Source organism: Mesoplodon mirus, assembly GCF_964341445.2.
Source record: "Mesoplodon mirus genome assembly, chromosome: 3".
NCBI lineage: Eukaryota > Metazoa > Chordata > Mammalia > Artiodactyla > Ziphiidae > Mesoplodon > Mesoplodon mirus.
The window spans coordinates 82638340-82777369 of NC_138978.1; the positions used below are offsets into that span (position 1 = coordinate 82638340).

The 139030-nt window shown below is 36.9% G+C and overlaps 2 pseudogenes across 2 annotated transcripts; one reads left to right on the forward strand and one right to left on the reverse strand.

Moving 5' to 3' along the window:
* The first annotated feature begins 11259 nt into the window (after positions 1–11259).
* Positions 11260–96016, forward strand: LOC309799166 (calcium-activated chloride channel regulator 4-like; annotated as a pseudogene). The gene is made up of 12 exons: positions 11260–11269; positions 11850–11958; positions 13466–13643; positions 13999–14217; positions 14946–15173; positions 18576–18753; positions 26746–27013; positions 28885–29055; positions 55209–55442; positions 55787–56184; positions 57878–57932; positions 95682–96016. The product of its transcript is annotated as a calcium-activated chloride channel regulator 4-like (transcript).
* LOC309801375 (HIG1 domain family member 1A, mitochondrial-like) lies at positions 68923–69215 on the reverse strand (annotated as a pseudogene). Its single transcript has one exon. The product of its transcript is annotated as an HIG1 domain family member 1A, mitochondrial-like (transcript).
* Positions 96017–139030: the final 43014 nt, after the last annotated feature.

Consider the following 139030-nt stretch of genomic DNA (forward strand, 5'->3'; position numbering starts at 1 on the left):
GGGGAATATGAAAGAGAGTCACGTGGAAATGAGGTCCCCCGAGATATGGAAGTGTTCCAGAACCGTCGTTGCATGGTAGTTGATCTGGAGCCAAGCTCACTGTGGTGTGTGTGGCTCTGAGCATTAAGGCAACGCTGGAGGGTAACCCTGACCAGCAGAGCTTGGAGTGCTGCTTGTCTCTTCCTGTTCTACCTCATTTTTTTATCCCTTCCAGGGAGAAGAAAGGATCCTCGGGAGAGTAGCAGACAGAATGCCGTGGTCTGAAGGAGGATGAAGGGACCGGCACTCAGTCTAACATCATATGACAATAGGAACGTCCTATGCAATAAAGGGCATTTTCCAAACCTTTCCTGGATGTTTTAGTTAATTACATTTTTCTATCTATGCTTCTATCTATCTGTCATCTACATCTGTATCTTTCAAGGTTTGTGAACAAGCTTTCACATAAGCACTAGAGACGTCCGCCAGCATTTTCCAGATGGAGGCCTGGAAATTGCTGGGGACTTCCCACAAATAGGGAATGGCCACAACCCCTGCCACACAGACTATGCGCGTGGCCCTCCTGACTTACTCCCACTCTCTCTCTGAATTTCCCAAGGTCTGAGATGAGGGTGCTGGCTGGAGGCAATGATTGCGTGCAGGCTGAATCTTCTCCAGATTCTGATTCTCTTCCTGGGCCTAACGTCCTCAAGCACAGTCTCCATGTCCCTGGTCACACTGATCTCTCTCCTTCAGTCCTTCCCTCCCTCCCTCTCCTGCCTCCCAGTGCCAAGAATACGTTTTTACATTTGAGACGAGATTTATTTTTTGTGCACAGAATTCTCACCTGTTCTACTGTGGCCTCTGTTTTGAACATTCCAAAGCTGAGAATTTTCTTTTTTTCTCCCTCATTCCTGCTGAGTCTTTACCTTCCTAATGCAGTGAACTCAGAGTGCCTAGCTGACTGGAGGGGGAAAAAAATCCAGGCAGCAAAGAGAAATAATAAAAAAAGTATCAGTTAATTTTTCATAGTGTTATCCAACTATATATTTTTAAAATTTTGGAATAATATTAGGAATATTCTCTTTATAAAAAACTGAATTATTGGGCTTCCCTGGTGGAGCAGTCGTTAAGAATATGCCTGCGAATGCAGGGGACATGGGTTCGAGCCCTGTTCTGGGAAGATCCCACGTGCCACGGAGTAACTAAGCCCGTGCGCCACAACTACTGAGCCTGCGCTCTAGAGCCCGTGTGTCACAACTACTGAGCCCACGTGCCACAACTACGGAAGCCTGCGTGCCTAGAGCCCGTGCTCTGCAACAAGAGAAGCCACTGCAATGAGAAGCCCGTGCACCACAGCCAAGAGTAGCCCCCGCTCACTGCAACTAGAGAACGCCCGCTAGCAGCAACAAAGACCCAATGCAGCCCCAAATAAATTAATTAATTTTTAAAAATTGAATTAATTTCAAGGGGACAATGTTTAAAAGTACAATAAAAGCCCCCCTTCATAACCCCCCAACCCCACTCTCAAGATGGAATAGATATGCTGTGATACAATTTATAGTCGTAGTACTACTACTCCTCCCACCGCAGCCAAAATCCTCTGAGCCCGGTGCAGCAGCTTCCTTTCACAATGCTAGGACTGGCCACAAAACAGATGATAATCCCTTTGGACATTTCAAGGAGCAGCACGAAGGGAACAGTACCTGGGAAATGCCACTGACAGCTCAGAATATCCATGGCATTTCTAGGGCCTCGGCACTGCTCTTGCTCTGGGAATGAAGGTCCAAAAAGCACGTCAGAGAATGTTCGTTAATTTTGGTTAAACAAATATTTTGCCATGATTCCAACATGCAGCTTTATATCCATGTTCAGTGCACAAGCCTTGGAGCCAGAGTCCCTGGGGTCAAATCCTGACTCCCCTACAGCTATGGGTGACCTCGGACAAGCGACCCAGCCTCTCTGTGCTTATTTCCTAAAAAATGGTGAATAGAGGAGCTCCTACCTTATAGAAATGTTGGGAATATTAAACTAGATCATCCTTGTCATTGTACTCAGTATGGTCTCTACAGAAATTTGAATATGGGATGGCCATAGTAAATGTTTTGCTTTAGGAACACTTTTTGGATTTTAATTTTTCAGTTCTCCACCGCTGAATATTAATCAATCACCTGCCACCTCCATGGAAGGCAGATGTGTAGCACGGTGAAAATGGCCAAGATGACAGTTCCTGGCCAAGAGAAAACGCTCTTAGGCTGTTAGTTGCTGATACTATTATTCAATCCATTCTTTGAACCAGATGAACTTGTCTATAAATGATCATTTTTACCTATAGAAATGGCAATTTCATCTAGTTCAATCTAAGAAGTTAAGATCATTGTTTCAAATGAATTAAAGCACATTATTTTTCAGGTAAAAATGAAAATCACTGTTAAAGGGGGCCCAACCCACATGTCAATACTCAATGAAAGCCCTCCTGAATCCATATAGCCCAGAACCACTTCTTCCTCTTCCACTGCCCCTTCAGCGAACATTCATTCTCTTATCTCTGTCAAACAATCAGCTAGTCATGGTCCTCAACATTGCCTGGACCCAATCTTGAAAGCTCCATCATCCTATCCCATCCCAATCTTATCTCTCCCCCATACTTTGGTTTGACCATGTGTGTTGTACTTGGCACCTCTAATCCTTTGTGCCCTTCTAGATATACTTTCTTTTCTACCTGGCATGTCCAATGAAGTCAGTCATGTCAGCTACAAGTATAAATAGCTCAACTCCCTTAGCACTCTTATCCTTATGTTTTACTCAACTTGCCAGTTGAACTGAATTTCTAGCCAGTTTCTTTGGCTCCTATTAATATATTTCCAAGATTATGAAACAAAATTATAAAACTAATGGTATCTTTAAAAAAATATGCTTTCAAAGCTCATTGAAGCCCTCAAAGCTACTCAGTAATGTTTGAACTTACCTCTCTCAGCTCCCTTCTTATTCTGCATAGAAGCTGTTCTAAAGCTTCTACCATTTTTCTCAAGTTCTCTAGCTACTCTTTTCTATCCCAACAAACAACAGAGGGACCTTTATTGGGAAAACAGAGCCCCTACTTCCTCTCTGCTTCCAAACTCATGTCTACCTTCATTACCCCCATCTCCACTTGTTAGAAGATATTATTTTCTCCAATCCTTAAAGCCAATTATTCTCTAGTCATTAAAGGCAATGTCCCCATTGAGGACTGAGCTCTCGTTCTTTTCTCAGTCCCCCCACTTCAGCTGTTTCCCATTTTTGTTTCCTCTCTTCCTCCCAGTCAGGTATTTTTCCCATAATGAGATATGTGTTCATAAGAAAAAAATCTCACATTCTGCAAAACTATACCCTAAAACAACAGGTTTCTGGAAAGATAAGATTAGAAAAAGATTCCTCAAAACCTATTCAATTTATAATAATACCAATTACAACAATAACAATAGTACCTAGAGAGATGATTTGGGCCACGCAGGCAACCTCTAAGTTTTGCTGCCACAACAGATATCAACATACACTCATATAAAGTTGAAATGCTTTTTAAAAAGTGAAAATGGCTGGTGGGAACTTAGAAAATGTAGATGGGAGTGGAAAGAATTCTAAGCCAAAGGCACTGCTTTTAAGACGGGCATGGGAAGTAGGGCAACCTATTATCAGCTGAGAATGAAACAAGTCTGAGAGTAGAACTCTATGAGAAGAGAGCTGCAAGTGCAGGCAGCTTTACATTTTTTTATAATCCATTAAATTCCTATTACAGTAGTTGATATGAGGATTTTTTTCTTCCATACCAAAGGTTATAATTCTACTCCCAATATTCTGGTAACCTTTGCCTAGGGAACTTAAACCAGAATCTCTAAAATTGAATGTGTATAAGAACTATGGAGGGATCTTGTTAATATACAGATTTTGATTCTCTAGGTCTGGAGTGAGCCTGAGATAATTCACATCTAACAAGCTTCCAGGGGATCTTGATGTGGTCCACAGGGACTACATTTTGAGTAACAAAGACTAAAAGACAAAACATAAAATCTGCATAATACTTATATTTTCCTCCTATTTTCAGATCTCACATGAGCTAATCTGTTTTACATAAACATATCTTGTAACAGAACAGAAGCTATTTCCTATCTCTCTGCATCTTCATTTCCTCAAAAATTTTTACTCATTATTGCTAAAGCAAAAATTCCCCCTTATATTTCCCCTTATTGCTTCTTCCTGCAACTCAATCTGTTGATTTATCTATATCCTTCCATTCACCTTGAATTCTTTGGAAAAAAAGTTTTAATTATATCCCTTTGTCTCTAAGCAGCTCCAACTCAAGGACAATATATTACTCATCTTTATATTTTCAGGTACATAGTACAGTGCTAAATATATGTAATTAATAATAGAAATAATTGTTATATAATGAATGCTACCTATATGCTAAGCACTTTAAATGAGGCAATTCATTTCAACATCACCTCAATTTTTTATGTTTTATAGCAGTGTTTTTCAATCTTTTTTTCATTATTGCCCACTGGAGGAGCCTTTTTAGACTTCTTTTTCTTTTTCTTTTTTTTTTTTTTTCATTTCAAGTGACTTTATTTTTTTTATATTTTTATTTTTTGCTTTATAACAAATTTAATCAGTTATACATATACATATGTTCCCATATCCCCTCCTTTTGCGTCTCCCTCCCACCCTCCCTACCCCACCCCTCCAGGCGGTCACAAAGCACCGAGCTGATCTCCCTGTGCTATGCGGCTGCTTCCCACTAGCTATCTACCTTACGTTTGGTAGTGTATATATGTCCATGCCGCTCTTTCAATTTGTCACAGCTTACTCTTCCCCCTCCCCATATCCTCAAGTCCATTCTCTAATAGGTCTGTGTCTTTATTCCTGTTTTACCCCTATGTTCTTCATGACATTTTTTTTCCTTAAATTCCATATATATGTGTCAGCATACAGTATTTGTCTTTCTCTTTCTGACTTACTTCACTCTGTATGACAGACTCTAGGTCCATCCACCTCATTACAAATAGCTCAATTTCATTTCTTTTTATGACTTAGTAATATTCCATTGTATATATGTGCCACATCTTCTTTACCCATTCATCTGATGTTGGACACTTAGGTTGTTTCCATCTCCGGGCTATTGTAAATAGGGCTGCTATGAACATTTTGGTACATGTCTCTTTTTGAATTATGGTTTTCTCAGGGTATATGCCCAGTAGTGGGATTGCTGGGTCATATGGTAGTTCTATTTGTAGTTTTTAAGGAACCTCCATACCGTTCTCCATAGTGGCTGTACCAATTCACATTCCCACCAGCAGTGCAAGAGTGTTCCCTTTTTTCCACACCCTCTCCAGCATTTATTGTTTCTAGATTTTTTGATGATGGCCATTCTGACTGGTGTGAGATGATATCTCATTGTAGTTTTGATTTGCATTTCTCTAATGAGTAAAGATGTTGAGCATCCTTTCACGTGTTTGTTGGCAGTCTGTATATCTTCTGTGGAGAAATGTCTATTTAGGTCTTCTGCCCATTTTTGGATTGGGTTGTTTGTTTTTTTGATATTGAGCTGCATGAGCTGCTTATAAATTTTGGAGATTAATCCTTTGTCAGTTGCTTCATTTGCAAATATTTTCTCCCATTCTGAGGGTTGTCTTTTGGTCTTGTTTATGGTTTCCTTTGCTGTGCAAAAGCTTTGAACTTTCATTAGGTCCCATGTGTTTATTTTTGTCTTTATTTCCATTTCTCTTGGAGGTGGGTCAAAAAGGATCTTGCTGTGATTTATATCATAGAGTGTTCTGCCTATGTGTTCCTCTAAGAGTTTGATAGTGTCTGGCCTTACGTTTAGGTCTTTAATCCATTTTGAGCTTATTTTTGTGTATGGTGTTAGGGAGTGATCTAATCTCATACTTTTACATGTCCCTATCCAGTTTTCCCAGCACCACTTATTGAAGAGACTGTCCTTTCTCCACTGTACATTCCTGCCTCCTTTATCAAAGATAAGGTGACCATATGTCCGTGGGTTTAACTCTGGGCTTTCTATCCTGTTCCATTGATCTATCTTTCTGTTTTTGTGCCAGTACCATACTGTCTTGATTACTGTAGCTTTGTAGTATAGTCTGAAGTCAGGGAGCCTGATTCCTCCAGCTCCATTTTTCGTTCTCAAGATTGCTTTGGCTATTCGGGGTCTTTTGTGTTTCCATACAAATTGTGAAATTTTTTGCTCTAGTTCTGAGGAAAATGCCAGTGGTAGTTTGATAGGGATTGCATTGAATCTGTAGATTGCTTTGGGTAGTAGAGTCATTTTCACAATGTTGATTCTTCCAATCCAAGAACATGGTACATCTCTCCATCTATTTGTATCATCTTTAATTTCTTTCATCAGTGTCTTATAATTTTCTACATACAGGTCTTTTGTGTCCTTAGGTAGGTTTATTCCTAGATATTTTATTCTTTTTGTTGCCATGGTAAATGGGAGTGTTTCCTTGATTTCACTTTCAGATTTTTCATCATTAGTATATAGAAATGCCAGAGATTTCTGTGCATTAATTTTGTATCCTGCAACTTTACCAAATTCATTGATTAGCTCTAGTAGTTTTCTGGTAGCATTTTTAGGATTCTCTATGTATAGTATCATGTCATCTGCAAACAGTGACAGCTTTACTTCTTCTTTTCCGATTTGGATTCCTTTTATTTCCTTTTCTTCTCTGATTGCTGTGGCTAAAACTTCCAAAACTATGTTGAATAAGAGTGGTGAGAGTGGGCAACCTTGTTTTGTTCCTGATCTTAGTGGAAATGGTTTCAGTTTTTCACCATTGAGGACGATGCTGGCTGTGGGTTTGTCATATATGGCCTTTATTGTGTTGAGGAAAGTTCCCTCTATGCCTACTTTCTGCAGGGTTTTTATCATAAATCGGTGTTGAATTTTGTCGAAAGCTTTCTCTGCATCTATTGAGATGATCATATGGTTTTTCTCCTTCAATTTGTTAATATGGTGTATCACGTTGATTGATTTGCATATATTGAAGAACCCTTGCATTCCTGGAATAAACCCCACTTGATCATGGTGTATGATCCTTTTAATGTGCTGTTGGATTCTGTTTGCTAGTATTTTATTGAGGATTTTTGCATCTATGTTCATCAGTGATATTGGCCTGTAGTTTTCTTTCTTTGTGACATCCTTGTCTGGTTTTGGTATCAAGGTGATGGTGGCCTCGTAGAATGAGTTTGGGAGTGTTCCTCCCTCTGCTATATTTTGGAAGAGTTTGAGAAGGATAGGTGTTAGCTCTTCTCTAAATGCTTGATAGAATTCACCTGTGAAGCCATCTGGTCCTGGGCTTTTGTTTGTGGGAAGATTTTTTATCACAGTTTCAATTTCAGTGCTTGTGATTGGTCTGTTTATATTTTCTATTTCTTCCTGATTCAGTCTTGGCAGGTTGTGCATTTCTAAGAATTTGTCCATTTCTTCCAGGTTGTCCATTTTATTGGCATAGAGTTGCTTGTAGTAATCTCTCATGATCTTTTGTATTTCTGCAGTGTCAGTTGTTATTTCTCCTTTTTCATTTCTAATTCTATTGATTTGAGTCTTCTCCCTTCTTTTCTTGATGAGTCTGGCTAATGGTTTACCAATTTTGTTTATCTTCTCAAAGAACCAGCTTTTAGTTTGGTTGATCTTTGCTATCGTTTCCTTCTTTTCTTTTTCATTTATTTCTGATCTGATTTTTATGATTTCTTTCCTTCTGCTAACTTTGGGATGTTTTTGTTCTTCTTTCTCTAATTGCTTTAGGTGCAAGGTTAGGTTGTTTATTCGAGATGTTTCCTGTTTCTTAAGGTGGGATTGTATTGCTATAAATTTCCCTCTTAGAACTGCTTTTGCTGCATCCCATAGGTTTTGGGTTGTCTTGTCTCCATTGTCATTTGTTTCTAGGTATTTTTTAATTTCCTCTTTGATTTCTTCAGTGCTCACTTCATTATTAAGTAGTGTATTGTTTAGCCTCCATGTGTTTGTATTTTTTACAGCTCTTTTCCTGTAATTGATATCTAGTCTCATAGCATTGTGGTCGGAAAAGATACTTGATACAATTTCAATTTTCCTAAATTTACCAAGGCTTGATTTGTGGCCCAAGATATGATCTATCCTGGAGAATGTTCCATGAGCACTTGAGAAAAATGTGTATTCTGTTGTTTTTGGATGGAATGTCCTATAAATATCAATTAAGTCCATCTTGTTTAATGTATCATTTAAAGCTTGTGTTTCCTTATTTATTTTCATTTTGGATGATCTGTCCATTGGTGCAAGTGGGGTGTTAAAGTCCCCTACTATGATTGTGTTACTGTCCATTTCTCCTTTTATGGCTGTTAGTATTTGCCTTATGTATTGAGGTGCTCCTATGTTGGGTGCATAAATATTTACAATTGTTATATCTTCTTCTTGGATTGATCCCTTGATCATTATGTAGTGTCCTTCTTTGTCTCTTCTAGTAGTCTTTATTTTAAAGTCTATTTTGTCTGATATGAGAATTGCTACTCCAGCTTTCTTTTGGTTTCCATTTGCATGGAATATCTTTTTCGATCCCCTTACTTTCAGTCTGTATGTGTCTCTAGGTTTGAAGTGGGTCTCTTGTAGACAGCATATATATGGGTCTTGTTTTTGTATCCATTCAGCCACTCTGTGTCTTTTGGTGGGAGCATTTAGTCCATTTACATTTAAGATAATTATCGATATGTATGTTCCTATTCCCATTTTCTTAATTGTTTTGGGTTTGTTATTGTACGTCTTTTCCTTCTGTTGTGTGTCTTGCCTAGAGAAGTTCCTTCAGCATTTGTTGTAAAGCTGGTTTGGTGGTGCTGAACTCTCTCAGCTTTTGCTTGTCTGTAAACGTTTTAATTTCTCCATCAAATCTGAATGAGATCCTTGCTGGGTAGAGTAATCTTGGTTGCAGGTTTTTCTCCTTCATCACTTTAATTATGTCCTGCCACTCCCTTCTGGCTTGTAGAGTTTCTGCTGAGACATCAGCTGTTATCCTGATGGGGATTCCCTTGTGTGTTATTTGTTGTTTTTGCCTTGCTGCTTTTAATATGATTTCTTTGTGTTTAATTTTTGACAGTTTGATTAATATGTGTCTTGGCGTATTTCTCCTTGGATTTATTCTGTATGGGACTCTCTGTGCCTCTTGGACTTGATTAACTATTTCCTTTCCCATATTTGGGAAGTTTTCAACTATAATCTCTTCAAATATTTTCTCAGTCCCTTTCTTTTTCTCTTCTTCTTCTGGAACCCCTATAATTCGAATGTTGGTGCGTTCAATGTTGTCCCAGAGGTCTCTGAGAATGTCCTCTGTTCTTTTCATTCTTTTTTCTTTATTTTGCTCTGCAGCAGTTTTTTCCACTATTTTATCTTCCACCTCACTTATCCGTTCTTCTGCCTCAGTTATTCTGCTATTGATCCCATCTAGAGTATTTTTTATTTCATTTATTGTGTTTTTAATCAATGCTTGATTCATCTTTAGTTCTTCTAGGTCCTTGTTAACTGTTTCTTGCATTTTGTCTATTCTATTTCCAAGATTTTGGATCTGGGAAATAGAATCTTGGATCATCTTTACCATCATTATTCTGAATTCTTTTTCAGGTAGAGTGCCTATTACCTCTTCATTTGTTAGGTCTGGTGGGTTTTTATCTTGCTCCTTCTCCTGCTGTGTGTTTTTTTGTCTTCTCATTTTGCTTATGTTACTGTGTTTGGGGTCTCCTTTTTGCAGGCTGCAGGTTCGTAGTTCCCGTTGTTTTTGGTGTCTGTCCCCAGTGGCTAAGGTTGGTTTAGTGGGTTGTGTAGGCTTCCTGGTGGAGGGGACTAGTGCCTGTGTTCTGGTGGATGAAGCTGGATCTTGTTTTTCTGGTGGGCAGGTCCACGTCTGGTGGTGTGTTTTGGGGTGTCTGTGGACTTTTTATGATTTTAGGCCACCTCTCTGCTAATGGGTGGCATTGTGTTCCTGTCTTGCTAGTTGTTTGGCATAGGGTGTCTAGCACTGTAGCTTGCTGGTCGTTGACTGAAGCTGGGTGCTGGTGTTGAGATGGAGATCTCTGGAAGATTTTCGCCGTTTGATATTATGTGGAGCTGGGAGGTCTCTTGTGGACCAGTGTCCTGAAGTTGGCTCTCCCACCTCAGAGGCCCAGCACTGACTCCTGGCTCCTCAATTTGGGATGATTTGTTGTCTATTCATGTATTCCACAGATGCAGGGTACATCAAGTTGATTGTGGAGCTTTAATCCGCTGCTTCTGAGGCTGCTGGGAGAGGTTTCCCTTTCTCTTCTTTGTTCTCACAGCTCCTGGGTCTCAGCTTTGGATTTGGCCCCACCTCTGCGTGTAGGTCGCCGGAGGGCATCTGTTCTTCGCTCAGACAGGACAGGGTTAAAGGAGCAGCCTCTTCGGGGACTCTGGCTCACTCAGGCCGGGCAGGAGGGAGGGGCACGGAGTGCGGGGTGAGCCTGCAGCGGCAGAGGTCGGCGTGACGTTGCACCAGCCCGAGGCGTGCCGTGCGTTCTCCCAGGGAAGCCGCCCCTGGATCCCGGGACCCCGGCAGTGGCGGGCTGCACAGGCTCCCGGAAGGGCGGTGTGGACAGTGACCTGTGCTCACACACAGGCTTCTTGGCGGCGGCAGCAGCAGCCCCAGCGTCCCATGCCCGTCACTGGGCTCCACGCTTTCAGTCGTGACTCGCGCCCGTCTGTGGAGCCCCTTTAAGCAGCACTCTTAATCCCCTCTCCTCGCGCACCAGGAAACCAAGAGGGAAGAAAAAGTCTCTTGCCTCTTCGGCAGCTCCAGAGTTTTCCCGGACTCCCTGCCGGCTAGCTGTGGCACATTAGCCCCCTTCAGGCTGAGTTCTCGCCGCCAGCCCCAGTCCTCTCCCTGCGCTCTGACCGAAGCCCGAGCCTCAGCTTCCAGCGCCGCCCGCCCCGGCGGGCGAGCAGACAAGCCTCTCGGGCTGGTGAGTGCCGCTCGGCACCGATCCTCTGTGCGGGAATCTCTCCGCTTTGCCCTACCCAGGTATGTGGGGAGTTTCTTGCCTTTTGGGAGGTCTGGGGTCTTCTGCCAGCGTTCAGTAGGTGTTCTGTAGGAGTTGTTCCACGTGTAGCTGTATTTCGGGTGTATCCGTGGGGAGGAAGGTGATCTCTGCATCTTACTCTTCTGCCATCTTACCCGGAAGTCCTTAGACTTCTTTTTCTGAATGCCTCCCGTGACATTTTAATACCTCGCATGTACTATATATCTACTTATGTTGCCAGGTATTGAGTTTAAGAGATACACACACCATTGTAATTCCTAAGATTTATTAACCCCAGGTACCAATTTTTGCCACTTTGGAGACAATTTCGTCTTCAATGAGAATGCATTTTACAGATATGAAATTGAGGCATAGAGAGGTTAAGAAACTTGTCCAAGGATACACAGCTAAGAAGAGGCAATAAATGTTGAATGAATAAGATAATAATTGAAAAATTGGGTGGATGTATGGAAGGATGAATGATACAAAGAAAAATATTACATTTCCTGAACTGAAGGAGGTTCGCAGTCTAATTATGTTGTTTATGTCAGTCTCCCCTACTATACAGCTACAGGTACCCAAAGCCCAGTGTATTTAGGCCATAGAAAATACTCTAGAAATGTTTTGTTGATTTAACATGCTGTGGACTAAAAAATACACTTTATAGTATACTGTAATGTCATGTAATATAAAGAAATTATAAACAATGGCAGTCATTTAAAATCCAAATAATTGTAATAGGAAAAAAAGGCCTTTAAAAATATTTGAGATAAATTTGGTCACTTGAATTATGATAATGTAGTTGAAATATTTTCCTACAGGAAGAGTGTTTGTCCATGGGTGGGCCCATCTCTTCTGGGGAGTGTTTGATGAGTACAATGATGATGAGCCTTTCTACAGCGTTAAGTCAAAGAAAATTGAAGCAACAAGGCACGACTATTTAAATTGTCTTAAATTATTTCAGGCTGTAACTTCTTGTTTTCCTATGTTGATTTCTTTCGAAAACCATTTATTCACTTTTGTGCCAATGCAGGTAACAGATGCTATATCACAAAACAGTGCTTTTCTGTTTTGTTAGAAAAACGTATCTTAAAGTAGCTGGTTGTCCATGTAAAATATACATAACATCAAGAACATTTGGTAGCCAAATTGACATATTTTTCACCTCTCTACCACAGCTGCCAGAATTCATTTGCACTGAAGTTTGTGCTCTGTGTAAAGGTTTGTGTTACATGCTAGGAGATCAAAATTACTTACATTACAAAAAGATGGGAGAAAATGGGTAAGAAGAAGTGGCAAATGCTGGCTGAGAAGGAAATCAACCAGTTTCAAAGAACCAAACAGGAATTTCTTGGGATTTAAGGTTCACTTTGAAATACCAATCTAACATCACAGTTAATAGACAATCCTCTGGGTTCTGAGATGAAGATAGCAGAATAGTTTGAGGATTGGTTTAAAATTAGGTGCCATCAATGTTAGAAGCCCTGCTGGGGCTGAGGACTAGTCACAAATGTACAAGCTGAAAGATACATGATTTCAAGGAAGGCCCCCATCGCATCAGTTTCAGGACACGTATTTGAAAGAATATTACATTGATTACCTTTGTTTACATCATTTTCCCCCTAAATGCCTAGTCTCTGCTACAGAATATTCATCATGGTTCTTAATATAGATAGCACCATATGTTCCCTGAGCCTGGGGGCAAGAGAAACATAGACATGTTTAGGAAACTCCCTAAATGATTGAATGAAATCTAGTTATCACTTCCTGAATTTGAACTGGAAACATATTTTAAAAATTGGATATATTTGCATCCCAGCATATGTATTGTAATCACTGCCACCTGTGGCCAATTTCATACAATAAAGCATATGTCTACAATGCTCCCACCATTTTTTACTCTACGATCTGCTGACCTTGGCAACACCTCACTCTTTGTTCCCAGCCACAAATTCTTTTGAATAGCAATATTCTTCAATAATCACAACACTTGTGGTTGTGACACACCCATTCTCTAGAGGGGTAACCTCTCTAAGGACAAATCTATCTTTAAGCTAAGGTGATATTGAGAGTAAATGGGTTTACAAGTTCTCTCCTCCAGATGACTACAGTCCATTTACTGTCTCAAAGCCACCAGGAGAAATGTTTGAAAAAGGACTACCTCCAGCCATTTGAGTTTACGCAAGACAGCAGCAGCTTTAATATAAGCAGAAAACTCAGTCATTGTACATATATGCAGGTCCCATTTAAAATTTCTTGAAAAATAGATAACTGCTCTGGTAGAAACCCCTGAATTTTGCTGTCAGAATATTATGTGTATAGTATACAAATCAGAATAAAAACCTTTATATAAGGATCATTGTGGATAGAAACACTTAAGATTTTCAAAAACTGTTAATGGCTAGGTTGCTTCAAAGACTAACTGTCATATTTTCAGGTGTTCTACAGATATTACTGGTATAAATAGAGTTTATAAGTGTAAAGAAAATAGCTGTGTAACTAATAGATGCAAAATTGATTCTAAGACAAAACTGTATGAAAAAGATTGTCAGTTCTTCCTTGATAAATATCAAACTGAAAAGACATCCATAATGTTTATGCAAGGTATTGATTCTATAAGTATACCAATCATTACTTTAGATTGTATATTTACAATCAAAGGACCTGTCATCATGTTTATAAAATATCTGTGCAAGTGACCTGAGGGACTAGATGTATTAGTATAGAGTTCTTTGAACATTGGCTGCTACATAGTAAAGCACTTAACTAGTGTTATTTATTATTACTACTATTATTATTACTATCATTGTTATTGAAAATCTACATTGCTATGATATTGACTCCTCATTGAATCATATTTCATTCAACAAACAAAAAATTTGCAGAACAGATCTTAACTTTTGTCAGCTATGTACTTATATCTTTAAAGGCATTGTATATAAAACATTTTTCATCATATTAAACTTTTAGATCATTGAATTCTGTAATGAAAAAAAACATAACTGAGAAGCTCCAAGCCTACAAAATAAAATGTGCAATTTCAGAAGCACTTGGGAGGTGATCAGCAATTCTGAGGATTTTAAAGACACTGTGCCTATGGTGGCACCACCCCCTTAGCCCGTCTTCTCATTGCTGAGGATCAGTGAAAGAATTGTGTGCTTAGTTCTTGATAAGTCTGAAAACATGAAGGTAAGCTTCATGGGGAAATTTGGGCAAGTGTTGGGAGGAGATACCACAGATCAGAGCGGTGATGAGGCTAGAAGAAAAGTGTGTAAAGGGGATTGGCTTCAGTGGCCTAGGAAGAGAGATGAGAGCCCTGAGGGGTTACCAAAGAGCCAATTCCAACCAATCCATTGGTGGAAAAGTGGTGGGGAGAGGTAAAGAGGAATGGGCAGAAGCAGGGATTTGACCCCTCGGGATTCAGCTGCACGTCTGGTAAGTTTCACCCTTTGGGAAGTCTAGTCCCCAGTGGATGGGGAGATTTCACTCACTAATCAGAGTCCATCCATTACAGTCTGGATTGATTCTGCCAGCTCTGGGGAGTGGTTTCATTTTGAGACAACTGGTACAGAGGCCTTAAAGAATAATTACAGTCAGAGGCCTTAAAGAATAATTACAGTCTCTAAGTTTTGATTTCAACCCAAACCCCACCTTACCCTTCAGCTCTTATTTGTGCAGTTTATAGCCCAAAATCAGCTCTAGTTAAAAGTGTGTGCTCTTTTCCATACTATCATATGTCTCATAATACATATAACTATATTTTTCAGTTTTAATGACTCAACAAATTTATAATTGCTTTATTTAATAACACTAATTACTGTTCATCGAAAGTTCTTACGAACACGCATTGTATGTTATCTGTTATCATTTGCCAGTCAAAAACCACTTGGTTGTTTTTCTTATCCTTTTTTATTCAGGGTTCTAATTGCCTAAATCGAATGAATCAAGCAGCCAAACATTGCCTGCCGCAGACCATTGAAAATGGATCCTGGGTGGGGATAGTTGACTTTGATAGTACTTCCCACATCAAAAGTAACCTAATCCAAATAATAAGCAACAATGAAAGAAGAAAGCTCTTGGAGAGCTCACCTACAGAAGCTTCAGGAAGAACATCCATCTGCTCTGGAATTGAATCTGCATTTCAGGTGAAAATTGTTCAGCAAAAACAACTGTTCAGCAAAAAAAAAAGTTTGGCTTTCTTAATTTTTAAGGATATTTCTATGTTAATTTCTACTGTACATATTACTGCCTAATTATAACATAATTAATTCTAAGAAGCACAGTCTTAAGCATATAGAAAGAAGCTCAATTAATTTTTTAATGAATCAGTTAATATGAATAAATTGATGGATGAATAAGTGTCTATAAAGTCCCACTTTTGCAATTTTGTCTTGTTATCATGCAAAATTCGGTGCTCAATAAATGTTTCTTAAATAAATGAATATGCTAATGCAGCAACAGTCACCAATTTTTAGAGCAATAAACAAGTTTATGGTATGATTCCATTTTGGGCCAATCCTCATTTTAGTTTCTGTGACATTCTGTTAGGGCAATCTGATGTTAATCTGTTAAAGCAGATGTAGCAGGCACTATTACTTACATTTAGGGTAAAGAATACTGGTCAGAACATGAGTTTTGAGATCACAGTACTGGATCTATTACTTATTAGTCATGTGATCTAGGCAAAATTTTCAGTCTCTTTGAACTCTCAATGCCTTATCTATAAAATATAGGAAAAGAAGAATGCCTATCTCATAGGGTTATTGTAAGACAAGTGAAATGATACATGTTCATACTTAGAACAATATTATATTACATAGCAAATATATAATTCATAATAACTATCATTATGCATCTTATTTTTATCCCAATGGTCATCTTGAGCTCACGATTAATATCAATTGTGTCATTTTCCTGCTTAGAAATCCTGTTCCCTTACAGCCTGTAAAATTAAGTCTGAATCCCTCAGTCTGACGTTATTTAAAAGCTTCTCATCCTCCGATAAATTTGCCCTCACCTCTCTTGCCAGCCTTTTTTTCTCAGTTCTCCCTTCCCAATGCTCTATGCTCCAACCAATTTACTGCACACATTGTTCTCCAAGCCTCCGTACCTTTGCCCATGTAATTCCTCTGCCTAAAGTGCTTCCTTCTTTCTATCTTTTCATGTTAAAATTCTACCAATTCTTCAAAATCCTTGCTCCTTAATGTAACTTTTCCTGCTACTCCCAACTCTATTTGATCTCCCTCTTTTATGAATTGTGTGGCATTTTAGTGTAGATTTCTAACATGAAGTCCTGGGTTCAAACCCCAATTGTCACTTACTGGTTTTGCAATCTTAAGCACAATTCCTTACCTTCCTAGTCCTCAATTACTTCATCAGTAAAGGGGATAATGAAAGTTAGCACATAGACTGTTCATGTTTTTATTTATTCAGCATATGTTTTTGTCTGCCTGTTATGTGTCAGGCCAAGTGTACAAGACACTGGGATATAATAAATTCTCTGTTCTGGTGGACCATGATATTTCAGTGGGGAATGGATAATGAATAAATAAGAAAAATTTTTAAAGAAATGCAATTACAGTTTGTGGAGAAAGTGTTGTGAAGGAACCAAACAAGATAATGTGATAAAGAGGTACTGGGAAAAAGAGTGGAACTACCTACTTTAGGTAGAGAAGCCTCTCTGATGGTCATATTTGAGCTAAGATTAGAAGGATGAGAAACAGCCAGTTGTCAAAGAAGAAAGGCAAGTGCAAAAGTGTCATTGGAAGGGGTAGAAAAGACGTGAATTATTCTAATAAATGAGAGAATTCAGTGATGCTGAAGTTTGGTAAATGAGGGAATATGAAATGTCATTTGCAAGCTAGACAAGGGTTACCTCTTTCAAAATTTCAAAACATATGATAGGAGTTTTGGATTTTAAGTACAACAGAAAACTATTGAAGCATCAGAGAGATGTGATCAATTTATGCTTTAGGAAGATGACTCTAGTTGCGCTCGTTTATGAAGATGATGACTCTGGAAGATTATAGGGAGCAAGAGTCATAGCAGGGAAACAGGTTGGGAGCTTGACCTTAGGTTAAATGACAATGTATAAAACATTTAATACACAGCAAAGGTACAGTAAATAGTAGTGGTGTAATAGTTTGTTATTACTCCTGAACTATAGAATATTCTGGCATATATATTAGTTGTGATTTTCTTGCTCATCTCTATACCTTGCCAGTCACTGACCCAAAACTCAATAAATATTTTTAATTGAATTCAATTCTTTCCATGAATTCAGAAACCATGTAGTTCCTGCTGAATCCCCAGCACAGCAACTGATACATTGTGAGTGCTCAGTGAATAGACTAATACAAGAAAGGGAGAGGTGAAGGAGAGAGAACCCCACCTTTAGATCTTCATTTTGCACTCAAATGTATAGGGGAAGTGTGATGAAAATGCTGTATAAATGCTGTAAATGTAGAAATAATTTCCTATATTTTGCAATATATACAAGAGGCATTCCTAGTCTCAAAATATGCAAAAAAATAACACAAACAACATAATAAAGGTGGTTACATCGTTCCCTGACACCAGGTCTATAATGAATTTCTACATTCCAAGCCCTCTTTTGCAATTTTATATATACCTCTACTCTTTCATTCTATGCCCATAAAAACCCCAGCTAATCCATCATGGCATTTTTCTTCCTCTTGGTTTGAACTTAGTTTCTCAACATAGTGTGCCAAGAAGTCACTACTAATTAAAATTATCAGAGAAGTCAAAATACAGTTGCTATATTGGGCTAAGTTCTCTATATTTTATGTGTCAGATATATGATATTAAAAAATCTGGATTTTCACACTGTTTAGTTTAGGAGTTTGATGTAAGAAAGGGGTTCAAACCACATAAAGAACTCAATAAATATAATTAGTGTAGTCTTTGACCACCGTCTATGTGCAACAACTCTGTGCTAATTACTTTGGGAGGTAAAACAAAAATTATTTAACAAATACCTAACCTCAAGATGCTTAGAAGTTTCCATATCTTTTATTTAGGAGCTACTGAGGGTTTTCTAATTTGAAATTTGTGAATTATTTACAATTTTTTTCTATAAGGTTATGCATTGACTTTTTATATTGTGGTTGATATTTAATCCTTTTAGCTATATATGCAACTGACTTTATGTACCAAAGAATTTTTCAGAGGATAGTTTAGTCAAAGAAAGCAGATAGGTATTCAATGCCACTTACCCAAATTCTATTTTTGATGTCTGGTTGATCTGAGTTCCCTAAGCTGAATTGTCATTGTCATTTAAATGGGAAGATTGTTCACAACTCTCTTGCCACATAACTACATTTGAGCAAACATTCCCTGTGGCAGGTGGACAGAAAATTATTAGTCATGTAATTCCCCAAGAGGTTGATTATAGACTCTATTATTTTGAAGCAGAGCTTTTCTCATCTATTCTGCAGTTTTTTTTATTTCCTCTAAATTTTTTTCCAGTTCCCCATGGGTTCATTTGATTTAGGGGTACCTGATAATATCCTGAATTATATTTGTAGGTAATTAGAGAAATATATCACCAAATAGATGGATCTGAAATAATACTGGTGGCTGCTGGAGAGGACAAAAATGTAAGAAATTGCACAGACAAAGTGAAACAAAGTGAGGCCATCATTCATTTTATTGCTCTGGGACCACATGCCAATCAAGCAGTCATAGAGATGAGCAATGTAACAGGTAAAATATGACACACATTCTAGTCCTTTGATAACAATGCATAAATGTAGAGGCTGACAATTTGACAACTTCTTTTAAGCTCCTACTATGCAGGTGCTGTGCTAGGAGCCTGGGACCAGAGTTAAACCAGACCTGATCTTAAGGTGCTCACAGTCCTATTGGCTGGAGAGACAAATAAAACTAGTAATCAGATAGCATAATCAGATAACATTCTTCCATAACAGGAGACATACATAGGAGTCAAGCACTATGTGAGCAGAGGGAGCCATTAATTCTCCCGGGGTTGAATAGAGTCAGGGAAAGAAGGCATGAGAGATGAGGTGACTTTTGAGCTTGGCCTTGAACAAGATGTTGGAAAGATTTTTACTGGAGGAAAAAGGGATGAAAGAAGAAGATCAATTCATGAGTAAAAAAAAATCATGCTGGGATGACAATGCAAGGCACGTTGCAAGACAGTAGGAAATCCATGAGACTGAGGTAGGAGGGGGATAGGATTAACAGAAGCTGAGGCTGTATAGATCTAAATAGAAATGAAATTTCTAGGTAAACATTTACTTTCGTAGCTGTTATCTTAGACATACAGCCATGTGATGAAAATGAACTGCATGTTTTCAATGGCTTTTTTTTTTTAATCTGGAAAAGTATTTCTTTCACCCCAATTTTTTTTAACATCTTTATTGGAGTGTAATTGCTTTACAGTGGTGTCTTAGTTTCTGCTGTATAACAAAGTGAATCAGCTATAAGTATACATATATCCCCATATTCCCTCCCTCTTGCATCTCCCTCCCACCCTCCCTATCCCACCCCTCTAGGTGGTCGCAAATCACCTAGCTGATCTCCCTGTGCTATGCAGCTCCTTCCCACTAGTTATCTATTTTACATTTGGTAGTGTGTATATGTGAATGCTACTTCTTTTTTTTTTTTTTAATTTTATGTACAAATTTTATCTCCTGGAGTCTAAATATCTTTTTTTTAAACATCTTTATTGGAGTTTAATTGTGGAAACTTTTGGCTGAAATGCATCAAATAATTATAGAATACTAGAAAGATGTTATAATTCCATGTATTAATATTCACAGACTTCCCATCTCTTGAGGGGAATTCTTTACTTTTTCAAAAGATACAGTTCTATCAATGTTGACCTCCAGATTTTCCAACCAGTGTGGGTCAGAATCCGAAAATTAGAAAGGTTAAAGAGATGCTATATTGAGATATCCTGACAATAGCTGACAATGAGGAGATGGAAAAATGGTAAGCAATGGAGACAAGACCACAAAATGACTACTTTGGGGGTTACTTGAGACAAAATAAATTACAATGGCCATAAAAGCACTTTAAAAATGATGGGAGGGCTTCCCTGGTGGCACAGTGGTTGAGAGTCCGCCTGCCGATGCAGGGGACACGGGTTCGTGCCCCGGTCCGGGAAGACCCCACATGCCACGGAGCGGCTAGGCCCATAAGCCATGGCCACTGAGCCTGCACGTCCAGAGCCTGTGCTCCACAACAGGAGAGGCCACAACAGTGAGAGGCCCGCGTACGGCCATTTAAAAAAAAAAAAATGATGGGAGTTTGTAGGACCAAGTATTTAAAGAGCAAATATATATATTTGGTAACATTAAAAGACAATTTAAAAATAAATAGCATTTTCAAATGCTACTTCTTAAACACAGTAGAGGATACATATTTTAAATTGTCAGGATGATTTAGTAAAAACATTGTGAGTATCAATTACTGTATTAAATTGGCTTTTAAAAATAGGTTTTATAACTTTTTTCTTAGATTTATCTTCTGGAATAGCTTGAATCAAGATAAAGTTTGTTTCACATATTGTTTTTGATTTTTTTAAACATTTTTATTTTATATTGGAGTAGAGTTGATTTACAATGTTGTGTCAGTTTTAGGTGTACAGCAAAATGATTCAATTATACATACATGTATAATTTTGTTTTTCAGATTCTTTTCCCATATACGTTATTACAGAATATTGAGTTTCCTGTGCTATACAGTAGGTCATTGTTGATCATCTGTTTTGTATATTGTAGTGTGTATATGTTAATCCCAACCTGCTAATTTATCCCTCCCCCACCTTTTCCCTTTGGTAACCATAAGTTTGTTTTCCAAAACTGTGTTGAATAAAAGTGGCAAGAGTGGACATCCTTGTCTTGTTTCTGATCTTAGAGGAAATGCTTTCAGTTTTTCACCATTGAGAATGATGTTTGCAGTGAGTTTGTCGTATATGGCCTTCATTATGTTGAGTTAGGTTCCCTCTGCGTCCACTTTCTGGAGAGTTTTTATCATAAATGAGTGCTGAATTTTGTCAAAACCTTTTTCTGCATCTATGGAGATGATCATATGGTTTTTATTCTTCAGTTTATTGATGTGGTGTGTCAGACTGATTGATTTGCATATATTGAAAAATCCTTGCATCCCTGGGATAAATCCCACTTGATCATGGTGTATGATCCTTTTAATGTATTGTTGGATTTGGTTCGCTAGTATTTTGTTGAAGATTTTTGTGTCTATGTTCATCAGTGATATTGGCCTGTAATTTTCTTTTTTGTGGCATCATTGTCTGGGTATGGTATCAGGGTGATGGTGGCCTCATACAATGAGTTTGGGAGTTCCTTCCTCTGAAATTTTCTGGAACAGTTTGAGAAGGATAGGAGTTAGCTCTTCTCTAAATGTTTGATAGAATTCACCTGTAAAGCCATCAGGTCCTGGACTTGTGTTTGTTGGGAGTTTTAAAATCACAGTTTCCATTTCAGTGCTTGTGATTGGTCTTTTCATATTTTCTATTTCGTCCTGGTTCAGTCTTTGGAGATTGTACCTTTCTAAGAATTTGTCCATTTCTTCCAGTTGTCCATTTTACTGGCATACAGTTGCCTGTAGTAGGCTCCTATGATCCTTTGTATTTCTGTGGTGTTGGCTGTAACTTCTCCTTTTTCATTTCTAGTTTCATTGATTTGAGTCCTCTCCCTTTTTTTCTTCATGAGTCTGGCTAAAGGTTTATCAATTTTGTTTATCTTTTCAAAGAACAAGCTTTTAGTTTCATTGATCTTTGCTATTGTTTTCTTTGTCTCTATTTCTTTTCTGATATTTATGATCTCTTTCCTTCTACTAACTTTAGGTTTTGTTTTTTCTTCTTTCTCTAGTTGCTTTAGGTGTAAGGTTAATTAAAGTTGTTTACTTGAGATTTGTCTTGTTTCCTGAGGTAAGATTGTATTGCTATAAACTTCCCTCTTAGAACTGCTTTTGCTGTATCCCATAGGTTTTGGATCATGTACTTTCATTTTCATTTGTCTCTAGGTATGTTTTGATTTCCTCTTGATTCCTTCAGTGATCCATTGGTTGTTTAGTAGCATATTGTTTACCCTCCAAATGTTTGTGTTTTTTGTTTTATTTCCTATAGTTTATTTCTAATCTCCTAGTGTTGTGGTCAGAAAAGATGCTTGATATGATTTCAATTTTCTTAAATTTACTGAGGCTTTCTTTGTGGCCCAGCATGTGGTAAATTCTGGATAATGTTCCATGTGCACTAGAGAAGAATGTGTAATCTGTCACTTTTGGATGGAATGCTCTATAAATACCAATTAAGTTCATCTGATCTAATGTGTCATTTAAGACCTGTGTTTCCTTATTGATTTTCTGTCTCAATGATCTGTCCATGGATGAAAGTGGGGTGTTAAAGTCCCCCACTATTATTGTCTTACTATTGACTTCTCCCTTTATGGCTGGCAGTATCTGCCTTATATATTGAGGTGCTCCTATGTTGGGTGCATATATATTTACAATTGTTATATCTTCTTCTTGGATTGATCCCTTGATCATTATGTAGTGTCCTTCTTTGTCTCTTATAACAGTCTTTATTTTAAAGTCTATTTTGTCTGATATGAGTATTGCTACTCCAGCTTTCTTTTTATTTCCATTTGCATGGAATACGTTCTTCCATCCCCTCTTACAGTAAATTTTTAATTAAAATCAAGACTTTAATATGAAATTATTCACCCAACTACATGATGAAATTAGAGTTTATGTGTGTGAATACAATAGTAAATGACTTAAAAGTAGAAAACAAATTATACCCAAAACAGTATGTCCAAAATTATGCTTTAATAATGTAAATAGATATTATTTACCATTTAACAAACCAATGCATAAAGTTAATCCACTACATTTTTTTCTAAATATATATTAACTTTAATTTTTATGGATGGGTAATTCAGGGATTGTCTTATGTATTTTACCATGGATGTAAACCAGATTTTCACATAATGAAAGTAGTAGTACTAAATTATAATATGAAATCAAGACCAGAACAAGACTCTTAAGTTCTTCGTGTGTCATTTCCTCATTTGGAATATGAAACCATATGATATTTCTTTTTTTTTTTTTTTGGCCGTACGCAGGCCTCTCACTGTTGTGGCCTCTCCTGTTGTGGAGCACAGGCTCCGGACGTGCAGGCTCAGCGGCCATGGCTCATGAGCCTAGCTGCTCCACGGCATGTGGGATCCTCCCGGACCGGGGCACGAACCCACGTCCCCTGCACTGGCAGGCGGACTCTCAACCACTGTGCCACCAGGGAAGCCCCATATGATATTTCTGAGCTAAAACTCCTGGGACTCATTATGAAGTTTTCAGCTTTTGAAATGATCAAAAAGACAGTAAGAAAATTGTGAATTTCTAGCCTTTCTAGTTATGTGAATAAAGTACGTAAATATAAATTGAAAGAAGGACTGTGAACAAATAGCACTGGCATATGTAACAATTGTTTCTTTTTATTTTCCCATATGGTTTAGATTAGAAATAACATCAAAACTTAGTAATGTTAAATTTCCCCTACCAAAGTTAGACTTTGTCCAATAATATAGCACCCATTATTCTAGGAATTCATTTTAAAATATCATACTTCCATGCCCCCCCTGCCCCACCACTTGACACCTGTGAAATAGATTCAAAGTTAAACAAATGTACCTCAGAACTTGGCTTGTTGGAAGAAGGAAAATATTTTGGAAAATAATTGAACAGGAGAGAGTGAACAATCATTGTGTATCTATGGGTCTAGTTCTTCTCTTGCCTCTTCAACCATTTTTTTCACTGGCTTTCTATTTTATCTACCCTTCTGAATTTAACTCCTTTTCTCAACTTCTGTGTCTCAAAAGCACTATCACTATTTAGATTCAAAAACTTTGAGAAAACTTTGTTTCTTCTCCATTCATGTTCCATTATAATGTCAATGCAGGCTGTTTCTTTCAAAATATATTTTACAAAAACCTATTTCTCTATATATTCATTCTCACTGTCTATATCATGTCACTTTATGCCAAGACTCCTATATCCCATGTGCTAGTTCATCAAATCACTGCCTATATTAAAACTTGCTAATTATCACCTAAGTAAACCTATTTTCCTCTACTCTCCAATATGAGAAGTGCAGAAGTTGTAGGATATGGGGGTAAATAATATACGCAGATTGGTCTGGAGATATGGTTTGGAGATACCCTGCAAACTGTTGTATAGATTGGTCTGAAGATCTAGTATGGCAGAAACTAGAGTAAAAACTGAAGGAGAATAGAGGTCATTTCTGAGGTTGTCAACCTGGTTGACTAAGGAATGATGATACCACAGACTGAAACTGAGAAGCAAGGAGGGAGAATTGATTTCAAACATATTATTTTGTGTTGTGTTTGAGCCTTGGTAACTTTGACTAGCTGGTGGGACATTTAAGTGGAATTCTCAAAAGGCAGTTAAAAGTGTAAGAGCAGAATAAGGGAAATCAGCCAGAAAGGAAATATTTGCATAAAGGTGATGCTCAAAGGTTTGAGCATGGAGTTCTCAAAGGGAGTGGAGGAACCAGTTGAAAATTCTGCTCCCCTCATTTGTAATAGCTGTAGTAAGTTCTTAAATAATGAAAATTTAAAATTAAATTTTTGCAAGATTAATTTAGATTCATGAATATGATGGGTAGGACTTTGTAAAATATGTTGGCCAGCTAGATGCCTGTTACAATAACCAAACATAAGTTGATGGGAACTTGGATTTGGGTGGTGGTGGCCACTGGAATACAGAGGAAAGGCTGCGTCCCACTATTTGCTCAGTATGTTCTCCTAGTACTCTTATACAGCCAAAGCTCTATTACTTTATTAGATCTTCCTGGTAGGAGTCTAAAGAAGTTATTCACATTCAGATTTAACTTGATAATAATACTTTTTCCACTCAAAGACTTTACAGAAGACTGAGATTTTTTGTCAAAACAATGATGTTTGAAGGGTAGAATTCACTCTCTTCCTTCAGAACTCAAGTGAAGGTGGGTTTAGGACTGAGTTGAGCTACAAGTGATACTTCCCATTTTTCCTGAAATGATACTTTCCCATTTTCCCAGGAGACACCTACTTGGTCACTGGGTAAAGTTGACTCTTCCTAAGAACTATCCACAAAGATTTTGAAAAACTTCTTCTTAAGAGTCCTTCTCAGAGAATGGTCCTATCTTTCATTTACTTTTTTCTCAGGACTGCAATTTACATAAAGAATAGATTGCCATTTCTGTATTCTTCTTGAATGCATTTACTCTATCATATGGGGCTATTTACTCTATCATATGTGAAAAATTACTTCAATATTTCACATTGGGGAAAGATCAGTGAAAGATTTTCTCAATTATTTGCTAGTCCTCATTTTTATCTTGAGGCCCTCCTCATTATGTCTCTACTCAAATACTCTAGGCACCAATAAGTATTTTCTTTTGAATCACCATTAAGATGAGCAAATACACTCACACAAGTGCATGCATACACACACATTCACACACACACACACATGCCCTACAGCTAATTCTTCTTTGAGGTTGTAACACCCTCTAATGCTAAAATCTGGAGTGTTTGCTAAGACAACTAAGAAAAAAATAATAAAGCCATATCTCCAATTGTGAAACCCATTCTCCTGCTCTAATGTTTTTATTATAGCCCGTCCTGTCCTTAGGCCCTATATTTCCACATTTTCTGACTGACAACTGTCACATCCCAGTCAGCTTTCAGAGAGATTACAAGACTATGGTAGTATGCCATATTTAAGCTTGTTCTCAGGCCAGAAATTAAGAGCTATGCTAAAAAAGAAAAAAGAATAAAATTACTCTCTTCCCCAGTTATTAATTTTTAAAGTATATTTAAACAGCTTGAAAGTAAGTGATTAACACTCAACAGTAATGGAGGGATGAATGGTACTGTAATAATTGATGGCACTGTGGGAAAGGACACATTCTTTCTTTTCACATGGGACAAACAGCCTCCCGTTATTTCTCTCTGGGATCCCAATGGAACATCAGTGGAAAGTTTCACAGTAGACAAGGATTCCAAAATGGCCTATTTCAGTATTCCAGGAACTGCAAGGTAAGCAATCAGCTTTTAGACTTCTTCTCTTTAAAATTTTTTCAAAAGCTTAAAATAAATTGTTTAATATCATACATATAATCTTAATTGAGTGCCAATAATTGTATCATCTTCAAAGTTATGATAAAATAGAATGTGCTTTCTACTCCTGTGTAATCCTAAGAGTTAGATGGGAGGAAAAAAGAAGAAAGAATTTATATATGAGGAGGAAGGAAAAAAAGGGTAAAGTACAGGTTGGGCAAGAAGCACTTTGAAGACTAATTGTGGGGAGTCTTTTCAACATAGTGTATTAGTCATTAGAGCCTCCTTCTTAATTAAGCCCAACCAGGATTATACAATTTGTGCACTCTGAGACCAAAGGATAAAGGCCAAAAAGAAGGGAATCTTTCAAGATTTATATTTCCCACCAGAGTACACCAGGTAGAGACATTATGCATGACATTTGGCTAGGTCCCCTGTCCGAACTGCCACAGCACTCATCTGTGGGATGTTGTACAAATTTGCATAAACCTGTTTATTCTACACTACATTTATAAAAATTATACTTTAGAAATAGATAACGAACACACAGAAAATAGCTTGGTATCTGATATTTCCATTGAATTTTTAGGTGGTGTTTGGACTTACACTCTTCAAGCAAAAGCAAACCCAGAAACATTAACTATAACAGTAAATTCTCAGGCAGCAAATTCTTCTGTGCCTCCAATCACGGTGAATGCTAAAATGAATAAAGACACAAACAGCTTCCCCAGCCCAATGACTGTTTATGCAGAAATTCTACTAGGGTATAATACCCATTCTTGGAGCCAGTGTGACTGCTTTCATTGAATCAAATAATGGGAATACAGAAGTTTTGTAACTTCTGGATAACGGTGCAGGTAATTCACAGGCTTTTATGAATAAGCCTATATTTTTATAACTCAGGGTATGTTATGGGTCCCTATGGCAGTGTGGGGCAGAGAGACAGGCACCAGAAGAATGGATGCAGATTATGGATAAACAGCAGGACAAGCAGGACATTCTATCCAGGTAAAACCTACAAAGTGATTTGCAAGTGTCTTGCACATGGTAAGCACTCCATAAAGGTTGTTATTATTGTTTGTCATCTAGACAACCAATGTCTGTCATCATATAGAAAGCCCTCATTCAAGAGATTGAGGTGGCATAAAGTACTCTAAAAAAGCGTTTCTTAGGGGCACATGATTAAGAAAACCTGGCCAGGAAGGGTGAAGCATAAGTAGTCAGATTAAGTTAAGTGGTAGAACTCAGGCTCTTATCAAAGAAGGGATGACAGGCAGGAGTAAATTCCAACTGCTGGAACAAAGTGCACATATACTTCTGGGGAACTAAGGCCCAAGAACAGGTAGTCATGCCAGAAGAGAGGAGGGATCAGCACAGGGGCATCAGATCCTTCAGATCTGTCTGACAAGAAACAAGATATAGTGTTGGCCATGCTCTGTCTCCTTGGTCTGTGTGGATGAGTGGTGCTCAAAGACGTTTTCCCAGACTGGATTATTCTGGGAGCTGAACCTTCTTTTGAGGGGTAATTGAGCAAGGAAAAACCCAACATGGTAGACAACTGTATTATCACAGATTTCTATCAGTATCTTTTGCAATGTAATTAATTCAATCATTTTGTAACACTATCCTCAATTAGAGTTGGTCCTGAGAAAAATTTAGAAGGTGAAATTGGTCTTTGGTACAGCTTCAAATTCCCTACACTCACACTTCAGTGCCTTCATCAGATATAACTGTTTTCCACAACCATCCCCTGCCTCTTCTTCCCCTTTTCCCAATCCCTTCCATGCTACATTAAAACTTACCTGCATTTTGTTATCATTGCTCAAGGTTTTAGTACTGATTACTTAGTTAATTTGTAATGCCTTCACCTAAGAAAGTAGTGGTACTAAAATGATTTAGAGAAGTGGTTCTCAAACTTTAGTATGTATAGTCATCACGTGAAGGAGTTTGTTATAACAAAAGTTGCTGGGACCCCTTCCTACTCCTAGAATGTGGCCCAGAAATGTGCATTTCTAACAAGTTCCAGAGAGATGCAGATGATGCTGGCCCAAGGACATCAGTTTAATAACATCTATCTTACAGAGTTAAAACTCCCTGAGTAATGTGTTAGAAATTTAGTGAATAACTCCAGTGCTCGTGATAACAGGTATACAGATGATACAATATTTCTGAGCTCCCCAAAATGTTTATTCTAATAGTAGATGAAGTTTCCCATTGTCAGACCAGAGTTAATGAATCAGCAGAGCAATAGCTGTAAGAATGAGTCTAGATAGGTATTTTGTAGTTGACTAGGATGAGAACTCCTAAGCAAAGACATTTTCTTTAGTGGGGCCCTTTTGATTTGAATGGAGAGATAAAAGAAAGCAATACTAAAAGTAAGTGTTTAGATAAAGTAAGCAAAAGTAGGCTGTTTGGCTGAGAAATCAATAAGAAGGGTACCAAAATAATCTGAATATAAAGTGACAAGGGCCACAAAATTGAGGTATTTATTTTACATATATATTTATCTGTGTGTGTAATATATTTTTTATAATACCTCAAAGATATCAATTCAATAAGATACTGTGTTCTGGCAGAGCATAAAGGAAATATTCTCTAAGGGGTCAGTTTGAAGATGAGAGCCCAACCTAGGGTATATGCTTATAAAGGCCATATCCTTGAGTTAGAAAATGCACGAATTTCTCTTTTTCTTTGCAATAATAACTTATTCCTTCATTTCTATAACAAGGTGCTGATTCTTTCAAGAATGATGGAGTCTACTCCAGATATTTTACAACTTATAAAGAAAATGGCAAATATAGCTTATAAGTACAGGTTCATGGACAAACAAACACTGCTATGAGAAGCTTAAGGTATCCACCAAATAGGGCCACATATATACCTGGCTGGGTAGGTGATGGTGAGTAACTCATGATATCTGAAGTCCAGTGCTGCTTGAATAATTGTCAGTTGATACAATTAAGACTTCAAACATATTATAACTCAAAATATAGATTTTCATATTTCTGAATTGAAGTTCTCAGTCACACTGAGGTTTGCCTCCAAAGTAACCTAAGCTTTAGTACAGTGTCTAGTATCTAGTAAGCATTCCATAAATGTCAGTTGTTATTTTATTAGTTTCAAACACCTTTCTTTTATTAATAACAATAAGCCTAATTTCCACTCAAGCTGAATAAAACAGGCCTTGATGTCCGAAGCCTAAATTCAAGCCAATGGTAGAATTTATCCTTCAGGTTACATATGTTGTAAAACATATGTAAACATTTATTTGGAATGTTTTTCTTAAGTCAAAAGAAGAAGAAAACGTGGATTAAGGTGATGATAAGGATTGAGAATACATTCTTGGTGGAGTGACGTCAGGGAAGATGGTAGAGTAGGAAGTGCCAGGAATCCATCTTCCTACCTAGAGAACAATTGTGCTGGCAGAATATGACTGATGTAATGTTTTTGGAGCTCTAGAGTCATATTTAAAGGCTTGCAGCTTCCAGGGGAAGGCTTAAATGAAAAATCATGGTTAATTTTGGTCAGTTTCAGCTCTTAGCCTAGTAGTGGCTATCCTGCCAAGGTTACCCATGGCAGGTAACCTTGCCCACATTCTTGGAGTGGTTTACATGTGGCTTGTGGGAACCAGAGTGGACAATAAAAATATGTCCTCCAAATATCATCAATTATACTTCTGATCATGGAGATGCAGATGCAGAAGCAGAGTGACATTGTTGCCACCCCCTCTGGTTGAAGTGACTTCCATGGGATTTAAAGAGACAGAATATTTTTTTCCTTTCATTTTTCCTTTTAACCCTTTTTGGGGACCAGCCATTTAAGAATTAGAACATTCAAGAGTAACCACATACACAGGGAATCTAGAAAGTCACCACACATGCCCAGGGAAAGATGGAGGCTCAGAAAAGACCTGAGAAGACTTAAGTTTACACCTCAGGCTGATTGCTAGCCCAGAGACACCCTACAACAATTTCTTAGAAATAAAAAACCCAGGAAAATAGGGAGAATCTGATTTCCAGAGTTACCACATTATAAAACTCAAATGTCCTGTTTTCAACATAATATTACAATGCATACAAAAAAGCAGGAAATTAAGAATCAGTCAAAGGTAAAAAATATATCAACAGGAATTGTCCCTGAGGAAGACCAGATGGCAGACTTATTAGATTAAAATTTTAAAACTACTTTTTTAAAGATGCTCAAATTGCTCAAGGGAGTCAAAGTCAAGAAAACAATGTATGAACAAAATAAAAATATCAATAAAGAGATAGAAAACATTAAAATGACCTCAAAAGAAATTCTGGAACTGAAAATTACAATAACTAAATTTGAAAATTCTCTAGAGGGATTCAAAAGTAGAAGAAAGAACAAGAGAACATGAAGATAAAATAATTAAAACTACTGTGTCTGAAGAACAGAAAAAAAGATTGAAGAAAAGTGAAAAGAGCCTAAGAGACCCGTAGGACACCAACAAGTTGATCAACATACCAACAGTGGCAGTCTCAGAAGGAAAACATATAAAGGGGCAAAGAGATTATTTGGAGATATAATGGCTAAAAAATTCCCAAACTTGATGCCAAGATATTAATCTACAAATCCAAGAAGCTAACAAACTCTAAGTAGAATAAACTGAAAAAGACACACACTGAGACACACTATAATCGAACTGTCAAAAGCTAAAGGCAAAGTAAATAGAGCAAGAGAAAACAGCAAGAGAAGCAAATCATCAAATACAAATGATCCTCAATAAGATTACCAGCAGATTTTTCATCAGAGGCCTTGGAGGACAAACAGCAGTAGGTTAATTTATTCAAAAGGCTAAAGGAGGAAAACTATCAACAAAGAAACCTTTATCCTACATAACTGTCCTTCAAAAATTAGGGAGAAATTGACTTTCTCAGATAAACAATAGCTGAGGGTGTTCATTCACTAGCCTTACCATACAAGAAATGCTACAGGGAATCCTTAGGTGGAAATGAAAGAACAATAAACAATAACTCAAAGCCATAGGAAGAAATAAAGATCTCTAGTAAAGGTAAATGCATGGGCAATTATCACATCTAGTATTATTGTAATATTGGTTTGTACTCCAATTTTCATTTACAATATGATTTAAAAGACTAATTCATAAAAGGAATTACTAGTCTATGTTTTTGAACACATAATATATAAAGATGTAATTTGTGACATTAATAACTGAAAGGGGGTGGGAATCAAGCTGTATAGGAGCAGAACTTTTGTATGCTTTTGAAGTTAAGCTGATATAATTCAAATTAGAGTGCTGTAACATTAGGATATTAAATGTAATCCCTCTGATGACCACAAAGAAGAGAGCTATAGAATATACACTAAAAGAAATGAAAAGGTAATAAATCATTTCACTACAAAAATATCAACTAAACACAATAGATTAATACATGAAAAGAGGGACAAAAATGCTATAAGACATAGAAAACAAATAACAAAATGAGAGAAGTAAGTTTCTGTTTTTTTGTGTGGTAGTGAATGACTGAGTTTAACTTGCTTTTTTTTCTTTTTTTATTAAAGTATAGTTGATTTACAATATTATATTAGTTTCAGGTGTACAACATAGTGATTCAATATTTTTATAGATTATACTCCATTAAAGTTATTGTAAAATACGGGCTGTATTTCCCTGTGTTATACAATATATCCTTGTTGTTTATCTATTTTATACTTAGTAGTTTGTATCTATTATCCTATACCTCTATTTTGCTCCTCCCTCCTTCTGTCTCCCCTTTGGTAACCACTAATTTGTTCTCTATATCTGTGAATCCATTTCTGCTTTGTTATATACATTCATTTGTTTTTTTATATTCCACATATAAGTGATAACATACATTATTTAACTTTCTCTGTCTGACTTATTCCACTAAACATAATACTCTCTAGGTTGATCCATGTTGTTGCAAATGGCAGAATTTCTAGGTTGATCCATGTTGTTGCAAATGACAGAATTTCCTTCTTTTTATGGCTGAATAATATTCCATTTTATATATCTTCTTTATCCATTCATCTGTTTATGGACACTTAGGTTCCTTCCATAACTTGGCTACTGTAAGTAATCCTGCTATGAACATTGGGGTGCATGTATCTTTTCAAATTACTGTTTTCATTTTCTTGGATATATACCCAGAGTGGAACTGCTAGATAATATGTTAGTTCTATTTTTACCTTTTTGAGGAATCTTCATACTATTTTCCATAGATGCTGCACCAACTTACAATCTCACAAACAGTGTACTAGGGTTCCCTTTTATCCACATCCTCGCCAACATTTGTTATTTGTAGACTTTTTGATGATAGCCATTTAACAGCTAATATCTCATTGTGGTTTTGATTTGCATTTCTCTGATGATGAACAATGCCGAGCATCTTTTCACGTGCCTATTGGCAATTTATATTTTTTGAAAAAATATCTATTCAGATCTTTTGTCCATTTTTAAATCAGGGTGATTACTTTTTTGATATTAGAGTTGTATAAGCTGTTATTATATTTTGGACATTAACCCTTTATCAGTAATATCATTTGCAAATATATTCTCCCATTTAGTATGTTGTCTTTCGTTTTTTTCAGTGGTTTTCTTTGCTGTGCAAAAGTTTTAAAGTTTAATTAGGTCCCATTTGTTTAGCTTTGCTTTTGTTGTTTTTGCCTTAGGAAACAGATCCAAAATCTATTGCTACAATTTATGTCAAAGAGTAATTCTGCCTATGTTTTCTTCTACGAGTTTTATAGTTTCAGGTCTCACATTTAGGTCTTTAATCCATTTTGAGTTTATTTTTGTAAATGGTATGAGGAACTTCATTTTTCTACATGTAGCTGCCCTGTTTTCTAGGCACCACTTATTGAAGAGACCGTCTTTTCTCCACTGTATATTCTTGAATTGTTTTTCACAGATTAATTGACCATATGTACATGGGTGTATTTCTAGGCTCTCTATTCTGTTCCATTGATCTATGTGTCTGTTTTTGTGCCCATACCATGCTTCTTTTTGACTACTGGAGCTTTGTGGTATAGTCTGAAGTCAGAGAGGGTGATTCCTCCAGCTTTGTTCTTTTCCTCAAGATTTCTTTGGCAATTTGGAGTGTTTTGTGATTCCATATAAATTTTAGGAATATTTTTTCTAGTTCTGTGAAAAAGTCATGGGTGTTTTGATAGAGATTGTATTAAATCTGTAGATTGCTTTGGGCAGTATGGATATTTTAACAAAATTAATTCTTCCTAACAAAGAACATGGGATATCTTTCCATTTCTTTGTATCATCTTCAATTTCCTTCATCAATATTTTATAGCTTTCAGAGTATAGATCTTTCACTTCCTTGGTTAAGTTTATATGGAAATACCTATTCCTAGGTATTTTATTCTTTTTGGTGCAATTTTTTTTAACCTCTTTATTGGAGTATAATTGTTTTACAGCGTTGTGTTAGTTTCTGCTGTATAACAAAGTGAATCAGCTATATGCATATGTATATCCCTATATCCCCTCCCTCTTGTGTTTCCCTCCCACCCTCCTTAACCCACCCCTCTAGGTGGTTGCAAAGCACTGAGCTAATCTCCCTGTGCCATTTGATGCAATTTTAAATGGGATTGTTTTCTTGCTTTCTCTTTGATAGTTCATTATTATGGTACAGAAAAACAACAAATTTCTGTTCCATTAATCTTGTATCCTGCAACGTTACCAAATTCATTAATTAGTTCCAGTAATTTCTTGGCAGACACTTTATATAGTATCTGTGGTTGTCTATATATAGTATCATGTCATCTGTAAACAGTGACACTTTAACTTCTTCCTATTCAATTTGGATGTGTTTTCTTTCTTTCTTTCTTTCTTTTTTTTTTTTTTTTGGCCTGATTGCTGTGGCTAGGACTTCCAATACTATTTTAAATATAAGTGGTGAGAGTGAGCATCCTTGTCTTGTTCCTCAGTTTACGGGAAAGGCTTCCAGCTCTTCATCATTGAGTATGGAGTTAGCTGTGGGTTAGTATCAAAAGGCTTATTTTTTGAAACATCTTTATTGGAGTATAATTGTCTTACAATGGTGTGTTAGTTTCTACTTTATAACAAAGTGAATCAACTATACATATACATAATCACCATATCTCCTCCCTCTTGCATCTCTCTCGCACCCTCCCTATCCCACCCCTCTAGGTTGTCACAAAGCACCGAGCTGATCTCCCTGTGCTATGTGGCTGCTTCCCACTAGCTATCTGTTTTACATTTGGTAGTGTATATATGTCTATGCCACACTCTCACTTGGTCCCAGCTTACCCTTCCCACTCCTCGTGTCCTCAAGTCCATTCTCTACATCTGTGTCTTTATTCCTGTGTTGTCTCTAGGTTTTTCAGAACACTTTTTTTTTAGACTGCATATATATGTGTTAGCATACAGTATTTGTTTTTCTCTTTCTGACTTAACTTCACTCTGTATGACAGACTCTAGGTCCATCCACCTCACTACAAATAACTCAATTTCGCTTCTTTTTATGGCTCAGTAATATTCCACTGCATATATGTGCCACATCTTCTTTACCATTCATCTGTTGATGGACACTTAGGTTGCTTCCATGTCCTGGCTACTGTAAACAGACCTACAGTTAACATTGTGGTACACGTCTCTTTTTGAATTATGGGTTTTTCAGGGTATATGCCCAGTAGTGGGATTGCTGGGTTGTATGGTAGTTCTATTTTTACTTTTTTAAGGAACCTCATACTGTTCTCCATAGTGGCTGTATCAATTTACGTTCCCACCAACAGTGCAAGAGGGTTCCCTTTTCTCCACACCCTCTCCAGAATTTATTGTTTGTAGATCTTTTGATGATGGCCATTCTGACTGGTGTGAGGTGATACCTCATTGTAGTTTTGATTTGCATTTCTCTAATGATTAGTGATGTTGAGCATCCTTTCATGTGTTTCTTTGCAATCTGTATATCTTCTTTGGAGAAATGTCTATTTAGGTCTTCTGCTCATTTTTGGATTGGGCTGTTTGTTTTTTAGATATTGAGCTGCATGAGCTGCTTGTAAATTTAGGAGAGTAATCCTTTGTCAGTTGCTTCATTTGCAAATATTTTCTCCCATTCTGGGGGTTGTCTTTTCATCTTGTTTATGTTTTCCTTTGCTGTGCAAAAGCTTTTAAGTTTCATTAGGTCCCATTTGTTTATTTTTGTTTTTATTTCCATTACTCTAGGAGGTGGGTCAAAAAGGATCTTGCTGTGATTTATGTCGTAGAGTGTTCTGCCTTTTTCCTCTAAAAGTTTTATAGTGTCTGGCCTTAAATTTAGGTCTTTAATCCATTTTGAGTTTTTTTGTGTGTATGGTGTTAGGAAGTGTTCTAATTTCATTCTTTTACATGTAGCTGTCCAGTTTTCCCAGCACCACTTATTGAAGAAGCTGTCTTTTCGCCATTGTATACTCTCGCCTCCTTTATCAAAAATAAGGTGATCATATGTGCATGGGTTTATCTCTGGACTTTCTATCCTGTTCCATTGATCTATATTTCTGTTTTTGTGCCAGTAAAGCTTTTATTATGTTGCGATATGTTCCCTCTATACCAACTTTGATGAGTTTTTATCATGAATGGATGTTAAATTTTGTCAAAGGGTTTTTCTTCATTGATTGATATGATCATGTAATTTTTATCCTTCCTTTTGTACAGGGTGTGTAACATTGATTGATTTCCAAATACTGACCATCCTTGTGTCACTGGAATTAACCCAACTTCATCGTGTTGTATGATCCTTGTTATATACTGTTGAATTTTGTTTGCTACATTTTACTGAGGATTTTTGCATCTATATTCATCAGAGATATTGGCCTGTAATTCTCCGTTTTTTGTAGTGGCTTTGGTTTTGGAATCAGGGTAATGGTGGCCTCATAGAATGAATTTGGGAGTGTCCCATACTCTTTAAATTTCTGGAATAGTTTCAAAAGGACAGATATTAGCTCTTCTTTATATGTTTGGTACAATTACCCTGTGAGGCCATAAAGTTCTGGACTTCCATTTGCTTTGAGGTATTTTTACTACAATTCAATTTCACTACTAGTGATCAGTCTGTTTAGATTACCTCTTCTTCCTGATTCAATCTTGAAAGGTTGTATGTTTCTATAAATTTGTCCATTTCTTCTAGGTTGTCCAATTTGTTGTCATTTAACTGTTTGTAGTACTCTCTTATGATTGTGTCTCTGTGATAGCAATTGTTATTCCTCCTCTTTCATTTCTTGTATTGTTTATTTGGGTCCTCTTTTCTTTTTGGTGAGCCTGGCTAAATGTTTATCAATTTTGGTTATCTTTTTAAAAATAATCCAGCTCTTAGTTTTGTTGACCTTTTCTTTTCTTTTTTTTTTTTTTGGTCTCTCTTTTATTTATGTCCTCTCTGATCTTTATTATTTCCTTCCTCCTCCTGATTTTGGGCTTTGTTTTTTCTTCTTTTTTTAATTCCTTTACACGGTAGGTTAGGTTGTTATTTAATATTTTTCTTGTTTCTTGAGGTAGGCCTGTATCACTATAAACATCCCTCTTAGAAATGTTTTTCTGCATCTCATAAATTTTGGAAAGTTCTGTTTCCATTTTCATTTGTCTTGATGTATTTTCTGATTTCCTCTTTGATTTCTTCATTGACTCTGGTTTTGTAGTAGCATGTTGTTTAGTCTCCACATGTTTGTGGTTTTCCCATTTTTCTTTCTGTAAATAAAATCTAGTTTCATATCATTACAGTTTGAAAAAAAATACTTGATATAATTTCTATCCTCGTAAACTGTTGAGACTTGTTTTGTGGCCTAGCATGTGATCTATCCTGGAGCATGTTCCACGAACACTTGAAAGGAATGTGTATACTGCTTGTTTTGGATGGAATGTCCTGTAGATATCTATTAAGTCCAACTCGTCTAATGTTACATTTAAGACCACTGTTTACTTATTGATTTTCTGTATGGATGATCTGTCCATTGATGTAAGTGCGGTGTTAAAGTCACCTACTATTATTTTATTATTGTCAGTTTCTCCCTTTATGCTTGGTAATATTTGCTTTATATATTTAGGTGTTCCTGTATTAGGTGCATATATGTTAATGAGTGTAATATCCTCTTCTTGTATTGATCCCTTTATCATTATATAATGTCCTTATTTGTCTTTTGTTATAGACTTTGTTTTAAAGTCTATTTTGTTTAATGTAAGTATTGCTACCCCTGCTTTCTTGTTGTTTCCTTTTGCATGAAATATCTTTTTCCATCCCCTCACTTTCAGTCCGTGTGTCTTTAGCTCTGGAGTGAGTCTCTCACAAGCAGCATATAGATGGGTCTTTTTTTACCCAATCAGCTACCCTATGTCTTTTGATAGGAGTATTTAGTCCACTGACATCTAAAGTAATTACTGAAAGATATGTACATTTTGTTACTTGTTTTCTGGTTGTTTTTGTAGTTCTTTGCTGTCTTTTTTTTTTTTTTTTTTTTAGCTACACTACATGGCCTGCAGTATCTTAGTTCCCTGACCAACGATTGAACCTGGGCCCCAGCAGTGAAAGTGCCAAGTCCTAACCACTGGACCACCGGGGAATTCTCTGCTGTCCTTTTTTTATTGAAGTTTAGTGATTTACAATATTGTGCTTGTTTCAGGTGTACAGCAAAATAATTCAGATATATATATATATATATATATATATATATATATATATATATATATATATATTCACGATACTTCCCATTATAGGTTATTATAAGATATTGAATATAATTTTCTGGGCTATAAGGTAAACCCTTGTTGCTTATCTATTTTATGTATAGTAGTTTGTATTTGTTATTCTAATACTCCTAACTTATCCCACCCCCCCACCATTTTCCCTTTGGTAAGCATAATTTTTTTTCTACACCTGTGAGTCTTTCTGTTTTGTATATAGATTCATTTGTATTATTTTTTTAGATTCTACATATAAGTGATATAATATAATATTTGTCTTTCTTTGTCTGACTGACTTCACAAAGTATAATATTCTCTAGGTCCATCCATGTTGCTGCAAATGGAAGTATTTCATTCTTTTTAATGGCTGAGTAATATTCCATTATAATATATATATATATATATACATATATATGTATGTGTGTGTGTGTGTGTGTGTGTATATATATATATATATATATGTATGTATGTATATATATGCCACATCATCTTAATCCAGTTTTCTGTTGATGGGCATTTGGGTTGCTCTCATGACTTTGCTACTGTAACTGTGCTGCTATGAACACTGTAATGCATATATCTTTTCAAATTATAGTCTGAATATATAACCAGGAGTGGAATTACTGGATTATATGGTAACTCAATATTTGGCTTTTTAAGGAAACTCCACACTGTTTTCCATAGTGACAGCACCAATTTACATTCCCACCAATAGTGTAGGAGAGTTACCTTTTCTCTACACCCTTTCCAGCATTTATTATTTGTAGACTTCTTGACAAGACACATTCTGACCAATGTGAGGTGATACCTCACTGTTGTTTTGATTTGCATTTCTCTAATAGTTAGTGATGTTGAACATCTTTTCATCTGCCTGTTGGCAATTTGTATGTCTTCTTTGAAAAAATATCTATTTAGGACTTCTGCCTATTGTTTGATTGGGTTTTTTTTTCAATATTGAGTTATATGAGCAGTTTGTATATTTTGAATATTAACCACTTGTCAGTCACATCACTTGCAAATATTTTCTCCCATTCCATAAGTTGTCTTTTTTATTTTGTTGATGACTTCCTTTGCTGTGCAAAAGTTTTTAAGTTTTATTATGTCCCATTTGTTTATTTCTGCTTTTACTTCTTTTGCCCTGAGGTACTGATCTAAGAATACATTCCTACGATTTATGTCAGAGAATATTTTCCCTACGTTCTCTTCTTGGAGTTTTATGGTGTCTTGTCTCATATTCAGATCTTCAAACAATTTTGAATTTATTTTTGTATATGGTATGAGGGAGCATTCTAACTTCACTGATTTACATGTAGCTGTCCAGCTTTCCCAACACCACTTGTTGAAGACACTGTCTTTTCTCCAATGTATATTCTTGCCTCCTTTGTTGTAGATTAATTGACCATAGGTATGTGGGTTTATTTCGAGGCTCTCTGTTCTGTTCCATTGATCTATATGTCTGTTTTTGTGCCAGCACCATACTGTTTTGATTACTGTAATTTTGTAATATAGTCTGAAGTCTGGAAGTGTTATGCTTCCAGGGTTGTTCTTTTGCCTCAGGATTGCCTTGGCATCTGGGTCTTTGATGGTTCCATATAAATTTTAGGATTATTTTTTTCATTCTCTGAGAAATGTCATGGGTATTTTGATAAGGATTGCATTAAATCTGTAGATTACTTTGGGTAGTATGGTCATTGTAACAATATCAATTCTTCCAATCCAAGAGCATGGGATATCTTTCCATTTCTTTGAGTTATCTTAAAATTTCCTTTATCAATATTTTACAGTTTTCAGAGTATCGGTCTTTCACCTCCTTTGTTAATTCCTAGGGTTTTTTTTCTAACATCTTTATTGGAGTATAATTGCTTTACAACAGTGTGTTAGTTTCTCTTTCTGATATTTCATCGGTAATGCAAAGAAATGCAACAGATTTCTCTATGTTAATCATATCCTGCTACCTTGCTTAATTCATTTATTAGTTCTAATATTTTTTGTGTGAGGAATTTAGAGTTCCCTATATAGGGTATCATGTCATCTGCACATAGTGACAGTTTTACCTCTTCACTTCCAATCTGGATATTTTTTATTTCTATTTCTTATCTCATTGCTGTGTCTAGGACTTCCAATACCATGTTAAATAGAAGTGGTGAGAGTGGGCGTCCTTGTCTTGTTCCTGAATTTAGTGGGAAGGCTTTCAGTTTTTCACCACTGAGTATTATGTTGGCTGTTGGTTTGTCGCAAATGGTTTTTATTTTGTTGAGATATGTTTCCTCTATATCCACTTTGGTGAGAGTTTTTATCATGAATGGATAAAATGGAATGTTTTCTTCTTTTAGTTTCTTCCCTTGTGGTTTGATAATTTCCTTTAGTGGTAGGCTTGTGTTCCTTTCTCTCTAGTTTTTGCATATCTATTGTATATTTTTGGTTCATGGTTAACATGGGGTTCATATATGTTGGCTTACAACTATACTTACTTGTTTTAAATAGGTAGTCCTTTAAGTTCAAACACATTCTTAAAGGTCTACATTTTCATTTCCCTGCCTCAAATTTTGGGGTTTTGATGTCATTTTACATCTTCTTGTTTATCCCTTTACTGATTATTGTAATTTTACAATTCTGAAATTTTTGTCTTTAATCTTTGTCCTAGCTTATTTAAGTAATTGATCCTCAGTCTTTAGTGTACATTTGCCTTTCCTAGTGCAATCTGTCATTTCCTATAGATTCTTACTTCTCATTATAGCCTTATCTTTTCCACTTAGAGAAGGCCCTTTAACATTTCTTTCAGGGAAGGTTTAGTCTTGATGAATTCTTATAGGTTTTGCTTGTCTGAGAACTTATCCCTTCTTCAATTCTAAATGATTATCTTGCTGGGTAGAGTGTCCTAGGGTATAAGTTTTTCCCTTTTGGTACTTTCACTATTTCATGCCACTCTCTTCTGACCTGCAAAGTTTCTACAGAGAAATCAGCTTTTAGCCCTCTCAGCCCTATCAGCCCTATATACAAGGGTGTTCCCTTGTAAATAACTCTTTTTCTCTTGCTGCCTTTAAACTTCTCTCTTTAGTTTGATTTTGCTACTTTCCTTATGATATGTCTTGGTGTGGGTCTGTGTGGGTTCATCTTGTTTGGGACCTTCTGTGCTTCCTGTATCTGGATATCTGTTTCCTTCTTCAGGTTTGGGAATTTTTCAGCCATTATTTCATCAAATATATTTTCAACCCCCTTCTTTCTCTCTTCTCCTTCAGGAACCCCTATAATGTGAATGTTGGTACACTTGATGTTGTCTCAGAGATCCCTTAAACTGTTCTCGTTTTTTTAAAATTTATTTTTCTTTTTGCTGTTCTGATTAGATGATTTCCATTAGTTTATCTTCTTGACCACTTATGCATTCTTATTTATCAGGCAGTTTCCTGCTAATTGCTCCTAGTGTGTTTTTCATTTCAGTTACTGTATTCTTCAGTTTGGACTGGTTTTTCTAAAAATATGTTCTAGTTCATTATTATGGTTCTGTGTTTATCTAGTGTTTTCCCTAATTCACTTAGCATTCTAATTAGTAATGCTTTGATTATTTATCTTGTAAGTTGTTTATTTCTGTCTTTAGTTGTTTTTTCAGGGGGTTTCGCTTGCTCTTTCAATTGAAACAAATTTCTCTATATTCTCATTTAGCTTAATTTTCTCTTTCTCTATGAAATTAGATGAAACAGTTACCTACTGTGGTCTTGAAGTGGTGTCCTTTTGTGGGAGCATCCCTATACAATCTGCATGTGGCTTTGGTGGGAGAGCTGGATCTGACAGAACACAAGTCACATCTCTCCACAGGGTGTGCTGGCAGCTCCTACCTTTGTAGGAGGTGGGGCTGGAAATTCAAGGGCTAGGGCCAGATCCAGATCTGAGCCAGGGCTTCCCTCTGCTCCGTGGCTAGCACTGCCCTGTAAGGGGCAAGGTTGGGTCCCAAGTTGCTGGAGCAGAAGCCCTCAGAATTAGATCTGAGCTGGCTCTGTTGACTTTAAGTGTTTTCCCCCTACCTGGTGCTGGAACCCTAACCCCAGAGGGGAGCTATCCCTCAGGGCAGGAGAGGCCAGTGTGGATGCTTGGTCAGGGCATTGGCTGTGGTGGTCCAGATACAGACAGAGATTAGGAATGCTTCTGATGTGCTGACTTGGTAAGCATCAGTAGTGGCTGCCCCCATCCTGCTCAGACACCACTTCAGGTCTGAGTCACCCTGTGTCTTACAGCCAAGCTCTCTCTTCAGCCTTGGCAGCCCTTGCCCCAGTGTGGAGCTGAGTCATAAAGCCAGCGAGTCCAGAGCAGCAGCTCCGCTCAGGCTGGGGCATGTGCTGGGGCAGTCATGGGAAACCAGCCAGCCAGCCATGCAGTTAACATCCACCCTCTCTGCCTTGCTTTGGAAGTAAGCAATGCTCACTACCCAATAGGCTCTCCACCCATGTAATCTCCCTTCTCTTCGGAGTCCCCTCCTAGAAGCTCAGGTTCTGGTCTGATTGCTGCTCTTCCCTTCCTACCTGATTCCATGTGGATCCTTCTTACAGCCTTAGTTGTTTAAGAATTTTTCTCCCTGCCTCCAGTTAGTTTTTAGTGAAATTGTTCCATATGTAGATGTATCTTTGATGTGTTCACGGGGGAGATGAGTTCTTCATCCTCCTACTCCACCATCTTGATCTCCTGCTCAGTAAGTCTCTCTTCATCAATAACTACTTTAAAAATAAATGGATCGAAGAGTCCAATCGAATGAAAGAGATTGACAGAATGGATGAAAACACATGATCTAACTATATGTTATCCATAAGAGACTCACTTTAGACCCAAAGATGTTATAGTAGTATCACACAAAACACACTTTAAATTTTAAAAGTTTACAAGAGGCAAAGGACATTATATATTTTTAAAAGGTTCATTCAGCAAGAATCTATAACAAATACAAACATTTACACACCTAATGACAGGCCATCAAAATATATGACACAGGGCTTCCCTGGTGGCGCAGTGGTTGAGAGTCCGCCTGCCAATGCAGGGGACGCGAGTTTGTGCCCCGGTCCAGGAAGATCCCACATACCGCGGAGCGGCTGGGCCCGTGAGCCATGGCCACTGGGCCTGCACATCCGGAGCCTGTGCTCCGCAATGGGAGAGGCCACAACAGTGAGAGGCCCGCGTACCGCAAAAAAAAAAAAAAAAAAAAAAAAAAAAAAAAAAATATATATATATATATATATATATATATATATATATATATGACACACAAACTGACAGAATTAAAGGGAGAAATAGACAGTTCTACAGTAATAGTTGGAGACTTCAATACTCCTCTACTGCTAATGGATAAAACAACTAGACAGAGGGTAAGTAAGGAAACAGAGCACTTCAACAACACAACCAACTACATCTAACAAACATATAGAGAACACCTAACCAACATGAATTCTTCTCAAATGCACATCCTTATTCTCCATGATAAATGATATGTTAAGCTATAAAATAAAACTTCAAGAGATTAATATAGATTGATATCATAAAATGTATCTTATCTGACAACAATGGGATGAAGTTAGAAAACAGTAACAGAAGGAACACTGAAAAATACACAGAATTTTGGAAATTAAACAATATACTCTTAAATAACCAATGTGTTAAAGAGGAACTCACAAGAAAAATAAGGAAATACTCAGAAAAGACTGAAAAAGAAAACGCAACATAACAAAACTCATGGGATGCCACAAATGCAGTAGTAAGAGGAAAATTTAGAGCTATAAACACTGACATTAAAAAAGAAGAAATATCAATAGCTTAATGTTACAACTTAAGAAACTAGAAAAAAAGAACAAACTAAACACAAAGCTAGCAGAAAGAAGGAAATAGTAAAGGTTAAAACAGAGACAAATGAAATAAAGACTAGAAAAATAAGGGAAAAATTAATGAATCAAATGTTGCTTCTTTGAAAAGATTAACAAAATTGACAAAACTTTAGCTAGATTAACTAATGAGTAAAGAGAGAAGACAAATTACTAAAATTAGAAATGAAAGTGAGAACATTACTACCAAATCTGAATAAATGAAAAGGATTATAGGAGAGTATTATGAATAATTGCATGCCAACAAACTGGATAACCTAGATGAAATGAACAAAGTCATAGAAAGCCCAAACTGACCAAGACTAAAGCAAAAATAAATAGAACCTATAACTATTAAGAAGACTAAATCAGTAATTAAAAACTTCTCAACAATAACAACAAAAAATCTCTAGACCTGATGGCTTCATTGGTGAATTCTACCAAACACTTAAAGAATACCTAAAATCAATGCTTCTCAAACTTTTTCGAAAAATTGAAGAGTGAAGAACACTTCCAAACTCATTCTGTGAGGCCAACATAGTACTGATATCAATGTCAGACAAAGACATTACAGGAAAAGAAAACTACAGACCAATATCCCTGAATATTGATATAAAACTCCTCAGCAAAGTACTACAAAACTGAATTCATCAGCATGTTAAAAAGGATTACACACCATGACCAAGTGGAATTAATTTTCATGATTAAAGCACTCAATGAATTAAGAATAGAGGGAAACCACCTCAACATAATACAGGCCACATATGACAAACAGACAGCTAACATCATACTCAATAGTGAAAAACTGAAAGCTTTTCCTCTAAAATCGGGAATAAGACAAGGATTGCTGATTTTGCCACTTCTGGTCAACAGAATATTGGAAGCCCTAGCAAGAGCAATTAGGCAAGAAAAGGAAACAAAGAGCATCCAGATTGGAAAGAAAGAAGTAAAACTATCTCTGTTCACAGAAGACATAATCTTATATATAGAAAATTCTAGAATACAAACACACACACACACACACACACACACACACACAAACTGTTAGAACTAATAAATTCAGCAAAGTTGAAGGATACAAAATCAACACAATCAGCTGTGTTTCTATACACTAACAATGAATAATTCAAAAAGGAACTTGAGGAAATAATTCTACTTAAAATTGCATCAAAAAGAATAAAATTCTTTGTAATTAATCTAACCATGGAGGTTAAAGACTTGTACACTAAAAACTACAAAATGTTGCTGAAAAAAATTAAAGATATATAAGGAAACACAGCCCAAGTTTGTGGACTGTAGGACTTAAAATTGTTAAATGTCAATGCTATCCAAAGTGATCTACAGATTTAATGGCAATCCATATCAAAATCCCAACGATATTTTTTGCATAAATAGAAAAATCCATTCTAAAACTTTTTTTATTTTATTCATTTTTTTTATACAGCAGGTTCTTACTAGTCATCAATTTTATACACATCAGTATATACATGTCAATCCCAATCGCTAAATTCAACACACTGCCATCCCCACCTCCCCAGGGCTTTCCCCACTTGGTGTCCAAACGTTTGTTCTCTATGTCTGTGCCTCAACTTATGCCCTGCAAACCAGTTCATCTGTACCATTTTTCTAGGTTCTACATAAATACGTTAATATACGATATTTGTTTTTCTCTTTCTGACTTACTTCACTCTGTATGACAGTCTCTAAATCCATCCACGTCTCAACGAAAGACTCAATTTCACTCCTTTATATGGCTGAGTAATATTCCATTGTATATATGTACCACATCCTCTTTATCCATTCGTCCGTCGATGGGCATTTAGGTTGCTTCCATGACCGGGTTATTGTAAATAGTGCTGCACTGAACATTGGGGTGCATGTGTCTTTTTGAATTATGGTTTTCTCTGGGTATATGCCCAGTAGTGGGATTGCAGGGTCATATGGTAATTCTATTTTTAGTTTTCTAAGGACCCCCATACTGTTCTCCATAGTGGCTGTATCAATTTACATTCCCACCAACAGTGCAAGAGGGGAGGGTTCCCTTTTCTCCACACCCTCTCCAGCATTTGTTGTTTGTACATTTCATGATGATGCCCATTCTAACTGGTGTGAGGTGATACCTCATTGTAGTTTTTTTTCTTTTCTGTATGTTTCCATTTATACGAGCTACTTAAAAGTATTCAAAATCATGGAGACAGAAAGTAGAATGGTTGTTTCCAGGGGCTGAGAGGAAGGAAGAGTGGGGTGTTCTAGTTTACAGATATACCTGTTTTTTACTTTTTTTCACATCTTTATTGCAGCACAATTGCTTTATGATGGTGTGTTAGTTACTGCTTTATAACAAAGTGAATCAGTTATACATATGCATATGTTCCCATATCTCTTCCCTCTTGCATCTCCCTCCCTCCCACTCTCCCTATTCCACCCCTCTAGGTGGTCACAAAACACGGAGCTGATCTCCCTGTGCTATGCGGCTGCTTCCCACTAGCTATCTATTTCACATTTGATAGTGTATATATGTCCATGCCACTCTCTCACTTTGTCACAGCTTACCCTTCTCCCTCCCAATATCCTCAAGTCCATTCTCTAGTAGGTCTGTGTCTTTATTCCTGTCTTGCCCCTAGGTTCTTCATTATATATATATATATATATATATATATATATATATATATATATGTATATATATTCCATATATATGTGTTAGCATATGGTATTTGTCTTTCTCTTTCTGACTTACTTCACTCTGTATGACAGACTCTAGGTCCATTCACCTCACTTCAAATAACTCAATTTCGTTTCTTTTTATGGCTGAGTAATATTCCATTGTATAAATGTGTCACATCTTTATCCATTCACCCAATGATGGACACTTAGGTTGTTTCCATCTCCTGGCTATTGTAAATAGAGCTGCAATGAACATTTTGGTACTTGACTCTTTTTAAATTATGGTTTTCTCAGGATATATGCCCAGTAGTGGGATTGCTGGGTCATATGGTAGTTCTATTTGTAGATTTTTAAGGAACCTCCATACTGTTCTCCATAGTGGCTGTACCAATTCACATTCCCACCAACAGTGCAAGAGTGTTCCCTTTTCTCCACACCCTCTCCAGCATTTATTATTTGTAGACTTTTTGATGATGGCCATTCTGACTGGTGTGAGGTGATACCTCATTGTAGTTTTGATTTGCATTTCCCTAATAATTAGTGATGTTGAGCAGCTTTTCATGTGCTTCTTGGCCATCTGTATATCTTCTTTGGAGAAATGTCTATTGAGGTCTTCTGCCCATTTTTGGATTGAGTTGTTTGTTTTTTTAATATTGAGCTGCATGTGCTGTTTATATATTTTGGAGATTAATCCTTTGCCCATTGATTTGTTTGTAAATATTTCCTCCCATTCTGAGGGTAGACTTTTTGTCTTGTTTGTAGTTTCCTTTGCTGTGCAAAAGCTTTTAAGTTTCATTAGGTCCCATTTGTTTATATTTGTTTTTATTTCCATTACTCTAGGAGGTGGATCAAAAAAGGTCATGCTGTGATTTATGTCAAAGAGTGTTCTTCCTATGTTTTCTGTTAATAGTTTTATACTGTCCGGTCTTACATTTAAGTCTCTAATCCATTTTGAGTTTATTTTGGATATGGTGTTAGGGACTGTTCTAATTTCATTCTTTTACATGTAGCTGTCCAGTTTTCCCAGCACCACTTACTGAAGAGACTGCCTTTTCTCTATTGTATATCCTTTCGTCTTTGTCATAGATTAGTTGACCATAGGTGCGTGGGTTTATCTCTGGGCTTTCTATCTTGTTCCATAGATCTATGTTTCTGTTTTTGTGCCAGTACCATATTATCTTGATTACTGTAGCTTTGTAGTATAGTCTGAAGTCAGGGAGTCTGATTCCGCCAGCTCCGTTTTTCCCCCTCAAGACTGTGTTGGCTATTCGGTGTCTTATGTGTCTCCATACAAATTTTAAGGTTATCTGTTCTAGTTCCCTAAAAAATGCCATTGGTAATTTGGTAGGGACTGCATTGAATCTGTAGATTGCTTTGGGTAGTATAGTCATTTTCACAATATTGATTCTTCCAATCCAAGAACATGGTATATCTTTCCATCTGTTGGTATCTTTAATTTCTTTCATCAGTGTCTTACAGTTTTCTGTATACAGGTCTTTTGTCTCCCTAAGTAGGTTTATTCCTAGGTATTTTATTCTTTTTGTTGCAACGGTAAATGGGACTGTTTCCTTAATTTCTCTTTCAGATTTTTCATCATTAGTGTATAGGAATGCAAGAGATTTTGGTGCATTAACTTTGTATCCTGCAACTTTACCAAATTCATTGATTAGCTGTAGTAGTTTTCTGGTGGCATTTTTAAGGATTCTCTATGTAGTATCCTGTCATCTGCAAACAGTGACAGATTTACTTCTTCTTTTCCAATTTGTATTCCTTTTATTTCTTTTTCTTCTCTGATTGCCATGGCTAGGACTTCCAAAACTATGTTGAATAATAATGGTGAGAGTGGACATCCTTGTCTTGTTCCTGATCTTAGAGGAAATGCTTTCAGTGCTTCACCATTCAGAATGCTGTTGGCTGTGTGTTTGTTGTATATGGCCTTTATTACATTGAGGTAGGTAACCTCTATGCCCACTTTCTGGAGAGTTTTTATCATAAATGGGTGTTGACTTTTGTCAAAAGCTTTTTCTGCATCTATTGAGATGATCATATGGTTTTTGTCTTCAATTTGTTAATATGGTGTATCACATTGATTGATTTGCATATGTTGAAGAAAACTTGCATCCCTGGGATAAATCCCACTTGATCACGGTGTATGATCCTTTTAATGTGTTGTTGGATTCTGTTTGCTAGTATTTTGTTGAGGATTTTTGCATCTATATTCATCAGTGATATTGGTCAGTAATTTTCTTTTTTTTGTAGTATTTTTCTCTGGTTTTGGTATCAGGGTGATGGTGGCCTCATAGAATGAGTTTGTGAGTGTTCCTTCCTCTGCATTTTTTGGGAAGAGTTTGAGAAGGATGAGTGTTAGCTCTTCTCTAAATGTTTGATAGAATTCACCTGTGAAGCCATCTGGTCCTGGACTTTTGTTTTTTGGAAGATTTTGGGTTTTTTTGTTTTTTGCAGTTCGCAGGCCTCTCACTGCTGTGGCCTCTCCCGTTGTGGAGCACAGGCTCCGGATGTGCAGGCCCAGTGGCCATGGCTCACGGGCCCACCCGCTCCACGGCATGTGGGATCTTCCTGGACCGGGGCACGAACCCGTGTCCCCTGCATCGGCAGGCGGACTCTCAACCACTGTGCCACCAGGGAAGCCCTGTTGGAAGATTTTTAATCAGAGTTTCAATTTCATTACTTCGGATTTGTCTGTTCATATATTCTGTTTCTTCCTGGTTCAGTCTTGGAAGGTTATACCTTTGTAAGGATTTGTCCATTTCTTCCAGGTTGTCCATTTTACTGGCATACAGTTGCTTTTAGTAGTCTCTTAAGATGCTTCGTATTTCTGCAGTGTCTTGTAACTTCTTCTTATTCATTTCTAATTTTATTGATTTGAGTCCTCTCCCTCTTTTTTTTTGATGAGTCTGGCTAATGGTTTATCAGCTTTGTTTGTCTTCTCAAAGAAGCAGCTTTTAGTTTTATTGATCTTTGCTACTGTTTTCTTTGTTTCTATTTCATTTATTGCTGCTCTGATTTTTATGATTTCTTTCCTTCTTCTAACTTTGGAGTTTGTTTGTTCTTCTTTCTCTAGTTCCTTTAGGTGTAAGGTTAGTTTATTTGAGATTTCTCTTGTTTCTTGAGGTAGGCTTGTATAGCTATAAACTTCCCACTTAGAACTGCTTTTGCTGCATCCCATAGGTTTTGGATCATTGTGTTTCCATTGTTATTTGTCTCAAGGTATTTTTTGATTTCCTGTTTGATTTCATCAGTGATCTCTTGGTTATTTAATAATGTATTGTTTAGCTTCCATGTATTTGTGTATTTTATGTTTTTTTTTCCCTGTAATTCATTTCTAATCTCATGGCGTTGTGGTCAGAAAAGATGCTTGATATAATTTCAATTTTCTTAAATTTACTGAGGCTTGATTTGTGACCCAGGATGTGATCTATCCTGAAGAATGTTCCATGCACACTTGAGAAGAAAGTGTAATCTTCTGTTTTTGGATGGAATGTCCTATAAATATCAATTGCATCTATCTGGTCTATTGTGTCATTTAAGGCTTCTGTTTCCTTATTTTCATTTTGGATGATCTGTCCATTGGTGTAAGTGAGGTTTACAAGTCCCCCACTCTTATTGTGTTACTGTCGATTTCCTCTTTTAGAGCTGTTAGCAGTTGCCTTATGTATTAAGGTACTCCTATGTGGGGTTTATATATATTTATAATTGTTATAACTTCTTCTTGGAATGATCCCTTGATCATTAGGTAGTGTCCTTCCTTGTCTCTTGTAACATTCTTTATTTTAAAGTCTATTTTATCTGATATGAGTATTGCTAGTCCAGCTTTCTTTTGATTTCCATTTGCATGGAATATCTTTTTCCATCCCCTCACTTTCAGTCTGTATGTGTCCCTAGGTCTGAAGTGGGTCTCTTGTAGACAGCATATATATGGGTCTTGTTTTTGTATCCATTCAGCAAGACTGTGTCTTTTGGTTGGAGCATTTAATCCATTCATGGTTAAGGTAATTATCGATATGTATGTTTCTATGAACATTTTCTTAATTGTTTTGGGTTTGGTTTTGTAGGTCCTTTTCTTCTCTTGTGTATCCCACTTAGAGAAGTTCCTTTAGCATTTGTGGTAGAGCTGGTTTGGTGGTGCTGAATTCTCTTAGCTTTTGCTTGTCTGTAAAGCTTTTGATTTCTCCAACAAATCTGAATGAGATCCTTGCCAGGTAGAGTAATCTTGGTTGTAGGTTCTTCCCTTTCATCACTTTAAGTATATCATGCCACTCCCCTCTGGCTTGTACAGTTTCTGCTGAGAAATCAGCTGTTAACCTTATGGGAGTTCCCTTGTATGTTATTTGTCATTTTTCCCTTGCTGCTTTCAATAATTTTTCTTTGTCTTTAATTTTTGCCAATTTGATTACTATGTGTCTTGGTGTGTTTCTCCTTGGGTTTATCCTGCCTGGGACTCTCTGCACTTCCTGGAGTTGGGTGGCTATTTCCTTTCCCATGTTAGGGAAGTTTTCGATTATAATCTTTTCAAATATTTTCTTGGGTCCTTTCTCTCTTTCTTCTCCTTCTGGGACTCCTATAATGCATATGTTGTTGTGTTTCATGTTGTCCCAGAGGTCTCTTAGGCTGTCTTCATTTCTTTTCATTATTTTTTCTTTATTCTGTTCTGCAGCAGTGAATTGCACCATTCTGTCTTCCAGGTCACTTATCCGTTCTTCTGCCTCAGTTATTCTGCTATTGATTCCTTCTAGTGTAGTTTTCATTTCAGTTATTGTATTGTTCATCTCCGTTTGTTTGTTCTTTAATTCTCCTAGGTCTTTATTAAACATTTTTTGCATCTTCTCGATCTTTGCCTCCATTATTTTTCCGAGGTTCTGGATCATCTTCACTATCATTATTCTGAATTCTTTTTCTGGAACGTTGCCTATCTCCACTTCATTTAGTTGTTTTTCTGGGGTTTTATCTTGTTCCTTCATCTGGTACGTAGCTCTCTGCCTTTTCATCTTGTCTATCTTTCTGTGAATGTGTTTGTTGCTCCACAGGCTGCAGAATTGTAGTTCTTTTTGCTTCTGCTGTCTGCCCTCTGGTGGATGAGGCTACCTAAGAGGCTTGTGTAAGTTTCCTGATGGGAGGGACTGGTGGTGGGTAGAGCTGACTGTTGCTCTGTTGGGCAGAGCTCAGTAAAACTTCAATCAGCTTGACTGTTGATGGGTGGGGCTGGCTTCCCTCCTTGTTGGTTGTTTGGCCTGAGGCAACCCAACACTGGAGCCCACCTAGGCTCTTTGGTTGGGTTAATGACATACTCTGGGACGGCTCATGCCAAGGAGTACTTCCCAGTACTTCTGCTACCAGTGTCCTTGTCCCCACGGTGAGCCACAGCCACCTCCGCTTCTGCAGGAAACCCTCCAGCACTAGCAGGTAGGTCTGGTTCAGTCTCCCCTAGGGTCACTGCTCCTTCCCCTGGGTCCCAATGCACACACTACTTTGTGTGGGCCCTTCTGCAGTGGGGTCTCTGTTTCCCCCAGTCCTGTCGAAGTCCTGCAATCAATTCCCACTAGGATTAAAAGTCTGATTCTCTAGGAATTCCTCCTCCCATTGCCAGACCCCCAGGTTCGGAAGCCTGACATGGGTCTCAGAACCTTCACTCCAGTGGGTGGATTTCTGTGGTATAAGTGCTCTCCAGTCTGTGAGTCACCCACCCAGCAATTATGGGATTTGATTTTACTGTGATTGCACCCCTCCTACCATCTCATTGTGGATTCTCCTTTGTCTTAGAATGTGGGGTATCTTTTTCAGTGAGTTCCAGTGTCTTCCTGTCATTGATTGTCCAGCAGCTAGTTGTGATTCTGATGTTCTCGCAAGAGGGAGTGAGAGCACGTCCTTTTACTCCGCCATCTTTGTTCCTCCCCCGACCCATTCTAAAATTTATATGGAATCTCAGGGAACCCCTGAATAGCCAAAACAATCTTGAAAAACAAAATCGCAGGGGTCATAATTCCTGATTTCTAAATTATCTACAAAGCTACACTAATCAAAACAGTGTGGTACTGGCATAAAGACATATAGACCAATGGAATACAATAGAGAACCCAGAAATAAACCCTTGTATATGTGATCAAATGATCCTTGATGAGGATGCCAATACCATTCACTTGGGAAAGAACAGTCTTTTCAACAAATGGTGTTGGGCAAATTGAATATCCACATGCAAAAAAAAAAAAAAGAAGTTGGACTGTTTCCTTATCCCATATGCAAAAATTAACTCAAAACGAATCAAAGACCTAAGTGTTAGTGCTAAAACTATAAAACTCTTAGAAGAGAACACAGGAAAAATCTTTATGTCATTAGATTTGATTTCTTGGATGACAGCAGAAACACAGGCAACAGAAGTTAAAATGATTAAATTAAAAACTGTGCATCAAAGAAGACTATTATTAATGGAATGAAAGGCAACCTATGAAATAGGAAGAAATGTTTCCATAACATATACCTAATAAGGGGTTAATATCCAGAGTATAAAGAACTCCTAAAGCTCAACAACAAAAAAACAACCTGATTCAAAAATAGGCAAAGGACTTGGATCGACATTTCTCCAAAGGATACATACAAATGGCCATAAGTACATGAAAAGATGCTCAGCATCCCTATTCATTAGAGAAATGCAAATCAAAACAACAATGAGATACCACCTCACATCCATTAGGATAACGACAGAACATAACAAGTGTTAGTGAGGTAATGGAGTAACAGCAACATTTGTGCACAGCTGGTAGGAACATAAAATGGTGCAACCGCTATGGAAAACAGTATGGTTATTCTTTTAAAAATTCAACACAGGGGCTTCCCTGGTGGCGCAGTGGTTGAGAGTCCGCCTGCCGATGCAGGGGACACGGGTTCGTGCCCCGCTCTGGGAAGATCCCACATGCTGCAGAGTGGCTGGGCCCGTGAGCCATGGCCGCTGAGCCTGCGCATCCGGAGCCTGTGCTCTGCAACGGGAGAGGCCACAACAGTGAGAGGCCCGCGTACCGCAAAAAAAAAAAAAAAAAAAAAAAAAAATTCAACACAGAATTACAATTTGATCTAGCAATTCCACTTCTGGGTACATACTCAAAAGAACTGAAAGAAGAGTCACAATGAGATATTTGTACACCTGTGTCCATAGTAGTATTATTAACAGTAGCAAAAAGGTGGAAACGATCCAAAATTCTTTGACAGATAAATGGATAAACAAAATATGGTATATACTTACAATGCAATAGTATTCAGCCTTAAAAAGGAATGAAATTCTGACATATGCTAGAACATGGATGTAACTTGAAGATATTATGCTAAGTGAAATAAGCCAGACCAAAAGGACAAACATTTTATGATTCCACTTCTATGAGGTACCTACCATAGTCAAATACATTGAGACATAACGTAGACATAAAGTTGTTACCAGGGGCTGAGAAGAGATAGGAAAGGGGAGCTATTGTTTGTCCGGTCCAGAATTTCAACATTTGGGATGCTGAAAATTCTAGAGATGGATAGTGGTGATGGTTGTACAGTGTGAATGTACTTACTTAATGCTTGCTATAGACTGAATGTTTGTGTGCCCCTAAAATTGATATGCTGATTCCTAATGCCTAAATATGATGGTATTTAGAGGTAAAGCCTCTGGGAGGTGTTTAGGCCATGAGGGTAGAGTCCTGATGAATGGGATCAGTGCTTTATAAAAGAGACCCTAGAAAACTCCCTCATCCTTCTACCATGTGAGGACACAGAGAGAAGATGGCTATCTGTGAAGCAAGAAGCGGGCTCTCACCAGACACTGAATCTACCAGTACCTTGATCATAGACTTCCCAGCCTCCAGAACTGTCAGAAATAAATGTTTTGTGTTTATAAGTCAGTTTATGGTATTTTGTTAAAGCAGTCCAATGGGCTAAGACAATGACATTGAATGGTACACTTAACAACGGTTAAAATGGTAAATTTTATATTATGTTTATTTTATGATAATAAAAAAGAATATAGAGTTGTATCTGCTTCTGTATCAACAAAGTAACTCTGAAAGAATTAGAAAAATATATATTCTTTGCTAGCTTTACTTCATCTTGTCCGTTACTTTAAGACTTCTGGGAATGTTCAGTTGGCAATTGGAATATGATCAGAGGTAGTGTTCCTTAGAACTTGCAACAGGGAGGGAGAGAACTGGTTGGAAGGGGACTGGCAGAATTTCCCCAGGTTTACTTCCAGCTTGGAAATAATTTGGGAGGTAAAGCAATTCCTTTTAAAAAGATAGTCATTGTGCATCGTTTTTTACTGTGCACCCTTAATTCCAAATCAGTTAGTTATCTGATTCTATCCTACAATATCCTGGTCAGGATGTTAGAGAAAGAATTCTCCTGCCAAAGAGTTTGAAAGCACAAAGTCAATGAATCTCATGACTCTCCAAGAACAGTGTCACCCATGCCCAGGGAGCCTCTGATTTACCAAACTACCTTTATAATTTCTGTGACATAAGAATGGTAAAAGGAGTAATAGGTAATACATAACTAGAAGAAAACCAAAGTTCTGCTCAATTAGGTCTTATATATTCAAATATATAGATCAGTAAAGGTCATCAAAAATAATACTGAGTAAATGATTTTTCATAACCTTTCAAAAATATCTCTAGGCTATATTTTTAATTTATATTTTATGCAACTATATTTTACATATATTTTTCTTTCTCTGCTTTTTTGACTTATGACTTTATAACCAAACTTGATAAAATGTGACTGAGTGTAAGAAAAAAAAGAAGACAGGTGGGATGGGGAATTCAAATGAAAATACTAATAGTATTATGCTTATTATAAACAAGGAAATTTTTAATGCAGGGAAAATTGAAGAGAATCCACCAAGACCTGAAACTGATGAGGACACTCGGACAAAATTGGAGAGTTTCACCAGAACAGCACCTGGAGGTGCATTTGTGGTTTCAAATGTTTCAAAACTTCCCTTACCTGACCTCTACCCACCAAGTCAAATCACAGACCTTGAAGCCACACCTGATGGAGATGAGATCAGAATAACATGGACAGCACCAGGAGATGATTTTGATGTTGGAAAAGGTAAGGATGAAGTTCATACAGTATTGATTAAGTGAAGGGTACTCACTGCAAAAGCAACAGTGTATGGGTGGGTAAGAGGAAAATAATTTTTAACTGATAGCTCAGAAAAGTATTAATTTTATAATCTCATGTTCTGAATAATAAATGTGACACATTTTAACATGCCGCCACTTTTCATGCAGAGAAGGTAGCATTTGGCAGAATTCAGCTTTTATGGAAAACTAAATATGGCTTTGGATATGAGTATAAGCTTGCATTCTAAATATTTTTGAGGAGAATTAATAAAAAGGAATTTTAAATGGATGCTCCAGTTCCTACATCATTTGTAACTTTTTTTTCCTTAGTTCAACAGTATATCATAAAAATATGTGGAAGCATCCTGGATCTAAGGGATAATTTTGATGATGCTCTGCAAGTAAACACTACTGATCTGTTACCAAATGAGGCCAACTCCAAGGAAACCTTTGCATTCAAACCAGGAAATATCTCAGAAGAAAATGCAACCCACATATTCATTACTATTCAAAGTGTGGATAAAAGCAATTTGACAGCAAAAGTATCCAACATTGCACAAGTAGCTTTGTTTATTCCTCAAGCAGATCCCAGTGCTGGTGAAAGTCATCCAAATTCCAGAGTTAACATTTCTACCTTGGTATTGTCAGTGGTTGGATGTGTTGCAATTGTTAGTGTTATTTTAAGTGTCACTATTTGTATTTTAAAGAAGAAAAGAAATGCAATTAGAGCAAGGACTGGATTTTAATAAAATAAACAAAATTGAAGGATACTGTGAATTTTTAAATTCTGTTGTGGATCATTAGCTCATGAAAATAATTTTAAGAAGTCTAAAACGATTAAATATAAATACCCAGAGATAATTGAAACTGTAAGTCAATATTAAAAGTACAATTTTAGGACTTCCCTGGTGGCGCAGTGGTTGAGACTCCGCCTGCCGATGCAGGGGACACGGGTTCGTGCCCCGGTCCAGGAAGATCCCACATGCCGCGGAGCAGCTAAGCCCATGAGCCATGGCCGCTGAGCCTGTGCGTCCGTGAGCCATGGCCACTGAGCCTGCGCGTCCGGAGCCTGTGTTCTGCAACGCGAGAGGCCACAACAGTGAGAGGCCCGCATACCGCAAAAAAAAAAAAAAAAAAGTATAATTTTATTTACTCATTGTTTCATTTATCATACACAGTGATAAATAAAACTTTTTTCTTCTTGCTATCTGGTTGTATGTTACTTCATACAACAGTTTTCTGGAATAATATTTCAAACTTCATCAAAATGTTAAAGTTGTCTATGTGAATAGTAAAAATACAAGTGTAAGAAAGCAAAGGAGCTCTAATTTACATTTGAAAACAGTTTTCTGGTTTCTGTGTGTGAAGGGGATCTGCAGTACATGAAAGGAAATATCATCCAGTGAGAAAGCTATAGCAGTTGTCCTGGGTCTGAAATGATTTTAGCTTAGAGGAGATGGATGGGGAGAAGTGGACACACTAAAAATAAAATTAAGTGGAATAGAGAAGATATGGTCATGGGTTGTATGAGAGAGATAAAGGGTAATGAATATGAGGATGAATCCTAAGTTTCTAACTGAAACTACGGACGAATGGAAATGCCATTTACTGAGATGGGGAAGATTCAGGAAAAGAGGATTTCAATAGAAGGAATAAAGAGCTGAGTTTGAACGTTTACATTTAGGGAGCCTGTGAATAAATGTCAACTAGCATTATGACATTGGCAATTGAATCCAAAGGCCTGGAGTCCAAAATTAGTTGTTAAATAAAGATATACATTTCATGGTTGTCAGGATATAGATGGCATTAAAGCCATAGTAATGAATTAGATTTATTAAAGAGAGAGTGTAGATTGAAAAGAGCAGATTTAAGTAGCAGGCCATGGCCATACCTACACAGGCCCTAACAGTTCCAGAAAAAAAAAAAGGGAACATAAAACTATGGCCTACTATGGTGCTGAAAGAACTTGGCTTCATGAGAGTAGGTAGAGCTTTGAGTCCAAGTTTATAGGCTTATGGTTTCTTTTTCTTCCAATTAAAGTTTGTCTCATGTTGCAAAGGGAATTTTACCACCCAAATTCAACTCCCTGAGGAACTGGAAAGACACTGAAGATGATCACCTATCATTTGCATCCTTATCTCATTCAGCTTTGGTAGGAGTTACTCACTGATTTGGAAGTAAACCAAAATGAAAGCCAAGTAAGGTGAGCCTGGGGTCATCCTTAGCAATCTTTAAACATAGATCAGACTTTGACCTGGCATAATTAATTTGGTCTGAGTGGCAGGATTGACAAGAAGGGTATTGCAGTTTAAATGAGAAGTGCAGAGAATCTAAAATCAGAGGAAAGTTGGAAGCCCTTAATCAGTAGGATGCTCTGATTTACTCTCATGGCATTCAGCGGAACATGAGCTCTGTATTTAGGCATTTGGCGACTGGGCTGCTGAGGCAGAAAATCTGTTGGCACTCTGTTCCTCAAGTGAGCTGGCACCAACTCAACCAGTGCTAATAGTTCTGGATACACAGGTAAATGTGGAGGAGGTTTGGCAGGCGGTACATGTAGGACACTTGACCTATTACAAAGAAGATGACAAAAGCCTGAAATTCTGTGTAGGCAATAGATATACTATATGAGTCAGCCTTTCTTTGTGTCCTTCCTATTTGCCCACTCCACAGCTCTGCAAGCAAGGCTTATGAGCCTGGTTACTTCCCTCCCAATGTTCCAGTGCAGTAGCTAAGCTCTAGTAGGTCCCAGTACTGGGCTATCCCTTCCTAGGACAGAGACTGATGGAGCTCTATGCCCAGGTCTGCATCAAGGAGCTAACTGTGAATTATTAATAACCATAAAAATAAAATGAATGGCTACCATTGGTGTAGTTAAGATCACCAACATATCTTGTGGGGCCCAGTGTAAAATGAGAATGAGGGGGTCCTCAGTTCAAGAAATATTGTAATTATGAATTTCAAGTTGGCAACAACAAAGCATTAAACCAAGTGCAGGGCCTTCTAAGCATGGGCCTCTGTGCAAGTACATACATAGGTCTTATGTCTACTAAACCAGCTCTGGCTATAGTCCATGATAAACTAGTAATAAAACATGTAATGTGGAATCTCTGCATGAACTTTCCATTACAGCCATACAGCAACATTCATGGTCTAATAGTTGATGCAGTTAATCACAAAAAAGTACCAGGTTTGGAAAGAGAACCTTTGGACCATTGCCTCTGGCAGGGAATCTAGCTACAGAAAATATAAGTTTTCCCAAGTAAAGGAAAAGAGGCAGCCCTATGTGGGAAAGGGCAGCCTTTGTACCAACCTCAGAGTCTCAAATGACTTCAGGGTTTCTGAATGGAAAAAAAGCAACCAACTGACTGCTGCCCCTGGAGATGGGCAAGTCAGTAGTGTCACAAAAGTGTCCTTCATCTGCCTGCAGGAGTCTGCCCAAAGCCATAATACTGAGGGGTGGTATACATTCACAATCCCTCCTGCTCAGCCAGAACTAAGGGAACTACCTTTCTGTGCTTCTACTTCATGCTATTAATGATGGCTGGTGTTGCAGGTCAGAGTGACCTAATAGAACACGCGCAGATGGTGTGACCCCAAACATAGTTGTAACAGGGAAGAGCCAAATCTGACTACATGTTGGATCTGTTTCTTTTACTTTACCCTTGCTTTCCGCTGCTTTTGTTCACTATAAGGATACTGTCTATACATAATGGCCTGCCTCTGGGAACGCTGCCCCCCTGCCTGAATGTTAAACCAAAGTGCCTTTGTTCAGGGAAACATCTGGACCCTGTCCACCTGTGGATGGCTGCAAGAAAGAAGAAATTAACACATCCCCTCCCAGAGGTTGGCCATTCCAGGTGATATTTGCAAAACTTATGGTCTTTTTACTTTACTTCCTCATTTCTTCCCCATTTCTGTGCTATAAAAAAAACTGGCATCCAAAGCCCAATAAGATGGTTATTTTGAGACTTTAGTCTGCCATCTTCTCTGTCTGCCATCTTACCAAATAAAGTTGTATTCCTTGCCTCAACACCTCGTCTCTGATTTATTGGCCTGTTGTGAGGAGAGCAGAGTGAGCTTGGACTTGGTAACGTAGTGTCTGATGAACACTCACCATGACAGCAGCCTAAAATGGGACACAGAAAAGCACATCTTGAGTTAACATTAAAGTGAGTTAGGCGTATGGCAGGCCAAACAGAAAAGTATGGTAGTTAGTCTCCAAAACTAGCTTTAGAGTTTGGAAACTTTGTGTTTTCAAAGATTCACAAGCCCTGTTATTCATGCCTTTGTGTAGTCCCTTCACAAATTCGTTTGGGCTGGACCAATGACTTGCTTTAATTAGTAGGATGTAGCAGGAATTATGAAAGCTTCCATTTTTGTGTTCTTGCGAGCCCATGTGTAAAACCCAGCTATGCTGATGAAAAGGTTCCGATTCCATATGCACAAAGAAACGAACCTAACTATCTCTGATTCCAAGTCAAGCCTCTAGGTGATTTCATTCATGGATACCAGACTTCAAGTAAGACCAGCAGAAAAGCCACCTAGCTTAGCCCAGTCAACCACAATATCATGAAAATCATAAAATGGTTGTTTCAAGCCAGTAAGTTTTGGGATAGTTTGGTACTCATTAATAGATACCTAAAACAACCAATAATGATATTAGTCAGAGTTCCATCAAGGAAACAGAACTACTATGAATATTACAGAGTAGGGAATTTATTACAAGGGTTAACTGGGGAAGTAACTGAAGAAAGAGTTGAAGAGTCAAGAAGCACTGAAGCACTGGAGTTAGTTTTTGGTGTTGAATGTTAGAAGCTAAGCAAGGCCAGGAACTAGAGTGGGACCATGAGGGCGCTGATGTAAAAGTCTGTGGTAGGGGCTTCCCTGGTGGCACAGTGGTTGAGAGTCCACCTGCCGATGCAGGGGACACGGGTTCGTGCCCCGGTCCGGGAAGATCCCACATGCCGTGGAGTGGCTAGGCCCATGAGCCATGGCCGCTGAGCCTGCACGTCTGGAGTCGGTGCTCCACAACGGGAGAGGCCACAACAGTGAGAGGCCCGCGTACCGCAAAAAAAAAAAAAAAAAGTCTGTGGTAGCCTGTGACCCCTGCACAGCTACAACCTCTGTGAGTTTGTTGCTAGATTTCTTGTGGTAAGTCTGGGATCGTGATAGGTCAGCAAAGCCAGCAGTCAGGAAAAAGTTGAACATGGAGTAGGGAAAAGTAAGGATGCCAGCCCACCTCTGCTGGTTTTATTTCTTACTGCCTCCTATCACCCCTCCCTTCAGACAGTTATGGCTGTTGGTTTACTTCTGCCTTCCAAATTTCAAACAAATATCTCTTTTGACCAACTCTAACCAAAGTCTTGTGGTTTCTGGGAAATGAACTTCAATTTTCTCCATGTTGCCTCAGCAAGGCCAATTGAAACAAGGAAGTATGCAATGGTGACAACTGTGGAATAGCAAAGAATTTCCTTATGTGGAAGAGTGTGGACCCTGCCTTAGACAAATAATAAATAAATAATAAAATAATAATTTATAAATAATAAAATAGAAATAACTATATAATAATTATAAATAACATAAATAAATTAGCTTAATTTAATTTTAAAACAAATAATTTTAAAAGAGAGAAAGCAGGAAGCTTTGAATAGAGAACGCAGACACTCAGAGGCAACCATTTAATATAACAACGTAGAGTTACAAATGACCTTAATAAGAGTAATTATGGTAAAGAAATAATGTGGTGTGAATAAATAGAGAAAGAATGTACACAAAATTCAAGAATCTTGATTATGAAATAGAGCATAGAGAAGGAATAGAAATTGGAAGAATATATGGTTAAGAAAGGTTTAATTTGTAGAACAAGGAAAGGTTAGATTTTAGTATAAATATTTTAAAATATTTTATATTTTAAGCTACATATATGTAAAAATGCTAAAAAAAATTTTTTCTAATTGTTAATTCTTTGGAGGCAGACTTTGGTGTAGAATTAAACCTTAGTTTTCTCTTCTGTAAAAATGTGATACTAATAATCACCTCCAAGTGTTGTGTGAATCCCATTAGAAAGTGGCAGGTGTGTGGGCCCACACCTGAATGTAGCATTCAATTCATAGCAGCTCTCATGCTGAGAAGCTTTGTACTATTGTACCCCAAGCTCAGGGATCTTAGCACTGAGGGCCACCTGTCAATCAGTCAGTCAGTCAGTTTATTAAGCTTCTGCTATTTGCCATCACTCTGCATTATGGTGCTGTGGAAAAGTAGTGAATTAAAAAGACATTCTTAATCCATGGAAGTTAAAGCCTAGCAAAAAGACAAATATTAAATTACAAGATATAAATAATTACAAGTTTTCAAAGTGGTCTGAAGCATCAAGTCACTGAATGAGATTCATCAACCCCATTGCAAATAAAAGCCTCACCCATCCACCCACTGACCATTCATTTATGTATAGATTCCCCAGGAGCACACTGTTTTTGCCTTGAACATGTGAATTTTGCTATTGAAACAGGATACAATTTAGTACTCACCCAGATTCCACTTTCAGCTATGATGGCACAAATCTGAGAACAAAAGGTACTATGTACCCCAGATTCCAAACTTAGAATACTGCAAGCCATATCTCTTTATAGCAAGTGAGAGGTTCTAGGTCATCCAAAGCTATAGTTCACCACCCAGCAATTCCATTACACTAACCACCCCCACTGTAAGAAGACTAGGAGAGAGAGAAAGGAGTTGTCCTTTGGGGGAAGTGCAGTGTTCAAAAAGGATACTCAAAAAAAACCAAAAACAAAAACAAAAAACAAAAAGGATACTCCTGAATAAAGTGTACATCTCAGGAAGCCACAAAGTCAGGAGCTAGTAATCCTCTCACACCAACACTGCTGAACCACTGGATGGGCAGAGTCTTGATGCTGCTGACATGGAAGAAATAGGCAGGAGAGAGGTGGGGAAGACAGATTTTCTAGTGGGACCACCATCATGCACTGAGGATTTCATGCATGTTTGATACATTAAGTGTAGAGTTTCTTACTGATTGAGTAGAATTGTGGAATGTGACTGGGCTTCATCCGCTTGGGATCTCTCACGCCAAGAGACTGTGTAAAGAGAAGAGCTTTACAGAACCCATCTAAGAACTTGCTAGGGAACAACTTTTGGGCACCTACCACCAAGTGACATCTGAAACTACACAACAGGCTTATGAGGAGACATTAGCCTCTCCTATTTCTCCTCCCCAAGACCCAAGCAGAAAAACCCTAAGAAAAGGGAGAAGCAGTCAATTGAAACAGAGGCTGTATACTCCTTTCTCCCCTATTTCAAGTCAGAGACATAAGTCTGGCCTGAGTTAGAGGAAGGGAAAGAGGAAATCTGAAGACACATGTCTTAAACGACACATGTCTTAAAATGAATAGGATTGGGTGCTAACCATCAAAAAAAACAAAACTGTTCAAATACTCAAAGCTGACAATACTAATAGAATTGGACTATGATGTCAGTAATAGAAATTGGTACCCAATGAGATAGGGGAAACACTAGAACATAGATACTGAAAAACATTATTTTTTCATGCTTATATCCCAAAGAGATAACACTGCTCAGTAAATTGATTTCATAGTGATCAGAGTGAACAATATTGTTGCACAAATTTATGGTGACAAACCAACTGACATCCATACCCATTCTCTAGAAAGCAAACTCCTGCTGTCTTCCCACTTCCTTCCCTCCTGTAGATAACACCTGTGTTCACCTCCCCATCATCCATTCTCGCTTCTGCAAGAAGAGGTCCAGTCATTTTCCATGCTGGATTTCTTGGCAAGTCTTGGACTTAATCTCCAATCAGCCCTCCTACCATCACCCTCTACTTCTGGTGCCTAGCACAGCTTCTTCCCTTGGACTAGCTGAATTTCCCTTCATTTCTGTCTTCTGTTTCCACATAACCCTAAATCTTATCTAGGACCACCATATACACAACTCTAAAAGGATCCATTCAAATAATTTCTTATATGAATGGCACTCCTGGAGTTTCACAAAGCACAGTCTGTATATCTGCATGCAGTAGTCCTACTCTTAGAGCTGACATATGAAAAAGTAAGTATTCATTACAAATCACTTTATATTGTTCCATAAACCAGAAAGTTGTCTTAAAGCTTTTGTACCTACAATAGCATTTTAGTAAAACATATAGTCAAATCATATTTGTTGCTAATTAATTTTTTGATTTATGATCCCAGTCCCTTGTATTGTTCAATATTATCTGTATGATGATCAGCACATTAATACCTGTTATGTTTGACCTCATGAGGAATGTAAGCAAAGTGCTACACAAGTGCTATCTGTTGTCACATGGTTATCAGGAAATAAGAGAGTGGCTTTCACACGAAATTGTTCTAGAGACATATGAGAAATTAAAAAGTAGGAGTTTGGTGGTATTGAAACTAAAGCCATCCCTTAGTCCATAATTGGAAGCTCTGGTTAGACTTAGAACTCACAACTAACAAAATCTTCTGCTTTTATTAAAAACAGGCACACACAGTGTCTCATATATACCTAGAATCTTATCAGGCTTCTTCATAGAGCAATTCATTGCTCTCCAGATCCCAGAGTCTAATAATACTATAACAAAGAAAGTCCACTATTGAATTTCAGTTCCACCTCCACCCTCTGCCCCATCACCATGAACATCACACACACACACATGCACACATTTTGAGCCAACATGGGAAATGTAGGTAGCTTAGAAAGCTGTTTGGATATGGATTTGTCAGTTTTGGTCAGGAAACGAAATAATTCTATAAAACTGAACTATTCTCTTCACCCATACCTCCTTCTGAATTTCTTATCTCAGAGAAAGAAAAATATTTCACCACCCAGTCATTCAAATCAGAGACCAGGAGACCATCCCTTGGCCCTACAATTCCCTCACACTTTGTATTCAATCAGTCAACAAGTCCTGTCACAGAAATCTCCTTAACCTTTGTCTCTCCCCACCTCACCTTCAGTAATGCTGCCTCAGTTCAGCATCCATCATCATCTCCTGGATAAAGATGCCCCCTACCTGGTCTCTGTCTTGATTCTCCCCTCCCCAATATGCCTACCACATTGCCCACAAAGTAATGCACAAAACCAAAATAATTCTTAAACTGTTTTAAAAATAAAGACTAATGCCACAAAGGTAGAGACTATGACTCTACATCACTTTTTCCAGGCACCAAGGACAAAAGGACCAAAATGTGTGTCAAATGAATGAGTGCCAGGCCTGCCACCATGTGGCCCTTGCCTCCACTTCCCTGTCTCTTACTGTACCATCTCACTGTTCTCACACATCTAATCAGTCAAGGACTTTCAGTTTCCCAAAAGTCCACACTGTTTTATGTCTTTAGGTCTTTATCAGGAACACCATACCCCTTTCATCCTTCTCCATTTCTAATCCTACCATCTTCAGGCTCCCTTTTCTGCCTCCTGACCATATGCCCCCCTTTTTCAAAATCCCACCCCTACTGCCTTTCCTGACTGTCTCCCCCACTCTCAGGCAGCACAGAGCACTCTTTCTTTTGTGTCCAACTCTCCACTCTTCATATAGAATCTAACTTCCAAATGCATTTACTTCTTTACGTATTTGACATAAGCCTCCCTAACAGCCCTCAACTGTACAGTGAGTTCTTTGGAGAACAGAACTTCATCCTGGGAAGAGAGAAAAAAAGAGGAGTGAGGGAAGGATGAAGTAATGAATATTTGAACACACATACACATACAGAAACTCTTCCACTCCCTTTCCTTACCCTCTTGCAACCAGTTACCAAATCCTGTCAATTCTGAATATATCAAAAAGTCCTCCACCTGTCTCTATCCTTAGTTCATGTCCCCAGCATCACTCACTTGGACTCCTACATAACCCATTGCAAAAAGAGCCACTGTGAACCATTGTGTAGGTTGTGCCCTGCCTGAAAGCACCCAGCCTTGTCAGGGGCAAGGAGAGTAGGGGTGAAATACAGTCCAAACTCAGCTCCCAAGATTAAGGTTGAGGGGGCACTATTAGATCATTTCTCTGCCCAGAGGGAACACATTTTTCCAATTCACAAGTTGTTTTTCTAATTCACACAACATATGTGCTAGCAATGCAGCCCTGTTTCAACCATTCTTCACCATACAGCCAGAGTCTTTCTAAAGTACCAATCTGATGCTTCTACTCTCCTACTTAAAACTTTCTAACGACTCTCCTTTGTACTCAGTGTGAAGTTCAAGCCCCATGATATGATTGATAATGTCTTTCATGTTCCACCTCTGGTTTACCACTCCAGTCACAGTTCTCACAGCTCACATTGTACTTGTATGTACTGAGCTCCATCCACCTTCTCTGTATCCCCAGGCTACATCTCCATCCCCCCTCCATCACCCACCCACTTCCACATTCTGCTGTCACATGAATGACTCATGCTCATCTGATGAGTCTTAGAATAGATATCACTCCCCTGGGAAGCATTCCCTAACTTCTCCAATCCCTCTTCTGACTGGATTAAATTCCTCTCACATCACCTCATTCTTGCCCCTGGGATAACACTTAACATTTTATGTCTTAATTGACAATTTATTTCTCCCTTATTTCTTTCCAGATGGAGATCTTTTTGAGGGCAGAAAACAACCTCTTATTAACATTATATCCTCTATACCTATCACTATGCTCAGAAAATATTTGTTAAAGGAAAGCATGGAATCTGTCTTCTCCAGAGTATCAGTTGTAATGAATCAATCCCAGAGCCGACAAAAGTACAACAAGAGGAACCAGTAACCACCTTACTCTAAAAGTTTACACTATAGGAAGACAATGTTATACCTCTGGACAGTAATGTTAAGTCACCCCATCTAATAAAAGTATCTTGCAGGGCCTCCCTGGTGGCGCAGTGGTTGGGAGTCCGCCTGCCGATGTAGGGGATACGGGTTCGTGCCCCGGTCTGGGAGGATCCCATATGCCGCGGAGCGGCTGGGCCCGTGAGCCATGGCCGCTGAGCCTGTGCGTCTGGAGCCTGTGCTCCGCAACGGGAGAGGCCACAACAGTGAGAGGCCCGCGTACAGCAAAAAAAAAAAAAAAAAAAAAGTATCTTGCATTATATCCTCATTGTTAATGGAATAACAAACTTTGGCTTAACATTTTCTCTTAATTAATCTCCCAACTAGCCTTCATCTTCTACTTAGGTTCATTCAAATTGTTGATATAAATATAGTTCTGCTTAATACCTTCCTCCAACACCAACTGCTTCTATGACCCTGTTTACACCTGACCAGGATTTTACATTAGTCCTTCAAATTAATTTCAAATATTTTAAGGCCCAGACTCATTCAAAAGTAGCTAAAAACTTATTTCACACTTGAGAAATGCAGCCCCTCTCTACTCTCCTATATCAGCTGGCCGCCTTTCCCATACTCCTACATAAACAGCAACACTGACCCACCCAGCTGCCTGAGGTCAAATGCAGAAGTCATTTTTTCTTTGAAATGCTGTTCCTTATACCTGATTTTTCATCACTGACTCTTTCTTGGCACATCTCTGTTTAAATATCTCTTCGGCTAGGCCATGTCTGTCAACCGAGTCCTAAGCAGCAACTCAGTCACCATCCTATCTTTCGTTTTAAAATTCTCTGTATAGCTTTTATTTATTTTCTTCATTTTTGTACCAAATCTTTTTTTTCACATCTTTATTGGAGTATAATTGCTTTACAATGTTGTGTTAGTTTCCGCTGTACTACAAATTGAATCAGCTATATGTATACACATATCCCCATATCCCCTCCCTATTGAGTCTCCCTGCCACCCTCCCTATCCCATCCCTCTAAGTCGTCACAAAGCACGGAGCTGATCTGCCTGTGCTATGCAGCAGCTTCCCACTAGCCATCCATTTTACATTTGGTAGTGTATATATGTCAGTGCTACTCTGTCACTTCATCACAGCTTCCCCTCCTCCTGCCCCATGTCCTCAAGTCCATTCTCTATGTCTGTGTCTTTATTCCTGCCCTGCCGCTAGGTTCATCAGTGCTGCTTTTTTAGATTCCATATATATGCGTTAGCACACGGTATGTTTTTCTCTTTCTGACTTACTTCACTCCGTATGACATACTCTAGGTCCTACCACCTCACTACAAATAACTCAATTTTGTTCCTTTTTATGGCTGAGTAATATTCCATTGCATATACGTGCCACATCTTCTTTATCCATTCATCTGTTGATGGACATTTAGGTTGCTTCCATGTCCTGGCTATTGTAAATAGTGCTGCAGTGAACACTGTGGTACATGTATCTTTTTGAATTATGGTTTTCTCAGGGTATATGCCCAGTAGTGGCAGTGCTGGGTCATATGGTAGTTCTATTTTTAGTTTTTTAAGGAACCTCCATACTGTTCTCCATAGTGGCTGTATCAATTTACATTCCCACCAACAGTGCAGGAGGGTTCCCTTTTCTCCACACCCTCTCCAGCATTTATTGTTTCTAGATTTTTTTTGATGTGTTCACTTACTTTAATAACACTACATTTACCATGTTGTCATCATGGAATGTAAATTCAGGTTAGACAAGAGAATTTCACAAGTACAACAAAGCATTCTGTAGTATACCAAAGTTTGTATAATGTCTGACCAAACCAGCTTGCTCATAAATCACTTCCATTATAGGCAATTTATTTAGTTTAACATTTATGATTCTTACAGAGAAAACAAACATACTGCACACATTTAAAAAGTGTTTTTCATTTATCCTTGCATTAGCACTTAAAATTCATATTTCTATTTCAAAATGACACAAAAATTATTCTAATATAACAGCAACAAAATATAATTCTACAATTACAAAAGAGCTAAATGGGGATCTACAGTTAAGTTATTCTCATGTTTACAACTATGATTCTTAAATAAATACTCTTCAAAGCAGCTCTCTTACCAGCTTTTTAGGTTTGGCTTAAAAACACACATATAGTTGCCAGGAGGTTTATAATGTTGTATTCTGTGCACTGTTCTGAAAGGGTTCCTCAAGAGCCAACCAGCCCTTAAAACAGTACTCAGTCCACAAGGCAGTCAGAAAGAGTTAAATTAACTGGGGTAAGTAGGATTCCTATATTACATCAAAAGCATATGATATTCTGCAGCAACTGGGAGCATTATCAGGATTGGCATGTTGTCCTCTTTACAACTAATTTCATCAGAAGAGTTTAAGAAGGTGGACATTGTACCACTATCAAGTGCATTTAAAAATGACATGTTTTTGTGCTAATCTGACTCCCCTGAATGACCTAGCTAATGAACTAGTCACCAGTAACCTGGTCACCAGGCAAATCAAGCCTGCAAGAAAGGAAGCCAGTATTCAAATTACCATTTTATTGTCCGACCCAAAGGATTTATTTTCAACATAAACATATAACCTCAATATGAGATGTCTAACTAAAGCAAGCACCACCAGTGAGACCAAGACAACCTCTCCTCTTCTAAGGTTTAGGTTTTGCCCAGAATTCTCGATACATGGAACAGCCCATACCAAGAGTCATTGTTGCCACAACAAAGCCTTGGGCTGCCATGCACATGTGGATCAGGTGAACAGACATTTTAGTATTTCCCCTGCTCTTCAATTTATATAATCTATATGCAACGATTGTTGAAAAACTGCCATTCCAGTGGGAACAAATGGTGCCTCTCTAGCTTTTTGGATAAGTTTAGATCCCTGATCTTCATCATATGAAGGAAGAGAAACATCTGTGTCGCTTGACATAGTGATTGAAGAATCTTCAGACAACTACAAGATGTCGCAGGTTCCAACTGGCTTCTGCTGTTTCTAGATTTTATTTTATTTTATTTTATTTTTGCGGTACACGGGCCTCTCACTGTTGTGGCCTCTCCCGCTGTGGAGCACAGGCTCCGGGCGTGCAGGCTCAGCGGTCATGGCTCACGGTCCCAGCTGCTCCGCAGCACGTGGGATCCTTCTGGACCGGGGCACGAACCCGTGTCCCCTGCATCGGCAGGCGGACTCTCAACCACTGCGCCACCAGGGAAGCCCTGTTTCTAGGTTTTTTGATGATGGCCATTCTGACTGGTGTGAGGTGATACCTCATTATGGTTTTGATTTGCATTTCTCTAATGATTAGTTGAGCATTAGTTGAGCATTAGATGTTGAGCATCTTTTCATGTATTTGTTGGCCATCTGTATGTCTTCTTTGGAGAAATGTCTATTTAGATCTTCTGCCCATTTTTGGATTGGGTTGTTTGGGTTTTTTTTTTTTTTGAGAAAGAGCTGCATGGGCTGCTTTACAAAGGAGGCAAGAACATACAATGGAGAAAAGACAGCCTCTTCAATAAGTGGTGCTGGGAAAACTGGGCAGCTACATGTAAAAGAATGAAATTAGGACACTCCCTAACACCATACACAAAAATAAACTCAGAATGGTTTAAAGACCTAAATGTAAGGCCAGACACTATAAAACTCTTAGAGGAAAACATAGGCAGAACACTTTATGACATAAATCACAGCAAGATCCTTTCTGACCCACCTCCTAGAGTAATGGAAATAAAAATAAAAATAAACAAATGGATGTAATGAAACTTAAAAGCTTTTACACAGCAAAGGAAACCATAATCAAGATGAAAAGACAACCCTCAAAATGGGAGAAAATATTTGCAAATGAAGCACCTGACAAAGGATTAATCTCTGTATAGCTTTTAACACTAAGTGATACATATTAATTTTCAATGGAATGTTACAATGTTTATTGTTTATCTTCCCAGCTGGAATATAAATTCCATGAGAGCAGTGACCTAATGGTTTTCCTCACTTCACTAACTAGAAGTGGACTTGGCACACAGGAAATTCTCAATAATTAACTGTTGAATGAATGAAGAGATAAGGGAAGAATGAACTGGCTATTTTATCAATGTCCTTTTGTATGAGGGTTTAGAATCAGGCCAAGGAGGGTTATTTAAAGTATTTATGTTACATAATATCTTACTTATATATTTTCTGGCTCCTCTTTAGAGCTTAGTACATGAAAACCTTGGCTTCTGTCATTTGCTAGAAGAATTTTCACAAACACGTCCCTGCAATCAGGACCAATATTCAGAAAAGAACATTACTATCATCCCCAGGTACCCCTTTCTGTTCTCCTCCAGTCATTATCTCCCCAAAAGTTAAACATTATCTTGATTTCTAACAGCATAAATTGTTTTTACCTGTTGATGTACTTTATATAGGTGGAATAATATAATACATATTTTTTTGTGATTGACTTCTTTTAGTGAAATATCTTTGTGAGAACCCTCTATATTGTTGTGTGTAGTTGTATTTTGTTGATTTCTTTAGAGTATAATAAGAGCTTTTAAATTCAACACTATCATTAACATACTGAAATATCAGTTCATTTTTAATGATCATATATTCATGTAATAAAATTTATACAAGGAAATCTAGAATCTTTCCAAGTTTTCACTCTTTTAAAATAATGTTCTTTATGATTAACATGCCTATAGAAAAATCTTAATTTACATCTTTAGTTGGTTAGGAAGAATTTCTAAAAGAAAATTTTCAGAGACCAAAAAAAAAAATTTTCCCTTTTTTGATTAACATTGGCAATTTATTCACAAGAAAGTATTAGCAACTCTTTTTATTATCAACTGTATATGACAGTATTTGCCTCCCTAAACTATCACTAAAAGTAGATATTACTGTCCTTTTAAAATTTTTGTCAACCTGCCAAAAAAGTATGTCATTAACTCATTTTCTCAAGTGGAGTAGCTTTTTCTTATTGATTAATTGAGTAAAAGTTAATTCTTGGTCTATTCAGGTTTCCTATGACTGATTCTATTGTGATCATTTGTATTTTCCTAGAAAATTGTCTGTTTCACTGAGTTATTTTAATGGGTATGTAGTGGTATTTGCCATTTTGATTTGCATTCTCCAAATGACTAATTCATTTACATTTTAAAAGGATTAGCAATATTTTAAGATTCTGCTCTGAATCTGACACTAATTCTTGAGATTGGTTTAGACCTTGCATACATAATTAGAAAGGTTTTAAGTGCTTGCATATATATGAAATACATTCTGTAATCAAACTGTATCTTTTTAGTTTTCATGCAGAAATTAGTAAATTAATTGTGGATTACAGAGCCATCTGGTTGCAAAATGCGTCCCTTTCATTGCCCTTTTGATTTAGCTCATCCAAAGGACCATATAAGCATTTGTGGCCACAGTTTTCAAAACTGTGACCTCCATTGAAAAGTAAGACCTTATAACAGAAAAGTAGGAAAAGGAATGAGCTGTCAGTAAATGTCACTAAAGGAGGCTAACTGGTGAGATAAATAAAAAATAAGGAAGGCTTTAGGGTGTGGATCTGGGAAATGAAAGGGTATGTAATTTCATAGTTAAATTATTAGAATATTTTCCTAAGGCCAAGAAAAGAAAAAGTATGTTACAAATAGTATTGTTGCTATTAAATTAGTCTTTAAAAGTCCAGATTTATTCACAGAATAACAGTGAACATAAAGGCAGGATTCTATTCAGTAAAATAAGGGATAAGATATTAAAAATCTTTTTATTGGATTTTCCATTAAAAAAGGAGATATAATGAGTTTCAACAAGATATATATATATATATATAAATGAGACTTGTTAAATACTTGAGTGTATTACTTAAAGATCTTATGAAGAGTTTTCTTGGATTATGATTTAATAATTATGTCAGAGATAATTTAAATGTGATACAAGCTGTAAGTAGAGGATGAAATAAATTTTAGAAGAGATTTTCAAGCACAAATTTTGATTTTTCAGGTGAAAAATGATCCTGAAATTATTTTTGTTTACAATAAGTGCTACTGGCAAAGTTGCTTTTCATAAGAGTTTTATGGGCAAATAAATATCTATGAATCAATAAATTAATTAATAAGAACCACTAATCCCTTAATTCATTCAGTGAACATTTAATTATTTGTACTCAATTTGTAATCAGAAGATATGGATCTAAATATTAGCATTATTTTTATTAACTACATGCCAGTTTTTTTCTGTAAATTTGTAAGGTATGGAGAAAAACACTCCAGGGCATTTTGAATATCTACATATGGATAATATATGTAAAATTCCTAGCGTAGGGCCCAGCAAATAGTTGATACTCAACACTCTAAGTTGTCCTTCCCAGTTTTAACTGTAAAATTATGATATTAATTTATATCTCCCAGAGTTGTCATGGGGAATAAAAGTGAGGTACCTACTGTAATGCATAAGCACCTATCAAAATGCCTGGCACACAGTAGAAGCTCAATCATTCCCTTCTCTCCTGATTTCCTATCATTTCATTTTCATGTCAACAATATTTGCTAAGCATCTACTTATGTGCACTGGATCTTGAGCAATGAGGGTAAACAAGTCAAATGTGATCCCTGCCCTCACAGAATTTATAATCTGGTGTTGAGAGAAAGACAAATTAGTCATTTAATTACAATTAGATGGTAAGAAGAAAGCCTTCATTACCAAATCAGCTTTTAACTCTGCCAATGCAGTGTTAGGCACTGGGAATACAAAGGTTATATGTGCTTGCTTTAGTTTACTTTGAGAAATTAATTAGGAAAGACTGTCTACAGCATGATCACAGGTGTCTCAATGAGGTCCTGACCACCCCTCAGTCCCATCTGTCATTTGGGTTCTATTGTTTCTGTGTAGTTTTTATCCTTCTTGGCTCAGAAAGTGATTAATGTCTGTCAATGAGTATTTTGTTGTTGCAACATTCACATTCCTAAAACGTGAGTGGTAAATTGTTGTTTACTACAGTTCAAGTGGAGGGTATCATCAGCATTCTTGGCAACAGAATGTGGCCCAGTGAAGGGGAGATGCTAATAAACTCTTCACCTGGTTGCTGTCACAGAAAATCTCTTGCAGGTTCATGCAGGTGTAAAGCAGCTATTTACTTGAAGTGATTTTTAGATCACTGTGTTCAAGCTTACCTGACTGTGCAAAGCTCCCCTATAGCTTACCTTGGACTCCCTCTTCCCCTCCTTCATTACATACTTCCCATTAGTAAATTCATTTCTTCAGGTTCAATTCAATATGACAAATATTTATTAAGTGCTATTGTGTGCATATCCTCCGGAATCTAACATTTCAAATGTTCCTTGTGTGGGAGCAAAGTTCTTAGCCCTCCATGAGGTAGGGAAACCTATAAAAGATGCTAAAAGAGAGACCATCAGCAGAGGTCCAGCAGTGCCAGTACACTCACCCAAGGAAGGTGTGTTAAGCTGACAAGAAAGGCCTGGCAGGGATGGACACGACTGAGTGCTGAGCAGTGTAATGCTTCTTTTGAGCTTATTCTACTTCATATCCTGAAAATAATAAGTATTAACATCTCATACATGAAACATCATGAAAGAACCGCTTGAGAACTGTATAAGACATAAACCAAGGAAATGCCTAAGTTCCCAGTGATTTAACACTTGGCCATGTTGTTATCACTCACTTTCCTTATGGAGCACCATTGCTCCCCTTGCCTCATTCCCTACTCTAACATGTAGCCTAAATGAGTGATGTAGGACCTTTCCTCCCTTGCCATGGCACCTAACACTGGACATGCCAGTCACAAAGTCCTAACACCCTGGCCACACAGATTGGTTCAGAGGGTGAGCACATGGCTTAAGCCAATGTAACCAGAGTCCCTTGCCATGCTTGTTTAAGCTGAGGTAGGTGATAATAAGCTCTTTTTTCTCAGGTGGTGAAGCTGGAAAGACATGAGCCTAGAACTGTCAGCAGCCAAGGTTCTTGACTTGTGGAGAAAGTCAGTCTGGAAGATGGGTGCTAACATGATGAGAGAAACAAAAGCAAGAAACAGAGCGTGATTCCTGCTCATCCTGTCGTTCCCTATATCAAACATTACCCCTGGGCTTCCCTGGTGGCGCAGTGGTTGAGGGTCCGCCTGCTGATGCAGGCAACACGGCTTTGTGCCCCAGTCCGGGAAGATCCCACATGCCATGGAGCGGCTGGGCCCATGAGCCATGGCAGCTGAGCCTGCACGTCCGGAGCCTGTGCTCCACAATGGGAGAGGCCACAACAGTGAGAGGCCGTGTACCACAAAAAAAAAAAAAAAAAAAACATTACCCCTATTCCTAATATGGTAATAAACTTGGCACGTCCAAGGAACTGAAACCAAGTGCATGAGGAGACAGTGAAGTAGATTAGTATATCTCAACGGTAATGAAATTTTGTGTATGTTAATATATGTCCATACTGGGTAAATAGTAAAATCATCTGGAAGTTTTATAAAAACATCACTATGGATTTTCACTTATAGTAATGTTGATTTGGCAATTCAAATCAACCTTCCCTCTTCTATTCAATATCCCTCTGGAGATTCTAGTAGTGCAATAACCTGAGAAAAAAAATAAAAGTCATTGAGACTAGAAAAGAAGTAAAACTCCTTGTTTGAAAATGACATGATCATCTATGTGGAAAATCCAACCTCTTCTACAAAACAGCTATAAAACTAATATGTGATTTTAGCAAGGTTGCATTATACAATAACAATTTTCAAAAATATCAATCATACTTCTATACACTAACAAAAAAATTGAAAAAACTTTTAAAATGCCATTTATAACAATATCAAAATATGAAATATAGAAATAATATAACAACTGTAAAAAAAACTTGTACACTGCAAACTACAAAACATGCTATGAGAAGTTAGAGAAGACCTAAATAAATGGAGCAATAAATCATATTTATGCCAGAAGACTCAATATTGCTAAGATGATAATTTTCCCAAAAATTACCAGTAAGTTTGACATAATCTCACCACGTTTTTTGGTAGAAAGTGAGAAGACAATCCTAAAACTTATGTGGAAATTGCAAGTAACTAGAGTAACCACTTTTTTTTCTGAAAAATAAGAAAGTTGGAGGACTCACATTGTCTAATTTCAAGACCTACTACAATATAAAACAACAGTAGACTGAAAACTATAAGACATTGATGAAATTGAAGAAGATACAAATAAATGGAAAAATGTTCCATGCTAATGGACTGGAAGAATTAATATAGTTAAAATGTTCATACTACCCAAAGCAATTCAGTACAATCCCTATCAAAATTCCAGTGGCATTTTTTTACCAGAAATAGGGGGGGAAAGTTCTAAAATTTGTATGAACCACAAAAAGACCCCAAATAACCAAAGCAATCTTGAGAAAGAAGAACAAATCTGGAGACATCACACTTTCTGATTTCAAACTATATTCAAAGTTATAGTAATCAAAAGAGTTTGGCATTGGCATAAAAACAGACACATAGATCAAAGCAATGAATAGAAGGACCCCAAATAAACCCATGTATATATGTTCAATTAATTTATGACAAAGAGGCCGAGAATATAAAATGGGGAGAGGATAGTCTCTTCAATAAATGGTGTTGGGAAAACTGGACAGCCACATGCAAAAGAATGAAACTGGATGACTATCTTTCACCATACATAAAAATCAACACAAAATAAATTAAAGACTTAAATTAAGACCTGAAACTATAAAACCAGAAGAAAATATAGGAAGTAAGTTCTTTAATATTGGTCTTTGTAATGATGTTTTGGATTTGACACCAAAAGCAAAGGCAGCAAAAGCAAAAATAAACAAGTGGAACTATGTCAAACCAAAAAAGTCTCTGCAGAGCAAAGGAAACCATCAGCAAAATGAAAGGTCAAACTACTGAGTGGGAGAAAATATTTGTAAATCATATATTTGATAAGGGGTTAACATCCAAAATATATAAATAAGTCATATAGTTCAATAGAAAAAATTCAATTTAGAAATGAGTAGAGGAACTGAATAGACATTTTCAAAAGAAGACATGAATGACAAACAGGTACATGAAAAAGTGCTCAACATCACTAACTACCAGGGAAATGCAAATCAAAACCACAATAAGATAACATCCCATACCTGTTAGAATGCTATCATCAAAAAGACAAGGGATAAGAAGTGTTGGCAGTGATATGGATAAAAGGGAGCCCTTGTGAACTGTTGAGGGTGGTGCAGACACTATGGAACCAGTATGGAGTTTCCTCAAAAAATTAAATATAGAATTGTCATATGATCCAGCAATTCCACTTCTGGGTATTTATCCAAAGGAAATGAAAACATTAAACTCAAAAAGATACATGCACCACCATGTTCATTGCAGCATTATTCATAATAACCAAGATATATAAACAACATGTGTGTCAACAGATGAATGGATAAAGAAGATGTGGAAGGTATGTACAATGGATATTATTCAGTCATGAGAAAGGATGAAATGCTGTCATTTGTGACAACACAGATGGACCTGGAGGGCATTATGCTAAGTGAAATAAGCCAGACAGAGAAAGACAAATACTGCATGGCATTACTTATATGTGGAATCTAAATTTTTAAAAGTCAAAGTCATAGAAACAGAGAGTAGAAAAGTGGTTGCCAGGAGCTGGTGGGGGCATGGGAAGTGGGGTAAATATGGAAAGGCAGGTAGAAGGGTACAAATTTTCAGCTATAAAATGAATAGGGTCTGAGGATCTAATGTATAACATGATAAATATAATAAATAACACTGTCTTGTGTAATTGGAATTTGCTAAGAGTGTAAAACATAAATTTCTCACACACAAAAAGATAAGTATATGAGGTAATGGATGTGTTAATTAACTAGATGAGGGGAATTCTTTCACAAAACATACATATTTTAAATCATCATGATGTATCACAATTTTACAAAATCAGAAGCAAGCAACATAACCACAGTAGTATGTCCTTACATATCAATAATCACTCTAAATATAAGTGGATTGATTTCACCAATCAAAAGGCACAGAGTGGCTGGATGAATAAAAAAATAAGACCAACTAACTATATGCTGCCTCCAAGAGACTCATTTCAGCTCTAAAGATACTTATAGGCTTAAAGTGAAGAGATTAAAGAGGATATCTTTAAAAGTGCAAACAAAAAGAAGGTGAGTATAGCCAAAATTATATCAGACAAAATAGACTTCAAGCCAAAAATGGTAATAAGAAACAAAGAAGGTCATTATACAATAATAAAAGAGTCAAAACATCATGAAATACAAGAATTATAAATATATATGCACCCAACATCAGAGTACTAAAATATATTAAGAAAATACTAACAGATCTAAAGGGAGAAAGAGACAATACAATAATAGGACAATACAATAGTAGGACACTTCAAAACCCCACTGTCAGCAATGAATAGACCATCCAAACAGAAAATGAACAAAGAAACATTGAAACTGAACCATACTCCAGAACAAATGGACTTAACAGACATAAATAGAACATTCCACCCAACAGCAGTAGAATATATTGATACATTCTCCTTGAGTGCACACAGAACATTGTCAAGATAGAACATGTGATAGAACACAAAACAAATATTTGCAAATTTAAGAAGACTGAAATCATACCAACTATATTTTCTGACCACAATGGTATGAAACTAGAAGTTATCAACAAGAGGAAAGCTGAAAAACCCACAAATATGTGGAAATTAAACAATACCCTTCTGAACAACCAATGGGTAAAAGAAGAAATCAATAGAGAAATAAAAAATTATCTCAAAACAAATGAAAATGGAAATAAAACATATCAAAATTATGAGATGCAGCAAAAGCAATTCTGAAAGGAAAGTTTATAGCAATAAATACATATAATATTAAGAATTAGAAAGATCTCAAATAAGCAACCTAACTTTACACTTCAAGGAACAAGAAAAAGAAGAACAAATTAAGCCCAACATTAGCAGAAAAAAAGGAAGTCATAAAGATCAGAATGGAAATAAATGGAATAGAGACCAGTAAAACAATAGAAAGGGTTAATAAAACCAAGAGCTTGTTCTTCAAAAAGATAAACAAAATTGACAAACCTTTAGCTAGACTGAGAAAAAAAGAGAGAGAAAACACATATAAAATTAGAAATGAAAAAGAAAACATGAAAACTGATACTATAGAAATTCATAGGATCAAAGAGACTATTATGAACAATTATATGCCAACAAATTAGATAAAATTCTAAAAACACATAACCTGCCAAGACTGAATCAGGAAGAAATAGAAAATTTGAACAGAATGATAATTAGTAAAGAGATTAAATCAGTAATCAACCTCCCAACACAGAAAACTCCAGGACCAGATGGCTTCACTGATTAATTCTTCCAAACATTCAAAGAAGAATTAACACCAATCCTTCTCAAACTCTTCCAAGAAATTGAGGAAGAGGGAATACTTCCAAACTCACTCTATGAGGCCAGCATTATGCTGACACCAAAGACAGATAAGGATACCACAAGAAATGAAAAGTACAGACCAATATCCCTGATTAATATAGATTGCAAAAATTCCCAAAATATTAGCAAACCCAATTCAAGAACACATAAAAAGGATTATAAATCACGATAAAGTGAGATTTACCCCTGGTATACAAGGATGGTTTAACACACATTAATCAATAAATGTAATATATCACATTGGTAAAATGAAAGATAAAAATCACATGATTATCTCAATAGATGCAGAAAAAGCATTTGATGAAATACAACATTCTTTCATGATAAAAACCCGCAGCAGACTGAGTATAGAAGGAACATACCTCAATATAATAAGGCCATGTATGAGAAACCTACACCTAGTATCTATACTCAATGGAGAAAAATGGGAAGCTTTTCCTCTAAGATCAAGAACAAAACAAGGATGCCCACTCCTATTCAATATTTTACTGGAAGTCTTAGCTAGAGCAATTTGACAAAAGAAATAAAATGTATCAAAATCAGGAAAAAAGAAGTAAAACTGTTGTTATTTGCAGATGATATGATTCTGTACATAGAAAATCCCAAAGACTCAACCAAAAACTGTTGGCACTAATCAAAAATTTCAGTCAAGTTGCAGGATACAAAATCAATATACAGAAATCAGTTGCATTTCTATACACTAAGAATGAAACATTTGAAGAAGAAATAAAGAAAATTATCCTTAGAAAAAGAAAGCAAAAAATCCCATTTAAAATTGCATCAAGAAGAATAGAAACACAACATTGTAAATCAACTATACTTCAATAAAATTTTTTAAAAAGAATAGAATATTTAGAAGTAAATTTAATCAAGGAGGTGAAAGACTAATACTCTGAAAACTATTAAACACTGATGAAGGAAATTGAAGATGATATCCTGTGTTCATGGATTGGAAGTATTAGCATTGTTAAAATGTCCATACTACTCAAAGCATCTACAGGTTTAATGCAATCCCTATCAAAATACCCACGATATTTTTCACAGAACTAGAACAAATAATCCTAAAATTTATATGGAACCACAAAAGACCCTGAAATTTCAAAGAAATCTTGAGAAAAGAGAACAAAGCTGGAGGTATCATGCTCCCTTACTTCTGGCTATACTACAAAGCTACAGTAATCAAAACAGAATGGTATTGCACAAAAACAGACACATAGATCAATGGAACATAACAGAGAGCCCAAAAATAAACCCACACACTTATGGTTAATTAATCTATAACAAAGGAGACAAGAACATAAAGTGGAGAAAAGATGATTTCTTCAGTAAGTAATGCTGGGAAAACTGGACAGCTACCTGTAAAAGAATGAGATTAGAACATCATATCCAAAAATAAACTCAAAATGGATTAAAGATATGAATGTAATAAAGTCTGAAACCATGAAACTCCTCGAAGAGACTGGGGGCAGAACACTCTTTGACAAAAATTGCAGCAATTATTTTTTTTTTAGATCTGTCTCCTAAAAAAAGCAACAAAAGCAAAAGTAAACAAATGGGACTTAACTAAGCTTAAAAGCTTTTGCACAGCAAAAGAAACTCCTGACCAAATGAAAAGACAACCTACTGAATAAGAGAAAATATTTGCAAGTGATATGACCAATGAGGAGTTAATAACCAAAATATATAAACAGCTCTACAACTCAATATCAGAAAAACAATCCAATTTAAAAATGGGCATAAAACCTGAATAGACATGTTTTCCAAAGAATATACACAAGTGGTCAACAGGCATATGAAAAGATGACCAACACTGCTAATCATTGGAAAAATGCAAATCAAAACCACTATGAGATATCACCTCACACCTGTCAGAATGACTATCAGCAAAAAGTATACAAATAGTAACTGTTGGCAAGGTTGTGGAGAAAAGGGACTTTCCTCAAAAAAATAAAAATAGAACTATCTTGTCATTTGTAACAACATGGATGGACCATGAGAATATTATGCTATGTGAGATAAATCAGAGAATGACAAGTACCGTATGATATCACTTATATGTGGAATTTCAACAAGCCAAAACTGTAAAAACAGAGAAAAAAATTGTGGTTATTAAGGGATGGGGGTTAGGGGGACAGGACAGATGTTGTTTAAGGGTACAAACTTACAACAAGTAGTAAATAAACCCCAGAGATCTAATATGCAGTATAGTGAATATTGTATTATAATCATCAAACTTCCTAAGAGGCTAGAATTTAATTATTCCAACTACTAAAGACAAAGAATAATTATATAACATGATAGAGGTGCTAATTATTGCTACAATGGCAATCAGGTTACAATATATAAATATATCTAATTAACATATATATTAAATTACACAATTTAAATTTATATATACAATATATTTAGATTTTAGATTTTTTAAATGAATATCTTACAACTCTGTTTGCCAATCATGCCTCAATAGAGCTAGAGGGAGAAAAGGAATTGATCCACAGTCAACCAATCAATCAACAAAACTACAGTAATCAAAGGAGTGTGTGGTATTGGCAAAAAGATAGACACATAGATAAGTGTAACAGAATAAAGAGTCCAGAAATAGACCTACACAAATATAGTCAACTGATTTTTGACAAAAAATGCAAAGGCAATTTAAATGAGAAAGTACCAATTCAACAAATAATGCTGAAAAAATTGGACGTCCATAGGCAAAAAAGTAATAATATTTGTAATACATATCTAAGACCTTACACAAAAATTCTCAAAAATGGATCATAGATCTAAACATAAAACATAAAACTATAAAATTTCTAGAAGAAAAGCAATTAGAAAATCTATATGCTTTTGGTTTGGAGATGAGTTTTTAGATATGAACCAAAAGCATGGTCTATTAAAAAAATTTGATACTCGATGTTAAAAAAATGAAAAATTTTGCTCTGCAAAAGACACCCTGGGGAAAAAATATTTTAACATATCCAATAAAGAACTTGTAACTCAACATTAAAAATATAAACAACTCATTAAAAAGTGAGCAATAGAATCTGAACAGATCTATTCAGTAACAGATCACCAAAGAAGATATACAGGTGGTAAATAAGCACGTGAAAAGACAGGTTTGCCTGCAATAATATTACCATGATGTTCTAATGGTGATTTCCATTTTTTCATTCTTTCTATATTTATTCATTGCAATGCTTTAAATAAGATTTATCCTTTCTCCTTTCCCCCTATTTTTATTCATATCACATGGACTCAGAAATATTTATTTTATTCTTTAATTTATAATTGAATACTATCATTAATTTTAAAAATTGAGTTAAATTCACATAATATAAATTTACCAGTTTAAATATTTTAAAGTGTAAAGCCTTAACTATACATTAAGTAGGCAGCCATGTGGTAATATTTGAGATTAGAAAAACTTTGTTGCTAGAGTTAACTCCAGGTGCCATGGTCTTAAAAATCCTACCACTGAAGACATATTCTTTTCAACTGATTTTTTATAATGTAGAATGCAACTAATCCAATCAAAGTCTTTTAGTACATTCACAATGTTGTGCAACCATCATCATTAACTAAAACTAGAACATTTCATGACCCCAGAAAGAAATCCTATACCCATTAAGTAAGCACTTCCTATTTCTTCTCCCCTTCCCTAAGCCCCTGGTAATGACTAGGCTACTTTCTGTCACCATGGATTTACTTATGCTATACATTTCATATAAATGGAATCGTAAAATTCACGGCCTTTGTGTCTAGATTCTTTAACTTGGCATAGTGGTTTTAAGGTAAATTTATGTTATAGCATATAAGAGTACTTCATTACTTTTTATGGCTGAATAATATTCCATTGTGTGGCTAAATCACATTTTGTTTATCTATTCATCAGTTGTTGGACATTTGGGTTGTTTCCACTTCCTCAGGATACTTTTGCCCTATATAGCAGGGGTCCCCAACCCCTGGGCCGTGGACTGGTACTGGTGCTCCTCCTGTTAGGAACTGGGTTGCACAGCAGGAGGCGAGCAAGCAAAGCTTCATCTGCCACACCCCTTCGCTCACATTACAGCCTGAACCATTGCTCACATTACCGCCTGAACAATCCCCTCCCACTGTCTGTGGAAAACTTGTCTTCTACAAAACCAGTCCCTGGTGCCAAAAAGGTTGGGGACTGCTGCTATATAGAATTCTTAATCAGCAGGTTTTCTTCTTTCATCATTTTGATTAAATCATCCCACTGCCTTCTGGCTTTTGTGGTTTCTGATGAGAAATCAACTCTTAATCTTATTGAAAAATTTCTTGTATGTTTCTCAGCATAAATCTCTGAATTTATTCTATTTAAGGTTTGATCTTCTTGGATATGTAGATTCATATCTTTCATCAAATATGGGCAATAAACTTCAAAAAACCCTTGAGCATTATCTACTCTAGTTGAACATATGTATACCCAATGACCCAGAAATGCCACTCCTAATTATATACCCCAAAATAATATGTGCACATGTGCGCTAAAAGACTTGTTAAAAATGTGTTATTAATAAAAGTCAAAAACTTTAAACAATTTTTTATTGTCCACTCAGAGTTTACACAAATGTTTATTGCAGTCTTATTCACAATAACCAAAAAGTAGGAGGAAAAAATAAATGTTCTTCTACTGGTAAATGGATAAGCAAATTGTAGTTTATTCATCCAGTGAAATTCTATTCAACAATAAATAGTAGTGGGGGCTTCCCTGGTGGTGCAGTGGTTGAGAGTCTGCCTGCTAATGCAGGGGACACGGGTTCAAGCCCTGGTCTGGGAAGATCCCACATGCTGCGGAGCAAGTAGGTCCGTGAGCCACAACTACTGAGCCTGCGCGTCTAGAGCCTGTGCTCCTCAACAAGGGAGGCCACGACAGTGAGAGGCCCGCGCACTGCGATGAAGAGTGGCCCCCACTTGCCACAACTAGAGAAAGTTCTCGCACAGAAATGAAGATCCAACACAGCCAAAAATAAATAAATAAATAAATAAATAAATAAATAGTAGTGAACAATATGCAATAATATGGATGAATCTCAAAATCATGCTGACTGAAAGGAACCAGACACCAAAAACAAAACAAACAAAACACAAAAAAACATAATGTACAATTCCATTTATGAAATTCTAGTAAGTATAAGCTAATACACTGGTAGAAATTATTTTAGTGGTTGCCCAAGGCTGGGGTTGGGAAAGGAGAACTGACTAAAAGGGGATACTAGGGAACTATTTGACATAATGGAAATGTTCTATACCTTGACTGTGATTACAGTTACATGAGTGTACAAGTTTTCAAAATTTGTGGAAATGTATGCTGAAAATGGATACATTTTTGTATGTAAATTATACTTTAATAAAGTTGATTTTCTAAATAGATCATTCTAGCTACCACGAGGAAATTGGATTTTGGCCAGACAATGGTGGAAGCAGGTACACTAATTAAGAGGTTATTGCAGAGATAATAGTAGCTTGGATGAGTGTGGTAATCACAATGATAATAGTTAATGTGTATATGACATTTATTATGTGCCAGGCACTGTTCTCTGTACTTTGTGTGCATTGGTTTATTTCATCCTCCCACTAATCATATGAAGTAGGTACTGTTATTAGGTACTGTTATTATGTTAAAGTACAAAAAGCTTAAGTGACTTGTGTAGTAAGTAGAAAAGCTGGTAGTCTGGCTTCAATTCATACACTTAACCACTATGCTCTACTGGATAGATTCAGAACAAATTTTGAAGGTATGGTTGCCAGAAGTTACTGATATGTAAGATGTGATATTCAAGCTAAAGAGAAGAATCAAAGATGATGATGCCATAATGGGATGAAGAAAACTGGGAAAGTATCATGATTGAAGGGTGTAAAATGAAGAGGCCTCCATTAAGCAAGTGAAAGCAAAATTGGACTCATGTGTGTTAAGCAAAAAAGAGCTTTGTTTCCAGGTGAAGCCTCTGAAGAAAACAAACCACTATCATTTGGGGTTTCCAAGAGCAAGTAGTTCAGGAAATGGTGGAATATCACAAGTGGGAGCATTTAGGGATTGACTGACCTATGACCCAGAGTATGGTCATTGAAGTTAGGCTGTTGCTGCTTGGCTGGCTTTTAAAGGTGTAAGTCCTAGTAGGAAGCTGTCACTGATCCACTGGGATGGGTATAACATCTGATCTGCTGTTACTGTTTACTGTGATCAAAGATCATCCATTTCTTTCTAAGAGAATAAGAATGTGTTATTGTCAAGAAATAAAAAATACTTAAACTCTGTTTAGACATGTCAGGTTTAAGATACTTAATAGCCATTCCAATAAAGATGTCAAGAAGATAATTAGGTCATATCAGTATGGAATTTCCAGTACATACACATCAAGTCTGAGAGTCATCAGCCAACAAGACTGGATGAGATCACCTTAAGGAGAGAAAAGAGCTAAATAGAGGCCTAGATGGGGAGAAGTCTCCAAATTTTGTAGATAAGGCATAGTAGGAGGAAATAACAAACGTGTTTGAGAAGGATTCACCAGGATGTCTGAAAAAATTTCTGAATATTCAACAAGGTATTTATAGAAAATATTCAAGTACTTAAAAGGATATAATTAGAATAACTTTATTACCTGAAAAATTCTGAGCATTCCATTGCAAATAAGTTATAAATAAAGAAAACATCTTTATGAAAATGAAATATAATGATATCATTGAGTGCCCACTCCATGTCTGGCATTATATAGACACAGAAAGAGTGAGGTGAGTGAGAAGGTTTCTCTCAAAATGAAGGCTTGAATTTATCCTTGCATTCATTCTACCAAAAAAAATTTTAGCAAATGCCTTTGAAGTACCTGACACATGCTTGATTAACAGAAATATAACTGTGAACAAGGCAAGCATACTCATGAAATCTAATGGAAAAGACAGATACACCATTTTAGTGTATAGAGTGCTTTGGGTACTTAAATCATGGAGAACTAACCTAATCTAAGGGTCATGGAAAGTCTAAGAAAGTAAAATTTTAGCTAAAACTTAAGAGGTGAGTAGAGATTCACCAAGAGGGTAGAAAATAATGTCCAAGGCAAAGAGAACAACATGTGCAAAAAGTTGGGGAGGAGATTCTCAGGCAGGCTAGGATCAGAGTGGGAGATGTGGCTGAAGAATTAAGTATGTGGATTTTAATGGGGTGGGGGCCTTACAAGTGTCACTAAGGATTTTGGACTTTATCATAAAGTAAATAGGAATAACATAATCAGAGATTGTTTTCAAAATCTCACTGTGGTAGGTGATATAATCTTTATAATTAAAAGTCTCTATGGGATCACAGAAGAGGAAAAGATCAACTGATCAGGTAGGCTCCCAAGAGAAGAAACATTTGAATTGAGTTTTGAAGCATGGGAGAGATTCTACAAGGCAGTAAAAGAGAAAAGGCATTCCAGGAAGGGGAAACAACAAGGGCAAAGACTCCAGTATACAAAAAGAGCTGGGCACTGCTGGGGAACAGGAAGCAACCATGAAGGACCACAGCAGAAAGTGGAGAGAACACTGAAGAAAATAAGGCCAAGGGGCTCGTCTTGACATCTATGTACTAATGGTACAGTATGGAACAAATACCATATATTTAAATGTTTAAAAGTTATAAATCATGCTAACAAAATATTATATAAAATTTGTTCTCCTCTCTACATACCTTCCTATTCAAAAATATGGTGAATAAGAGGTTGTTTAGTGTAGGTGAATATGGTAAATTTACATTCATTCAGGCCTTTATTTACACTTAACAGTCCAAGTATTATTATATCTTTACAGGAACTTTGCCAAGTCACCCAGTTCTAAATCAAAGTTCATTAACCTTATGACTAAGAAAGTTACATAAATCTTGCCAGATAATAGTAATTAACAGGCAAGTGCTGGGTTCTAGGCCTAGTTGCTTTTTTTTCTTTAATGATTCCAGTAGTCACAGCATATCTGACAAGAGTAATCAGATATGGAAATAAAACTGAAAAGTTTGTCAAACTCTTTACTAAATGTAAAAATTGTAAACTGCTTTTGAGTGAGATTAGTCCCACTGGAATCTTATAGGATCTTACATGGCATAAAAACAAATTATTTACTATGTAAACACAATTATTTAATGTTTTGTGATTCCAAAGTCTAACAATATCACAGTTTCCTTCATCAATTCTGTTGATTCTTCCTCAAAATTCAATATTGCATAATGTCTGTATAGAAAAACATTACAGCACTAATTTAAAATTTAAGATTTTTTAAAAATCAGAATTGTACTAAAGTTTGCCTTTGCTACAATATTAATAAAACTTAGTATGCATTTTAGAAGTATAAGCAAGATTTCAAGGGAAAAGATTAATTTCCTGACAAAGAATAGATTAAAATCATTCTCATGATACCTAGCGTAATGTATTGCACATAGTAGGAATTCACAAACGTCTATTAAATGCATGGCTGTTGAGTGAATTCTTATTCATTGATTAGTGAATATGTAACTCCTAAAATAATAATGCTTTCATACTGGGGTCTTTAGAGACCATTGGTTCTACCACTTTCACTGTCAAGATGCAGATGCAGAAGCCCAAAGAAGTTTAGTAAGCTACTCAATTCCATCCTTCTAGGTTTTTCAGAATGTTTAAGTCACAAGTTTCAGTTTCTAAAACTACTAGAACAATAAAATAGGTGTGTGTTAGGCCATGGTTAGCCAAGTAGTACAAATTTTTGGACATCATAGGAAAGAGAACATATGTAGCAGAAATCTATTTGTTTGTTCACCCATTATTTTATACATGTTGCTGCTCCCTTAGAAGCTACCAGCCATCTCATAACCACTGATTGATCAATCTTGAGTCCTGAAATGTTATTACCCCAATCCTTGGCCATAGTTGCTTGGCTTGGTTGTTGGGATCTTGCCCAAGCTAGGTCAAGCAAGTTTTTTCTCTGAGACTGTTTTAACAGTCTGATGGAATAAGACAAAAGACAAAAGCTGTTGGTTACTACATTAACCATCACATGAAGGAAGTCTATTTGAATTAAGAAAAAAAAAGTGGTCTCAGACCAGTAGTGCACCCAGATATCTGAAAGACACAAATATAAATCCTTTTTAGAGGGACTCTTTTTAAATTAAGACTTCAAAGATCTTCTGCAAATAAAGGGAAAATGAGCAAATGAAAGTCAAACGTCTCTAAACATAAAGAAAACAAGGTAGGGGAGATTTGAGAAGATGGTGGAAGAGTAAGATGCAGAGATCACCTTCCTCTCCACAAATACATCAGAAATACATCTACATGTGGAACAGCTCCTATAGAACACCTACTGAACACAGACAGAAGGCCTCAGACCTCCCAAAAGGCAAGAAACTCCCCACTTACCTGGGTAGGGCAAAAGAAAAAAGAAAAAGCAGAGACAAAAGAATAGGGACGGGACCTGCACCAGTGTGAGGGAGCTGTGAAGGAGGAAAGGTTGCCACACACTAGGAAGCCCTTTCATGGGCGGAGACGGCAGATGGCGGAGGGGGGAAGCTTCGGAGCCACGGAGGACACCACAGCCACAGGGGTGCGGAGGGCAAAGCCGAGAGATTCCTGCACAGAGGATTGGTGCCTACCAGCACTCACCAGCCCAAGAGGCTCGTCTGCTCACACACCGAGGTGGGCGGGGGCTGGGAGCTGAGGCTCGGGCTTCGGTCGATCGCAAGGAGAGGACTTGGGTTGGCTGCGTGAACACAGCCTGAAGGGGGCTAGTGCACCACAGCTAGCCGGGAGGGAGTCCGGGAAAAGGTCTGGACCTGCAGAAGAGGCAAGAGACTTTTTCTTCCCTCTTTGTTTCCTAAGGAGACAAAAGACCTGTATGCAGAAAATTATAAAACACTGATGAAAGAAATTAAAGATGATACAAATAGATGGAGAGATATACCATGTTCTTGGATTGGAAGAATCAACATTGTGAAAATGACTCTACTACCCAAAGCAATCTACAGATTCAATGCAATCCCTATCAAACTACCATTGGCATTTTTCACAGAACTAGAACAAAAAATTTCACAATTTGTATGGAAACACAAAAGACCCCGAATAGCCAAAACAATCTTGAGAACGAAAAATGGAGCTGGAGGAATCAAGCTCCCTGACTTCAGACTCTACTACAAATCTACAGTAATCAAGACAGTATGGTACCGGCACAAAAAACAGAAAGACAGTTCAGTGGAACAGTATAGAAAGCCCAGAGGTAAACCCATGCACATATGGTCACGTTATCTTTGATAAAGGAGGCAAGAATATACAGTGGAGAAAAGACAGCCTCTTCAATAAGTGGTGCTGGGAAAACTGGACAGGTAAATGTAAAAGTATGAAATTAGAACACTCCCTAACACCATACACAAAAATAAACTCAAAATGGATTAAAGACCTAAATGTAAGGCCAGACACTATCAAACTCTTAGTGGAAAACATAGGCAGAACACTCTATGACATAAATCACAGCAAGATCCTTTTTGACCCATCTCCTAGAGAAATGGAAATAAAAACAAAAATAAACAAATGAGACCTAATGAAACTTAAAAGCTTTTGCCATGCAAACTACAATCAAGACGAAAAGACAACCCTCAGAATGGGAGAAAATATTTGCAAACGAATCCACAGACAAAGGATTAATCTCAAAATATATAAATAGCCCATGCAGCTCAATATTAAAAAAACAAACAACCCAATCCAAAAATGGGCAGAAGACCTAAATAGACATTTCTCCAAAGAAGACATACAGATAGCCAAGAAGTACAGGAAAAGCTGCTCAACATCACTAATTATTAGAGAAATGCAAATCAAAACTACAATGAGGGGCTTCCCTGGTTGCGCAGTGGTTGAGAGTCCGCCTGCCGATGCAGGGGACATGGGTTCGTGCCCCGGTCCAGGAAGATCCCACATGCCGCGGAGCAGCTGGGCCTGTGAGCCATGGCTACTGAGCCTGCACGTCCGGAGCCTGTGCTCCGCAATGGGAGAGGCCAGAACAGTGAGAGGCCCACGTATGGCAAAAACAAACAAACAAACAAAAACTTCAGTGAGGTGTTACCTCACACCAGTTAGAATGGGCATCATCAGAAAATCTTCAAACAACAAATGCTGGATAGGGTGTGGAGAAAAGGGAACCCTCCCCTCCTGCACTGTTGGTGGGAATGTAAATTGATACAGCCACTATGGAGCACAGTATGGAGGTTCCTTAAAAAACTAAAAATAGAATTACCATATGACCCAGCAATCCCACTACTGGGCATAAACCCAGAGAAAACTATGATTCAAAAAGACACATGCACCCCAATGTTCATTGCAGCACTATTTACAATAGCCCAGTCATGGAAGCAACCTAAATGTCCACCGACGGACAAATGGATAAAGAGGATGTGGTACATATATACAATGGAATGTTACTCAGCCATAAAAAGCAACACAATTGGGTCATTTGTAGAGATGTGGATAGATCTAGAGACTGTCATACACAGTGAAGTAAGTCAGAAAGAGAAAAACAAATATCGTATATTAACGCATATATGTGGAATCTAGAAAAATGGTACAGATGAACCAGTTTGCAGGGCAGAAATACAGACACAGATGTAGAAAACAAACATATGGACACCAAGGGGGAAAGCAGTGGGGGGGTAGGGGTGGTGGTGTGATGAATTGGGAGATTGGGATTGACATGTATACACTGATGGGTATAAAATGGATGACTAATAAGAACCTGCTGTATAAAAAATAAATTAAATCAAATTAAAAAAAAATTTAAAGATATAACTTGCACTTATTTGAGTGCACAAATCTTTTTTTTTAAATATATATATAGCAGGCTCTTATTAGTCGTCAATTTTATACACATCAGGGCATACATATCAATCCCAATCGCCCAATTCATCACACCACCACTACCACCACCCCCGCTGCTTTCCCCCCTTGGTGTCGATACGTTTGTTCTCTACATCTGTGTCTGTATTTCTGCCCTGGAAACCGGTTCATCTGAACCATTTTCTAGGTTCCACATACATGCGTTAATATACGATATTTGTTTTTCTCTTTCTGACTTACTTCACTCTGTATGACAGTCTCTAGATACATCCACATCTCTAAAAATGACCCAATTTCGTTTCTCTTTATGGCTGAGTAACATTCCATTGTATATATGTACCACATCCTCTTTACCCATTCGTCCGTCGATGGACATTTAGGTTGCTTCCATTACCGGGCTATTGTAAATAGTACTGCAATGAATATTGGGGTGCATGTGTCTTTTTGAATTATAGTTTTCTCTGGGCTTATGCCCAGTAGTGGGATTGCTGGGTCATATAGTAATTCTATTTTTAGTTTTTTAAGGAACCTCCATACTGTGCTCCATAGTGGCTGTATCAATTTACATTCCCACCAACAGTGCAAGAGGGGAGGGTTCCCTTTTCTCCACACCCTATCCAGCATTTGTTGTTTGTAGATTTTCTGATGATGCCCATTCTAACTGGTGTGAGGTGATACCTCATTGTAGTTTTGATTTGCATTTCTCTAGTAATTAGTGATGTTGAGCAGATTTTCATGTGCTTGTTGGCCATCAGCATGTCTTTTTTGGAGAAATGTCTATTTAGGTCTTCTGCCCATTTTTGGATTGGGTTGTTTGTTTTTTTTTAATATTGAGCTGCATGAGCTGTTTATATATTTTGGAGATTAATCCTTTGTCCGTGGATTCATTTGCAAATATTTTCTCCCATTCTGAGGGCTGTCTTTTTGTCTTGATTGTAGTTTGCTTTGCAAAAGCTTTTAAGTTTCATTAGGTCCCATTTGTTTATTTTTGCTTTTATTTCCATTACTCTAGGAGGTGGGTCAAAAAAGATCTTGCTGTGATTTATGTCAAAGAGTGTTCTTCCTATGTTTTCCTCTAAGGCTATTAGGTTCTTAAGAAATAATCCTTACTCTCAACAGTTAGTTGAGTGCAGAAGATACTTCTTGCAAATAAACAGATAATTTTACAGAATATGATGAGATATGCCATTGAATGGCCACTTCTGCCTGAGGGTTAAGATCACAAGGTATATCTTAAAAGGCTTTTCAGAGAAGACTATCCCTGACCTAAGGCTTGAAGAATGAGAGAAGTTAGCCACGTTAAGTGAAGATGTCCCAGAGAGAGAGAGGATCACATGCAGAGATTTGGCTATGGAGTTTGAATTAGAGTTCAAGGCCAAAATATCTCATTCATTCCAAGTTCCTTAGAATAAACTGCCATCATTCCAGGAAGCTTAAGTCACTTTCAGCTTTGCTTTACATTTAACTAAATTAAATTAGTATTTATTGAATGCCTACCATATTCCAGTATTGTGCTAGACTAGTAGATTCTTTTTTTTTTTTTAATTCATTTTTGGCTGCATTGGGTCTTCGTTGCTGCACGTGAGTTTCTCTAGTTGTGGCGAGTGGGGGCTACTCGTCATTGTGGTGAGTGGGCTTCTCATTGCAGTGGCTTCTCTTGTGGAGCACAGGCTCTAGGCACGCACGCTTCAGTAGTTGCAGCACGTGGGCTCAGTAGTTGTGGCTCGGGGCTCTAGAGAGCAGGCTTAGTAGTTGTGGCTCACAGGCTTAGTTGCTCCACAGCATGTGGGATCTTCCTGGACCCGGGCTCGAACCCATGTCCCCTGCATTGGCAGGCGGATTCTTAACCACTGTACCACCAGGGAAGCCCTAAACTAGTAGATTCTTATGGGGTAAAGCCAATCTTGCTATTTTCCCTTTAAGATGGTAAAATGAAAGCAATATGCATATCAATAGACACATATCTCAGAGGCTGTCAGTGCTGAAAAGCCACTTTCAATGCTCTTTCTCCTAGGTTATAATAAACCCCTTACTATATGCTCTGAAAAGAAATGATGCTTTTAAATCTTTCATTCCCCATGTAGCTATATTTCCTTTTATCATTATTACACAACGAAAAAAAATCATTCTAAAGCCAAAGGAAACATAAAATACCCATGAAGTGCTCTTTGTACTTCAATATTGAGATTCTTATCATGACAGCTCTGAAATACACTATGACCCTTAAAAATACGGTGAAATTAAAAAGAAACTTCCACTGAAAAAAGCCATAAATGAAATTATCTGACCAAATGTTTAATTCTGAATTGAATTCAGTTAGGACCAAGCCTTCAGTTCATGATTGGCTTCATAATAAATGTCCCTTATGCTGATTATAGGAACTAAAAGAAGGAAGAAAGTATTTCGTACATAAATTGGGAGAGAAAACAAAAAACAAAAAAAACTTCACTGTGTTTAACCTCAAATGCCTCAAATAGGTGGGATCTGATTGTCCTCTTTCCTTGTGACAAATAGGAAGATAGTGTAGTTGCTATCAAATTTTACCCTTAGGCATTGCAAAAGGAGGTAGTAGAAGTATCTCAAGAATAAATATCTATATAATTTCGAATAAAAACCTTAAATTTTCTGGGACCCAATTTCCATATCTGTCAAATATGCAAATCAGACTAGATGACCTAGAATTACTAAAACAAGTAGATGTAATTCTAATAGTTTATGATCCTCTAATTTTGTCATTTTGGGCATCAACTGAATAACTCTATTGTTGGTCAACAAGTCATATTTTTATTAAGGTATAACTGACCTACAACACTATGTTAGTTCCAGGTGCATAACATAGTGATTTGATATATCTATACAATACAAAATGATCACCACTTTAAGTCTAGTTACCATCTGTCACCATACTAAATTACTATAGTGTTACTGTTATATTCCCCATGCTGTACATTTCATCGCCATGACTCATCTATTTTGTAAAAGTTTGTACCTCTTAATCTCCCTCACCTATTTCACTCATTCCCCCCACTCCCCTCCCCTTTGGCAAATACTTATTTGTTCTCTGTATCTATGAGTCTATTTCTGTTTTGTTATATTTGTTCATTTGTTTTGTTTTTTAGATTCCACATATAAGTGAAATCATGTGGTATTTGTTTTTTTCTGTCTGACATAATTTACTTAGCATAATACCCTCTAGGCTCATCCATGTTGTCACAAAAGGCAAGACTTCATTCTTTTTTATGGCAGAGTAATATTCCATTGTATATATATACCACATCTTCTTTATCCATTCATCTATCAATGGACACTTAGGTTGTTCCATATCTTGGCTATTGAAAATAATGCTGCAATGAACATAGAAGTGCATATATCTTTTTGAATTAGGGTTTTTGTTTTCTTCAGAAAAATACCCAGAAGTAGAACTGCTGGATTGTATGGTAGTTCTATTTTTAATTCTTTTAGTAACCTCCATACCATTTTCCATAGTGGCTGCACCAACCAACATTCCCACCAACAGTGCAAGAGGATTCCCTTTTCTCCACATTCTCACCAACACTTGTTATTTGTTGTCTTTTTGATAAAATACATTCTGACAGGTGCAAGGTAGTTTTGATTTGCATTTCCCTGATGATTGGTGATGTTGAACATCTTTTCATGTGTCTGTTGGGGCCTAGAAGTAATTAAGGAGGTCAAATACATGCCCAACACAGTATCAGATACTCTAGTTCATACAAAAGGAGTGCTCTAGTTCATACAAAAACATACCTTTGCTCTCAAGAATAATATGTTCAAATTGAAAAGATAAACTGAACCTCTATAAAACTGGAAAACCCCTTTCCATGCAATAAGAGTTCATGGAAGAGAGTCATAAGGGGATGAAATACATGACCAAGACTTCATGAAGAAACTGGACCTCCTGTTGGACCTTGAAGAATGAGTACAATTTGCATAGATAGGGAGAGGATGCACATTCCAGGGAGTCATGACAGGGAAAAAAGGAACTAAATAATATGATCAAAGTCAAGAAAGCAAAATTTCACAATGAAATATTTGAATTAAAGTAAGTGATGGATGGATAGGTAGATAGATCAACGTAAATGGAATGCAGAGAGGATGTAAAGAGTAGGGGAACAGGTCAGATCAATAAGGCCTATTTATTTAAAGACTAGAATTTTAAGGCACAGGGCCTGAATTTAAAAACCAGAAACACTAAATTGAAGTTATTCACATGCTTAAAACATCTTCAACATTTCATGAAAAAAAAAGTCTTCACTTCAAAAAAGACATCTGATGTTTTATTGTTCATGGCATTTCATAATGTGAGAATATATTTCTATATCGATGGCCCTTGTAGATTTCTAAAACCATTTTGAAATGAAACATTCGTCAGCATCTTTCTTTCCTTTCTTGATAAAGTAACAGTAATAATAGCTAATATTTCAAACATTTATTAACTCCCATTGTGCTAAATACTTTTCATGCATTATCATGTATAATTCTCATCACTAGCATTCTGTAGATATTTGTTGAATGAACTGAATGACCGATTCTCTATTTTACAGTTAAGAAAACTAAAGGTAAGAAGGGGTAAATAAATTTTTCTTTGTTACAGCCAGAAAATAGTAGAAGTAAGGTGTTAATCAAAGTCTGCCTAGCTCCTAAACATGTTTAATTGGTACACATTCCAGCCTCTCTGCCTCCCTTTGCTCTTTTTCCTTATCCCTGGCTCCCACTCTACTTATCTGCTCTCTTCCTCAACCGTCGCATTACTCTCCCTCTCAGCTTAATGAGAAATAATACAGGCGTAGAGTACTGAATATCTTTACTATACTCAAACATTACTGTGTTCCTTGTTCTAAATTAAAAGTAGACTCAGTTCTTCATATTTCTATTTCTAAAAAGAAATCTAGATTCCATTTTTAGTACTATACAATTTTGAATTAATTCTTTGTGATTAGATAACTAGATTAAAAACTGTTCCCATATTTTTTCTTAAAATAAAGAAGATGGAATAACCAGACAAAAAACCCAGTGTGCATTTCTGGTAGGCCCCTAAATGCAAGGCAATGTGGTAGCAATAAGGCATCCTAGTGATTCTAACATACATGAAATATCTGTTTGTTTTCCAGCCAACAGCTACATTATAAGAATAAGTAAGAGTTTCCTGGATCTCCGAGAAGATTTTGACAATGCTGCTTTAGTGGATACTTCTAGTCTAATACCTAAGGAGGCCAGCTCAATAGAAAATTTTGAATTTAAGTCAGAACCTTTTAAAATAGAAAATGTTACCTATATTGCAGTCCAAGTCATCAATGAAGCCAACATCACCTCAGAGGTTTCTAATGTTGCACAAGCAGCCAAGTTTATTCCTCTGTCAGAAGACAGTGTCCCTGCTCTGGGTACCAAAATTTCTTCAATCAGCTTGGCAATTTTTGTATTAGTTATGATTTTATCTGTATTTTAAACTAGGAATTGTATCAGAACTGAAATTCAATGTTATACATATTTGGTAAAAGTTTATTTAGAATTTAATTTGCTATACTCATTGTCTATTATAAAGCTCTTTGAAATATACAAGTGAATGTACAAAAGTAGTAAATTTCCTAAGTACTTGAGTTTAATAGTTCTAATTAGTCTCAATGTAAGCAAAATGAATATACCATTTCCTATCTTTTAAAAATTCCATTTATTAACTCAATATAAAATAAAATGCAGGGCTTCCCTGGTGGCGCAGTGGTTGAGAGTCCACCTGCCGATGCAGGGGACACGGGTTCGTGCCCCGGTCTGGGAAGATCCCACATGCCGCGGAGTGGCTGGGCCCGTGAGCCATGGCCACTGAGCCTGTGCTCCGCAACGGGAGAGGCCACAACAGTGAGAGGCCCGCATACCGCAAAAAAATAATAATAATAATAAAATAAAATAAAATGCAGATTTTACTTGCTGGCTTTTTTTGTTTTTTTTTTTTGGCCGCACCTTGCAGTTTGTGGGATCTTATTTCCCTAAACAGGGATTGAACCCCGGCCACGCCAGAGAGCTGAATCCTAACCATTAGGCCACTAGGGAACTCCGGACCTGTCGGCTTTTTAAGAAACATTTTCAAAGTGTGCTACAAATTCATTTGATATTGTATATTAACAAAATCAAAATTCATCCAAGCCATTTGAAAAATATTTATGAATCCACAATAGAAAAAATTTTATGGTAGAATTATTTAGGTTTCATTTTTATTATGAATGAATAATTTATGTTAATATAAACTAAAATCAAAAAGAGTATAAAGATAATTTTTCAATGAAATATGGTCCAAAGCAGTAAGGAGGTCAAATTTGTTTTTTATCATTGATTAAAAGTGGTCTACTACACGGGGAGGGGGAAGGGGAAGCTGGGTCGAAGTGAGAGGGTAACATTGACATGACAAGTGTAAAATAGATAGCTAATGGGAAGCAGCTGCATAGTACAGGGAGATCAGCTCTTGCTTTGCGACCTAGAGGGGTGGGATAAAGAGGGTGGGAAGGAGACGCAAGAGGGAGGGGATATTGGGATATACGTATGCATATAGCTGATTCACTTTGTTATACAGCAGAAAGTAACACAACATTGTAAAGCAATTATACTCCAATAAAGATGTTTAAAAAAAAAAGTGGTCTATCAAAGCTTTGACCCTAGGCATGAAATGACCATTAGACAACAAGAATAATTTTTTTGTATGAATTATGGAACATCACTAAAGTCCCATTTATATTCTGAGACCATTATTATTAGGTCCTAAGAATATCACCAAGATGCTCCATCAAGGCAGGGATCTTTTTTTGACTGCTGTATCCTCAGCATCTAGAATAGTACTTGACACATACTAGATATTCAATAAATATTCATGAAAACAAACTAATGAACATTTTCATACCATCAAAGAAATTTAAATTTGACCAATTACATCAAAACATATCCACAAGATATCGTGTGCACATGGTATTGTAAGGATTTGATATAATAAAAACTAACCACTTAATAATAGTGATCTGAAACAACACATAGCATTTCAGGAAATTAACTGTATCATGTCAATAGAACTTATAAACTACCTAATAAAATGTAAATTAAGCTATGAATATAGCAATAGTGTGATTTTTTTCTGAGGGAGAAAGAGACAGAGAGACAGAGTAACAATTATATTAGATGAAAATCCTTTGTTTACAGGCAGGAATATTTCAAAAACTCTTTGAATGTCTGGAAGGAGGAAGTTGGAAAAAAATTATAAGACATTAGCAAACCAAATCCAGAAGAATATATAAAAAATAATAACATATTATGAACAAGTTGAATTTATCCAAGGAATCCAGATGGTTTAATATTAGAAAATCAATGTAATTTACCACATTAATAGATTAAAAAGGAAAACTATATTGTCATTTCAATACACATATAAAATTATACTATAATTTAACCACCATTATTCATTAAAAATGAAACCTTTGAAAACTTTATTAACCTGATACTATGAACCTTAATGTCCAATCTTAATCTTTAAAAAAATTTTAAAAGAGGGCATTAAATCTTCAAGTAGCGATGAGAAATTAGACACAAAACAGGAAGAATTCTAAATTCTGAGGAAAACAAATCACTTAAGAGTCTATAAATCATAAAAAATTACTGTTGATTATGAAAGTCTCAAAGGGTCAAGGAATAATTTATTCTATCTACTTGGTCACTGTACTGAGAAATGATTTACAAAGCTTTAACAGTCACTGAGGAAAGTAAGATTCCTATGCAGTTAAAAAAAAAAACAAAAGACACAATAGTTGGGAAGAAAGATACAAAACTGTAATTACTTTCAGGTGACATATAAAATCCAACAGAATTAACAAATAATTAAAACTAGTAAGAGAGTTCTGTAGAGTTACCAGACACAAGATCAATTTATAAAAATCAATAGCACCAGTCTGACACATAAAGAGCTAGATGTCATCATTACCATCCTCCCAAGAAAAAAAGGTGAATAACTGAAAATCAACAATTCTTAGATCCATCAAAGAATTAAGGCCACATCACTATCTGCTGCCCCATTAATATACAGAATCACAGCTTACCAAGAACAGAAGCCCAGGAGGTGAACATTGCCACTGAAGCCAGTACCAACAGAACACAAACTATAAATGATGAACTGCAAGAGGCTCAGTGCAGCTAAACTTAAGAGTTAAAAACTCCAGGGGGCCTTAGAGGAACCTCCACACTTTCCTGAGCTTTTGCTCCAGGAGCCCCACCAGGTTCTCAGAAGTGAGAACTGGTGAAAAATTCTTTCAGATTTTTAGCAGGGGGAGAAGGAAAAGTAATCATTTTGAAATATGCCCAGAGCATTCTGTTCTCCTTAACAAAAGGCTGTCCTCAAGAGAAACAATACTACCTAACCATACAGCTTGGGTTTTACAAGAGCCCAGTCAACTTTGAGGAAGAGAAATACTCAACTCCAATCTCCCCTAGACTTCCATGTGGGGAAAGGAAAATACCCAAATCCAAATCCAACCCTCACTAGCCTTCCACATGGAGGAAGAGAAATACCCAACTCCAGAGACATTTAGTTTTTCCTGTCTTATCAAAGGAAAAAAAATCTATAAAACGTGTGAAGGTCACAGCTCGGGGAACAAGCACACTAAAAACATGAGACCTAATTATAGGACTATAAGATGCTTCCCCTTCCCTCACACCTTATCATCACATGAATAAGGCTGCAGTATAATAACAGGGGATTACAGATAGAAGAACTGGAAGCCTCAGAACCAATTTAAGAAGGAGTCTCTAGGGAAGCCCAAAATATACAAGGAGACAAAAATAGACACTAGAGGAAATTTTTGTCTCTGACACCTAATGCTACAGCAGTAAGCACACCCTAACTAATAGCCAGATAGTGTAAAACCTCAGATGAAAGGCCTATTTACCTCAGTTCCTTTCACCCAACACACAATATGTGGCTTTCAACCAAAAATTACAATGATAAAGGCAAAAAAATAGTCTGAAAAGACCAAAAGCATCAGTACCAGACTTAGATAGAGCAGAAGTTTTGGAATCATCAGATCAAGAATTTAAAATAACTGGAAAAGGGGAGAAGGATAAGTTAGGAGATTGGGATTGACATATACAAACTACTATATATAAAATGGATAACTAATAAGGACCTACTGTGTAACACAGGGAACTCTACTCAGTACTCTGTAATGACCTATATGGGAAAAGAATCGAAAAAAGAGTGGAGATATATATATATATATATATATATATATATATATATATATATATATATATATATATATATATATATATAACTGATTCACTTCACTGTACACCTGAAACTAACACAACATTGTAAATCAACTATAATCCAATAAAAATTTTAAAAAAAGAATTTAAAATAACTATGATAAATATCCTAGGGCTCTAATATAAAAAATCGACAACATGAAAGAACAGGTAAGTAATATAAGCAGAGACATGTAAGCCTTAATAAAGAATCAAAATTAAATGTTAAAAATCAGAAACACTGTAACAGAAGTGAAAAATGCCTTTGATGGACTCATCAGTAGACTGGACATGGCCAATAAAAGAATTAGTAAGCTTGAAGATATGTCAATATCTGAAAAGCAAAGAGAAAAAATGGAATAGAATATCCAAGAACTATGTGACAATTACAAAAATTCAGTGGGAGTAACAGGAGAAGGAGAAAGAGAAAGGAAAAGGAATTATGAATAATGGCTGAGAATTTTCCAAAATTGACAAATATCAACCACATATTAAGGAAACTCAGAGAACAACAAGTATAATAAATTTCAAAAAAAAATCTATACCTAGGCATATCATATTCAAATTGCAGAAAATAAAGACAAAAAATCTTGAAAGAAGCTGGAAATAAAAATCCCCTTACCTACAAAGGAACAGGATAAGAATTCTCTTCAGAAACCCTGCAAGCAAGAAGAGTGTGGAGTGATACATTTAAAGTGTTGAAAGAGAAACCGCCAACCTAGAATTCTCTATCCAGCCAAATTATTCTTCAAAAGCAAAGGAGATTATTTTTGTATATGGTATTAGAGAATGTTCTAATTTTATTCTTTTACAAGTAACTGTCCAAAAATAAACTCAAAATGGATTAAAGACCTAAATGTAAGACTGGATACTATAAAACTTCTAGAGGAAAACATATGCAGAACACTCTTAGACACAAATTTAAGCAGTGTTTTTTTGGATCCGTCTCCTAAAGCAAAGGTAACAAAAGCAAAAATAGTCAAATGGGACCTAATTAAACTCAGAAGCTTTTGCACAGCAAAGGAAACCATCGACAAACAAAAAAACAACCTACTGAATGGGAGAAGATATTTGCAAATGATATGACTGATAAGGGGTTAACATGCAACATATATAAACAGCTCATACAACTCAACATCAAAAAAACAAACTCAATTAAAAAATGGCCAGAAGAACTGAATAGACATTTCTCCAAAGAGAAAATGCAGATGGCCAACAGGCACATGGAAAGATGCTCAACATCGCTAATCATCAGGGAAATACAAATCAAAATGACAATGAAATATCACCCCACACACATCAGAATGGCTACGATCAAAAAGAACACAAATAACAAATGTTGACAAGGATGTGGAGAAAAGGGAACCCTCATACACTGTTGTGGGAATGTAAATTGGTGCAGGCACTGTGGAAAACAGTAAGGAGGTTTCTCAAAAAACTAAAAATAGAACTACTATATGACACAGCAATTCCACTGCTGGGTATATATCCAAAAAAACAACCACACTAATTCAAAAAGATACATGCACCTCAATGTTCATAGCAGTGTTATTTACAATTGCCAACGTATAGAAGCAACCTAAGTGTCCATCAACAGATGATGGATAAAGAAGATGTGGTAGATACACCTACAATGGAATACTACTCAGCCATAAAAAAGAATGAAATTTTGCCATTTGCAGCAACATGGATGGACTTGTAGGACATTATGCTATGTGCAATAAGTCAGACAGAGAAAGACAAATACTGTATGATATCACTTATATATGGAATCTTAACAATACAACAAACTAGTGAATAAAACACAAAAGAAGCAAACTCACAGATATAGAGAACAAACTAGTGGTTACTAGAGGGGAGAGGGAAAGGGTATGGGGCAATATAGTGGTAGAGGGTTAAAAAAAGTTTATTATGGGATTATATGAAATCATGTATGTGATACTTTTGAAAATTGTAACGCACCATAGAATTTAAAGAATCTTTCATTCAAAAAAAAAAGTGAAGGAGAAATACTTTCTTAAAGATTGAAGGAATTTGTCTCCAATAGACCTGTCTTATAAGAAATGTTAAATGAAATTTTGTGGTAGCCATCCTTTAAGACTGGCCCCCAATGATTCTTGCCTCCTGATATACATGGCATTGTTTGGCTCCCTCTCTTAAGTCCACAAGTTTTCAGATCAAAAGAAACTGTACTCAAAGAACTGTACTTAAGGAACTATACCCAAGAAGCCTCATCACCTCTGGACCTTATTTAGATGAGATTCTGGTATTCAAGCTGATTCTGTAGTGGGATGAGGTTTAGGGGAGTCTTGTGAGAAGGATGAGTCTATTTTGCATATGAGAGCGACATTAATTATTGGCAGCCAGAGGGTGAACTGAGGTACTCAGCCTCCAAAATGGCCCCCAGTGATTCTTGCTTCCTGGTGTAGTCCCCTCTCATACTGAGGAGAGCTCTCTTGTGCAATCAATAGGATATTGCAGGAATGCTGGAGTGTGACTTTTGAGACTAGGTCATAAATAACGTTGCAGCTTCTACCTTGCTATCTCCTGGATCACTTGCTCTAGCATACATCGGCCTCCATGTTGTAAGGATATTCAAGAAGCTCTGTCACAAGATTCATGTGACAAGGAACTGATCTGCCAACTGTCAACATCAACTTGGCAGCCATGTGAGTGAACCTACCTGGGGAGGAATCCCCCAGCCCAAGTCAAGCCTTTAGATGACTGTGGCCCCAGTTGACATCTTGGTTGCAATCTCATGAGAGACCTCAAGACAGAAACCATTCAATTAAGATATTTTTGAATTCCTGATCCACAGAGCTGAGCAATAATATTTATTGTTGTTTTAGCCACTAAGTTATGGAGTAATTAGTTAAACAGCAATAGACAACTAATTCAGATTTCAATAAAAATTCTAGAAGATTTAACAATCACATCATTGAAATTACATGAAATAAAGCTTCATGAAAAACTAATCTAATTTTGAAAAAGATAAGGAAAATGGAAGAACTTCTTTCCCAGATATTAATACAATCTACAAAGCTATAGTAATAAATGTAGTATGCAATTACACAGAAACAAATACACAATGTAACAGAATAGAAAGTTCAGAAACAGAAATTGATGTCTGATAAAGGCAGCACCATAAATCAATAGAAAAAAATAGATTACTTTCCAGATAGTGTTAGGAAAACTAGCTCAATATATCCAGAAGAATAAAGTAGTATTCCCTGATTTATGCCATACACACAGGGGAATGCCATCTGGAATAAAGGCTCAAGTGTAAAAGGCAAATTTTAAAAGCTAATAGAAAAAAAGGAAAGGAAATATCTGAGTGATTTTAGGGTTGAAAGGACTTCTCAAGCAAGACCTAAAAACACAAAACATTTTTTAAAAATGGATTTATATACATCAAAATTGAGAACTTCTGCTCACAAGGACGTCATAGGCAAAACTGACAGTTGACAGACCAAAGAAAATATTTTCAGTGTTTAAAACCTGCTAAGGAATTAATATACGGCATGTATAAGAAACAGTTGCAAATGAATAAGAAAAAGACAGGAAACCTCAATAGAAAAACAGGCAAAGGATGTAAGTAGGTGAATCATTTAAAAGGAAGCCCAGGGACTTCCATGGCAATCCAGTGGTTAAGACTTCGCTTTCCAATGCAGGTGGTGTGGGCTCAACCTCTGGTTGGGGAGCTAAGATCCCACATGCCTCACGGCCAAAAAACCAAAACATAAAATAGAAGCAATATTGTAACAAATTCAATAAAGACTTTAAAAAATGGTCCACATCAAAAATAAATAAATAAAACTTTAAAAAAATAAAAATAAAAGGAAGCTCAGTGGCAAGTAAGTATAGAAATCAGAGAAACACACTAGGATCAGAGAAATGCCAATTTCAACATTGATATATACTTTAACATTAATCAAATTACTAAAAATGAAAAATCAGGGACTTCCTCATGGTGCAGTGGTTAAGAACCCGCCTGCCAATGCAGGGGACATGCGTTTGATCCCTGGTCCGGGAAGATACCACATGCCGCGGAGCAACTAAGCCCATGCGCCACAACTACTGAGCCTACGCTCTAGAGCCTGCAAGCCGCAACTACTGAGCCCACGTGCTACAACTACTGAAGCCCGTGTGCCTAGAACCTGTGCTCCGCAACAAGAGAAGCCACCACAATGAGAAGCACGCACACCACAACGAAGAGTAGACCCCGCTCACTGCAACTAGAGAAAGCCTGAGCACAGCAACGAAGACCCAACGCAGACCAAAAAAAAAAAAAAAAAAAAAATCAGATAACAGCAATTGTAGGTAAGAAAGTAGAGAAATAAAATTTCTCCTACTCTACTGGCAGTAGTGTAACTGAGGCAGTATTATGGAAAATAATCTGGTGGAATTTAATAAAATCAATATACAAATTATCTCATGTTCCAACAATCACATACCTGGGTATAAGCATCAGAGAAACCAGGGCACAAATCATAAAGCAAGTTACATGAAGATATTTATCACAGTGTTATTTTATAGTTGCAGAAAGTTGAAAGTTACTTTAGGTGCCCATCTCTGGGGGAATAGATGAGTAAATGCAAAGCATACATAATCTGAAATATTATATTATATATTACTAATATACTATACTATACTTAAAAACAATACAGCAGATGCATATCTAGCAACAAAATAGAGTTAAACATACAGTGTTGAGTGAAAAAAAGTTGCAACAAAGCAATAGCTATAAACCAATAACATTTGTATAAATTAATGCATAGACACACACACAAAAATAACACTTTATTATATCAGGATATATAACAAACACATTAAAGTAAAAGTGTGGGTAGAAGAAATGCAGTAGAGTTGTGGATAATGAAAATAAAAATAAGTAAAATGATACAGCAGAGGAGACATGGTCAAATGATGATAGAGTATCATCAACTGAGGAAAATTATTAATTAAATTATATATCTGAGTTCCAAATGAAATGAACTAATAATAATAAAAAACTGGAATAATAAAAAAGTAAAGCTGATAATAATGACAAAAAATTAAAACAGTGCAATTTACCATATTAACAGATTAAAGGAGAAAGACATAAGTGTCTCAATAAATGCAGAAAAGGCATTTGATACGTTCAACTACTTATTCATGATTTTTAAGAAACAAAAATTTGGAAAACTGGGATTTAAAAGAAACTTTAGCAAGTATCTAGACAATTCTATACCAAGCATCATAATTTATAGGAAACATTAGAAGCATGAAGATTAAAGTCAGGAATGCACCAAGATACCTGCGAGCATTGCTCCTAGTCAGTATTATACTGGAGGCCCTAACCAACGGAAAAAGACACGATAATGAATAAGTATGAGTATTTTAAAGTGACAAAATTGTCATTATTTGAAAATCATAATCATTTTCAAAGAAAATCCTGAGAGATGCAACCAAAACTCTAGGAATATAAGAATTCAATGTATGAAATTTAATTATATTACTATTTATAAGCAAATAAATTCATAATAGTAATTAAAGAGCTGAAAAAAATGAATACATCCTATTCATGTATTAAAATACTCAATTCTTTGAAATTTAATTACATATAAATTTAAGATAGTAAAAAAAAACCAATTTAAAGACACTAAAGGTTTTTGACAAATAAGAAGCAGATATTTTTAGATTCAATAAAAAAAGGGGGAAAAAAGAAAAAAATGTCAACAATTCAACAACAACAAAATGGGCAAAGGACACGAATTGTCAATGCACAGGGAAGGAAAATTAAAAGGCCAACCACCTTAGGAAAAGAGTCTCAATCTTGAAGTCAGCCAAAGAAATGCACATTAAAAGAAAAAAAAAGCCCAGAAGATACTATTTCCACCCAATAATATCTATCAAGCTTTTGTGAAAATGGGAGGAAACAGGGACTTTCTGCTGAAGGCAACTGGTGGTAGTTAGTAAAATAAAAAATATGCAGACACTTATATGTAGACCTCTTAAAGAAACTCTTAATGTTTGTGTTCTAGGATACATGAAGATGTTCACTACAGCATGATTTTTAAGAGTGAAAACTGGAAACAATCTAACTATCCCCCAGTAGTGGACTGGACAAACAAAATGTGGTGTATTCGTAAGATGGGTCTATACAACAGCCAAAAGAAATAGATCGTGTCTACCTACCTCTAGTCAATATTAAAAAGATTTCATATATATAATATTGAGTAAGGAAAACTACAGAATTATAGGCACAGTATACCATGTACATAAATTAAAACCACACAAAACATACTATATTTGTTTATAAACATAGATAAGTAAAGTACTTTTATAATTGTTAGTTTTTGTGCTCATATATCCTGATCCGGCTCTGGATGTACACAGGGGCATATCGTAAAGTAAAAATGGGGAAACAGTCTACAATATGACTCCAACCAAGATTAGTGTATACTTACATTGGTAGGCAATGGAGACTGAAGATGCTTGAGCAAGCTGCCATATGGTTTGAGCTGTAATTTGGGGAGTATTCATCTTTCCAACTTGTGTAAAGGAAACTGAGATGGAGAGATGATTTGGGAGGCTATTAAAGGAACCTAAGCAAGAAGTAATGTACTATATTAGTAAATGGTAAGTAGTGATAAACATGGAAAGAAGCTAGTGAATCTCATTTCTACCTCCTTCATCATCATTCCCAAACACCAAAGGTACTTGAAAAATGTCAACTGAGTACAAAATATATGAACTTAATCCTTAGCTCCTCAATAAAAATATTATCAATAATTTTGCAAGTTAAATAATTAATCTTTGTATGTAACTGTGCATAGATGAATTTTAAGTCATTTGGGTATGAACTTGGTATTGGTATTTTGCATATTCATCTACCATCACAAAAATATGAGGGTTTGTTTACCCATAGTATCCACAAAATTAATATCTATTGTTCTCAGATTGAGACATTTATTAAAAAATAATAAAAACTATGACTTATTACATGCCACTCACTGTGGTAGGCACTTTCCATATACTTTCCTATCTAACCTTTATTTCAACACTGTAAAGCAGGCATTACATTATAACCCCTCTTAACTGACAAGGCAACTGAGGCTCAAAGATAGGAAATAACCTGCCCAACATCAGAGTAAAGCTAGTAAATGGTGATACTGAGATGCAAACCAAAGTCTGTGTAATTCCAAATCTGTGCTCTTTCCACTACCATCCTAATCTCTTCCACTAAACAACATCATTTATTTAGCTGTATTATAAACAAAATCCTCAGTTCCAAGTGGCAATGAATGTTGACAAGTCGCCCATTATTAAAACATCTTTGGGACTTCCCTGGTGGTCCCGTGGGTAAGACTCCAGGGGGCCCCAATGCAGGGGGCCCAGGTTCGATCCGTGATCGGGGAAATAGAGTCCACATGCATGTCGCAACTAAGAAGTCCACATACTGCAATTAAAAGATCCCACGTGCCGCAACTAAGACCCAGTGCAGCCAAAATAAATAATAAAATTAATAAAATTAAATAACAACCTCTTGACCAAAGAGGTTTTTTTAAATCTTTATTTTTTATAAATAAGTATTTATTTTTAATAAATAAGTAATTATGATACGTTATGCTATCTCTTTTGGAGTTTTTAAGAACAGCTACTTAACCTCTTTAAACTCCAGTTTTTGAATGGTGTAATACTATTTATCTCACAGGATTTTTTAATCATTTGAGATAGTTTTAGTTACTGTCTTAATTTAGAAATCAATTGAGATTAAATGAGATAAAACATTTAAGCATTTAGCAAAGTGTCTGGCATGTAGTTGATGCCAAATAAATATTAGCAGCTTTTATTATCTTATTATTATATTTCATAAATATTTTACTATTAATAGAGTTTTACAACACAAGAGAATTATATTCTCAGTACTCAGTATACAATCATGGAGCATCCACAATCTCAAATTCAAAGGTATTTACAAAAACATTATCTCTTCATTTAATTAAAAATATGGGAATCATCTAACAGCTCAACGGAACACTGGAATCATGCACAGTACTTGAAGTTCATAGCAATTAATTTTTTCAGTTAGGCTGACATCTAGTGGACATCTGTAGCCATCCGAAAGATTTAAAATACATACTTTTTTTTTAAAACCTAGCAACATTCCATTAAATAAAAGACTAATATCTAATGTAAATGTTTAAAATGAAAAAGGAAAATCAAGTTGAGTATTGTCTGCCAGGCACTGAACTAAATGCTTCCCCAAACATCTCACTCACTCATTTGTTCAAAGTGTTTGGTATCTGCTATACGCTAGACAATTATTAAACAGAATTTTTAAAAAGTAGATACAATCCCTTTCCTTTTAGAGTTCACAGACTAATAGGGATGAGTTATCAAACAATATATAAATTAATAAAATTATAAATTGTGTTTAGAGCTATGAAGGACATTAGAAGAGAATCCTTAACCCTCTGAGGAAGTGATTTGTGAACCAACTTCTTATTCTTTAAAAATATGGGAATCGGGCTTCCCTGGTGGTGCAGTGGTTGAGAGTCCGCCTGCCGATGCAGGGGACACAGGTTCGTGCCCCGGTCTGGGAAGATCCCACATGCCACGGAGCGGCTGGGCCCGTGAGCAATGGCCGCTGAGACTGTGCGTCCAGACCCTGTGCTCCGCAACGAGAGAAGCCACAACAGTGAGAGGCCAGCGTACCACAAAAAAAAAAAAAAAAAAAAAAAAATGGGAATCATCTAACAGCTCAACTGAACACTGGAGTTTTGCACAATACTTGAGGTTCATAGCAATTAATTTTTTAGGTTAGGCTGACATCTTATTCTTTAGAAGTTGGTTCACATATCCCCATCACAAATTTAAGACAGAGGGACAGCATGAGTGCAGGTCCTGAGGTGGGAAAAGGTTTGGTGCCAAAAGAATTGAAAGAAGGTCAGTGTAGCTATAGTTGTAAGGGAGACAACAGTACCAGATTAGATTAGACAGGTGTATATGGGGGCCAGATCAAGCAGGGCCTTGCGAAAGAATAGGCCATGTTACGAATTCAGGATTTATCATTTTATCATAGGTATCATAGAAGCAATTTGAAGTATTTAAACAGGGAAAGATATGTGATAAGATATATGGTTTTAAAAGAACATTCTGACTCCCTGGGGAAATGAAATGGAAGGAGATGAATGTGAATGTAGGGAAAGCAATTAGGGCCAATTAGGAGAGTATTTCAATACATGGTAAACAATACATGGTTTGGGCTCAGACTATAGTGGTTGCTGTCAAGATGTATTGTGAAAGCAGATTCAGATCTTGGTGATGAATTGGATATTGGGAAGGAACCAGGCATGAGGGACAAGAAAGCATTGAAAATATTCCCAGATTTCCATCTTGAAAAACTGCGCTGGTTGAGGTATTAAGGTGAGAAAGAGTAGAGAAAGAACAAATTTGCAAGTACAACTAAGTTTTTATTATCAAAGAACAACTCAGAGACATTTAGTTATTTTCCTACAAACAAAATTTTTAACATACAGGGAGACAGTCATTAGACTGCTATCCAGGAACAAGGGCAAAAACTGTACTTATGAGAAAAAAACTGCAGACAGTCTCAGAAGACTGAGTTGTGTTTGCACATCTTTAGTGGTAAACTAATTAGCTGACAGCGAAGAGGTCCATCTAGGCAGTCTGTCCTTGTGAAGGTTGTCCAGGGATAACAAAGAAAACAATTTAAATTGTATTGGATTTCCCCCAAACCCTGAGAGTTTGCTGTGTAGCATATGTGGCAGGCTGTCCAAGGGTAATGTCTATCAAGACCCTTCCATTAGCATCTCTACCTTAGCTGAGCCAGGCCTGCATCATTTCTCTAATCAGTATTTCTCAACTCCATGGTTTTGGTCAAAACAAACTCCAAAAGACAAAAATTTCACCATGACTGTTTCAGTTCCTTTTTTTTGACTTATTATTATCAATTAGATGTCAACTCAAGATAATAGATGTGAAATAACATTTTAGGTCTCTAGATTCAATTCTACTGATCTGGCTGACTAGATAAACAAGGAAAAATCGTGCAAGATCTGTAGGACAGGTTATAGATTTTGTTCTTTATTCTAAGAATATTGAGAAACCACTAAAGGTTTGCAATCAAGTGAGTAACTTGATTAGAATCTGAATTTTATCATATTTATGAGACAATTGGAAAGTTGCCACTGACTCAGTATTTGCCAATATTAAGGAATTATTATTATTTTTGTTTTGGGTATGATAATGGTATTGTGGTTACGTTTAACCTAAAAAAAAAAAAAGAGTTCTTATCTTTTGAAGAATTACATGCTGAAATACTAGTGGATGAAATGAAAATAAAATTGAAAGTCATCTGTGTATATATAGACATATATGAGTGGATGCAATATCTGTGGTATAAAGTGAGAAGAATAGAGGAATAAGGATGATGCCTTGAGGAACTTCATCTATTAAAGATGAAGAGATGAGAATGAGCAAAGAAACCAAAGAGTATCTACCTGAGAAGTAGAAGGAAAATCAGAGGGGTGTTATGTCATAGAAGCCAAAGGAAGAGAGGTTTCAAGAAGGAAATAATACACATAAAGTGCTTAAAACAGTGTCTGGCATATGGTAAATGCTCAATAAATACTGCATTATGATGATGGATAAGAAGGAAATAGTGTGGAATAAGTAATGGTAAGAGGTCAAGAAAGAGAAATCACTGGTGACCTTAAGGAGAATAATTTCTGTGGAATGGGGGTCGGGGGAGGAGCTACATTAGAGTGGTTTCAGAGGTAAATGGGAGGTACAGACATTGAGACACTAGTTGGAGATAATTCTTTTAAGATGTTTGACATGGGAAGGAGATAAAAAAGGCAGTGGTTGGAATAGGATTGTGAGAGTGGAAAGAGGCAGTATTTGGTTTCGCAGCAATCAGGGGGAAGAGGAGTTTTAAAAAAAGAGAGACTTAAGCATGTTTAAATATTGGAAAGGAACTTGTAGAAAGGGAGAAAATGAAAATATAGGAAAGAAAGGGGTAAATATATGGACCCTAAAAAGGTGGGAGAGGTAGGATCCAGAACACACAGCGAAAGGACTATTTGATGGGCAGAGGGACATCTCTTTTACTATAACAGGAGGGGAGAAATGATAGGAACACATGTAGGCAGACTGGAATGTATGTTTTCATTCTCCCTTCTCTAGGAAAACAATTCTCTGGAGCATATTCAGCGGGCTTTAAGTATCCAAATCTGTGGAATTTCCTGTTCTCATTTTCTCATGCAATATTTGATGTTGTAGATCATTCTTTTTCTTAAAACTCCCTACTCCTTTTTTACATATATTTCAAGTAGACCAAAAAATGCCTTAAAAAATAGAATGAATGCCTATATAATTAGCTTAAAAAATACAAATGAAGCTCTAATTCCATTCTCTTCTCTCCTCTCACAGATAAACACTATTTTGAATTAGGTGTTTTTTCATTCCCATGCTTGCTTTTATTTTTTTATTATTTTTTTCCCTTATTTTATTTTTCATTTATTTTTTATATCATCTTTATTGGAGTATAATTGCTTTACAATGTTGTGTTAGTTTCTGCTGTATAACAAAGTGAATCAGCTATATGTATACATATATTCCCATATATGCTTGTTTTTATAATTTTACCACTTACATGTACTGTATATGACACATATGTAAGACATATGACTATATCTTTAAACAATGTACAGAATTAATGTGGATATTTTAGTCTTTCAATGACAATCTGTGAGAGGTAAATTTTCTAAATCTTTGTCTGAAAAGTGTCATTATTTGGAACTATTAAGTGATACTTTAGTTGTGCATTAAATTCTAAGTTTATTGGTTTTTCCTCAGATCCTTGAAGATACTGTTTAATTAACTTCTGGCTTCCACTGTTGTTCTTGAGAAATCTGTTGCTACTCTATTGCTAATCCAATAGTTATTTCTTTGCAAGTAACCTATCTTTTATATCTGATTCCTTTCTAGATTTTATCTTTCTTTTTGCAGTATTCCAATTTGCTACAATGTGCCTAGAGTATACTTCTTTTTATTTTGCTTGAGACTTCTGATTATTGACCTTGAGACATTATTTCATCAATTCTTTCAAAGTTTTGAAATTGTCAACCATTATCTCATCAAATTTGTCTCTCTCCTTCTTTCTTATCTTGCTTTCTGGAAATCTTATTGGATAATATATTGAACTTTCTCACCCTATCCTCATTTTTCTTAATTCATACTTTTCATTCCTTATTTCTTCATGCTGCCTTTCTGTATAATTTCCTCAGAACTATCTTCATTTACTAATATCTCTTCATCTGCATCTAATAAGCTATTAATCAGTCCATAAGATTTTTATTTTAAATTTCCAAATGTTCTATTATTTTTTAAATCTGTCTTTTCTTATTTTCACAGTGTTTTACTCTTTTCTTCGAGCTTTAACCTTCCTTTCCTTCTCACTGTATATCTCCTGATGGGAATCTTATCTATCACATCTACACAAATACTCAAACAATTGTACCTTTAACCTGGTGTTCTTTCCCAAGCTTTAGTTACATATTTCCAACTGCCTTCTAAACATTATTAGATGTCTCCTGTCTCATGCTCTAGGGTTTACCTGAGTGTAGTAGAGTAATAATGTGTCCTTTCTGTGACTTTCTATAACACTTATCTGTTCTGTTCAATTAATACTTGGCATCACACAACCTCACAGTGTAGGTTTTCTTTGCATGTGAACAAAACTAGATTATATGCCCTCGGAGCACAAGGATCACATTTTGTGCTTCTGAGTAAGACTTGTGGATATACTTAACTCCAGCACAACCACTAGAATGCATTCAAAACTAGACTTTCTTAGATTTGACTTTCCATAAAATCTTATGTGTGTCTGTCCTTTGATGGAAGGGGCAATCTTATATTGGTTGGTGTCCTGTATTGAATTTACCAAAGGGATTGCTCATAATAGGTGTCTGTTAGTTGATCTGATTGGTAAGCAACAGGTAAGTGGGTCTTTTTGAAATTTTCCTTGGGAACTTAAGAGTTTAAACTTACACCACTGCATTTGTTGATATTGTCTCCTTATTCCCATACTTCAAAGCATCAGTGAATAAATGATATGTACCTTTCAGTATAGGAAGCTTATTGCTAGTAAGAGTCATATTAACCTAAATTACAACAATGTGGGTCAACCTGTTATTTTGCTCTTTCTTTCAGTCTTCATCTCAAGTCACAAAGTAGTATCATTAACTAAAGTATAAAACAAAAGTATAATCAAGCAGAATGAGTGGAATGAGTATTCAGTTCTTCCAGTGAAAACTTGGGCATAAAGACCAAGATATTTCTAGAAATACTTTGAAAGAGAATAACATTGCTGTTAACCTAGCACTTTTACTCAGGAACAAAGAGGGTGGCGTATTAAATTATTCCAAGATTCTAAGCATAACAGGAGAGAAATTACGTGATTTTGAGGTGAGGGAAAGTTTTGACTTTTTGGCCAATATCTATGGAAAGCCATGTGGATTGTGTCAGAAGCTGGTTTGTTTTTTTCACTTGAAATATAATGCAGATTTAATGATCATATTAATCCTTAAATATGAATTACTAGACAAAATTAATTAGGTGTCTTACTCTCACATATTAAATTTTTTAGAAGAAACTAGTTATTTTTTTTATTCCTCCCTCTCTCTATTTTATACAACATATACATTCCTATTGTAAAACACTAAAGCAGTTTTTAAGTATATACAGTTAAATGTTAAAGTTCCTCTTTATCCACCCAGTCTCTTCCTCTTTGTCTCTTTCTCTATGTGTACCATTCTGTACCAATGTGGGTATGTAAATTTTATGCTTATGTATAAATATATATATTCTTTTATAATAAATAAATGGAATAACACTGTAGGTATAATATATGACTTGCTTTTTTTTCTCTTAACAACATAATTGAGACTTTTTTTCCATTTTAGTACATATTTATCTCCATCATTCTTTTAACAAGTGTATAGTATTCCAAATTATGAATGTACTATAAGTCATAAAACTATTTCCTTACTGATTAATATTTAAGTTGTTTCCAATTTTTTAGTATTAAAACAGTGTTACAAAAATATCTTTGTATACTTATCTCTGTACAAACATGTCTTTGGATAGATTCCTACAGGTAGAATTGCTAGGTCAAAGACCTTATACATTTTATATGCTGATAAATAATTATCATCCCAAACGTCTTTATCAATGTATAACTTCCTTCAACAGTATATGAGAGTGCTTGTTTTCCTACATCCTCTAGTGACACTGAACATTAATCCTGACTCTCTGTTTAATTCTCTACTGAAAATTAGAAATAATAAAAGCAGTATAAGTTTGTAGGGAGACAAAAGGAAAGGTAAAAAAATATGAGCTCTCATTATCTCATCTTTCATATAATAAGTTAATAGACAATGTCTAAGATTGAAACCAGTAGTCAAAGGAGGGGGGAAAAAACTCATACAAAAAGATTCCAGTGACTCCAAGAGGGGTCCTTTAGGATCTAATACCTCTTGCAGAAAAGAAATAATGAAGTTTAGCTATTCATTTTTCATTCTAGTTTTTTGTTTCTGTTAAATTCAAGTAAACTTAATTTAATACCTTTTATAACTGTCCCTTTCTCTTTTTTATCTTTCCTTCTGTGTCTCTCTCACTCATTCTTCATCTGTATTTATATAGAAAGAGATTTTCACCAAATGTTTACACTGGCTATTTCTGGGTGGTGGTTCTGGGTTGCTGGTTGCTTTCTTCCTTGTCCATTGCTTTGCCATTTGAATATTTTTAATGAGCATGCATCATATTTATTAAATCAATAAAATTGCTACTCTAAAATTAAAAAATTAAAATATGAAAGAAATGTTATATATAAGTGTGTATACACACACACACGCACACACACAAGCAGACACACACAGGCTGAAAATCCAAGCGGTAAAGAAAGATACAAAATGAAAAGTGAAAGACTTCAACCCTTCCCACTCCTTACCCCACTGTACTATTTCCCCAAAGATAACCACTGAAAAAAAGTTTCTTAAAATTATTGCATATACAAAGTACTTATATATACATAACAAACACATTCATTTTTTATTTACACAAAGACTCATACACTGTTCCGCATGTTGTTTTTTTTATTATTATATCTTAGAAATCTTTCCATATCAGCACTTTCAGATACACATATTCACTGCCAGTCCTTGCTCCCACATTCACATAGTGTTAACAACACTTCATGAATAAAGAATTCCAGCAGACCAATGAGAGAATAAGGTAAGTTTATATGGAAGCTTCCAACCAATGACACTGAAAATGATGAGAGAAGGAAAGGGCAATCTATAGTTCATCTTCCTTTCAGTCCTTCCTTATTCATCATTAAGCCAAAGGTACAGAATATTGGTAGAATGTGCATATATCAAGAAATGAAATTTTAAAAACTGAATTAGATTTGTGCAGTATTTCTACTACTTTGGTAAGAATGAAATAGAAATGTATGGACACACTAAGAATTACAAATTGTGTAATTTCAATGATTATGCATACATGTTAAATGGTCTTATATTTGCGTTTTAAAACTGGCATTTACAATATGAAGATGCAAGATAAAATTCATGCTAATAATCTAAATTTTTATTTATTTATTTTTTGCTTAGAATGACATTAAGTAGCAAATTAAAAACACTATGAAAGTTGAGAGACCACAGAAGAAAGGAGAAAGTTTTCTACTTTTGTAACTGTGGCACTTTTCTCCTATTTCTTGAACAAGGGGTTCCATACTTCCATTTTGTACTCTGCCCTGCGAGTTATGTTGCCTACCCTTTTCAGTCTAAAAACTGAAAGGAAGTTGCAGTGCAGCAGAAAGAACACAGGAGGCTTTCAGTTCTTGCCGCACAGAAGCATGGCAGATACTGATAGTTGCTGGTCCTATAACTCTTCTCCACTTCTTCTTTACTAACAGTACCCTCGTCTTGTTCAGCATGACAATGTGCCTTGTTAAAAAAAAAATGGGTATTTTTCAACAGCGCACACTGCATTTACCAAACTCTATTGCTTTTAGAAGGAATCAAATGACCCACGTCTGGTCAAAGAGATGCAAATAAAAGTTTACTAGGTGGGGCTTATAAAAAAGCTATTTTCTTGATTTAAAAAAAAAAAGAGAAAGCAGACTCAGTTGCAAGTACCTTTTGATTTCACCTTTCATCTTTTTTCTGCCTTTAAGACATATGTAATGCCTAGAAGTATAGGAACCATCCTGAGATATGGGGATGAAAGCTACATGCTACAAATAGCAAAATAGAAACATAGAAAGCTGCCAACCTCTGAACTTGTTAGCAGGTGAAAAAATGAATCCCTATTTTGGTAAGTCACTGTACCCAGGTTTCTATAACTTAAGCTGAACACAATCAATTCCTAACTAATACAGGCAGACTAGATAACATGAAAGCTCTTCCATTACAAACACCTAGTAATGCCATGTAGAGTGAAAAAAAATATTTTAATACATATTTGAGTTTACAAAAAAAGACAGAGACATACTTAGGTGCCAGAAATAAAGAAAGAACTGGACACTGGAACTCTGAGCACACAGTGTGATCCTATCTTAAGTGGGAAGGGGGTTGGATGAGAAAGGTAGCTTTAAACTCATATGGTAGCTGGAGATAAGAATTTGGGTCCTTGGTGCAAGCAGAAATTAGAAACTATGAGCCCCTCCTCATGCCTCCCCCCATAAAAAGATCTGGGAAGTTCTGTACCCTCAGCAAAAAAGTCAATCCCTGGCACAGCAAGATGACAAGGAAGATTTTCTGTCATGGAATAAGCTCTGAAAAGGGCGGAGGGAAAGGTCTCCTAAGAGAATTTATAATCATGATTTGTGTTCCTACTGATAGGGTTTCAAATTTACCATATCTGAATGATCTTGGAACTTCTAAGTCCAGAAAGAAATTCATATAAAAATTGGTCACTGCAACAATTTTTGTAAGTTTGAAATTGTTTCAATATTTTTAAAAAATGTTTTTAAAAAGAGGATGGGTTATGGTTCAACACAGCAATATAAGAAGATCATGAACTCACCTCCTCCCATGGACATACAGTCTACAGCTACATATGGAACAATTTCCTCTTCAAAAAAAAAAAAAAAAAAGCCCTAAAGGCTGGCTGAACAATGACTACACATCAGGAAAATGAGAAGAAAAACACATTGAAATGGGTAGAAGAGGCTGGGACACAATCTCACCATAAACTCCACCCCCGGCATGCAATCCAGAATCAGGAGGGAATTCAAACCCAGAGCTGAGGAGCACAGAGTTGGAACCCCACATCCAGCACCCCAGCTTTTAAGACCTGCACTTGAGAGATGAGCCTCCAAAATATCTAGCTTTAAAAACCAATGAGGCTTGCATTCACTGAACCCACAAGACTCAGAAATGGCTTTTAAAGGCTTGAGTACTAGGACTTATCCTCCCCAGGGCCCAGCACAGAGATAGACAATAACAAAGTGAAAGAGGCTCACTCTACTTATGTTAAAGCATTAGCCTGATGGGCAGGCATCTAATTTAACTCACACATGTAGGAGACTGCTGAAACCTTTCCTGGGGACAGAGACTGGTGATGCCATCTTTGTACTCTCCCTCTGCCTTGCTCTAGCCCCCTAGGGGCCACCACAATCTCTCTTTTTTTCTTTTTCCGGTGGGTACCATCTTTATTCTCCCCCCTCTGCCTCTCTACAGTCAGTGGGCACCATCTTCACGCTGTCCCTCTACAGTGCTCCAGAGTACCAGTATCTCCCAGAAGGGAGTTTTTACACATGTCTGCAAGCCTGATTTGTACAGCTACTGCCTAGGGGATGCCCCTTGATTGCTGACTCTGGAGGCCAGGGGAGTTTGTGTTCCTGGGCCTGAAGGGACTGTAACAATCAGAGAGACAGTTCTAGGAAGGCTACCACCCTGGTGCATTGTCCAGACAGCAGACTGAAACACACCCCCAGTGTGTGAAAGGAGTCTATTTGCTAGTCCAGGAGCTTTAGCCTGAGGTGCACGCCTCTGCCTTGACACATATCTAGTGGCCTAAGGAAGTGCTCACAGGGAATACAGGCCAGTGGATGGAATCTTTGCACAGTCCCTCTGCCTTACTCCAAATCACCAGTATCTCCCGGAAAGGAACATATACCTTTGTCATATACCCCAATTTTTGCAGCTTCTACACAGGATACCTCTACATGGCCTGGCTCTGGTGGCCAGTGGAGCTTCTGTTTGCAAGTTGCACAAGACTGTAATCAACAGAAAAAGAGTTCTTAAACAGATACCACCCCCAGAGCACAGGATGAGGCAACAAAGTTCAGTCTCTGTGAAAGAGGCCTATTAGCTAATCATCATACATGCAGCATAGAAGCAGGCTTCTAGTTAAACACACATGTAAGGGCTGACTATAATCCCTGCTACAGACCTCAGAGGGCAACTGCTATCTTTGCACTCTCTCTCTGCCATGCACCAGAGCGCTAGTATCTCCTAGAGGGGAACTCTTACACATATCTGGTCCCTTGGTTTTTATGTCTAGTACCCCAGTTTTTGAGGATACTGTCCAGGTGACACCCCTTGACTGCTTGCTTCTTGTGGCAGGGGACTTGTATGTACCAATCAGAGACACGACTCTTGACAGGTTACTACCCCCAAGGTACTACACAGACAACAGACAGAAAGACATCCCCAGGCTTTTTGTGAAAGAGGCCTATTTTCTTGTCCTGGAGCTTTGGCCAGATGGGCAAGCTTCAGGTCTGGCACAAACCTAAGGGCTTATGCAGCTACTCTCAGAGAACACAGCCCAAAGGATGCCATCTTTGTGGTCCCCCTCTGCCTCGCTATGTCTCACCAGTATCTCAGAAAACAGCTTTTACACTTGTCTAGAGCCCTGATTTCTATGACTGCCACCAGGGGAGACCTCCAGATTACCTGGTTCTGGTGACCAGTGGGGCATACACTTGTGGTCCCACAGGACTGTGTATATTTGCATATTTTAAAAGCTATTGTCTGAGGGTCTGGTTTCCAATCAGCCTGAACCTACATGCTGACTGAGATCCTCCCCTCTGGGACATTGACAAGTGTTGGCACACCCTTGACTACTGAGAACTATTTAAAATATAATAGGCTCCTTGGATAATCACAAAGGTTTGACAGACAACCAACACCTAGGGCAGGGTTGAATGACAAAGCTCATCTCTTACATGAAGCCACTATTTCTAGAATGGGAGAGGTGGTTATTTCATCAAATTCATAGAAACCAACAGACAGAGTTAAGTACAATGAAGAAACAGGAATATGTTCCATACCAAACAACAAAATAAAACCTCAGAAAAAAACTTTAATGAAACAGAGATAAGTAATTTGTCTGATAAAGCATTCAAAGGATGGTCATAAAGATGCTCACAAAACTCAGGAGAAGAATGGATGAACACAGTGAGGATTTCAAAAACTATTAGAAAATACAAGAAAGAACCAAGCAGAAGTCACAGAGTTGAAGAATACAATAACTGAACTGAAAAATACACTAGAGTGGTTAAACAGCAGGCTAGATGAAACAGAAGGAAAGACCAGTCAACTCGAAGACAAGGCACCCAATAAGAAGAACTCACCCCATCAGAGCATCAGAAAGAAAAAAGATGAGAGGAGACCTTCAAGATGGCAGAGAAGTAAGATGTGGATATCACCTTCCTTCCCACAAATACATCAAAAATACCTCTACATGTGGAACAACTCCTACAGAACACCTACTGAATGCTGGCAGAAGACCTCAGACTTCCCAAAACGCAAGAAACTCCCCATGTACCTGGGTAGGGCAAAAGAAAAAAGAAAAAACAGAGACAAATGAATAGGGATAGGACCCGCACCTCTGGGAGGGACCTGTGGAGGAAAAGTATCCACACACTAGGAAGCCCCTCCACTAGTGGGGACAGGGGAGACGGGGGGGTGGGAAGCTTCAGAGCCACAGAGGAGAGCACAGCAACAGGGGTGCAGAGGGCAAAGTGGAGAGACTCCCACACAGAGGATTGGTGCCGACCAGCACTCACCAGCCTGAGAGGCTTGTCTGCTCACCCACCAGGGCAGGTGGGGGGTGGGAGCTGAGGCTCAGGCTTTGGAGGTCAGACCCCAGGGAGAGGACTGAGGCTGGCTGCATGAAGACAGCTTAAAGGAGGCTAGTGCACCACAACTAGCTGGGAGGGAGCCTGGGAAAAAGTCTGGACTTGCTGGAGAGGCAAGAAACCATTGTTTTGGGGTGCATGAGGAGAGGGGATTCCTGCTCCATGTGCCCACAGACAGCACAGAACCGCCTAAGTGAGCTCCAGAGAAGGGCACGAGTCACAGCTCTCATCTCTGACCACAGAGATGGGCATGGACCACTAATGCTGCTGCTGCTTCCACCAAGAATCCTGTGTGCAAGCGCAGGTAACGACCCACAGTCCCCCAGAAGCCTGTGCAGCACATTACTGCCAGGGACCTGTGATCCATGGACAACTTTCCCGGGAGAACACACGGCGTGCCTCAGGCTGTTACAATGTCATGCTGGCCTCTGTTGCAGCAGGCTCGCCCTGTATTCCAATTATGACTACCGTACCCCTCCCTCTCCCCAGCCTGAGTGAGCAAGAGAGCCCTAATCAGCTGCTGAGTTAACCCCCTCCTGTCTGGGTGGGAAACAGACACCTGAAGGTGGCCTATATGCAGAGGTGGGGTCAAAACCAAAGCTGAATCCCAGGAGCTGTGCAAACAAAGAAGAGAAAGGGAAATTTTTCCATGCAGCCTCAGGAGCAGTGGATTAAACCCCCACAGTCAACTTGATAAACCCTGCATCTGTGGAATACCGGAACAGACAATGAATGTTCCCAAAATTGAGGCACTGGACATTAGGAGCAACTGTATACTTGGGGTTTGCTTTCTGCATCTGATTTGTTTTTGGTTTTATGCTCATCTTAGTTTAGTTTTTAGTGCTTCTTATCACTGGTGGATTTGTTTATTGGTTCGGTTGCTCTCTTCCTTTTTTTTTTTTTTTTTTACTTTTTTCTCTTTTTGTGAGCTTGCATGCGTATGTTTCTTTGTGTGATTTTGTCTGTTTAGGTTTGCTTTTACTATTTGTCCTAGGATTCTGTCTGTTTGGTTTTTCTTGTTTTGTTTTGTTTGTTTTTTGTTTCTTTTTATAACTGTGTATGTGTATGTTTCTTTGTGTGATGTTGTCAGTTTAGTTTTGCTTTTACCATTTGTTTGGGGGTTCTATCTATTCATTTGTTCATTTGTTTTTCTTCCTTTTCTTCTGAGCCGTGTGGCTCGTGTGGTTGGCAGGGTCTGGCCGGGTGTCGGAGCTGAGCCTCCGAGGTGCTAGAGGCAAGTCCAGGACATTGGACCACCAAAGACCTCCTGGCCCCACGTAATATTAATGAGCATAAGCTCCCCCAGATATCTCCGTCTCAACACTAAGACTGAGCTCCACACAACAGCCAGCAAGCTACAGTGCTAGAGGCCACATGCCAAACAACTAGCAAGACAGGAACACAAACCCACCCATTAGCAGAGAAGCTACCTAAAGTCATCCTAAATTCACAGACAGACCAAAACATAACACTGGACACAGCCCTGCCTGCCAGAACGACAAGATCTAGGCCGAAACACCAGAACACTAGGCATCAATCCCCTGCACAAGGAAGCCCACACAAGCCACTGAATGAACCTCACCCACTGGGGGCAGACACCAAAAATAACAGGAACTATGAACTTGCAGCCTGCAAAAAGGAGACTCCAAAAACAGTAAGCTAAACAAAACGAGAAGACAAAGAGGTATGCAGCAGATGAAGGCACAAGGTAAAAACCCACCACACCAAACAAATGAAGAGGAAATAGGCAGTCTACCTGAAAAACAATTCAGAGTAATGATAGTAAAGATGATGTAAAATCTCAGAAATAGTATGGAGAACATTCAAGAAAAGTTTAACAAGGACCTAGAAGAACTAAGGATGAAACAAACAACGATGAACAACACAATAAATGAAATTAAAAATACTCTAGGGCTTCCCTGGTGGTGCAGTGGTTGAGAGTCTGCCTGCCAATGCAGGGGACATGGGTTTGTGCCCCAGTCTGGGAAAATCCCACATGCCGTGGAGTGACTGGGCCAGTGAGCCATGGCCGCTGAGCCTGCGTGTCCGGAGCCTGTGCTCTGCAACGGGAGAGGCCACAACAGTGGGAGGTCCGCGTACCGCAAAAAAAAAAAAAAATACTCTAGAAGGAATCAATAGCAGAATAACTGAGGCATAAGAACAGATAAGTGACCTGGAAGATAGAATAGTGGAAATAACTGCTGCAGAGCAGAATAAAGAAAAAAGAATAAAAAGAACTGAGGAAAGTCTCAGAGACTTCTGGGAGAACACTAAATGCACCAACAACGAATTATAGGGGTCCCAGAAGAAGAAGAGAAACAGAAAGGGACTGAGAAAATATTTGAAGAGATTATACTTGAAAATTTCCCTAATATGGGAAAGGAAATAGTCAATCAAGTCCAGGAAGCACAGACAGTCCCATACAGGATAAATCCAAGGAGAAACACACCAACACACATATTAATCAAATTAACAAAAATTAAATACAAAGAAAAAATATTAAAAGTACCAAGAGAAAAAAAACAAATAACATACAAGGGAATCCCCATAAGGTTAACAGCTGATATTTCAGCAAAAACTCTGCAAGCCAGAAGGGAGTGGCCCGACATATTTAAAGTGATGAAAGGGAATATCCTACAACCAAGATTATTCTACCCAGAAAGGATCTCATTCAGATTCGACAGAAAAATTAAAACCTTTACAGACAAGCAAAAGCTAAGAGAATTCGGCACCACCAAACCAGCTTTACAACAAATGCTAAAGGAACTTCTCTAGGCAGGACACACAAGAGAAGGAAAAGACCTACCATAAAAAACCCAAAACAATTAAGAAAATGTTCATAGGAACATACATATGGATAACTACCTGAAAGTAAATGGATTAAATGCTCCAAACAAAAGGCACAGACTGGCTGAATGGATACAAAAACAAGACCTGTATATATGCTGTCTACAAGAGACCCACTTCAGACCTAGGGACACATACAGACTGAAAGTGAGGGGATGGAAAAAGATATTCCATGCAAATGGAAATCAAAAGAAAGCTGGATTAGCAATACTCATATCAGATAAAATAGACTTTAAAATAAAGATAGTTACAAGAAACAAAAAGGGACATGACATAATGATCAAGGGATCAATCCAAGAAGATATAACAATTATAAATATATATGCACCCAACATAGGAGCACCTCAATACATAAGGCAACTGCTAACTGCTCTAAAAGAGGAAATTGACAGTAACACAATAATAGTGGGGGACTTTAACACCTCATTTACACCAATGGACAGACCATCCAAAATGAAAATAAATAAGGAAACAGAAGCTTTAAATGATACAATAGACCAGATACATTTAACTGATATTTATAGGACATTCCATCCAAAAACAGCATTTTATACTTTCTTCTCAAGTGTGCAGGGAACATTCTCCATGATAGATCATATTGTGGGTCACAAATCAAGCCTCAGTAAATTTAAGAAAATTGAAATCATATCAAGCATCTTTTCTGACCACAACGCTATGAGACTAGAAATGAATTACAGGTAAAAAAATGTAAAATACACAAACACATGGAGGCTAAACAATATGTTACTAAAGAACCAAGAGATCACTGAGGAAATCAAAGAGGAAATGAAAAAGTTCCTAGAAACAAACGACAATGAAAACATGACGACCCAAAACCTATGGGATGCAGCAAAAACATTTCTAAGAGGTAAGTTTATAGCAATACACTCCTACGTCAAGAAACAAGAAACATCTCAAATAAACAACTTAACCTTACACCTAAAGCAAGTAGAGAAAGAAAAACAAAAAAAAACCCAAAGTTAACAGAAGAAATCATAAAGACCAGATCAGAAACAAATGAAAAACAAATGAACAGAAAAATACCAAAGACCAATAAAACTAAAAGCTCGTTCTTTGAGAAGATAAACAAAATTCATAAACCATTAGCCAGACTCATCAAGAAAAAAAAGGAGAAGACTCAAAAAACAGAGTTACAAATGAAAAAGGAGAAGTAAAACTGACACTGCAGAAATACAAAGGATCATGAGAGATCACTACAAGCAACTATATGTCAGTAAAATGGACAACCTACAAGACATGGACAAATTCTTAGAAACGTATAAACTTCCACGATTGAACCAGGAAGAAACAGAAAATATGAACAAACCAGTCACAAGCACTGAAATTGAAACTGTGATTAAAAATCTTCCAACAAACAAAAGCCCAGGACCAGATGGCTCTACAGGTGAATTCTATCAAATATTTAGTAAAGAGTTAACACCTATCCTCTCAAACTCTTCCGAAGTATAGCAGAGGGAGAAACACTCCCAAACTCATTCTACAAGGGTACCAGCACCATGATACCAAAGCCAGACAAAGATGTCACAAAAACAGAAAACTACAGGCCAATATCACTGATGAACATAGATACAAAAATCCTCAACATAATACTAGCAAGCAGAATCCAGCAGCACATTAAAAGGATCATACACCATGATCAAGTGGTGTTTATCCCAGGAATGCAAGGGATTCTTCAATATACGAAAATCAATCAATGTGATACACCATATTAACAAACTGAAGAATAAAAACCATATGATCATATCAATAGATGCAGAAAAAGCTTGTGACAAAATTCAACAATGATTTATGATAAAAACTCTCCAGAAAGTGGAGACATAATAAAGGCCATATATGACAAACCACAGCCAACACTGTTCTCAGTGGTGAAAAACTGAAACCATTTCCTCTAAGATAAGGAAAAAGACAAGGTTGGCCACTCTCATGACTATTATTCAACATAGTTTTGGAAGTTTTAGCCACAGCAATCAGAGAAGAAAAAGAAATAAAAGGCATCCACATCTGAAAAGAAGAAGTAAAAGTGTCACTGTTTGCAGATGACATGATACTATACATAGAGAATCCAAAAGATGCTACCAGAAAACTACTAGAGATAATCAATGAATTTGGTAAAGTAGCAGGATACAAAAGTAATGCACAGAAATCTCTTGCATTCCTAGACACTAACAATGAAAAATCAGTAAGAGAAATTAAGGAAACACTCCCATTTACCATTGCAACAGGAAGAATAAAATACCTAGGAGAGGGCTTCCCTGGTGGCGCAGTGGTTGAGAGTCCACCTGCTGATGCAGGGGACACGGGTTCGTGCCCTGGTCTGGGAGGAACCCACATGCCGTGGAGCACCTGGGCCCATGAGCCATGGCCGCTGAGCCTGCGCATCCAGAGCCTGTGCCCCACAATGGGAGAGGCCACAAGAGTAACAGGCCTGCATACCGCAAAAAAAAAAAAAAGAAAGAAAAAGAAAAACCTAGGAGTAAACCTAACTAAGGAGACAAAAGACCTGTATGCAGAAAACTATAAGACACTGATGAAAGAAATTAAAGACGAGACAAACAGATGGAGAGATATACCATGCTCCTGGATTTGAAGAACCAACATTGTGAAAATGACTATACTACCCAAAGCAATCTACAGTTCAAAGCAATCGCTATCAAATTACCCTAGCATTTTTCACAGAACTAGAACAAAAAATTTCACAATGTATATGGAAACACAAAATACCCTGAATAGCCAAAGCAATCTTGAGAAAGAAAAATGGAGCTCGAGGAAGCAGGCTCCCAGAGTTCAGACTATACTACAAAGCTACAGTAATCAAGACAGTATGGTACTGGCACAAAAACAGAAATACATCAATGGAACAGGATAGAAAGCCCATAGATAAACCAACGCACATATGGTCACCTTATTTTTGATAAAGGAGGCAAGAATGTACAATGGAGAAAAGACAGTCTCTTCAATAAGTGGTGCTGGGAAAACTGGACAGCTACATGTAAAAGAATGAAATTAGAACACTCCCTAACACCATACACAAAAATAAACTCAAAATGGATTAGAGACCTAAATGTAAGGTTAGACACTATGAAACTCTTAGAGGAAAACATAGGCAGAACACTCTTCAACATAAATCACAGCAAGATCTTTTTTCATTGACCTCCTAGAGTAATGGAAATAAAAACAAAAATAAACAAATGTGACCTAATGAAACTTAAAAGCTTTTGCACAGTAAAGCAAAACAAAAAAGACAAAAAGACAACCCACAGAATGGGCGAAAATATTTGCAAATGAAGCAACTGACAAAGGATTAATCTCCAAAATATAAAAGCAGCTTATAAAGCACAGTATCAAAAAAGCAAACTACACAACCCCAAAATGGGCAGAAGACTTAAACAGACATTTCTCCAAAGAAGATATACAGATTGCCAACAAACACGTGAAAGGATGCTCAACATCACTAATCATTAGAGAAATGCAAATCAAAACTACAATGAGATATCACCTCACACTGGTCAGAATGGCCACCATCAAAAAATCTACAAACAGTAAATGCTGGAGAGGGTGTGGAGAAAAGGGAACCCTCTTGCACTGTTGTTGGGAATGTAAATTGATACTGCCACTATGGAGAACAGTATGGAGGTTCCTTAAAAAACTAAAAATATAACTACCATACAACCCAGTAATCCCACTACTGGGCATATACCCTGAGAAAACCATAATTCAAAAAGAGTCATATACCACAATGTTCACTGCAGCTCTATTTACAATAGCCAGGTCATGGAAGCAACCTAAGTGTCTGTCAACAGATGAATGGATAAACATGTGGCACATATATACAATGGAATATTACTTGGTGATAAAAAGAAATGAAATTGAGTTATTTGTAGTGAAGTGGATGGACCTACAGTCTGTCATACACAGTGAAGTAAATCAGAAAGACAAAAACAAATACCGTATGCTAACACATATATGTATGGAATCTAAAAAAAAATGGTTCTGATGAACTTAGGGGTAGGACAGGAATAAAGATGAAGACATAGAGAATGGAGGGGGAGTAGGGAGAATAGGGAGGGGGGAAGGGTAAGCTGGGATGAAGTGAGAGAGTGGCATTGATGTATATACACTACAAAATGTAAAATAGATAGCTAGTAGGAAGCAGCTGCATAGCACAGGAAGATCAGCTTGGTGCTTTGTGACCACCTAGAGGGGAGGGATAGGGAGGGTGAGAGGGAGGCACAGGAGGGAGGGGATATGGGGATATATGTATACATATAACTGATTTACTTTGTTATACAGCAGAAACTAACATTGTAAAGCAATTATACTCCAATAAAAATGTTAAAATATAAAAAGAAAGAAAAAAAGAATGAATAAAGGTGAAGATAGCATAAGAAACTTATGGGACAACATCAAGCAGATAAACACTCATACAGAGGTCCCAAAAGAAGAAGAAGAGAGAAAAGGGCAGAAAAATTGTTGGAAAAAATAATAACTGAAAACTTCCCTAAGCTGGGGAAAGAACCAGATATCCAGACTAGGAAACCCAGAGAGTTCCAAACAAGATGAACCCAAAGAGACCCACACAAAGGGGCATTATAATTAAAATGTTAAAAGTTAAAGACAAGGAGAGAATCTTAAAAACAGCAGTACAAAAATAACTTGTTACCCACAAGGTAACCCCCATAAGACTATGAGCAGTGTTAAACTTTTCTGTATAAACTTTGCAGGCCAAACGGGGTGGCATAATACATTCAAAGTGCTGAAAGAAAAAACTAACAGCCAAGAATACTCTACCCAGGGCTTCCCTGGTGGTGCAGTGGTTGAGAGTCCACCTGCCGATGCAGGGGACACGGGTTCAAGATCCGGTCTGGGAAGATCCCAGATGCCGCGGAGCGGCTGGGTCCGTGAGCCATGGCCACTGAGCCTGTGCATCCGGAGCCTGTGCTCCGCAACAGGAGAGGCCACAACAGTGAGAGGCCCACGTACCATTAAAAAAAAAAAAAAAAAAAAAAGCAAAGAATACTCTACCCAGCAAAATTATCATTCAGAATGATAATTGATAAGGAGAGAGAAAGAGTTTTTCAGACAAGGGAAAGCTAAAAAAGTCTATCATCACTATATCCAATTCAGATGAAATGTTAAAGGGACCTTTTTAAGATGAAAGGAAAGGGTACTAATTAGTAACATGAAAACATGAAACAATAAATCTCAATAGAAAGGTAAATACACAGTACAGTAGTGGCTTAATGATTTATAAAGCTAGTATGAAGATTAAAAGACAAAAGTAGTAAACGAAAAATAACTATAACTAAAATAATTAGTTAAGGGAGACACAAAATAAAAAGATGGAAATTTGACATCCAAAACATAAAATGGGGAAGGACGTGCTCTCACTCACTCTTGCGAGAACACCAGAATCACAACTAACTGCTGACCATTCATCGAAAGGAAGACACTGGAACTCACCAAAAAAGATACCCCACAGCCAAAGACAAAGGAGAAGCCACAATGAGATGGGAGGAGGGGTGCAATCACAGTAAAGTCAAATCCCATAACTGCTGGGTGTGAGACTCACAAACTGGAGAACACTTATACCACAGAAGTCTACCCAGTGGAGTGAAGGTTCTGAGCCCCACGTCAGGCTTCCGAACCTCGGGTCTGGCAGCGGGAGGAGGAATTCTTAGAGAATCAGACTTCGAAGGCTAGGGGGATTTGATTGCAGGACTCTGACAGAACTCCGGGAAACAGAGACTCCACTCTTGGAGGGCACACACAAAGTAGTGTGCACATCAGGACCCAGGGGAAGGAGCAGTGACCCCACAGGAGACTGAACCAGACCTACCTGCTAGTGTTGCAGGGTCTCCTGCAGAGGTGGGGGACAGCTGAGGCTCACCGCGAGGACAAGAACACTGGCAGCAGAAGTTCTAGGAAGTACTCCTTGGCATGAGGCCTCCCAGAGTCCATGATTAGCCTCACCAAAGAGTCTCGGTAGGCTGCAGTGTTGGGTTGCCTCAGGCCAAACAACCAACAAGGAGGGAACCCAGCCCCACCCATCAGCAGTTAAGCAGATTAAAGTTTTACTAAGCTCTGCCCACTAGAGAAACAGCCAGCTCTACCCACCACCAGCCCCTCCCATCATGAATCTTGCAGAAGCCTCTCAGATCCACCAGAGGGCAGACAGCAGAAGCAAGAAGAACTACAATCCTGCAGCCTGTGGAACAAAAACCACATACACAGAAGGTCAGACAAGATGAAAAGGCAGAGGGCTATGTATCAGATGAAGGAACAAGATAAAACCCCTGAAAAACAACTAAATGAAGTGGAGATAGGCAAGCTTCCAGAAAAAGAATTCAGAATAATGACAGTGAAGATGATCCAGGACCTTGGAAAAAGAATGGAGGCAAAGATCGAGAAGATGCAAAAAATGTTTAACAAAGACCTAGAAGAATTAAAGAACAAACAAACAGAGATGAACAATACAATAACTGAAATGAAAACTATACTAGAAGGAATCAATAGCAGAATAACTGAGGCAAAAGAACGGATAAGTGACCTGGAAGACAGAATGGTGGAATTCACTGCTGTGGAACAGAATAAAGAAAAAAGAACTAAAAGAAATGAAGACAGCCTAAGAGACCTCTGGGACAACATGAAACACAACAACATTCGCATTATAGGGGTCCCAGAAGGAGAAGAGACAGAGAAAGGACCCAAGAAAATATTTCCAGAGATTATACTAGAAAACTTCCTTAACATGGGAAAGGAAATAGCCACCCAACTCCAGGAAGCGCAGAGAGTCCCAGGCAGGTTAAACCCAAGGAGAAACACACCGAGACACATAGTAATCAAATTGGCAAAAATTAAAGACAAAGAAAAATTATTGAAAGCACCAAGGGAAAAATGACAAATAACATACAAGGGAACTCCCATAAGGTTAACAGCTGATTTCTCAGCAGAAACTGTACAAGCCAGAAGGGAGTGGCCTGATAAAGTGATGAAAAGGAAGATCCTACAACCAAGATTAATCTACCTGGCAAGGATCTCATTCAGATTTGATGGAGAAATAAAAAGCTTTACAGACAAGCAAAAGCTAAGAAAATTCAGCACCACCAAACCAGCTCTACAACAAATGCAAAGGAACTTCTCTAAATGGGAAACACAAGAGAAGAAAAGGACCTACAAAACCAAACCCAAAACAATTAAGAAAATGTTCATAGGAACATATATATCAATAATTACCTTAAATGTGAATGGATTAAATGCTCCAACCAAAAGACACAGGCTCGCTGAATGCATACAAAAACAAGACCCATATATATGCTGTCTACAAGAGACCCACTTCAGACCTAGGGACACATACAGACTGAAAGTGAGGGGATGGAAAAAGATACTCCATGCAAATGGAAATCAAAAGGAAGCTGGAGTAGCAATAGTTATATCAGATAAAATAGACTTTAAAATAAAGAATGTTACAAGAGACAAGAAAGGAGATGACATAATGATCAAGGGATCAATTCAAGAAGAAGATATAACAATTATAAATATATATGCACCCAACATAGGAGCACCTCAATACATAAGGCAACTGCTAACTGCTCTAAAAGAGGAAATCGACAGTAACACAATAATAGTGGGGGACTTTAACACCTCACTTACACCAATGGACAGATCATCCAAAGTGAAAATAAATAAGGAAACAGAAGCTTTAAATGATACAATAGACCAGATACATTTAATTGATATTTATAGGACATCCCATCCAAAAACAGCAGTTTATACTTTCTTCTCAAGTGTGCATGGAACATCCTCCAGGATAGATCACAACGTGGGTCATAAATCAAGCCTCAGTAAATTTAAGAAAATTGAAATCATATCAAGCATCTTTTCTGACCACAACGCTATGAGATTAGAAATGAATTACAGGGAAAAAAACGTAAAATACACAAACACATGGAGGCTAAACAATATGTTACTAAACAACCAAGAGATTACTGAAGAATTCAATGAGGAAATCAAAAAATACCTAGAGACAAATGACAATAAAAACACGGTGATCAAAAACCTATGGGATGCAGCAAAAGCACTTCTAAGAGGGAAGTTTATAGCTATAGCAGCCTACCTCAAGAAAGAAGAGAAATCTCAAATAAAAAATCTAACGTTACACCTAAAGGAACTAGAGGAAGAAGCACAAACAAAACCCAAAGTTAGTAGAAGGAAAGAAATCATAAAGATCAGAGCAGAAATAAATGAAATAGAAACAAATAAAACAATACTAAAGATCAATAAAGCTAAAAGCTGGCTCTTTAAGAAGATAAACAAAATTGATAAACCATTAGCCAGAATCATCAAGAAAAAGAGGGAGAGGACTCAAATCAATAAAATTAGAAAAGAAAAAGAAGTTACAACAGACACCACAGAAATACAAAGCATCCTAAGAGACTACTACCAGCAACTCTATGCCAATTAAACGGACAACCTGGAAGAAATGGACAAATTCTTAGAAAGGTATAACCTTCCAAGACTGAACCGGGAAGAAACAGAAAATATGAACAGACCAAACACAAGTAATGAAATTGAAACTATGATTAAAAATCTTCCAACAAACAAAAGTCCAGGACCAGATGGCTTCACAAGTGAATTCTATCAAATATTTAGAGAAGAGCTAAAACCCATTTTCTCAAAGTCTTCCCAAAAATTGCAGAGGAAGGAACACTCTCAAACTCATTCTATGAGGCCACCATCACCCTGATACCAAAACCACACAAAGATACTACAAAATTAGAAAATTACAGAGCAATATCGCTGATGAATATAGATTCAAAAATCCTCAACAGGGCTTCCCTGGTGGCGCAGTGGTTGAGAGTCCGCCTGCCGATGCAGGGGACATGGGTTCGTGCCCCAGTCTGGGAGGATCCCACATGCCGCGGAATGGCTGGGCCTGTGAGCCATGGCCGCTGAGCCTGCGCTCCACAACGGGAGAGGCCACAGCAGTGAGAGGCCCGCGTACAGCTAAAAAAAAAAAAAAAAAAAAAAAAATCCTCAACAAAATACTAGCAAACAGAATCCAACAATACATTGAAAGGATCATACACCATGATCAAGTGGGATTAATCCCAGCAATGCAAGGATTCTTCAATATATGCAAATCAATCAATGTGATACACCATATTAACAAATTGAAGAATAAAAACCATATGATCATCTCAATAGATGCAGAAAAAGCTTTTGACAAAATTCAACATCTATTTATGATAAAAACTCTCCAGAAAGTGGGCATAGAGGGAACCTACCTCAACATAATAAAGGTCATATACGACAAACTCACAGCAAACATCATTCTCAATGGTGAAAAACTGAAAGCATTTCCTCTAAGATCAGGAACAAGACAAGGATGTCCACTCTCACCACTATTATTCAACATAGTTTTGGAAGTCCTAGACATGGCAATCAGAGAATAAAAATAAATAAAAGGAATACAAATTGGAAAAGAAGAAGTAAAACTTTCACTGTTTGCAGATGACATGATACTATGCATAGAGAATCCTAAAGATACCACCAGAAACCTACTAGAGCTAATCAATGAATTTGGTAAAGTTGCAGGATATAAAATTAATGCACAGAAATGTCTTGCATTCCTATACACTAATGATGAAAAATCTGAAAGAGAAATTAAGGAAACACTCCCATTTACAGTTGCAACAAAAAGAATAAAATACCTAGGAATAAATGTACCTAGGGAGACAATAGACCTGTATGCAGAAAACTATAAGACACTGATGAAAGAAGTGAAGGATGGTACCAACAGATGGAGAGACATACCATGTTCTTGGATTGGAAGAATCAATACGGTGAAAATGACTATACTACCCAATGCAATCTACAGATTCAATGCAATCCCTATCCAATTACCATTGGAATTTTTTACAGAAGTAGAACAACAAATCTTAAAATTTGTATGGAGAAAAAAAAGACCCCAAATAGCCAAAGCAGTCTTGAGGGAAAAAAGCAGAGCTGGAGGACTCAAACTCCCTGACTTCAGACTATACTACAAAGCTACAGTAATTAAGACAATATGGTACTGGCACAAAAACAGCACTATACATCAATGGAACAGGATAGAAAGCCCAGAGATAAACCCACGCACCTACGGTCACCTAATCTATGACAAAGGACGCACGGATATACAACGGAGAAAAGACAGTCTCTTCAATAAGTGGTGCTGGGAAAACTGGACAGCTACATGTAAAAGAATGAAATTAGAACACTCCCTAACACCATACACAAAAATAAACTCAAAATGGATTAGAGACCTAAATGTAAGACCAGACACTGTAAAACTCTTAGAGGAAAACATAGAAAGAACACTCTTTGACATAAATCACAGCAAATCTTTTTTGACCTACCTCCTAGAGTAATGGAAATAAAAACAAAAATAAACAAATGGGACCTAATGAAACTTCAAAGCTTTTGCACAGCAAAGAAAACTATAAACAAGACGAAAAGACTACCCTCAGAATGGGAGAAAGTATTTGCAAACAAATCCATGGACAAAGGATTAATCTCCAAAATATATAAACAGCTCATGCAGCTCAATATTAAAAAAACAAACAACCCAATCCAAAAATGTGCAGAAGACCTAAATAGACATTTCTCCAAAGAAGACATACAGATGGCCAAGAAGCACATGAAAAGCTGCTCAATATCACTAATTATTAGAGAAATGCAAATCAAAACTACAATGAGGTGTCACCTCACACCAGTCAGAATGGCCATCATCAAAAAGTCTACAAATAATAAATGCTGGAGAGGGTGTGGAGAAAAGGGTACACTCTTGCACTGTTGGTGGGAATGTGAATTGGTACAGCCACTATGGAGAACAGTATGGAGGTTCCTTAAAAAACTAAAAATAGAATTACCATATGATCCAGCAATCCCACTACTGGGCATATACCCTGAGAAAACCATAGTTCAAAAAGACACATGCATCCCAGTGTTCATTGCAGCACTATTTACAATAGCCAAGTCATGGAATCAACCTGAATGCCCATCGACAGACAAATGGATAAAGAAGATGTGGTACCTATATACAATGGAATATTACTCAGCCATAAGAAGGAACGAAATTGGGTCATTTGTAGAGATGTGGATGGATCTAGAGACTGTCATACAGAGTGAAGTAAGCCAGAAAGAGAAAAACAAGTATCGTATCTTAACACATGTATGTGGAACCTAGAAAAATGGTACAGATGAACCGGTCTGCAGGGCAGAAATTGAGACACAGGTGTAGAGAACAAACATAAGGACACCCAGGGGGGAAGGCGGAGGGGGGGTGAGGAGGGTGTTGTGATGAATTGGGCGATTGGGATTGACATGTATACACGGATGTGTGTAAAATTGATGACTAATAAGAACCTGCTGCATAAAGAAATAAATAAAATTTAAAAAATGATAGAGAATAAATTAACAGAATTCTGAGATATTTTGAAGTGTAGAGAAGGGAAAATGGCAGATCTCAAACTGAATAGCCTATCTTCTCAGGGAAGTAAGAGATAAGAAAATCTATTGAAATTAACACGAGGTGTCTTAAAGTCCATAAGGCATAGAAATGACTAGGCAAGAAACTGAATAGGATATCTGTAAGATATGACTCAAGTAGTTCTTATTTTTGAAAAAGGTTGAAAGATTGTTAAAATGATAATTATTGACACTGGGTGATGGAATATGGGAATTTATTATACTGTTCTCACTAAGTATGTCTATGATTGAAATTTTCATAATAAAATGTTTAAAATTAAAAAAACAAAATGGGGAAAGAGTAGAGTAAAAATGGAGAACTTTAGATGCAATCAAATTTAAGTTACTGACTTAAGAAAGACTGTTATAGGTATAAGTTGTTATATGTAAGCCTCACAATAACCACAAAGCAAAATCATATAGTAGATACACAAAAGAGATAGAGAAAGAAATATAAGTATACCACTAAAAACTCATCAAACCACAAAAGAAGAGAGCAAAAGAAGAAGAAAGGAACAGAGAGGAAGTACAAAACAACCAGAAAACAATTAACAAAATGGCAATAAGTACATACCTTTCAATAATTTATTTAAATGTAAATTACTTAATTCTCCAATCAAAAGACATAAAGTGGATAAATGGGTTAAAAAAAAAAAACAAGACCCATACATGCTGCCTACAAGAGACTCACTTCAGATGTCAGGACACACACAGCCTGAAAGTGAAAAGATGAAAAAAGATAGTCTATGAAAATTAAAACCAAAGAAAGATTAGCATACTTATATCAGACAAAATAGACTTTAAAACAAAGACTATAATAAGAGACAAAGAAGAGCATTACATAATGATAAAGAAGTCAATTCAAAAAGAAGATATAACATTTGTAAACATTTATGCACCCAAGATAGGAGCACCTAAATATATAAAACAAATATTAATAGACCTAAAGAAAGAAATAGACTGCAGTACAATGGTAGGGGACTTTAATACCCCATTTACATGAATGGATAGATCATCCAGACTGAAAATTAAATAACATCAGCCTTAAATAACATGTTAGACCAGATGAACATAACAGACATACAGAACGTTCCACCCTGAAGCAATACACATTCTTCTCAAGTGCACATGGAAGATTCTCCATGATAGATCATATGTTAGAGCACAAAACAAATCTTAAACTTAAGATTAAAATCATATCAAGCATCTTTTCCAACCACAATAATATACTAGAAATTAATTGCAAGAAGAAAACTAGAAAATCATAAATATGTGGAGATTAAACAACATGCTACTGAACAACAAATGGGTCAACAAAGAAATCAAAGGGAAAATTAAAAATACCTTGAGATAAATGAAAATAGAAATATAGCATTCCAAAATCTATGGGATGCAGCAAAAGCAGTTCTAAGAAGTAAGCTCATAGTGATACAGGCCTATCTCAAGAACAAGAAAAATCTCAAATAAACACTCCATCTTTACACTTAAAGGAACCAGAAAAAGAAGAACAAATGAAACACAAAGTTAGTAAAAAGAAAGAAATAACAAACATTAGAGCAGAAATAAATAAAATAGAGACTAAAAAGACAATAGAAAAGATCAGTGAACCTAAGCATTGGTTCTTTGAAAAGATAAAATTCACAAACCTTTAGCTAGACTCACCAAGCAAAAGAGAGGACTCAATAAAAAAATCAGAAATGAAAGAAGAGCTATTACAACTGATATCACAGAAATACACAGGATCATAAAAGAGCACTGTGAACAATTATAAGCCAACAAATTTGACAACCTAGAAGAAATGGACACATTCCTAGAAACATGCAACCTACCAATACTGAATCAGGAAGAAACAGAAAATCTGAACTGACTAATTACTAGAAGGAGATTGAATCAGTAATCAAAAACCTCACAACAAGGATACCACAAGAAAAGAAAATTAGAAGCCAATATACCTAGTGAACATAGATGCAAAAATTCTCAATATAATCTTAGCAAACTGAGTTCAACAATATATTAAAAAGATCATATACCATGACCAAGTGGGATTTATTCAGGGATGCAAGGATGGTTCAATATCCACAAATCAATCAACGTGATATACCACATTAACAAAATGAAGGATAAAAATCATATGATCATCTCAATAGATGCAGAGAAAGCATTTGACAATATCCAACACCCATTTCTGATTTAAAAAAACCTCAACACAACAAAGGCCATATATGAGAAGCCCACAGCTAACATAGAACTACCATACGACCCAGCAATCCCACTACTGGGCATAGACCCAGAGATTTTTTGTTAATCTGACACCAAAGCAAAAGCGACAGAAGCAAAAATAAACAAGCAGAACTACATAAAACTAAAAATCTTTTGCACAGCAAAGGAAACCACCACACCAACAACATGAAAAGGCAACCTACTGAGTGGGAGAAAATATTTTCAAGTAATATATCTGATGAGGGATTAATATCTAAAATATACAAAGAATTCATACTACTCAATAGCAAAAAAAAAAAAAGAAAATCCAATTTTTTAAATGGGCTGAAGATCCGAATAGACATTTTTCCAAAGAAGACATACAGATGGCCATCAGGTACATGAAAAGATGCTCAACATCACTAATCATCAGGGAAATTCAAATCAAAATCACAGTGAAATATTACCTCACACATGTCAGAATGGCTATTATCAAAAAGACAACAAATAACAGGTATTGGTGAGGATGTGGAAAAAAGGGACATGCACTGTTTGTGGGAATGTAAATTGGTGCAGTCACTATGGAAAGCAGTAAGGAGATTCCTCAAAAAATTAAAAATAGAATTACCATATGACCTAGCAATTCCACCTCTCAGTATTTATCCGAAGAAAACAAAAACACTAACTCAAAAAGATATCTGCACCCCCATGTTCATTACAGCATTATTTACCATAGCCAAGATATAGAAACAACCTAAGTGTCCATCAATGGACGAAAGGATAAAGGAAATGTGGTATATATACACAATGGACTATTATGTAGCCATAAAAAGAATGAAATCTTGCCATTTGCAACAACATGGGTGGATCTTGAGGGTATTATGCTAAGTGAAGTAAGTCAGACAAAGACAAATAGTATATGATCTCACTTATATGTGGAATCTAAACAGAAATAAAAAAAAAGAAACTAGCTCATAGATACAAAGAACTGATTGGTGGTTGCCAGAGGGGGAAGGGGACAAGAAGAAATAGGTGACGGGAGTCAAAATATATAAACCTTCAGTGATAAAATAAATGTGTCCTGGGGATGTAATATACAGTCTGGTGACTATAGTTACTAATGCTGTATTCAATATTTGAAAGTTGCTAAGAGAGTAGATCTTAGAAGTTCTCATCACAAGAAAAAAAAAATTTTAACTATGTAAGGTGACTAATGTTAACTAGAATAATCGTGGTGATCATTTCACAATGTATACAAATAGCAAATCTTTACATTGTACACTTAAAATTAATATGTTAAATGTCAATTATACCTCAATTTTTTAAAAAAGAGGATAAAGACAAGAAACAGTTCAGAGGAAAAAAACTGCCAGGACTCGATCAATCAGACATGGGAAATAAGAGGAAATAATCAAAGGGGATCAGATTTCTAGCTTAGGTGACTTGGTGCATATAATTCAACTTAAAGTTATAGGAAACCCAAAAACAAAAGTAACTTTCAGAAAGAGTAAACTACAACAGGCTCAGCACTGGAAATACTGAATCTGTAGTTGGAAATTTAGGTTGGGGAGGAGGAGTCACAAAAGAACTGTATGCAGCTTTATTTGATTACTTTATTCATTTAACAAGAGTATTTGAGAATCCACTATGTTGCCAGGAACGTAGACCATGAAAATATAAAAATGAACAAGAAATGGTTGCCGCCCAGAAGATGAGAAACGTAATGTATCTGTAGGCAGAGGGTAGAGACTGGCAGACCAAGTTCTCAGAGGATGATACGTACATTCTCAACCTTGGCCACACATTAGAATCACCTGTGGGAACTTCTGATCACCCCAATGCCCAGTCCATGCTCTGGGGTTGTGATCTAGGCATCAGTGAATGTTTAAACTCTCCAGGTGATGCCAATATGCAGCCAAGATTAAGAAAGCAGTAGCTCAAATCAGAAGAGAACACCTAGGACACTTCCTTTGAAATATTTGGCAGTATTTGGGGGAGGAGTGTGGAGAAGGATAAGAGGTAGACATAAGAGAATTTTATTGAAGGAGCTCCCTCCATATAGCTTGATGATTCATAGTTTCTCTGCAGAGAAAAAGTATTGAAGGCTAAAAATAAGAGTATATGAGAATAAGGCAGGCATCTTAGGAGAGTGGCAAAATTTTGCAGTAGGCTCTGCAGAGTGTGTGAAAAAGAGTTAATTAGGAAGAAGCAGAAGCATTTTAGGTAGTTATAAAGGTTCAGTGGAAGTTAGCAACCATGCATTGGTACGAGCATCCATCTACAAGGTTGTACAATTCTCCCTAATGATGCTTGGCAGTTTGAGAGCACGCACAGAGAAAACATTCAACCAGGAAGGTAGATTGATAGGTCAGAAGGATAAAGGGAACTGAGAGTGCTGGTGAAAGTTAAAAATAGGACAAATAAAAACAAGGCATGGGATTGCAGGCCTTG